The 121896-nt window shown below is 40.3% G+C and overlaps 1 protein-coding gene and 1 long non-coding RNA gene across 3 annotated transcripts; one reads left to right on the top strand and one right to left on the bottom strand.

Annotated features, from left to right (window-relative positions):
• Nucleotides 1-275: 275 nt before the first annotated feature.
• Nucleotides 276-21296, bottom strand: LOC134297738 (uncharacterized). Its single transcript, XR_010004603.1, has 5 exons — nt 19686-21296; nt 16126-16175; nt 5957-6281; nt 4706-4827; nt 276-3580 (listed from the first exon to the last, which is right to left on the bottom strand). It is a non-coding gene; the product is annotated as an uncharacterized LOC134297738 (long non-coding RNA).
• Nucleotides 21297-21395: 99 nt separating this feature from the next.
• On the top strand, nt 21396-74910 carry hectd2 (HECT domain E3 ubiquitin protein ligase 2). 2 transcript variants are annotated; one of them, XM_062976179.1, is made up of 21 exons: nt 21396-21808; nt 32922-33051; nt 34333-34471; nt 35770-35872; nt 36824-36913; nt 40846-40910; nt 47026-47071; nt 52448-52473; nt 54293-54441; nt 56843-56966; nt 57365-57461; nt 60995-61102; nt 61547-61679; nt 62456-62544; nt 63401-63559; nt 68566-68640; nt 70514-70601; nt 70810-70916; nt 72551-72666; nt 72767-72910; nt 73685-74910. In XM_062976179.1, exons 1-21 carry the CDS (start codon nt 21545-21547, stop codon nt 73803-73805), a joined length of 2373 nt encoding a protein of 790 aa, XP_062832249.1. In that variant the 5' UTR covers nt 21396-21544; the 3' UTR covers nt 73806-74910. The 2 variants fall into 2 exon arrangements, with proteins under 2 accessions (XP_062832249.1, XP_008113521.1); XM_008115314.3 differs by having other exon boundaries at nt 52448-52557.
• Nucleotides 74911-121896: the final 46986 nt, after the last annotated feature.

Raw genomic sequence — 121896 nt, 5'->3', positions numbered from 1 at the left:
GAAAGCAATCCATCAAGGACTCAGTGTCACAGTGGATGATGATGAAGCAGCAGCTCCCCTTGTGGCTGGAATCGAGCATACCCTCATGAAGCCTGGAAACTGGAGAATGTTAAATTGCCTCTGTATCTTTGTCTCTGTCTCTGTCTGTATGTCTAATGGCATTGAATGTTTGCCATGTATGTGTACATTGTGATCCGCCCTGAGTCCCCTTCAGGGTGAGAAGGGAGGAATATAACTACTGCAAATAAATAAATAGAAAAGAACTGTTTGACTGCCTCTTGTAATGCTGTGCCTAGAAATAAGAGGATTAGACCTGGCTGCTCCTGTCCCTTAACAATAATTAAAACCACTAAGTGTAGAAGTACAGTAGAGTCTCACTTATCCAACACTCTCTTATCCAATGAAATATATATATTTCACATAATGTTATGTGGTGATTTGAATTGTTTTTAAAATTTTTATTGTTAAGGGGCTTTTTAATTGATTTTATCTGGGCACCACCTTAGGGCTTCGTCTGAGAGAAAGATGTCAGCTGTCCCGAGTCCTCTTCGGGGTGAGAAGGGCAGATATAAATGTCACAAATAAATAAATAAATAAATAAATAAATAAAATTAACCAAACCTTTTATTCAAAACAAAATACATATGTGAAATGAAACAATCAAGTTAGGTAAGCCTTGTATAAGTCAATGAAAACATTTTGAATCATCCACAGAGCACTATTTTTAATGTTCATTTTGATGGTCAAACTGACCCTTTTAGTATGTTTCTGGTCCTGCACTGGACAGGTGGCAGGTCCAGAGGGAGCTGGTATAGTAGTTGAAATATCATTTCTGATACCCCGAATTTTCACAAGGAATTAAATGGATTTTGAGATTTGCAGGCAGCTGCAGTAACCTGATGAGCTGGCAGAATAATCATCAATTTGTATTAGGAAAAAAGAATAAATTATGGAGGGGCATACTTTTGTGACAGTATGATGTCATTATGCAGGAAAAAATGTATGTCAGGCTTAAAATATACCCTGTCTTGATTTTTTTTACAACTATGCCTGAAAAGACATCTTTCTCAAAGATCCTTTCTTAAATTATTCCCCTCTATTCACAATTTGTCAGATTTACAATTGAATGAAGGGGGTTATGCTACGAATGCATATCAGCTTTATAGCATTGTAAGTCATAGTTTCCCAAAGAATCCTGGACATTATCATTCTTTGTCAAAGTGTTCAGAATTTCCCTTCACACAACTGCACATCTCAGGTTTCTTCCATATGCAGGGTGACCATTTTTCCTACTTTACAGAGGACAGTCCGCTGTTTCAAGGACTAGAAGATAATAGTCCACTTTTTCAAGGTGCCGAAGGCCAACAACCTGTTAGTGATGTACACATGTGCAAAACCCTGTGATGGGGTCAAATTAGGGTCACCACAAGTCAGAAACAACATGAAAGCACACAACAAAAACAAAAAGTAGTGCTATGCATGCAGAGTGGCAATCTCAGTATTCTACAATGGGCATATTCTGCTGATAGGAGTGGAAACAGAGTTGTGCAAAGTCAAAAGCAATAGCACACATGTCAGAACAGACATACCCATAGACAGATGTATGCAGCAGATTCCCAGCAGCCAGCCTGCCTTGCTAGCATTTTAGGAACTGATAGCTCTAAGATATTCCATTATGGCTGTTCCCAGGGTACTGGCCAGAGGCACCAATTATCCTGCCATCAATGATATCAATGATAAACTGCATGTTCAGACTCTGAAAACTCTCCTGATTTTGGTATACAGCCTTGGTCGCAGATGGTGCAACGTAGGTGTCGTTCGCACTCGCAACCTCATCATATGAGGTCCTTTTCAGCAATGTGTTTCAGTTCTCCAAGACTTTTATGATAGAGCCTGCCAGCTGCCATCCCACAATGTAGAGCGACTTCCGGTGGCACTCCATCTTAAAAGTATTACCAAACTGGCACATTCCACTGCTGCAGCAACATAGATTTCCCGTGTGGAATAAAGTCAACGGGGGGAAGCCAGGTGGCAGATGCTCCCCCCTGTGGGATGGGAACTTGGGTGAGTCGAGTGATGCAGGGTGTGGGGTGATGGGTTCCCATGCCCTCTGATGGGCACCACCGGATTTGTCATGTTGCGTGGCAATTCTGGTGGCCCATCTGATGAGGTCAAACATTTGGAAGGTCAGCTGCTATGCAAAATTTATAGTATCCACTTCTAACACCTCTTTAAATGCGATTTTCCTGCTTCTTGGTAGGGGGTTGGACTGGATGGCCCACAAGGTCTCTTCCAACTCTATGATTCTATGATTCTACCTACTCACCTTGCCTGGAGCTATCCTTCCACTGCTGGCCTATGAATTTTTGTGCTGCCACCCTTTTTTCCTATGAGGCTTTTGCACATAGTGTATTGTCCACATGCATTGCTAAATGATCCTACACAACACATGACTTCCACGGTATGACCATAACTCATCTCCACATGCAGGTATTTATTTAGAGAATTTTTACTCCACTCTTCAGCCACAAAACCATTCAGAGTAGCTTACAAAATGTTAATTGGCTCCCATGCTTACAATCTATAAAAGATAAATAAGATGAAATACATAAGACACAATGTAGCTGTGTCTTGCTGACTGCCTCCCTCCTACTCAGTGGCCAATGGAATGGCAGTTAAAGGTAGTGGAAGGGGCTTTGTATGGCCATGACTTATCTCCACATGCATATATTTATGCAATGCTATGAAGATGTTGGATTGAGGACCAAACCCAGCTTTAAAACAAAACTGTAAGGAGATGGAGCTGATATTCTGAAGTTGCTCTCACATTTGGCACCTGGAAAGCAGACTCCACAGGCAGGCAGGTCAGCTGTTCACAGAGTTCCTTATTATTGCAAGATGTATTTGTCCATTTACACAATGTAATACGGCTTTTGTTCCTGGGTTATAAATGTCAGTTCCTAATTGGTTCTATGAAAAAAAACATGGAAATGGCCAACATATACAGAAATTTTGGAGAAGCAGAGTGATATTTATTTAATGAAAACACTCAAAGAGATAAGTCAAACATATAAAAAGGTCCCTTGATTTCAATATAGACAATTAAAGGAATATTATAACAAAGATAAAAATAGGTTTTATGAACAAGTGTGTGACCCAGGATGGCTAACATTATAGATTAAAACAAGGTACATTTAAAATTTTGATGGTTAAAATTTGTTTTAAAGACCATTTAACTAGCAGCTCTAATAAAATACAGTTATTTAAAAATATAAAGGATTTTAAAACAGAAATAAGAATAAAAGCACACAATCCCATTAAAAGAGATTTATACTAACCAGCTAATCGCCAAGTGCCTATTTAAATGAAAATCCCAGTGCCTACTCAAAGGAAAGACAGGAAAAGATAAAGATGAACGTAAGTTAATTTATCCAAACGGACGTCTTCTTTCATCCTCACTTTTAGTTATACCTTTCTTCTTTTTTCAGCAATGCATAATGGATTGCTTTGTTGAGATGAAGTTCCAGGTGTATGTCTTTGTCTTGGCAGTGTCCGGAATTCCCCTATGCCACCTAAAGCTCTGTGGTGGAATAAAATAAAGTTCTATACAGCAAAACAAAAATGGATTTAGCCCTAAGTCATACATTTTCATTTAGGGCTAATGAATTTCTGTTATCACTAGAAAAGACATCAATGGTGGAGTAGAAGAAAAAAGGCAAAGAGGAAGACTCAATTAAAGCTAGATAGACTCAATCAAAGAAGCCACTGTTTTGAGTCTGAAAGACTGGAGCAGAATACGGTGAGCTCAAGGTCTCTTAAACATCAGGTCCCCCTAAGTCAAAGTGGACTGATAGCAGTTAACAATAACAACCACTCTCCTAGGGGCCATGGTGGCACAATAGGTTAAACCCTTGTGCCAGTTGAATGGCTGACCTAAAGGTTGGCAGTTTGAATCCATGAGATGGGGTGAGCTCTCATGTATCAACCCTAGCTTCCCATGCAGGGACATGAGAGAAGCCTCCCAGCAGGATGGTAACACATCCGGGAATCCCCTGGGCAACATCCTTGTAGATGGCCAATTATCTCACACCGGAAGTGACTTACAGTATGTTTGCTTCTGACACAATTAAAAACACTCTCCTGTCTGTTTTCTAAGCAGACTTAACTAAAAGGATAACTTTTTAAAATTATAATGGTCAAAATACTTCAGCCAGCATGGCCACTAAAAGTAATTCTTCCCTGCTATGAGCTACATCTATTCTAATACCTTCTTCTGATGCAAAGCAATCTCCAGTTTCATCTGTCACCACGAAGAGGCTTTAAATAACTGTGCAATTGCACTAGGGTGATTGTCAGATGGGAGACTGGCAGGACACCCACTGCCTGATTTCTTCCAATTATCCATGATAAGCTGATGATAATACAACAGTGCAATGAGAAGATGCTCAGCGAAGGCAAAAATTACAAAGCAGTACCTTTTAGCAACCACCAACAAGCCCAGAGGCACATGCACTACTGTAAGCAGACACTGCAAAGAGAGGCCTGTTTTCACCCTAAGGTGAGTTTGTCAGCTCCAGCAGCACACCAGTCATGAGCCTTCAATGACTTAAATGACATCACACTGATTGTACTATGTAACAAAATTTGAAAACAAATCTGTTCCTGGTTTGAATGTGTTGTTCCTGTTTAATTGTGCAGTACTTACTTTGAAAGTAGTTGTTATACTCCATAAACTTTGTTTTTGTGGAGCCGCAAACTCTGTTGAATTGGTTGAGATTTGATGAGATGTTCATTGAAAAACTAGAGCAAAATGTGCTGCAGGATGCCCTGTAAAAACAAAGGGTTTTTTGCAGTTTAATAAACATTTTCCATATTTGTATGATAGAACCAATTAGGAAATGACATTTATAACCCAGGAACAAAAATCGTGTTACATAAATTTGCTTTCTAAACCTTGCTGATGAAAGGATAAATGTTCCTTTCATTTGCTAACATGTTCTAGATGCATTTTTGCTGATACATCAGACGTTGTGTATTCTCTGTCCATTCACAGTCTTGGTGGAGTGCCAAGCTTACCCAAACAGTTGCAGTAGCAGCTTCAACTTGCAGTCTGTCCAAGTGACTAGGTCTTATTTTTTTCTTTTTAAAGATCTAATTTCTCTGCCTATGAATTATTTTCATAGGAAGAGACATAAATTACTGCATTTTAAAGTCCAAGTGGATAACAATTACAAATGTATGTGTAGCCACAGAAAAACAAACTCAACCAAGGCTCGTTGACAAACAGAACTGTTGTTGTTATATGCCAGGGGTCCCCAAACTTTTTAAACAAGGGGCCAGTTCACGATCCTTCGGACCATTGGAGGACCGTACTATAGTTGGCCAGTAAGCAATAATTAATAATAGTATTAATAACAACAACAACAATAATAATAATAAAAAAGAGGGTTGGAAGAGACCCCTTGGGCCATTGAGCCCAATCCCCTTCTGCCTTTGTGCACCGAAAGCACAAGCAAAGCACCCCTGACAGATGGCCACCCAGCCTCAATATTAATAATAATAATAATAATAATAATAATAATAATAATAATAATAATAATGGTTGTAAGAGAAGAAGAGACCCCTTGGGTCATTTAGCCCAACCCCCTTCTGCCCTTGTGCCGTGGGGGCCGGATAAATGGCTTCGATGGGCCGCATCCTTCCCCCGGGCCTAGTTTGGGGACCCCTGTTATATGCTTTCAAGTCGTTTCTAACTTATGATGACCCTAAGGGTTTTTCTGGAGCTGAAAGTATGTGACATGCCCAAGATCACTCAAGTAATAAAACAGAATTACACACTATGTTTCGGTTTCTGAAACACACTAGTTAAAAAATACTTTATTTTACTTATATTCTGCCTTTCTCCCAGTACACTATCAAAAGAAGGTGACTAATGCAAAAGGAGCACATGACCTACCATATTCTCTGTTATTTCACTATTATCACTAAATGTGACAAGAGCTCTTACTGAAGCTCTCTTCTTTCATAGCTTGAAAATGTGGAATCTGCTGCCTTGGAATGTGGTAGTCTCCTTCTCTGGAGGTTATTAAGCAGAGGCTGGATGAGCTTCTGTCCAGGGTGCTTTGATTGTGTTTTCTGCATAGTAGAATGGGGTTGGACTGGTTGGCCCTTGGGGTCTCGTCCAGTTCTATGATTCAGTTTTAGTTTTTTGGACTCCAAACTTTGCTCTGATCATACCACAAGCTTCTCTCTCTCTCTTCTTTCCTTTGCAGTAAATATAACTGTAATGACAAATAAAATAAATGACAGCTATTTTTTTAAAATGTGATACCTACATTTTGAGGTATCTGAGGTGGGTACATCACTCTGCCTAATAGTAGAGCCAGACGTCTTCATAACTGCCAATTATGCATTTGTTAACCTACAATGACCCTTGCAAACAAAGTTAGCCCCCGCTTCAGTTTCAAATTCAGCCTGAAGCCTCCCCTTCCATAGCAACAGAAACCAAGGCAGCCATAGACCCAATACAGAGTGACAGCAATGCAGAGAGGGCTCTGGCCCTAAAAGATTGCAGCCCAAGTGGATTCGTAAGACACCACAAAAGTAAATGGTCTTCAAGGAAAACTTCATCTTCGAATAGATCTGCATCCACAAATTATATGATTGGACAAATTTTTATCTGCTGTATTAGAATAAATGGTATTAAGGCTCGGACTATACAGGCAGAAGAATTACAAGATGATTAAATGATCAAATGTCTGAGGCCCAACCAACAAAAACTAACAGGGCATTCTGCTTCATGTCATAACTCTATGCACAAGAGGTATCAAATGGGACATGTGTCATTACTATCAGGAATTCAGGTAAGGATCCCAGATCTCAGGATCTGACCCCAAGTTCTCTGAGCTTCAACATGAGGGAAGGAATCTCAGATTGAGAGAGGTGCTTTGAAAAGAAATGTTTGAATTTGGATCCTATGTGCAGTTACTAAAGAATTGTCCATAGAAATAAAAAAAAAGTTTGCACAAGTCAGAGATTTAGCGGCAGTTGTTTGTATTTTTAAAAGGGTAAGCTATAATTTAAAAGTTAGGGGGTTTTAAAATTTCATTTTTTAAGATGTTGTTTATTTTTGTAATTGATGTCACCACTCACACTTTATTTCCCTGATGCTTTTCTGGATAATCTGTAAATCTAAATCAGTCATAGATTGTTATCAGACACCAGCTTCCATCAGCCCAAGCAATATCATGGTGAAAAAACTTTGTTTTAAGAAATATCAGTTGATAGTATATCTCCACTCCTGATTAAAGAAAGCAAGATTTTTTTCAAAATGACACCTTCGGCCATCCACCACCAATTTTTTTCCTTTACTTCATGACAGAGCTAGGACAATCTACTAAGCAAATGATGAAATGCCCTTTGAACACCCATTTACAGAATACCATTTCCCCCAAGGATTAGAAAAATTCTTCCCTGCTTAAGACTCCATCTAGTGGTGCTTTTTAAAAAAAGTAATTCACAGAAAGGATTAAAGAAAGTGAGTGGGGTCATGAAAGGCATATGAAAGCAACAATGTACTAGAACATTACACTCACCTGCCAGGTCAATAGCTGTCTCTGCCATGAAAGCAAAAACTACCCACCAACACAAATGCTATATATTACATGAAAGTACTTTTTATTACATATCCATGGCAACATTTAATACCAGAATATCAGAATTCTGCCTTTGACTCTTGCTGTTTTATAGACAGATTACGTAAATGTTATGTTTTCAGCGCAGCAGAGTCGGATGGAGCAACACAGTTGTGTACATCAAATTACAATGGAACTCACTGCTGAGGAGGAAGCAGTTATTGAAAGAGATGTTCCGATTGAAAGGAAATAGACCTTGTGTTAGTATAGAATTATCAGAGTTCACACAATGTGGAGTAGGCCTTCATGGACTGGAATAGAGCGCAATGTTCTGATTCTGGAGATACTGATATCTTCCCAGTAGCAAAGGATTTGCAGCATTTAATATCCTTCAAAACTTGGGATGATTCCTTTGGAAGAAGCAAAGAACATGAGCCAGGTGGTACTTTTCTCTCCTTCTGTTGTTGCCTTTGGGAGGGCTTCTCTTTTCCAGTATCATTGCTGAGTGGGTCCCCGATCCATAAATCCTTATGCAAAGAGGAGCAGCGGTGTCGGAGGGAATGATAAACATGTCTGCTAGTTGGCTTGGAGCCAGAGCTAGAGTAAGCTTAAAAGGGAGCCAGGTTTAGAAAAACAACAACTGAGAAACAACTAGAGCTTGAAAACATTACTTTTTCAACAACAGCTCCAAGGATTCCCCTACCAGCACTTAAATAATTCTTGCCAAGTGTTAAGTATCACTATTGAGAAATCAACCACCCAAATGTTGAATATATAAGATATGAAATAGAAACCATAGCTCTGCACAGCCTAGTGAGAATGCACTTTTTGTCTTACATTGCTGTTATGTATAAATTGTCTCTGGAGTGTTGCCGGGTCACACCCAAAATGCCTTCTTTAAATTTCCATAATCCCTCCAAAATGAACTGGGAGATGGGGGAAATAACTTAATGGATGCATATCAGAGCTCCCTTGATCCATTTCCTGCTCCCACTGATAAGATCAGGGCTATCTGTGGGAAAGATCCAGCACTCATTGTCAAAAGTCAGATACCAATTAGAGAGCAAAATAGAGTTTATTAAAGCAACAGTCCAAAAAATAGCTCAACAAACTAAAAAGACTTAAAACACTTAACTTTCAGTGTTATTAAGTAGAACAAGCAGGTAAAACCCCAAAAAACAAGAACTGGCAAATAATCCGGATTAGCCAGAGATATAATCTGGGTTAATTTTAAAGTTCTAGAACTTGACCCAAAAGTTCACAATGGGCTGAAAAACGGAGGCATGAACTAAAGCAAGTAGTATTGAAGCCCACAAACCGTTCCCAAAACTCAAAAGTACAAATAGGAGTTCAAAACAAACAAACGCCCAAACTGAGCTAGGGAACTCCCAGTTGAGAGCAGCAAAGCCAGCGAAACAGCGAGACACTGGCGAGTTCGCAGCAACCGCTGCTGGAACATACACCAAACCAAGAGTTAAAGGAGCAGAGCGGGAAAGCGTCGTCAAGCCAGTCCGAAGTTGGGATAAACCAGCAGCGCCAAGCTGCTGCAGAAGCAAACGCCAAGCCAGGAGTTAAAGGAGCAGAGCAGGAGAATGTCGTCAAGCCGGTCCGAAGTCGGGATAAGCAGACAGCATCGGTATCAGGATTGAAGGTAGTAGTCAGCAACAGCAGACAGCCACGGAATAGAGAACGACGCCAAGCCACAGATTGAGAGTGAAGAGCAAAGTCAAGTCAAGTTCCAGTCCAAGGTCCAAGGTCCGAGAGGTTGAAGTCATCCAAGAAGGTCACAACACCAAATGGCACAGAGAGCCAAAGCAACGAGGGCGAACAACAGCTAATACAAAATAGTAATAACAGTGCAGTCCAGGAAAACCCACACAATTCCAGCCCTCCGTTGCAGAATAACCCAGATTAAATTTACATCCGTTGCAAAGTCCCAGTCCAGTCTTCAGTAACACACACAGGAAACCCAATGGCGCCCAGCAACACCTTGCCACACGCAAGGTATAATGGCCAAACAACCCCAATATATCCAGGTCTCCCTGGGCTTCCAAACTATCCACACCCAAAGAGCAGGTGTCTCAACTTCTTAATCTGAATCAGAACTCCACACAGCCAATGCCCTTGGGTCAGGTGTTCTGAATTCCTCATCAGAGTCCCAATCATCCTGCCCATGCCCAACTCTATCCACACCTGTGGACCCCCTCTCACTCCTCCAAGCAGACCAAGTGGGATCTGCTTCTGAAGACACCCAAGCTTTCCCAGCATCAGCAGTATCCCTGGGCCCCGATTCGTCCCCAAGCATCTCTGGTGCCCGTGCCCAGTCCGTGCCCAATTCCTCTGTTAACACCTGTTCCCCAGCATCCATTTCCACCTCAGGATCCCCACATGAATCCTCCTCAGAAGACTCCCCATCAGTCTCCCTGACCCTTTTCCTAAACAAATCCTCCAACGAGCCCTCCTCGCGAGGGTTTTTCCTTCCTCTCCTGATCCCACCACTATCATTCACAGTCTCCGAAGGCGCATTCACAACACTCATGCCTCAAGCCAGTTTCACCTTTTGAAGATGCTCATCATCTTCAAATATCCATTGTGTACACTGGACTAACCCTACTGTCTTAACCAAAGCTAACCTATTAAATCCACCAAGAACTTGTTACATATTGCCAACTTGGGATTGCACCCCTTTCAGAGGCAGACCATTAAACAGACTGACACTTCAAATTATCCAATGACAGTTTATTGAATTTTCCTCCATATCAAAAGACAATTAGCAAATATGTCCAATGGAGTCCTGAGTTACTCAAGCCGTGGTTCCTAGCCAAACAGGTTTTCAGCCAATCAGGAGGAGCTGGCTCAGGTTTCTTCAATAGCTGTCAAATGAAATAAGATTACCCTGTATTTGCAATTGTGGTATGTCAGCACTTTGGAATGCTTTCTCCACTGACGTCCTCTTTGGCCATTGAGAATAAACCTCTAGTTTTGGCTTCTATTCAATCTGTGTCTGTTTTGGCTTTTTGGGTTAACTAGAAACACCAGGCTTCCAATCTCATGGTTTTAGCAGAGCTGAAATCACTCAACAATATCATTATTCACTAGCAAAGTTCCTCTCATCATTACAAGTGCCTTATGTGCTGTGAGAAAACTTCTGTATTGCAAGGATTCCTGGTTATTAAGAGTATAATCCCTTGTAGTATGAGCTCCCCAGACCTGGGAGGTTTGAGCAGGTTTTTGCCCCACTATTACAATATTGTCCCTTTCACAGTACACTATAATACTATAATACTATACATCCACACTAACTTCTATAGCTACAGCCTATGGAATCCTAGGGTTTATAGCAGTGGTTCCCAACCTTTGGGTCCCCGGGTGTTTTGGACTTCAGCTCTCACACTTCCTAACAGCTGGTAAACTGCCTGGGATTTCTGGGAGTTGAAGTCCAAAACACCTGGAGGTCCAAAGGTTGGGAACCACTGGTTTATAATTTGGCAAAATAGTAGCTCAAAAAAGTGAGCAAGGAATTGCAGAACACAATCCTTCTGATCACATATTATTACACCAATCCGTTATCTCATAGTGATCATACTGTTTAAGCAAATGAAACCTAGAAACAATCACCTTCACACCTTATCTCCAAAAGCATTATGATGCCATTTAAATGTTATTTCATACTGCTTCGCTTAACCTTGACTTTCTACACATGTCTGTTCAATTTTTTCTTATGCTACAATTGTGCAATTGTAGAGTTTTGATACTTCTTAAAAATGGAGGCCACTGCCATAATTGCATATTTGCAACCTGCCATGGCAACACAATTGTGCAATAACAACAAAAAGATTTTTGTAAAAATAAAAACTGAGAAACAGAGTAAAATCAATGCTGTTTCTGTACACAATAAAATCTTCTTTGTTTGGACACTGGAAGTGGTGATACTTCATCCTGCTCGGAGATAGGGAAGGGGAAGATGAGAATTATACGCAATCACACCACATGATAGCCAGGATATCAGAACTGCAGCAGAATGAAAACATGGCACCAGAAACAACATCAATGAAAAATGCAGTCCATAAGTGGTAGGGATGAGGAAGTTATGAGATGGGAAATTACCATTTTATTATTATGTATTATTATTATGTATTATTATTATTATTATTATTATTATTATTATTATTATTATTATGTATTATTATTATGTATTATTATTATGTATTATTATTATGTATTATTATTATTATTTTTAAAATAATTTTTACCGAATGGATTTTTTTCAAGTGGGGGGAACTAAAAAGCTTCACAATGGGTGAAGCAAAAATAAAAAAGAAAGAAAGAAAATAGGTTAGTTTGTGAGAATGGGGGGAAGGAGAGAGAAAAAGAAAAAATGTAGTACTTCATTAAAACATTGGGAAAGATACCCGTAACTTGAAGTAACAGAACCGACTGGACCCCCTTTAAAGAATGGATGAAAGAAAACAAGTTAAAGTTTATAATCTGAAAGGAGAGAAAAACGATTAGATCATAGAAGAGTAAAGCACAAGACAAGTACAACAGACTTTTTCTTTTTGGCATTATCCCACTATAAAGAAGAAAGGAAGTACTACGGAGTTCTTGTTTTAGAGTCTGTGCTTGTTGATTCTTTTTATTTTTAATTGATTTGGAAATTTTAAAAAGAAAAGAAAAAATACCATCCAATATCTATGGTAAAACAGTTCAACAATGGGAGCCCCATCTATGCTTTGGATTGGATTATATGGCAGTGTAGAAGTGACCTATGTCATAAGATAATGAAAGATCAAGCAGAAAATTAAACCAATGCAACCAACCTATAATGTGATAAAGCCTTCCAGTTCTTCATTTACACAGAGATGCACTCCTGCCTTCCTTAAATTTTCATGATTTTGACAAGCTTGTATAAGTGGGAGAGAGATACCTGTAACTTGAAGAAACATGTTAAGCATCACATACTATTGAACACTAAATGTTATATTTTCCTTTGCCATGCCAATGGCAACAATTTGCTCACAATGGGGAAAATAAAGAACATCTGGGTGGGAACTATGGAGTGATGGGTAAACCTGATCACTGTCACTTGTGATTTTAAATCCTAAGGAGAGTTAAGCCTCCTTCTTTCTCCATTGAGTACTTTGGAATTCTGCTTAAAAATACAAATCAGAAGAGTGCTGGAATTGAATTTACAGGGAGGTAATATTTAAGTATCACGATCAGTATGTAGCTGCTTGACTGCCTCATGCAACTCTTCTCTCCTTAACTGTTGCAGTTTCCTGTCATTGGTTCTGATAGGCATAAAATGTGAGGGATATCTCTAGGAAAGTATGGACCTATGGATGTAGTAATTAACAAGCCTCTCCTATCTGTTCTTGACACACCTGCAAAATATTTCCTTTGAGCCCTTATCACTATTAGAGCACTAGTAGGAAGATGGACAATGATGGGAAAAGTCTCTTTGTGGGTGGACAGTCTATTATATGTCTCCTAATGATGCCTCCCAAAGACTTTGAAATTGCAGATTTAAGAGTGTCTTTACTTGCTCATCAAATTATTATTATTATTATTATTATTATTATTATTATTATTATTATTATTATATTTATTTATACCCTGCTTTATCTCCCTGAAGGGGACTCAAAGTGGTTTAACATAAAAATATCAGCACAACAATTTATACAAACATACAAACATTAAAACAGGATTAAATATAAACAGTATTTAAAAATCCCCAGTTAAAATCATTAAAACAAATTCAAAGTTTAAAAGTTAAAAACCACTGCATGCCCTGAATTGCTCTTAAGAACCTTCATCTTTAAAAGCCTGTCTGAAAAAATGGTTTTAGCCTGCCGCCAGAAGGACAACAAGGAGGGGGCCATTCTGGCTTCCCTTGTCAGGAAGTTACAGAGTCGAGGGGCAGCCAAAAAGGCCTGGTCTTTCATTCCCATCAACCATGTTTGAGATGGAAGTGGGGTCAAGAGAAGGGCCTCTCCTGAAGATCTCAGGGTCTGGGCAGGTTTGTACAAGGGGATGCGGACAGCCAAATAGGCCTGAACTGTCTAGGGCTTTAAAGGTCATAACCAGCACTTCAAATTCTACCTGGAAACAGACTGGCAGCCAGTGGAGCTGCTACAACAGAGAGGTTGTCCGCTCCCTGTAGTCAGACCCAGTTAGCAACCTGCCTGCAACTCTTTGGACCAGCTGAGGTTTCTGAGCATTCTTCAGAGGTAGTCCCACATTGAGCATGTTACAGTAATCCAGACAGGATGTAACTAAGGTATGTACCACCGTAGCCAGATCTGACTTCTCAAGGAACAGGTGTAATTGGTGCAAAGATTTTAATTGTGCAAAGGCCCTCCTGGCTACCTCTGATACCTGGACCTCCAGGTTCAGTGCCAAGTCCAAGAGGACTCTCAAACTACAAACCTATTCCCTGGTCTGACTTCCGATTGACCAAGTGTACCTCTGTCTTGTCTGGATTAAGTTTCAATTTGTTTGCCCTCATCCAGTCCATTACTGATGACAGGCACTGATTTAGGGTCAGGACAGCTTCCTTGACATTAGGTGGAAAGGAGTAGTAGAGCTGGGTGTCATCCGCATACATATGGCATTGCACTCCAAAACACTGGGTGACCTTTACCAGCGGTTTCATGTATATGTTAAACAGCATGGAGAGCAAAATGGAACCCTGAGGAATCCCACATGTCAATGGCCAGGGGTTCAAACAGGGCTCCCCCAGCATCACCTTCTGGGTATTTCCCTTCAGGAAGGATTGGAGTCACTGTAAGACAGTGCCTCCCAGTCCCATCCCAGTGAGATAACCCAGAATGATAGCATTGTTAATGGTATTGAAAGCCACTGAGAGATCCAGGTGAACCAACAGGGACAAACTCCCTCTGTCTAGCTCTCTTTGTAGGTCATCCACCAAGGTGACCAAAGTTGTCTCTGTTCCATAGCTAGGCCTGAAATCAGACTGAAATGGATCGAGATAAACCATTTCATCCAGAAATTTCTAGAGTTGGGAGGCCACCACACGCTCCAAAACCTTGCTCACAAATGGAAGGGTGGACACTGGCCTATAGTTTCTCATTATAGAGGGGTTAGGGGTGGCTTTTTAAATACAGGTCTCACAACTGCCTCCTTTAGGCAAGTTGGAACTTTGTCTTGTTCCAAGGAGGAATTCACCACCATTCACCCACTCTGCCAGTCCCCCTCTGGCAAGCCAGGAAAAGCAAGGACCTAGAATACATGTGGTAGCTCTCACCTCTCCAAGAATCCTGTCCACATTCTCAGGCTGCACAAATTGAAAAGTATTCATCAACACTGGACAAGCAGGAGCCAAAGTTATATCCATTGGAACTGTGTCAATAACAGCATCCAAGTCGGAATGGATCTGAGCGACTTTATCTACAAAGTGCTTTACAAATTCTTTACAGTGGGCTGCTGAGTGGTCAGGAATTTCTCCTTGAGAACCAGTATGTAATAGCCCTCTGACCAGCTGGAGGTTACTTGCATTTGCAATGGTGGCAGCAAGGAAAGATTTCTCTGTCCACCATTGCCATGGAGTAGGCTTTCAAATACACTCTAGCCCGTGCATGGGCTAGATTCACTTCGAGTTCATTGCCAACATCACTCTAGTCTCCATCTCACTTGTTTCATCACCACCAACTCCTTGGAAAACCAAGCTCCATGAGAAGGGACGTTCAGGAGTGATTGTGTCTACCAACCTGGCCATTTTCACATTAGCTTTTCCTGTTCCTGCTTCACGTTTTCATCAATGCTGTCTCTTTAAACATGTTTGCAGTGTAGTGATATTAAAAATCACCCCCAACAAAATATAAGCCATATAACTAACTAATAGTTAAAATGTACAATATGTGTTGCAATAAAAATAGACTTATATGTAGTGATAATGTCACACTTGGTACCTGTGACTCATTTCTAAATATAGATCGATTTTCATTAGGGAAGGAAAGGCAGGGAATTTGAACCAAGCACTGGTATGTTTTGCTAGCCTTCAAGTGTTTAAATCTAAGATTTCAGACCTCTCTCCTGTCTGTGGCAACTAAAACCCAGTCTTTCTACACAACATTATTTCAATGCACTCATCAAAGAGTATTTTTAGGCACACATTCAAACTCCTGTGAAACTCCTGTGAATGGGAATCAGCACAACATGTTTATAATTTCTAACCATTGCCAGTCAGATGACACTTTAGTTATGAATTCTAAATTGTATTTCTCATATAGAAGACTAGACATTGCCCTTGAAAGTTATCACGACATGCCCCATCTCAGTACAACAGTAAGAAGCTCAAAATGTACCTTTCTTTTTTGTTGATTACAATAGGAAATTAAAATGACAACATTCGTGGGGCTGATCCAAGTACACAAAGATAAATAGATCAAATTTCCCCACTGTTTAAGCAAATTCCTTGAATGGGAAATAACCTATCATCATACTATTACAGATGCTAACTGACACTCACCCACTTGTTGAAATGATTGCTGACTGATAAGATGTTCCTTCAAATGGGTGCTAATGAGAAGGAAAGAGAAAGGAATAGGAAATGTAAAGCAAAGATGAACAGAAAATAGCTTTTGAAATTGTATATGCTCTTTGTAATTTTGAATTATCATTTGTGGTCCTCTTTGGTTGAAATTATGTACCGTCCTTGTGAGCCAGTGTGGTGTAGTGGTTTGTGTGCTGGATGAGGACTCTGAAGCTGAGGCCTCTTCTATACTGCCATATAAAATCCAAATTATCTGCTTTGTATTGGATTATATGGCAGTGTGGATTTATATAATCCAGTTGAAAGCAGGTAATATGGATTATCTGATAATCTAAATCATATGGCAATGTAGAAAGGCCTCGGAGTTCATGGTTCAAATCCCTATTCAACCATGGAAACCCACCAAACATTGTCAAGTCACTCTCTCAGGCCCCTTCTACACTGCCATATAAAATCCAGATTATCTGATTTGAACTGGATTATATGGCTGTGTAGACTCATATAATCCAGTTCAAAGCAGATAATGTGGATTATCTGCTTGAAGGGGTCTCAACCTCAGAATAAAGCACAGACAGGCAAACTCCCTTTGAACAAATCTTGCCAATTCAGTGTAGTTCAAACTGGATTATTTGTCAGTGTAGAACCAGCCTGTGTTAACATGTAAATAGACTAACTCAGATCTCATCCGCTTCTACGCATAAAATGTAATTGCTCATGGACAGAATCAAATCACCTTGCATTGCAACTAAAAATATATAACTGAACCATTGTCCTTTTTTTTTCTTTGATAACACCATACGTTTTACTGCGGAAACTAATATTTATCTGAAGATATGCTGCAAGTGCCATTAACTGATTACTTTGCAAACTTACAAATTTGTGACAATTAATCAATAAACTGTTCCTCTTGACACATGAAATAAGGTGGCTGGTCTGCATTCTTGGTGGGATGAGGGGAAACCCTTTTATCAAAAACAAGATGTGGGACAAAATTTGTTTCTATGGTTCAGACAACTGTAGAAGGTTTTCGTGGCAGAACAGGCATTCTGGAGTCTGCCCCACAGTAGCTTCATTTATCAATTATGGCTGGGAGAAGGGGGATTCCATCTGAGGAACAGCACAGAGGAGAACATGAGGAATTATTTGCTCAAAGTGATTTGGTGGAGTGGGGAACATATAACTTCATTTTTTGTATTGCATCCTCCCACTTTAGAGGTGCAGGAGAACAAGAAGAGATGGAGAATAAAAATGTATAATGACAAGTGAAGAGTGGAGAAGGAAGGAGAAAAAAGGAGAAGAAAAGGAGAAAAAATGGAATCTTGAAGCAAAAAACTGAGAGTGCATCTACGCTGTAGAATTAATGCACTTTAATACCACTCTGACTGCCATGTCACAATGCTATGGAATCTTGGGAGTTGTAATTAAGTAAAGCTCTAGTACTGTTTGGCACAAGACCTTGTCTCCCCCATTTTTTCACCTGAATGTTACAGAAACTTAAATCAGAAACACCCTGAATTTATAACTTCTTTTGTGTTTCTACCACCTTGCATCTTTTCGCTTATGATAGTGTTTCCTATTGCTTCCATGAGGAACCCTCTGTCTGGAAATTGCTCCTGAATATAATTACATTCTGATTGTTAATATGTTTATAGATATATAGCTTCAAATGCTATCAGTCCAAAGACATTGTACACTGTTCCATTTTTTTTTTTACATCTTAACTTTTGTCTTTGTAAGTGCGTAATGGGGGAGAGCTAGAAAAAATACGGGAGTGATACAAGTGAAAATAAAGTGAACTAAACAGAATAATTACAGACTTCACCCCTCACAATAAGTTTTAAAACCCAGTATTACTTGCAAAAGTACTATAGGAAGATAATTGTCATTGTTACAATATCATGTATGTCTCTCTGCTGCCGAACCTTGAATATTATTATATGACTGACAGAAAATTACTATCGGAAAGTGAAATGCAGCATTCTGATCTTCATTTGCAGTGCCTTTGTATGTTTAGAGCTGCTGCAGTAATAATGAGACTTATATAAATAAACTATTTGATTCTTGGGAAAATATGCTCAGCAGAGTGAGGGTGCTAATATCCTATTTATAAGACAAAACTGGTATGATCTGTTGAATGCCAGCATTCAGCTTGTAACCTAAATTTTACATAACCAGCATTTTAAAATTCTTGTTCAAACTCAGGGAAACGTGGATGCAGTTGAAATATCAGCTAAGACGGATTTCTTCCTCAGACCCAAACTTTCTAAGGAGCTTAAATAACAAGAAAGAACAGGTTTAAAAAAGGTTGCTGTGTGTTTTCCGGGCTGTATGGCCATGTTCCAGAAGCATTCTCTCCTGACGTTTCACCCACATCTGTGGCAGGCATCCTCAGAGGTTGTAAGGTATATTGGAAAAACTAAGCAAGGAAGATTTATATATCTGTGGAAGATCCAGGGTGGGAAGAGAAATTCTTGTCTGTTGGAGGCCAGTGTGAATGTTGTAATTAATCATCTTGATTAGCATTAATGGCCTTGCCAGATTCATGTCCTGGCTTCTTCCTGCGTGGGGGAATCTTTTGTTCAGAGGTGTTGGTTTCCCCTAATTGACTCATGTCTGGAATTCCTGTTTTCAGAGTGTTGTTCCTTATTTACTGTTCTGATTTTGGAGTTTTTTAAATACTGGTAGCCAGATTTTGTTCATTTTAAAAAGTTAGTTTTTTGGGCCAGGAACCAACAGTTGTCATCTTGAACCAGGAGAGGGCAACCTCCTCCCACAGTCTGGGAACCCTCAATGCATCTTTTAGCTTCCTGCATCCACAAAGTCTGATCTGAAACTAATGGCCAAGTGGGGTTTATATATCTTTGGAAGGTCCAGGGTGGGAGAAAGAACTCTTGTCTGTTGGAGGCAAGTGTGAACATTCGCACTTTCCTCAGACAATAGCTCTTTCTCTCACCCTGGACCTTCTAGAGATACATAAATCACACTTGTCTAGTTTCCCCACTTGCCTAGTTTCCAACAGACCTCACAACCTCAGAGGATGCCTGCCATAGATGAGGGTGAAACGTCAGGAGAGAATGCTTCTGGAACATCGCCATACAGCCCGGAAAATTCACAGCAGCCAGGTACATAGTACATAGTCCTGTGTGTTTTCATTATGCGAGGTCATAACGGGCAGAGAGTCGTGGGTGGAAGGAAAGGACAAGGCAAGCCTCCCCTCCCATTGCAGCCGCCTCCAAAGCGCCAAGCCTTGGACCCCTCTGCCCGTGACGTCACGCGGGCCGCTTGCGTAGCCGGCGGGTTCCTTAAAGAGCTTCTGTGAATCGCCGCAGAGAGCGAGCGAGCGAGCGGGGGCGGGACTCCTCGCCCACCGCCTTTCTCATTGAGGCCGCCGCCGCCTCTGCTACGGAGTTTCCGTAGCCGCGTTGGCCTTTCCCTCGCCGCCCATCCCAACCCACGGCGCGGGCTTGGCTTCTGGCCCCAGCGTTGTGACTCTTCTGCAGAGGAAAAGAATAGACTAAAATAAATAAATGTAATACCCCAGAGGAGATGTTTTGAGTCTGGCGATTCTCGCTTCGCCTTCCCTTCTCCCTTGATGACAGTTGGCGGGGAAATAAATGAGTGGAGGCGCGAAAGAAGCGCCACGTCTCGTCTCCCTTCAGTATTGTTTTTTCTCCCTTCCCGCGCGGGGGTGTGTGTGGACGACGACGGAAGGAAGGAAGGAAAACGGATAATATATATCGTCCTGCCGCCTCCGCCTTGGCTTATTCCGAGGGATTGAGGCACAAGGAAGGGAAGGAAGGAGCCTGGCAGTGGAAACATCTTCTCAGGGCTGAGGGACAGCGAGGATAGAGGAGAGGAGAAGGGTCCTTGTTCTCAGGGACTGAGGCACAAGCCAGAAGGGGCAGAGAGACACAGGAGAAGAACATTTCTGAGGGCAATGGTGGAAATTTGAGGGATTGAGGCACAAAGAAAGAGCCTGGCAGCTGAGGAGCATAGCAGAAGTCCAGGAGAAGGCAGTTTCCTGGAGGAAATTTGAGGAATTGAGGCAAAAGGAAGGAGCCTAGCAGCATCTTCTGAGCAGAGAGACATAGAAGGAGACAAGAGAGGGGCACTTCTGAGGGAAATTGCGGAAATCTGAGAGATCCAGGCACAAAGAAGGGGGCAGAGGGCAGAGAGACTGAAGAGAAGGCAGTTTTCTGAAGCAAATCATGGACATTTGAAGGATTTTGAAGCACAAAGAAGGAGCCTGGCAGCATCTTCTGGGCAGAGAGACATAGGAGTCAAGAGAAGGGCATTTCTGTGAGAAATTGTTGAAATTTGAGGGATTGAGGCACAAAGAAGAAGCTTGACAGCTGAAGGACATAGGAAAAAGTCAAGCAAAGGCAGTTTTCTGAAATTGTGGACATTTGAGGGATTGAGGCACAAGAAAGAAGCCTGACAGCATCTTTTGAGCTGAGGGACATAGAAGGAGTCAAGAGAGGGTCATCTCAGAGGGATATTGTGGACATTTGAGGGATTGAGGCACAAGGAAGGAGGCTGAGGGCACAGGGACTGAGAAGGCAGTTTGAGGAATTGAGGCACAAAGGAAGGAGCCTGGCAGCATCTTCTGGGCTGAGGGACATAGAAGGAGCCAAGAGAAGGGCATTTCTGAGGGAAATTGTGGAAATTTGAGGGACTGAGGCACTTAGTAGGAGCCTGGGCTGGCAGCATCTTCTGAGAAGAGAGACAGAAGTCAAGAAAGGGGCATTTCTGAAGGAAATAGTGGAAATTTGAGGGACTGATGCACAAGGAAGGCGCCTGGCAGCATCTTCTGGGCTAAGGGACATAGGAGAAGTCAGGAGAGGGGCATTTCTGAGGGAAATTGTGGAAATTTGAAGGATTGGGGCACAAAGAAGGAGCCTGGCAGCATCTTCTGGGAAGAGAGACATAGAAGGGGTCAGGGAGAGGGGCATTTCTGAGGGAAATTGTGGAAATTTGAGGGATTGGGGCACAAAGAAGGAGCCTGGCAGCATCTTCTGGGCTGAGGGACAGAGGAGAAGTACATTTCTGAGGGAAATTGTGGAAATTTGCGGGACCGAGGCATAAAGAAGCAGGCTGAAAGCTGAAGGACTGAGAAGTCAAGAGAAGGCACTTTCCTGAGGGAAATGGTGGAAATTTCCAGACAGATGGGGAGCCAAATCTGAAAGGGGGGAGAAACGGGGTTCTGGCTGAAAGGGAGGGAGGGAGGGCGGGTGCCTGTGAGGTAACGAGGTTGCCTGAGGTAATCGCAGAGGAAGAAGGCAAAGAGGGAGGGAGGGAAGGAGGGAGGTTGGGAAAAGGGCAGGGGATGGCAGCCCCGGGAGCTGGTTGACGAGGGAGGAGCCCAGGAAGAGAAGGAGGGAGAGGCAGGGGAGCCATGTCGCTGCCGCCGCAGCCAGAGCCTCCTCCTTCGGACCTCCTCGACAAAGGGGGCTTCCTCCTGGATTGCAGCGAAATGAATGAGGAGGCTCCGGAGCCCTCGGAGGCGGCGGGGCCCGGACATGGTGGCGAGGAGGTGTTGGCTGCGGAGGAGGAGCAGAAGGCGGAGGAGGAGGAGGAGAAGGAAGAAGGGAAGGGAGGAAAGGGAGGAGGAGGAGAGACGTCGCCCACACAGCCCTCTGAGCCCAGGACCGCATCTGGGGTAGGTACCAAGCGCCCGGCTCGGTGAATCATCTATTTAAAGCACTTACTTCTATAATTCATGTTTAGACAGACACCTTCATACACCGTCTTGACTATTTAAATCTTGAATATGCCCCAGCACTGGCTTTCAGGCTTTAGACACATTTCCTGTTTAAATTTGGGGTATGTGACAGCACCTGCTTCTTTCATTCTTGCTTACTTGTCTGTTTAAATTTACTTGTCTGTTTAAATCTGGGGTATGTACCAGCAGCAACAGCTTCTTTACTTCATACTTAGCCCCCTTCTCCACTGCCCTATATCCCAGGATCTGATCCCAGGATTTCTGTTTATCCCAGATTATCTGGCAGTGTGGACCCATATAATCCGGTTTAAAGCAGAAAACTTGAGATCACATCCTGTGCTATAGGGCCTGTCTGGATGGGGCCTCAGATTATCTTCTTATCCCAGATTATATGACAGTCAAGACTCGTATAATCCAATTCAAAGTAGATAATCAATCTGGGATCAGATCCTGGGATATAGGGCAGTGTAGATCCAGCCCAAGACACCTTCATACATTGGCTTGTCTGTTTAAATCTGGAATATATACACCAGCACCAAAGCTTTCATGCTTCAGACACATTTCCTCATTTGTGTTTTTTTAAAATCGTGTCAGAAGCGACTTGAGAATATACTGCAAGTCACATCTGGTGTGAGAGAATTAGCTGTCTACAGAGACATTGCCCATGGGACGCCCAGATGTATTACCATCCTGCTGAGAGACTTCTCTCATGTCCCCACAAGCTAGAGCTAACAGACAGGAGCTCACTCCGTCTTGTGGAGTCAAACTGCCAACCTTCAGGTCAGCATTTCAGCCAGCACAAGGGTTTATCCCATTGTGCCACCGAGGCTCCATAGTTAAATCTGGGGTATGTATCAGCACCTGTTTCTTTCATTCTTGCTTAGACACCTCCATACATTTCCTTGTCTGTTTAAACATGGGGTACCAGCTTCCAGTTTCTTTACTTCCTATTTAAGACACCTTCACACACTGGCTTGTCTGTTTAAATCTGGAGTAAGCACCAGTGCTGGCTTTCATGCTTTAGACTCATTTCCTCGTTTTATTTAAATTTGGGGTATGTACCAGCACCTGCTCCTTTCATTCTTGCTTGGGACCTTCTACACTGCCATATCATCCAGAATATTAAGGCAGATAATCCACATTATCTGCTTTGAACTAGATTGTCTGCGTCTACACTGCCACCACTGCTGTAGTGGCTGGGTATGTGCCAGCACCAGTGTCTTTATTTCATACTTAGGCCTCTTCTACACTGCTCTATATCCCAGGATCAGATCCCGGATTATCTACTTATCCCAGATTAAATGGCAGTGTAAACTCATATAATCCAATTCAAAACAGATAATCTGGGATCAGATCCTAGGAGATATGGCAGTGTAGATCCAGCCCAAGACACCGTCATATAATGGCTTCTCTATTTAAATCTGGGCTGTGTACCAGCACCTGGTTTCATTCATGCTTTCACACCTTCTTCCATTCACAAGTGTATTGTCTTTTTAAACATTGCAGGGCAGCGAAAGAAGCCCCATTGTGCATTTCCCTCCATGGAACAAGAAAGCGAAATGTCATAGTCATAATAATAATAATAATAATAATAATAATAATAATAATAATAATAAAAATATTTGTTATCTGCCTTTTCTCACAACTTGAGGCGGGGCACAGCACTGTTGAAACACAGCACAATAAAATGTCTATATGAAAACACACCACCACAAAAATACATATAATGTATGGTGCAAGGATTAAAATACAATACAAATTCAAATATCTAAAATTCACATGTTAAAACTGACTGCGTTACATTATTTAATGATGCTTTTTATTTTTAATTTACAATACCATAACATATACAGGATCTATAGGAAATACATTTACATTAAGTGTGGTAAAATTAAAATCTCGTAAATAGCGTCCAATACCATAGCATCATATGTAGTTCGTATATTGGAATACTTTGTGACTTTTGGCCCACCTTATATAAAACATCATCATAATCATGAGAAGTACTTACAACCACCACACCTTTGAAAGATAACCATCTTTGCTTGTAGGCAGAGTATCTCTCAGGTGAAATACTTGGGACCAAGAGAGTTTTGGATTTTTTAATTTAAAAATAGAATAATACATAATGAGATATCTTGGAAATGGAACCCAATTCTAAATGCAGAATTCATTTTATGTTTCATCTATATCTTATACACATATCTAGAAGGAAATTTTGCACTTAAGTTTTTTTAATAATTTTGTTTATGAAACAAAGTTTCCATCTTGTCTCCCTGCTCCAGCTGAAGGTCCCTCCCACCAGTAACATGCTTTGCTAATTATGTATATATATGTATAAATATATATATATATATATGTGTGTGTGTGTGTGTGTGTGTGTGTGTATATGTGTGTACACACATGCATATATACATATATATAATATAATTTACAATAATATATAATAGTATAATATATTTTATATGCATATAATATTAATAATATTATTTTGTAATACAATATAATACTAATAATACAATATAATAATATTAAATATAGATATAGTACAATATGGTAATTTTATCTGCTTGGATTTTAATGTATTGTCCATTATTTTATTTTGTGTATCTTTGGAATGTTTTAAGTTTTTATCAAATATGTTGTGTTGTTGTTTCGGGCTTGTCCCTGTTGTGAGCCTCCCCAAGTCCCTTCGGGGAGATGGGGCGGGTTATAAAATTAAAGTTTATTTATTTATTTATTTATTTATTATTTAATTTATTGCCAGTATTGTGCTATGCTAATAATATAATATTGTATGTAAATTTAATTTGTAAGCCGCTTTGAGTCCCCTTAGGGGTGAGAAGGGCGGGATATAAATGCATTAAATAAATAAATAAAGTTTGTGTGCATTAAACCAGCAGAAAGCAAAGATTTCACTATGTCAGCCACTCATGATTTTCAGATTTCTAATTATGGATTAAAGGTGCTCAACCTGTAATCCAGTATCTCCAATAGGAAAGGAAAAAGGAATCAGGGAGGAAGCTGAAAAGAAGTATAGGAGCTGCAAGTCCTTCTTTTGTCCACTAGATAGAGTCAGGTTGGTCTTCCCCAGGTCATGATGTCTCAGGGCTCCTAAATCTGATGGCTGATGGATGGAGGAGGTTAATGTGTTGCTCTTGAGTTCCACAGTCCCAAGGTAACAATCAGTTGGAGATTAATAGTCTCTCTGAACAGGAAAGCAAGCTCCCTGCAGTGAGCTCTTCACTGGCAGATGGATGTACCCAGCATCATTTCTTCCTTACGGTACCATTCATATCCCTTTTCTTACTCCTTCAGATGGCATGTACATGTCAGCGAAGTACTGTGACCCACTGATTTATTGATTTGACATAACATATGTATTTATTGCTATCAACCATCAGTAGACCAGGTTTTTGGCTGTTCTCCCAAAAGAACTAAACTAAGACAGATTGCTCATGTCTAGCTGCCAGAATTGCTTTATTTTTTTACAGTTGAATTCTAAGTTATCAATAAATTAAAAACAATATCCACTGCTGCAAATTGAAAATTAAGCTGCTATTTTATAACAATGCATTAGCAATAAAATATGTATGCAACCTACAACTTTATGTGTGTTTTAAACCCACATATATATGCCAAGAAAGTTTTGTAGGTAATTGTATTTCTGAGCATCAAAGTTATTCTAATGGTTTTACGTGGGCCCTCTTTCCTTGAAACCCAGGGCGCTCAGTGATTTTAGCCATCTCTGCAGATAAATACATATGTGGCATGTAGTGTAACCAGCTCATTTGCATATCTATTCAGAGTACATCCCACTGCAATCAGTAGATTTCATTTTACTGCTGTTTTTCACATCAGACGTGTATGATAAGTGCACCTCAGAAAAATATTACCACCTAATTCATTGTAACATATAAACTGACGTCCAGAGTGCTGAATCCTGGGAGTAATTATGATCTAAATAAACAGCACTGTTCTGGAAATTCACAGTGGTTAGATTACCAATTGCCAACATCTAAAAAAATCCTTTTTCAGTTATATTTGCTATATTTTTATGACACATAAAAATCTGTAGATTCAAATAATCTGTTCTTATATGTTTAACAATATCTCCCTGTATCAAATGAAAAAAGACCTATATTTCCCTGAAACTATCATGAAGAAGTTATATTGTTATCCTCCAGCTGTCCCAAATCACTCATAAATGTTGTTACAGGTATGACATGGTAAGCCTGGGTCAATCAGCGCATTGTGAAAATGTTTTGCAGCCAAGTCTGCCATAGTTTCCTGTGATGCTTTTTGAAAGCCAAATAAGTATATTGAAACATTGACCTAAATTTGGTTCTGCTTTGGCAGAATATCTGGCCCAAGAGAAATTATCAATACACAGATTTTTGCTAGATATAGATTAAGATCAGGAGAACAACAGATCTCAGTTCCATAAGGCACTATGGAAGCAATTTCAATATGTGTGACTTCTGAGAATATGAGCAAAAATGTCTGATTAAATAGGGGAAAGCATGCTGGGAGGGGAAATGAACAGTGTTGGGTCCTTTATATTTCCTTTCTTATCTGATTCATCTTAGAGAAAATATAACTACTCTGTTTTCAAACAGCTTTGTTTTCAAAGCAACAATCAGCCAGTCAGCTACCCAGAGATCTCTCAGCATGGCCACAACGTGGAAGTGAGACCTAAATTTAAAAATGCATTTTAAACTTCTCTAAGCTATGATTCAAAATTATGGTTTATTGAAAGAGCAGCAGGCTGGGCTATGCCAGTTCTGTTGAAAAGGAAATGAAAATCCAAGGCAACTTCTTGGGAGGCCTGCCTTGCTCACAAGGATTTCTGTCACAAGGCCATCTGTTAGCTTGGTAGAAGGAAAAGTAGCAAAATAAAGAAAAGGACTTCACTGCATGCACTCAGTACAATTATACTATATTTTGAAGGATCACCAACTCTAACATCCCTTGGGACAATGTTATATTTTGATCTACTTTACATTTCATTAGAACATATTTACATTATATTGTATTTATATTTTCAATTGGAATATATTAATCCACAGTTCCTCATCATTTACCATGAATTTCCTAGCCATCGTTTCTTCCGTAGTTTAATAGCTCAAATGACTTGACAGTTTCATAGAATGATAATTTTCAAAGTCAAGGAGAAAGTAAGGGGTGAGACATTACTGTTGCCTACTACATGCTAGGGAGCCCGCGGTGGCACAGCGTATTGAAGCAGTGAGCTGCTCAACTTGCGGATCGAAAGGTTGCAGGTTCTAATCTGGGGAGCGGAGTGAGCACCCGCTGTTAGCCCCAGCTTCTGCCAACCTAGCAGTTTGAAAACATGCAAATGTGAGTAGATGAATAGGCACGGCTCCAGCGGGAAGGTAATGGCGCTCTATGAAGTCATGCCAGCCACATGACCTTGGAGGTGTCTACAGACAACGCTGGCTCTTCGGCTTAGAAATGGAGATGAGCACCAACCCCCAGAGTCGGACACGGGGGGAACCCTTAGCTTTACTTTACTACATGCTAATATACTGTATTATAATGTTGTATAATGACCCACATTCTCAGTTAAATAAAAGGATGGCCATGTTTCAAGTGCTGTAAATCAGGGCTGGTAATTATAATCTTCCAAATATTGTTGGACAGCAAGTCCCACAGCCCTGACAGCATAGCCAACAGTAAGGAATCCTGGGAGTTTCAGCTTAGCAACTTCTGGAGGATCACGTTACTTGTATTCATGACTTAAAAAGAAAGATGAATTGATTTAGAATATTTATCAGCACATTCTAGTCAAACATACTGCTCTAAGCCAAGATCTCAGATCAATGAAATGCTTTCCATGTCCAATTTTAATGTACATTAACTTAATTATACTGTATCACAGACTGGAAGATTGAATGAGGTTCCTCCTGCTAGAGAATCAAGTAAAACATATGTGGAGAACAGCATGTATGACCTTTGAAAGCTTAAATTATACATAAAAAGAAAAATGATAGTGAAATGCTGGAGACATTGTTGTGAAAGAAAAGGCATGCTGTAGTGCACCACTTGTTTGTTTAAAAGGCTACATGAATCTGGTCCCCACCTTTGAATAGGCAGTGGCAGGAGTGCTCAGCATGGAAAAACATTTTCTAAATGATTAGAACAAGACTCTTTACTTTAGAAAAGGTCATGAAGCAAAGGCTGTGTTTTAGGAAATGACATTCAGACAATCTCATTCTAGATAGCATATTTGTGCACAAGAGATGTACTTGGGAACTGAACAAAACCGTCTATCATTAGTGGTAAAATATTCCCATTTGGAGCCCCTGGTGGCGCAGCGGATTAAACTGCTGAGATGTTGAACTTGCTGACTGAAAGGTCAGCGGTTCGAATCCTGGGAGAAGAGTGAGCTCCCGCTATTAGCCCCAGCTTCTGCCAACCTAGCAGTTCAAAAACATGCAAAAGTCAGTAGATCAATAGGAACCGCTTCTGCGGGAAGGTAATGGCACTCCATGCAGTCATGCTGGCCACATGACCTAGGAGGTGTCTGGACAACACCAGCTCTTCAGCTTAGAAATGGAGATGAGCACCAACCCCCAGAGTCAGACATGACTGGATTTAATGTCAGCGGAAACCTTTACATTTACTTATTCCCATTTATTGTCATAAATGCCCTGTCAGATGCCCTGACATTGGAAGGGGCATTTGGATCTTTGCAACAATTCAACTGCATTTGCCAAATCTTGGTGAACATAGTGATGATATAGGAGAAAACTTATTGTCTAATATATCTTAATGAACCATAAGGTCAGTTGAGAAAGAAAATTGAAATCTTTCTTTGATTTACTGGTGGTTGCTATGATTTTTGGTAGTTGATTGAGTGACAGTACTGAGTCCCATTTTACTTCCTAGCATTTGTTGTTGTTGTTTTTTTCCTGCTAGTGAAAGTTCAATTTGCCATCTGGAGGGGAAAAAATCAGCAGGGGGTAAGAATCATCAATCAGTCTTTCAGATAATCCTGAGCATCTTTTCATTTCCAAATAGTTTTTTTTTCATCTTTAGCTTTCAAAATTCACAAATGTAGACAAGTAGAGCAAATGATAATGACTTGTATTTGTAAAAAATGATTCTTTGTCATTTAATGAAGACCATTTGTTCATTTGTATTGAGTAAGGTGCCAAACATTTACTTAAATCAGCATAAAAAGAAAGGGAAAGGGGGAGTCATGCGGGCCATGGTTTATTTTCACATGAAGGTTTTTTTCTGGTTTTCAGTCACCTTTTTCATTGATGTACTACAGTATTCAAGCTGCAGGTATTTACGCACAGTTATACAGTTGTGGGGGGTGAGAGGTGGGTCAGGGTTAAATGGGATACAGAAAGCAAAATTGAGACACTGGCATTAAACCTTCAAAGTGATGTGTAAAATTATACGGCTATCCTTTAAAAAATATCAAAGCCAAATACCTTGGATCCCTATACAAGGTAAGTTGTATGTTGAAGCTTTAAAAAAGTACATGAGAAATAGGATTTTTAGAAATGTGAGGAGTATATACAATTTAAGATTTATTGTAATCACTACAGGAATAAGTGGTACAGTAGAGTCTCACTTATCCAACACTCACTTATCCAACGTTCTGGATTATCCAACACATTTTTGTAGTCAATGTTTTCAATACATCGTGATATTTTGGTGCTAAATTCGTAAATACAGTAATTACTACATAGCATTACTGTGTATTGAACTACTTTTTCTGTCAAATTTTTTCTATAACATAATGTTTTGGTGCTTAATTTATAAAATCATAACCTAATTTGATGTTTAATATGCTTTTTCTTAATCCCTCCTTATTATCCAACATATTCGCTTATCCAGCATTCTGCCGGCCCGTTTACATTGGATAAGCGAAACTCTACTGTATTGAATATTAGGCAGATGTGAATGTGTATTTTAAAGAGGAGGTAATTTTATTTAAGATGTTAAATGTATTTAGAATTGAAGTCAGTAACTATAAATAGTCAGAAAAATATTTTCAATATGTGAAAAGACAGTTTATTTATTTTAAAATAAGTTTAACAAGACGTTCATCTGTAATATATTTATCTATCTGAATGACTTAAGGGGTTTTGGCAAAAAGGAAGTCCGGAAATGTGTTAAAAGTACACATAAGAGAAGTGCTTCATTGCTTCTGGAAGGAAGAACAGATAGAGATACAAAAACGAAAAGATATTTTGGTAACAAATGTCAGTGCCTCTCAAACATGAAAAGTAGTAGAAATTATTGCACAGGTAGATTTTGTAGTAGGCTGCTGTCTCACCCAATCCTTTGAACAGCACCTGTGCTAGGTCAATCTGGAGCTCCCCGGTGGTGCAGTGGGTTAAACCGCTGAGCTGCTTAACTTGCTGACCAAAAGTCAGTGGTTCGAATCCGGGGAGCAGTGTGAGCTCCCGCTGTTAGGTCCAACTTCTGCCAAGCTAGCAGTTCGAAAATGTGCAAATGTGAGTTGATCAATAGGTACCGCTCCGTTACCAGAAGATAATGGCACTCCATACAGTCATGCTGGCCACATGACCTTGGAGGTGTCTACAGACAATGCCGCCTCTTTGGTTTAGAAATTGACATGAACACCAACCCCCAGATTCAGACACAAGTAGACTTAATGTCAGGGGGAAAGCTTTACCTTTACCCTTAGATCAACTTAGGGATGGGGATTGCAATCTCGAACCCTTCTTTCACCTCAGTTACTATAGAAAACATAACAGGCTTTGCCTTCAACGTCAACATTCCAGGAGTAGTGGAAGAAGGGGGGTCTACTTTCTTGTCCCCCAAATGTACTCCCAAATTGGCTCCAGCTCTGAAGCTGGTGTAGATCAATGGTTCCCAATGTTTGGTCCTCTAGGTGTTCTGGACTTCAGCTCCCGCAATTCCGAAAAGCTGGTTGGGATTTCTAGGAGTTGAAGTCCATAACAAAGGTTGGGAACCACTATTGTAGATTAATTGTCCAGTGATTTCACATGTGCATCTTGAGCCAGATTGTTCTTTGCAGCAAGGAAAAGGTGTCCTGGGAAACCTCTGAAGAAACAAAGATAATTTTTTCTACTCTCTTTCCCCCTAAAACCTAATTTGCATTGCACCAGGAGGAGCAGGTACTGATTTCATGATAGATGCATAGACTGGACCCTGTTAATGGGTCCATGCCATTTAACACTCTCCCAGTGTCCCACATCTGGTTAAAGGTGAGCTGGTATTTTTAAGTATTTAAAAACCACCCTAGGTTTTGTAAGATGTATTGGAACCATTAGTACTCTGGCACTTGCTCCTGTATTGTACCCACCTGCATTTCATTTTCCCACATTGTTTTGTTTACTCAGAGGCAGTAAATTCAGAATGCAAGAACCTGTTATTTGAGAGTTCCCTAACTCATCTAAAGACATAGATTTGTATTACCCATACAAGAATCTATCTTGATACTATAGCAGCCTTTATTTATGAGAATTCAGCCTACTAAGGTCTTAATGGCACTTAATTTTTAAATAAAATCTATTTAGTGGGTGTTATACTGTAATTTTAAAAAGGAAAGTAGATCAGTTTTATTTCCTTAGCTATTTTAATGGTATGACATTGCAATATATTCATAAGAGTTTTTTCAAGAAACATTTTATTATGCCTTAGAAAAGCTACCTGGGGTGTATTTGATCCCTGTTCCATCATTAATCATCACTGCATTAATCATCTATCTTCATTCATAAAGTGCTACTTGCTTATAGCAAATGGTGGTGTTATGGTTGGTACAGAATCCTTGCTGGCAAAAGAAAAAAGTTCATTACCACAATTAGCACATCGCAAGAGATATTTTGAGCTGTAACCTTATATTTATGATTATCGTTTATAATTCTTTACCTTATGAGAAACTTTTAAAGCAAAGTGGGAATCATATTGCCCTACAAATGTTGTTAAGTTGCATGTCAACAGTAGTCCTGCTTGAAATAGCTAATACAGTGATACCTTGACTTAAGAATTTAATTTGTTCCATGACCGAGCTCTTAACTCAAATGCTCTGACCCCAATGCGAATTTTCCCATTGAAATGCATTGAAATGCTATTCATTCATTCCGGTGGTGGCTTCATCTTCTTTTACTGATATCATTGATAAGGAACAGCTTAATTTTGACAGTTTAAACATTTAGTTTGTATTCCTTCGACATGGAGAGTTCATTAGATCCAAGATTGTTTCTATGAATGGCCATACAGATTTTTCTGGTAAATCCAGGCTACAATTAATCTCCAGTGAATCTGTTTGAGAACATTGTAGAAATTCTGATGTATATCTGTAGAGCAGGCATGGCAAACTAATGCGGCCCCTATCTCAGGCCCTCCTCATTTTTCCTGTCCTCTTGGCATAAGGATGCCCACTACATCCTTATATAGAAAGAATGGGGGAGGAAGGCACACAGCAGCGGAGAGCCCTGTGGAGCGCTCTCAGCGACCGCGTTTCTCGCCCTCCTTTCGGCATAAGGAGGACAGCTTGAGCAAGGCATACAGTGATTGAGAGCCCTCATGAGCACTCTCAGACATCACCTGTCTTGCCCTCCTCCCGGCATAATGCTAAGAGGACAGCCCAAAAATTGAGGGAAGAGTATTGGGGAGGAGGAGGAGGGCAATTGCTGCATGTCTCGTTTTCTTCCTGGCATAAGGATGGGGTGAGCATCGCTGTCCAAATGCCAGGAGGACAACCTGAGGATGGCCCACCCCTTCCTGGTCCCTCCCCCTGACTCTTTCTCTACCGGGCCTGTCCCACCTGCATGTGTGCTCAGCCTCCTCCCTCCCAGCCCAGCCCTCCTGGACAGACCCACAATGCGGCAAAAAAGGCAAAAAAAATGCCCATGCCTGCCGTAGAGTTAATTTTTATGCCAATAATGCATGCTTGCATATTCCAAAGAAAGTTATGGGAAACAACCAGTGTTCTATTCTACAGCAAAATAGATGTTCTTTGAACTAGAAGTTTTCTAATATTGAAATATGGCATCTGTAAAAAAATTTCTAATTGCAGGGATTGGAGATGGGCCCAAAAAATGATATTTCTCCCTTCAGCAGTTTCATTTCAACTATCAGCCAAAAGAAAGACGACACTGGAAATGAAAGTCCACCTACACAGTTTGTTATTTCAGATATAAAAAATGGTAAGAGAACAAAAGACTCTATTATTTAGTCACTTCTAGCTGCAGGAGGTACTTGGTACACTACTTGCTGTTTTTCTTTTTTATTTGTGTTGTGACATGCTTTGGTACTTACTAGTAGAACTGTCTTTCTGCAAAATACTGTATAGTCATAATACATGACACTGCACAGTAGGAACTAAAATTTTAACAAATGCAAGTTATAGCAGCTAAATCTGTGGGGAGCTAGTGAATAAAGGATCTCTAATGAGGTTTGGCATAGGCTTTGTGGAATTTGTGCATGCAATAAGTTAATTAGTGGGGAAAATATAGCAGTTTTCTCAAATGGCGGCTTTTTCGTTGTGGGTATTATAAAATGAGTAGAATTAGTATGTTCCTATTTGTTAGATTTCCACCTGGTGGGTATTTCAAGAAGGAATTGACATGGTTTAAAGACTTTCTATTTTAAGTGTTTGAGAGCAGTATGCAATTATATGTCCCTGCGCGAGCATTAAGATCTGCGGGGCAGGCCCTTCTTGTGGTCAACCCAGGTTTTTTTATTTTTCAACTACAATTTCTAGACTTATTCATAGGTATATAGGGTAAATTATGCCATGTAATTTCATTATGCTGCCCCATCATCCTCAGGGGATTATTGTTCTTGGTGTAGAAACTATTAACATGTGACAATTTGGAGAGTTCCATCTTTTGAATTATTGTATCAATCATTGATGAAAAGCTACTGCTTTACACCCATTTATTTTTAATTTCATCATAATTACACTCCCGTCTGTTACCAAAAAAAAAAAAATTCATCAGATTTTTCATTTACACCCTTGCTTTTCAAGTGATTTTTACAAAATGTAACCAAGGAACAACCTAAATACAGTTACTAGCACTAAAAAGAAAAAAAATAAACACTACTTAACAGTGGAGCTCATGAAGTTCTAGTTATCCACAGAATGGATTTATAGCACGATTTGAAGGAATTTTACCAGTATCACCTTTCACTTCTCTTGCTGCTCAGTAGCTGTTTGACATGTCTAGTCTAATTCCTCAGCAAAAGCTCATCTGACACAGGAGACCCTACTAGCAGCACTGCTGCAATTAGCATAGTCTACTGCTTCACTGGAGCATGCATTCCCTCCGCCACAGAAAGGCAGTGCCATGATGAGAAATTCTTGCTACAGCCAAATAATAACCATGTTTAACTGAAAATGTGTTTACTATTACTGTTTAATATATGATCTTAAGATTAATTATTTTATAGTCATTGTATACAACTATTTTTAAAATCTGAATCAGCAAAAGAACTTCCATCCCTTGGCCATGATGTTAGACAAAAGCAGCGCACCTCTGTGGATATTCTTCCAGCAGAAGTGAAAGTTTCAGTCCCTCCACAACCTCATCTTCCAACCCAAACAAAAACTCTTAAAGACTTCCAGTAAGTAGCAGTGCTGAGATTTAACAATATGTGTACTTTTTCTTGTAACAAATTGCTGTAATTGCCGCTGGACTGGGACCCTGGCATTAATAATAGCTTACTGCAGAAGTTACTACACAGAGGTATCCATTAGGGCTTAGTTCCAGAACCCCTCATGAATACCAAAATCTGTAAATGGTCAAGTTCTATTATATACAATGATGTAATAAATGGTGTTCCTTTTATAAAATGACAAAATCAAGATTTGCTTTTGGGTTTTTAAAAATTTATTCCATGGATGGTTAAATCCATGGATGTAGTGGTCAGCTGTAGACTGCATGAAGCAAATATAGTTGGAAGGTGACTGAATATAGCTGTTTACCTTTCAGCTGTAAAAGTCTGTTCAGAATCTGCAATCCAATTGCTATTCCTATCTAGAGTAGTTGCACATAGTTGCTGGATGGGTAGCTAACAGTAATATAAACTCAATTGCTTCAGTTGGTGTAACAACTAACAATTGGATTTCGGACTTGGTATTCATTGTCAGATTAATATATGAGCTTCATATACAAACTTCGTACTTACAGCATTATGCTACTCAAAGTGGTGGTTCAGGAACAAGGGTTTGTCTGTGAGCCATCCAGTGTCAGTCAATGGCAGCTTTCCTGGAAAGCAAGAAACCTTTTCAGCCAGTTGGTATGATATCAGTTATTGGCACATTTTAAAAAACCAATCTCCTATATAAGATAGTCTGAGATGTACTAGTATGTAACAAGCTAGGATCATGTATGTTGTCTGCAGTCACCCACTTAACTTTCTATGGTTTGAGGAAGCTCTCTTCAGCTACAGTAGCTCCTGAGCTTCCACCCTAAAGTATTGCTATAAATCAATAACTTTCTAAGGAAGCTTCTGACAAATCACACTTACAAAAGTAATTTCCACACTTACAAAAGTATTTTGTTTCATGTCATGGAAAATGTTGATTCTAGAAACACAAAGTTTCTCACAGGTAGTTAGGTACGGTAGTTGTTTAATCAACTGTGCAGTTCTTTGGATCCTTTCCCCATTATTCCATGAGTAATGCTTAGACAAAAGTATAGAAAAATATCTGAATCGAAATTGCTTTGTTTAGACTGGTTATTTAAATATAATTACACCTATCTGAATATAATTTATAATGTTAAAACATTAGCAAAAGAAATTCACTAGTATCAGTAAGGGATACGAATTAGTATTTTACACTTCTGAATTTTTGAACTCCTTTTATGTCAAATGTTTCAGTACTGTATAATAAGGTGTGTTTTATATATTCTGTTTAGGGAAGACATAGAAAAAGCTAAATTAACAGGAGAATGGAAAACAATATACGATTTTTATTCAACAACATTTGATTCTTTTCTGGAAATCAATACTACGTTTAAGGTAAAACATAGTTCTCTTTCTTGTCTTTCATTCATGGGTTAAACAGTAATTAGTAAGAATGCAAATATGTATTTCATTTAGTATATACTTTAATTAAATCCTAACCAAGAGAACCAGAAACTAGATTAAATAAAAAACTATATTTTAAGAAAAGCATCTTTCTGAAACACCTGGTTCTATATAGGAAAATACTGATTTTGTTTGTGCTAGTTTTATGTATTGGATATGTATCTCAAACACTTCTTACAAAATTTTGCATTAGTCCTATCAATGAATACATGAAAACCCTGAAATACTGCAATGCTAATGACTGTACCTACAAGAAAACAACATACATTCTGAATATGTAAGAGGGAAAAATTCACTGGTCCTGCACTCACACCACTACATTTTTGGAGCCCCCGGTGGCCAAGGGGATAAAAGCCTCGTAACTTGAAGGTTGGGTTGCTGACCTGAAAGCTGCCAGGTTCGAATCCCACCCGGGGAGAGTGCGGATGAGCTCCCTCTATCAGCTCCAGCTCCATGCGGGGACATGAGAGAAGCCTCCCACAAGGATGGTAAAACATCAAAACATCCGGGCGTCCCCTGGGCAACGTCCTTGCAGACGGCCAATTCTCTCACTCCAGAAGCAACTCCGGTTGCTCCTGACACGGAAAAAAAAAACCACTACATTGAAAAGTAGCATTCTCAGAGCTGACAGGATTGATTCAAATCATCCTCTTGTCTACATGATCATTGTTATATACAGCAGTATTGTCGGTTGCCTTTAAAAATGAACTACACTTGTGAGTAACCAGTCAGTCTACATTTTCACATCTTATTCTGTTAGTGAGGTCTGTTTCTTAGCATATATTACTACAAGAGCAGTGTTGCTGGTACCCTATATTGCTAAAAACATAAAAAGCTGCTCTGAAGCAACATTGTTCTTTAATGTATTATCTCAATTTGCAGAAATACATGGATGGCCCTTTCAGCTCCATTGAAGATTGTGGAGTGGATGCTAAATTTGTGAATGAAGCTTATGACACCTTACTTAGTGCAGTAAGTAAAATGAGTGTGCCTTCTTTCTATCTTGCATACCAGTTATATACCAGTATCTGCATTCATTTAAAATTACATTTCTTCTAATGCAGCTACAACAATGTCATTATATAAATTTATAGTTACAAATTTATAAACATCTTCAATTCAATCATTCAAGCATTTGAAAAGATGGATGATATTCAGGTGGGGACATACACGTGCATTAATGTCCTTATATGTTATATGTGTGAATGCCCCTTTTGGAGCATTGCATCCTCTACGATGCCCAAAAATACCTTCCCAGCAGTCCCTGACTTACCATAAAGCCCCAAAGCTGCCTTGCACAGCCGTTCTGTTCTTCGTGAAAGGCAAACAGGATCAGAGAAGCACCTGGCTACCTCTCCCATCTCTCTCTCTCAGTCGCATAGTTGTTTCCAATTCTTCATGACCTCATGGACCAGTCCACGCCAGAGCTCCCTGTCGGCCATTGCCACCTTCAGTCCCTTCAAGGTCAAACCAGTTACTTCAAGGATACCGTCCATCCATCTCGGCCTTGGTCGGCCTCTCTTCCTTTTTTTCTTCCATTTTCCCCAGCATCATGATCTTTTCTGTTGTAACTCAGCAACAGCATAGCCTGCAGAGGAGGATGGAGAAGGGGATTCTGGGTTTCAGATACAAGAGCCAGATGATGGGATGCAGGATGAATTTCAGGATGATGGCATGGGGATGGGAATTATACAGGCTGATTCAGAGGCTCGAGAAATGCAGCTTGAGCAGAATGAACTCTTGACCCAGCTGGCTATAGATAACAGCCAGGATGATATTCCCATGGGAATTAATGAGCCGGAGATGTCTCAAGTCCCGGTTCAGGTGCGAGATAACGAGGTACCTGACCTTGAAGGGCCGCTGTCATTATCTAGGGCTGATTGTTGTTGTGGAAAGGAATGTCTCAGCCTCGTCGTAGTGTAAGGTTGGCTGGGAAGCGAGAGGCCTCTGAAGGAAAGAGAAATGCATTCTTGGGTTGCTTTTAAAACTGTGTGTTTTGAGACAGATTTTTGTCAAAGCAAATTCTGGCTTCATCTGAGTGGATGTTCCTGCTTCCTGCCTAAGAGAAGTCTCCTGTTCCTGGATCTTTGTAACCTTTGGACCTTTGTTCTTTTGGATCTATTGTTTACTGTTTTGCCTATGGACTATTGGATTCACTGACTCTGGTTTGGCTTATGAACTATTGGATTTTATTGACTCTTTTCTAGCAACTTTGGAAGCCTTATATCTGCCTGCTTTGATATATATATTTGCTTTTGCTTAATAAAACTACAAAAGACTTCCTTCTGTGTGTGACTTGGTGTCCATAGCAAGGTGAACTATTCTGAGGTGCAACATTTTCCAAGCTTTCCTTTCTTCTCAAGATGTGGCCAAAATACTTCAACTTTGCCTCTAATATCATTCCCTTCAGTGAGCAGCCAGGCATTTTTTCCTGGAGGATGGACTGGTTGGATTCTCTTGCAGTCCAAGGCACTCTCAGGATTTTCCTCCAGCACCAAAGTTCAAAAGTGTTTTATCTTCCTTCGTTCAGCCTTCCTTATGGTCCAGCTCTCGCAACCATAGATTACTATGGGGAATACCATTGCTTTGACTATGCGGACCTTTGTTGCCAGTGTGATGTCTCTTCTCTTCACTATTTTATCAAGATTGGCCATTGCTCTCCTCCCAAGAAGTAAACGTCTTCTGATTTCCTGGCTGCAGTCTGCATCTGCAGTGATCTTCACACCTAGAAATATAAAGTCTGTCACTGCCTCCACGTTTTCTCCTTCTATTAGCCAGTTATCAATAGGTGTAGTTGCCATGATCTTGGTTTTCTTTATGTTTAACTGCAACCCAGCTTTTGCACTTTCTTCTTTCACTTTGGTGATAAGGCTCCTCAGCTCTTCCTCACTTTCAGCTATCAGAGTGGTATCATCTGCATACCTAAGGTTGTTAATGTTTCTTCCAGCAATTTTAACTCCGGCCTTGGAATCGTCAAGTCCCGCACGTCGCATGATGTGTTCTGCATACAAGTTGAATAGGTAGGGTGAAAGTATGCAGCCCTGCCGTACTCCTTTCCCAATCTTGAACCAGTCTGTTGTTCCGTGATCTGTTCTTACTGTGGCTACTTGGTCTTTATACAGATTTCTCAGGAGACAGACAAGGCGACTTGGTATCCCTTTACCACCAAGAACATGCCATAGTTTATTATGATCCACACAGCCGAAGGCTTTAGAATAGTCAATAAAGCAGAAGTAGATGTTTTTTCTGAAATTCCCTGGCTTCCTCCATTATCCAGCGGATATTGGCAATTTGGTCTCTCATTCCTCTGCCTTTTCTGAACCCAGCTTGGACATCTGGCAACTCTCGCTCCATGTATTGCTGGAGTCTGCCTTGCAGACCTCCCCCATAGCCTCATATAAATTGATGGCAACAGTGCTGAGATCTATAGAGAGTGAGGTTTGAGTGCTACCATAAACTTTGTGCATTTGACTGTTAGGGGGTAGCCAGGCATTTCTCTATTCTGGTCTTCTTGTTGTAAAGGCACAAAATGTGGGGCTTTACAATAAGTCGGAGGAGGATATATGGCCCAGTATAACATACCTTCCACATGCAGATACTTGGGCTATACTGAGGAGGTGTTGGACTGAGACCAACATGTCAGATCCAGAATCAATAATATGCTTTAGCCCCATCAAATTCTAAGCACATTTAGCTTGCTCTGGGTCAATGTTAATATAGATCTTCCTCGTATATACTATCGTCCCTCCCACATTTGTGGGTTAAGCTTTGGTGGATTTGATTATTCACATGAGACCTGCCCACAGCTTTTGGAATTTCCTATTAAGCCCAGACCCACCAAGGTTGCCACAACAAAAGGAGTCATATCTCCTTTAGGCACTAAAAGTGTGTTTGTTTGTTTCTAACCTTGATAATAGATATTTGGGAGGGAAATGTATTGTAGTCTGGGAAAGATAGATCAAGAAGAATGGCAGCATATTTAGTGAACAAAATCAGAACAGTTATACATGTTGAGAAAGCAATTTTTAAAACATTGGTGTCTTTCACAGATGTTCACATTTTTCTTTGAATTTTAGCCCAGTTCTTTTCATGATTCCAACAGGCTCGTTTTCTTAAGATTAGTATTGTTTGCATATACAGTATTACATTATTTAATCTAATCACTCTTTAAAACTTTTATGTACTTAAAACCATTTACTTTGTCTACCGCAAGCATTTTATTCCCAACATTCATAAAATGACATGCCAGTTGTTTGAAAGCTGAAATGTTCATACATTTTTAGAGTTACAGTAAAGAAACAAGTGAAAGATAACCCAATGCACAAGGCTTAAAAGTATCAGTTTCAATTAGAGTAACATATAATTTATTTTTTCTATTCTTTTCAAAACAGAATTACTTTGTTTGTAGAGTTTCACCTGAACTCAGTAACTTGAGGCTAATAGCGAGCCATATTTGAATTTTGTTCATTTTCTTGGCATGAATCAGTCTCCATCAATACAAGAGTTCCTCTGTTTCGCTAACTGGTTGCACTTCATTAGTATTAAATAATTAGTTATTTTGTACTATTATTCTGTCTGGCATCAACTGAGTAAATTCCTGCCAATTAATTCCTATCAGCTGTCTTTTAAAAAATAATAATTTGCCAGAACGCATTTGCTTAGCTCCTTACAAGCTGTCAAGGTGGAAGCATAAGGATAACCATAGCATGAATTTGGAAATATAGCAATTTTGTTTTAGAAGATTCCTTTTGCTGATGATTAGTCCCAAATTTCACAATACATACACAATCATGAGAGGGAAATATTCACAATCATGGGAGGGGGGAAATGGTTATAAAATTGTTGCTCATATTGAATTGTTCATTATGTGTTTACTATAATTTTTTCTTTCTCATTTGCTCTAGCCCCAAGACATCCAGAAGTGTGTCCTAAAAGGAGTAATTAATGGTTTATTACAGGAATGGAAAGGGTAAATAGTTTTACATATGTTTTCCCATGCCAATAAATTAAAGTTCTGGAAGGAATGTGTAGCACATAGAATCAAAACAACCCTCTCTAAGCAATCCTCTCTAAGAAGCTCTTGTATATAGTCTGAAAATAAATGAAAGACTATACAATTTTTTGTGACAGGTACATACTCCTTCTGACTGGTGAGAAGAGAGTTTGGATTATATATGAAATGCATGTATGGTGTACGTAGCTTCTCCAGCGTGGTCAACTGTGAAATACGCACATATGGTATTTCCTGCGCCTACGCAGACAGCTTCGGAATCTTCTAGAAAGCTCTTTTAGTACAAAATGGCGGAAGCCCCGCCCACTTTCCCCATAGAGTATATATAGCCAGTGAGAGGGGCTACTGCCTCAGTTCCTTTTTTCCGCCGCTTCAAGCAGCAGCTATGGAATCTTTCTATTCTTTGACTAGCCAGTTTTCTTTTCCTTTTAATTTTTTATTTATTTTAATTTTTAATCTTTTAAACTATTTTTTACTTCATATCAGGCCAATATTGACGTCTACCACCTTTTAAAGGTTGATCAGCCTGTGGGGGAAAAGTTGCCTGAAAGATATTCTATGTGCCTCCCTTGCCTGGTAAAGGCCTTGTGGCTCAGGCGTTGCAGGCGTGTCTTTTCCCCCAAACTTGCCAGAACAGCGAGTCTGGGCTGTAGTTCTCTACATGAGCAGGCCCTTTTTTCCCCTCACCCTTCTGGGGGAAAGGCCTTGTGCGGCCTTGAAAGGCCTCTTACCTCAACAGTCAGTTTGCCGCCGCCAAGCCTGCCTCTTCGATCAAGCTAGGCGAAGGAAACTGAGTCCTTCCAACTCCTATCATTCCAGGGCGCTTCCACTATCTGTTGGGCTGTAAAAGGCCTCTGAGCGGGCCAAACGGTTTAAGAAACCTAAAGCAAAGGCGATTCAGGCTGCGGCCTTAAAACGCCTCAGGACTGCCCCTGGTGGCTGTTCCTTTTGGCCGCTCTTGGAGGAAGCGTGAGCACACAGGCGCAGATTTTGCCCAGACTGCCTTTTGAGGCTGAGAGTGCTCGGGCATTGGCCCCCTGGGCTTTCTCCCGCTGCCTGGAGGCAGCTGAGCCGATTGAGTGGCTCTTTCCCTGTGCCTCCTTCGGGAACATGGGATGGGCGGCTGAGCTCCGCCTCTGCCCTTTGCAGCCTTCGGGAGCGAGGGCAGAAACATAATACCACCCTCTGCCCCTCTGTCTCCATCAGGAACAAGGGCAAAGCGGCTTGGCCCCCCCTCTGCCCCTCTGCATTCTTCGGGAGCAAGGGCAGAGCGGCTCGGTACCATCCTCCTCCGCTCTGCCTCCATCGGGAGCAGAGGCAGAACGGCTGAACTCCACTCCTGCCCCTCTGCATCCTTCGGGAGCAAGGGCAGAGAAGCCTGATACCGCTCTCTGCCTCCATCAGGAGCAAGGGCAGGGCGGCTTGGCCCCACCTCTGCCCCTCTGCTTCCCTCGGGAGCAAGGGCAGAGCGGCTCGGTACCGTCAATTTTCCCTCTGCCTTCCTGGAAAGAAAGGGCAAAGCAAAAGCAGTCGCTCCACGAATTGCTGATATAAAGCGCTCAACTCTGCCCCTAGTGGCTGATGTTGTGGTACCGTGCGCAGGCATTTCCCTGTCTGCCTGGCTTGTATGGATTGTGCCGGTTTCGACTGCCTGGAGGCCTCCAAGTCCTTTTCGACAGCTGAGGAGCTCTTGCTCTGCACTGCTCCAATGCCGGCCCCAGCAATAACAGAGGCTCCAGAACCTGGCCACCTGGATTCGTTGCTGGCCCTGCCAAGGCATTGTCTGTGGATAAGGCCTCCTTGCCATATTATTGTTATTATTATTAGAAGGTCCACTGGACATTATTGTTATTATGCCAATGTCATTATTATTATTATTATTATTATTATTATTATTATTATTATTAACATCATCATCAGAATGATCAATGTGCCAATGTGCACACATTGATATTCTTATTGTTCTTGTCATTATGAGGGCCAGTGGACATTGATATTATTATTATTATTATTATTATTATTATTATTATTATTATTATTATTAGATTGGCTAATGGACTAATGTGCCAACATCGTTGTTGTTGTTGTTGTTGTTGTTGTTGTTGTTGTTGTTATTATTATTATTATTATTATTGAAGTGGCCAATGAACCAATGTACTAACGTCAATATTGTTAATCTTATTATTGGCACAAGGACACAGTATGACACAACAAACGAGAGATATATGTTGGATTTCACATCACGAAATCATGAGTCAACCACTTCTATTATTATTATTATCATCATTATTATTATTATTACTAGAAGGGCCAATAGGCCAATCTAGCTTGGCTTCTTCGGTAAGGATCAAGCCCTTTCCACCAGCTGCATAGCTGCCGTGAGGCATGCCGATCTTTCAAGTGCTGGGGAGCTTGGAACCCAGCCTCAGCCCAATACTGAGCCTGCCGGTCTCATCGGGCCCTGCCAGATTCAAGGATCCGGTGTCAAGGGAGTCGGTCTCAGACCTCAAGCTTCCCTTCGTTGAGCCCGACAGCCAAATGGATGCAAGTATAGGTAAAGGTTTTCCCTGATGTTAAGTCCAGTCGTGACCGACTCTGAGGGTTGGTGCTCATCTCTATTTCTAAGCCAAAGAGCCGGCATTGTCCGTAGACACCTCCAAGGTCATGTGGCCATAGGCATGACTGCATGGAGCACTGCTCCCGGGGTTTGAACCTGGGACCTTTCAGTCTGCAAGTTCAGCAGCTCAGCGCTTTAACGTACTTTGCCACCAGGGCACCGGATGCAAGTATACTGGCCAGTATAAGGAGATGTCTCATGGGGGTCCTTACCTCCATCTGAATTAGGGCAGTTTCTGGCATTGTTCGCCCCCAAAGAAGTACTCTTATGGGCTTTCTGCCCCAATGCCTCCCATTCTAGTGGCTGCCCCTATGCCTTCCACCCTAGTGGCAGCTTCCACTTCCATGGCTAATGTTGCCACCTTCATGGTTGCTCATCAGGTTACTGCCGCAAGGGCGTCCTCTGTGGTTCATTCTATGTAACTACACTAAGGTTTAGCTTCTCAGCTCAACTGGATCTCACTCCACCCAGTGGTGGTTCCTAGCACTGGCTCTGACTATTCAGAAAGCACCCCAGAAACCGTGGTTATTCCAGATCACCTGTAGTTACCCTTTCCTGATGAAGCCAGTGTTCTTTTCTGTCTTGACGGTGCACACGGCAAGGACTTTGTGCCTGCTCACGGCTAAACCACCTGCCAATGTCCCCATTTTTCCTTTGGAGCAACAGCATCCACTGGCACCTACAGAATTGCCCATGCTGCCCTTCTGCAGCTGGCCAGATCATCAGACCTTGCACTGGTTCCCATTCTTTATGTCCAAGCGAATAGACCCTCTCTATCGCGTTGGCCTCACTTCTGCTGATCAGGTGGCTCACCTGTCTAACAGAGGGTGTTCATTAAACACTCATGTGTGTACATATGGACACATTATTTCCACATCTCCATCCAGTAAATTCGCTGTAGGTTTCTTTCCTTCATGATAGGTGATCAGTACCTTTGTTTTAATGTCTTGCCGTTGGCCTCACTGCTGTTGATTGGCTCTTCGTGTCGCAGGCTGCTATCTGTTACGTTAGGCTATCGGACATAACAACTTATCCTCATATTGACAATGACCTACTGGTCGTGAAATCTAAACCCTGACTCCAGTCTGACATTCCTTCAACTACGGTCACCCTTCTGGAAGGTCTGAAGCTCCTCTCCCTATAGGTCTGGATTCTGGAACTGTGCAACCGCCTTCATGATAGCAGGTGCATGCTTCCCCCATCCCTCCAACTGCCTGCAAATCACCCTTTGGTGAAGCAGATGGTCAAATGTGTGTGTGGTACCCTCACTCCGCCCTTTGACTCCTCAAAACAATGGCCTCAAACTCTTCCCTCCACGAATGGAGGACACATCCGGAGAACATAGCAGTGCAGGTCTCCTGGCCCAAAGTGGAGGCCTTCAACCATATCAATTTCTTCAAACCATTGCTGGTCAAGAGAACTCTCTGGGGTTTGTACCCTCCCTGGGGGGAAAGATGACTTTAATCCTAACAGGCAATACAACATTAAAAGACAACTCGATATCAACGAGAAAAGGGTGAGCTCCCTCTGGCTTTTACCACTTAAACCTCTGCATCTGGAACTAGTGCATCCCCAGAGGGATTCAACTTGTTGCCCTTCACTTCCTAGGGGACTAAAATGTGCTTGCCGACCAATTGAGCAGCGCAACTCACGGCAACCACATATGCACATACGGTGCCTCCATCTTCCATAGGTTCTTTCCCTCTTCCAATGCCGGCGGCATTCCCAACATGGATCAGTCTGCATCATCAGACACCACTCGCTACCCTCACTGTACACGGCTACCTGACAGATGGGTAGACCCCAACCTTCATGTACGCCTCCCCTTCATTTTCTCTTAACAAGGGCTGTGCTCAATCTGAGCAATAGATACAATCTATATATTGGTCACCCATGGGGGCCTCAACAGGATCAATTGGCTTCATTCTTCGAGGATTCTAGCGGGGAATTCATCCACCTTTGTACTCGCTTTTAACTTGCTGACCTCCCAAGGAGGACAAGCCTACCATCCCAATGTGCACTGTCTATGCCTTACAACTTGGCAAACAGGCCCAAACATCCCTCTAAATCGTAAGCCATTATCAGGGCATCACAGAGGCCTCCACCTAGTGTCCTTACATCTGTAAACAAGACTGCTTCCTTATCCCTTTAAAGGGAAATGAATTGTTCTGTTTGTTGCCATTACTCCAGCAACTCTGGTTTTCGTGCTATCCATCTTCTCTAAAACGTTACTTGGTAGCCATTTCATGGTACAGGAGGAAATCAATATGCCCTCTGTGCTTCTCTGACTCCTTGGTACTACTTTTCTCATGGTCTCAAAAACATGTAACCTCATGTCACCCATCATTTCCCACCTTTGGGTTTTGAAATCGTCCTCTTATGTCTATCGAAGCTGTTTTTCGATTTCTCCTCTTCAACTGATGTGGCCTTTCTCCCCAGAAAAACATCCTTCCTTGTTGTTATCACCTTTGCACAGCGGGCCGGTGTTCTGTGTCCACTCTGGGTAGATGAACCACACCGGCACTGCCTCAAAGATAAAGTGTTGTTTGAGACAGACATTGCTTTCTTGCCAAGTTTCCTCGAAATCCGTATGTCACGGGACATAATATTATCAACCTTCTTTCAGAATCCGTCCTTGCTCTGGATCAATTCCTTCATCTCGTGGATGTTTATAGAGGTTTACTATATACACAGGATGTCTGGACTTAGAGTTTCCAAAACTCTTCTTCGAGTGCTGTAAGGCTGCCAGTGACCTTCCACTTTCCCCCAACAGCTTTCTGTGGGGATCATATCCACTATCTGTTTGTGTTCCAGCTGGCAGGTTTTTACTTGCCTTTGTGAATTAAGGGCCACGAGAGTGGTCTCCAGTTCAAGGGCTTTCTTGAGGGGCATGTCTTTAGAAGACCTTTTTCGGGATGGCTGCCTAGCCTACCCTGTCGATCCTTGTTGTTCATTACAAGGGGATGCCTCTCCAGGAGAGGTATGGCCCTAGGCACAGAGAACTTCTCTTCAGTGGCATGACTCCCACCATCCACGTTTAATAGCTCGCTAGTCTACCATATGTGCGTATTTCACAGTTGACCACGCTGGAGAAGTAAAGGTTGCTTACCTGTAACCGTGTTTCTCCGAGTGGTCGCCTGTGAAATTCGCACATCCCCACCCATACTCCCCGCTTTTGTCATGCCTCGGTTCTTCAAGCTGCTACTCGCGGCGGAGGAACTGAGGCAGTAGCCCCTCTCACTGGCTATATATACTCTATGGGGAAAGTGGGCAGGGCTTCCGCCATTTTGTACTAAAAGAGCTTTCTAGAAGATTCCAAAGCTGTCTGCGTAGGCGCAGGAAATACCATATGTGCGAATTTCACAGGTGACCACTCGGAGAAACACGGTTACAGGTAAGCAACCTTTACTTTCTTCAATTGTACCTTTCATCTTTTATCCATTAATTTGCTTCCAGGCCAAGAACAAAAGATGATCTCAGAGCATATTTTATACTTCTGCAGGTAGGCAAAATTTATGCCCTCACTTATTATAAAGGAATGTATTTATTATTCAGAGCCTTTATGCAGCAGTTTGTTTCGTTCTTTATTATTGCTAAGCTGGTCTTGACATATTCATTGTATTTCATATAAAGAACAGTACAGCCGCTATGAAGTACATGAGATCCAAAACAGAAAAGCTAGAGCAGCTTTCCTTTTTTGAGTCATGTTGATGTATAGGCTCAAAAGCATATTCATTTGTGGGTTAGGCAATTTATAGCTTTACACCTTGGTGAATGAAATAGGACAGAATCAACTTATATAATTGTGGCTCAAACCTGCTTACCTGTAGGAGGATTGAGTAGATCTTATTGTACAGTGTCTTGCAAATTTTTGCTGAAAAGGTATATTATGGTATATACCAGAGGTATTTGGCTACAGCCACGCTCCCTAAATTGTTATTTATTCACAAGAACCCCCTCACCTTTTGGGGAGATTATTAAAGAGAGTATATACCAGGTACAAGGTTTATAGGTTCACTTTATTGATATGTATGAACTTTTCAATGTTACCCAGTACAGGCAGTCCCTGAGTTACAAACATCCAAGTTATAAACGACTCCTAGTTAAGAACAGGGGTGAGACAGTGAGAGAAATCTACCCCTTGGAAGGGATAGTCACTCCTGAAAGAGTTATCATGGGGAAAAGGTGTCTCAACTAAAACTTCATAATCAATCCTTGTTTCCACAACAAGCCATATTTTTCAATTATCACAGGGACAGAAATTGAGGTGAAATCTTCTGAACAGGGGCATAGGTAACAAAACAAACACCACAGGGGTGATAACCTTTCACTATGCCAACCAAAGCGCTCTCTCTCTCTCTCTCTCTCTCTCTCTATATATATATATATATATATATATATATATAAAAGAGTGATGGCATCACGGCAATTCACAAAACAACAAAAGTACAGGCCCCCCAACCTCAAAATTTGACAACACAACCCATCATCCACGCCTCAAGGTTGATACAACAAAAAGAAAAGAAAAATAAAGTCCTAATTAGAGGGAGACCAATAATTTTTTTTATCCAATTGCTGCCAGTTTAGAGGGCTAATCTCTGCCCACTTGGTTGCCTAGCAACCAAGGGACAGCCAGGCTTCAGTTAGGGGCCAGGCAGATTTAGGCCTCACTTAGACTTCTTCCACAGATTATCAGATTTGCACTGGATTATATGGCAGTGTAGACTCAAGGCCCTTCCACACAGCTATATAACCCATTTATAATCTTATATTATCTTCTTTGAACTGGATTATCTTGACTCCACACTGCCATATAATCCACTTGTGTGCATTTTATACAGCTGTGAAGAAGGGGCCTCATATAATCCAGTTCTAAGCAGATAATTTATGATTATCAATATACAGTAGAGTCTCACTTATCCAACGTAAACAGACCGGCAGGATAAGTGAATATGTTGGATAATAAGAAGGGATTCAGGAAAAGCCAATTAAACATCAAATTAGGTAATCATTATACAAATTAAGCACCAAAACATCATATTATACAACAAATTTGACAGAAAAAGTAGTTCCATGCGCAGTAATGCTATGTAGTATTTACAGTAGAGTCTCACTTATCCAACACTCGCTTATCCAACGTTCTGGATTATCCAACGCATTTTTGTAGTCAATGCTTTCAATATATCGTGATATTTTGGTGTTAAATTCATAAATACAGTAATTACTATATAGCATTACTGTGTACTGAACTACTTTTCTGACAAATTTGTTGTCTAACATGATGTTTTGGTGCTTAATTTGTAAAATCATAACCTAATTTGATGTTTAATAGGGTTATCCTTAAGTCCTCATTATCCAACATATTCACTTATCCAACGTTCTGCCGGCCCGTTTATGTTGGATAAGTTAGACTCTACTGTACTGTATTTAAAAATTTACCACTAAAATATCACAATGAATTTAAAACACTGACTACAAGAACATTGATTATGAAAAGGCAGACTGCGTTGGATAACCCAGAACATTGTATAAGCGAATGTTGGATAAGTGAGATTCTTCTTTAATATGAAATAATTACTGGGATAGAATAATGCAGAACAATATAATCTCTAAACCCAGGACAGTAAATAAACGGGAATTCCACACAGGAAACAATCAGGGCCAGCTAACACCTCCCAACAAAGTATTCCCATCATCAAAGTCTGGCAAATCCTCTGTTTTCTCAGGGCCACAGACAGTAGAAGCACATAAAATATCGCAAACAACATCACTCTGAAAACAAGGGAATTCCAGACAGGAAACAATCAGGGCCAGCTAACACCTCCCAACAAAGTATTCCCGTCATCAAAGTCTGGAAAATCCTCTGTTTTCTCAGGGCCACAGACAGTAGACGCACATAAAATATCGCAAACAACACCACTCTGTAAACAAGGGAATTCCAGACAGGAAACAATCAGGGCCAGCTAACACCTCCCAACAAAGTATTCCCGTCATCAAAGTCTGGAAAATCCTCTGTTTTCTCAGGGCCACAGACAGTAGACGCACATAAAATATCGCAAACAACACCACTCTGTAAACAAGGGAATTCCAGACAGGAAACAATCAGGGCCAGCTAACACCTCCCAACAAAGTATTCCCGTCATCAAAGTCTGGAAAATCCTCTGTTTTCTCAGGGCCACAGACAGTAGAAGCACATAAAATATCACAAACAACACCACTCTGTAAACAAGGGAATTCCAGACAGGAAACAATCAGGGCCAGCTAACACCTCCCAACAAAAAATTCACTCAGGGAGGAAACAGCCAGGCTTTAAAGCTGCAAGGCCATTACATCCTAATCATTTTTCCTAATTGCAGCATTCATACTTGCCTCCAACAAACAAAAAAAACTAATCAGAAATATTGTATATTCACAACCTTTAGGAAATAATATCCCCTGATGGCGCAGCGTGTTAAAGCGCTGAGCTGCTGAACTTCTGGACCGAAAGGCCACAGGTTTGAATTAGGGGAGCGGAGAGAGCCCCCACTGTTAGCCCCAGCTTCTGCCAACCCAGAAGTTCGAAAACATGCAAATGTGAGTGCATCAATAGGTACTGCTCCGGCAGGAAGGTAACGCCGCTCCATGTAGTCATCCCACATGACCTTGGAGGAGTCTACGGACAACGCCGGCTCTTTGGCTTAGAAATGGAGATGAGCAGAATCATACATGACTGGGCTTAATGTCAGGGGAAAACCTTTACCCTTGACCTTAACTACCACCAATTCCTCAATACTTTATTTCCCATACCACCATTCTTCGCCACAGCAACGCATGGCCGGGCACAGCTAGTATATATATATATAGAGAGAGAGGGAGAGAGAGAGAGGTGTGGTTCCAGACGGGCAAAAATCCCACTTCCTCCTGATATGGAGACCACACAGCTGGCCTAAACCCCAGGGTTTTGCAGCGGGGGTGTCCAGGTACTCACCCCTGCTGATCCAAGATAAGCAGTGGTAGGCATGGCACTGTCAGCCTCCACCTCCCTTCCCCCATTTCCCCCTGCACTTACTGGGAGAAGACTCCAACAAGGCCTGAAGCCTTTCTCCCTCACTCCCCCTTCCCTTGGAAGAACAGAAAGAGGGCTTTGGCTAGGGGAGGGGGATTTCTGCTCCAAGGGCCTCTGTTGGATCTTCCAGGGGGGAGGAAGAGAGGCTGAGGCTTCAGACCTACTTCTGTTGAAGGCTCCAGTAAGTTGAGGGGGGAAAGGAACCAGGAAGGGAGTCCAGACAGGGGGTGAGAAGGAAAACATGCATTTTTGGGAACACAGGGTCACACACACATTTGAAGAGGTGCTTCTTCTGGCCAGAAACGGGATAAAAGGGAACCTTTTTATTCCAAGGTTTCTCTCCTTTGTCGCGATTCCTCCCGTTTTTTTAGGGAATGTTGTTTAGCAACCCTCCAGTTTGAACTGGGAGCTCCTGGGATAAAGGTACTGTCTGGACGGGCCTAGAGAGAGCCGGGGGGGGGGGGGGTATTCTTAAGTTGAATTTGTTTGAAAATCAGAACAGGTACATTTTTTTCAGTATAACTCCAGATAGATAGATAGATAGATAGATAGATTGTTGGTTGGAGTTACACTGAAGAAATGTATCTGTTCCGACATACAAATAAATTCAATTTAAGAACACACTTATAGAACCTATCTTGTTCATGACTTGGGGACTGCCTGTACCTTTTTTTAAAGCCCAGGTCACTGCCCTGGCAATCAATGGGGTGACAGATGTACAGCCAGATTGCCCTCACAATATATACCGCATTTTACACTGTCTTGTTTTATATGCCAATAAAGGCTTATTGATTTGGAAGCCCAGGTCACTAATGTTCCTCATACTTGTAATTATACTTATTTTGAAGAAATACTCAGCTCTCTCACTTTTCCATTTTCTAATTTTGTTACATTCCATCATTGAAATGGATTTAATTGCCCTTGTTTCTGCTTGTTGTATAGAACTTAAAAAGCACTGTGGAAGTGCAGAATACAGAATAACTTTATGGTGTTACAAAAGTTAATTAAACAAAAATAAAGTGTCCTTAGTTAATTGCATATGTATTTAACTCCCAGTTTCTTTGGCAGTAATTACAACTGCATGTCTTCTCGAGTGATACTCTTTAAATTTGCACATCTGGGTTCTGTGAATTTTCTGCCATTTCTTAGTAAAATTATTTTAGCGTTGTCAGTTTGAATGGAAACCTTGATGAAAGGCCCTCTTGGCAATCAGATTGAGGTTTGTTCTTTGACTGGGCATCTGTTGCAGCTCAGTTCAGTTCAATAATGATTTTGTAGTTGAGATTTGTCCCATACTCAATGGCTATTAAATTCCAGTGAATATCCAGCGCAACTCTGAATGTCTTCATTGCAAGGGAAGGGGCCAGCTTCAATCAATAAGACAAGAATATTGTATAGCAAACTTTGTTACACTAGGAAGGAGTCTTAAATCACAAAAGCTTGTTATGAAAATGTAATACTGTTGAGTATCCCACCTCCAGAATTCAAAAATACTCCAAAAATCCAAAATTGTGCACATAGGTGGGTACTAATTCTTTTATTTTTTTGATGGTTCAGGATACACATGTTTTGTTTTATGCACAAAATTATCAAATTGTTGGGTATAAAATTATCTTCAGACTTCGTGTATAAGATGTATATGAAACATAATGAACAAAATATTTCATTATGTACATATATGCAAATATAAATATTCCCAAAGTCAAAAGAATTTGAAATCTGAATTACTTCTGGTCCCAAGAATTTTGGATAAGGGATATTCAAGCTGTAATATTTTCATTAGAGAGGCATAGTTTATATTTGTATTGACAATGTGTTTTTACTCTTTTTCAGAACCCTCTGTTTAGTAACACATCAACGTATGTCATTTATGCTCACTTGCTAAGACAGATTGCTGCCTTAACAGAAAGCGATCATCACTTTCTAATTCACTGGCTTAAAAAGTAAACTGTTTTCTGTTGTCTTGGGTGACATATAAAGTGATTGAGGGGAGGGAAGAGAAATTAACTATTAATTGAAGAAGAAGTAACATAGTAAAGAATAGATTTTTCAAGCCAACACAATTGAATTCAGCTTCTACTTTATGCATGGTTCTATAAATCTTATGTCTGTGTTTTTAACTAAAAATTGGCTAAGCATTATCTGAGGTTAGTAATTACTTTGTGTTATCTCTTTTGTATTTTTAGCTCAAAATTGCCTTGTGCAAGGTTCATATTCACCTTTGGGAAATAAATGTGGAGAAGCTAATAATAATAATAATAATAATAATAATAATAATAATAATAATAATAATAATACTTTATTTTTCTATACCACCACTATCTCGCCGAAGGGACTGGCGCCAGCTAACATGGGGCCAAGTCCAAACAGAAACAAAATATGACAGATAAAACCAATATAAAACAGTATCAAACATAACATTCAGGTATAGTAAACAAATTAAAAGCACAAAATACAAAATACAAGAACACCGTTGTAACAAAATAGGGAAGGTAATAAAACAAACATCACCATCAATAAATAAAATGGGGGTGATCGGGTCAAAGGTGCATTGTTTCATGACCTTTAATAAAGTGTCTTGGCAAGTGTCAGAACATTTCCTGAGATAATTTGTATTAGGATAGAGTGGGGGGGGAGGTAAAGAGCAAGGAAACAGTATGTCAATGAGAGGGGTCTACCATGTCTTTGATTATTCAAATGCACATTTAAAAAGCCATGTTTAAAGTTGTTTAATAAAGGCAGACAGGGTTGTAACAAAACTGTCCCCCGATCAGTTCCTCCTATCTCGCATTCATGTCTGCAGAAGAAGAGAACCAAATGTGTTGAGCAGCCCTCTCTTTCTGTGGACACATTCCTTTCAATGTTGCAGTCTACCTGGACTGAATTGAATTTTTTAAAGCAATATGAAAAAAAATGTAAAATGAGCCTTTCAGTTTTAGAATAAGGGCAATAATTAAAATTACATTGTTAAAACTTAATTATTAAATATTGAATTGAAATAGTGTTGATCGGGCCTTAACTTGTTTGAATATCTTGTTTAAAAAATATGAGTGCCAAATTTCCTGTTTCTTTCATTTCCAGTCTTCAGAAATATATTTGTATTTCCTTATATGGCAAAAAAAAGTGTTAAGAATGACAATGTTTGTCATGTGATCAGTTTCATTGATGCCATATATAAATAATGCATATTCCTCGCATATTATAGTTTTTTACCTTTTCTATTATTGTCTTTTGGCCTGAAGTGAATTTAACGGGACAACAAAGGCAATGTGTAGCTAAATTGGAGTGTCTAACCATGTTTTCCTTGGCCAAGACTGATCTTCTGTCTGTTGTATCACATTGGTTTAATGATGTGAATTCATCTGTGCCTGCTTATTCTGTAACAATATTGTTGGCACTATGCTGATAGCAGTTATGCAGAACTAGAACGTTCAGCAGTACTGCGAACCATTTCAATAGTATTCCCTCTATTAATTAATCATGAAGACTGTGACACAATTTTTATGGAATATTCTGAACTCTTAAATAACCACCCTGAGTCCCTTCTGGGAGAGAGGATAGTCTAGAAAAAGTTTTATTATTATTATATTATTATTATTTCAGAAAGAATAACAAATTCCAGTGATGTTCTTCAAATGTTGGTCTATAAATAAAATAACATCAGATTATTTCTTCTAGGATATCACAGAAGAGATTCAAACTGGTGATAGATAGGATGCTCCAATTTATTTCTTTACGCCTGTTTCCTGCAAAACCTGAAGAATTGCCTCCTATGGAGAAGTGTACATGGTGGATTCCCTCAGCAACCAAAGTCTTGTCTTTACTTAGTAGGTTTCCCAGGTGCAATTAGTTTTTGTTCCTTTTTTATGATGCTTTTTCCATTGGAGTTATTTCTTATTACAGAATATCTGGATATCTGCAGCTAATGACCCAGCTACTAGGTCAACTCTGTACTTCTCAGAGCTTGGAAAAGTTACATTTTTTTGGAACAGAAACCCCAGCATTCTCTAGTCAGCATGGCCAACTTTTCCAAGCTTAGATATTTCTCACTTTTTGGTCTCCTTTGCAAGACTAGATATGGGAAGCCTCCGGTGGCCTAGGGGATAAAAGCCTCATGACTTGAAGGTTGGGTTGCTGACCTGAAGGCTGCCACGTTCGAATCCCACCCGGGGAGAGCGTGGATGAGCTCCCTCTATCAGCTCCATGCGGGGACATGAGAGAAGCCTCCCACAAGGATGGTAAAACATCAAAAACATCCGGGCGTCCCCTGGGCAACGTCCTTTGCTGACGGCCAATTCTCTCACTCCAGAAGCAACTCCGGTTGCTCCTGACACAAAAAAAATCTCCTTTATTAAGAAGTATTTTTTGTTACTTAAAGTATGTATCTCAAGCATATATGTATCATGAGAGCTCAGGGAAACATAATAGAAAATCAATTTAGTGAATATGATATAGTTTTTAAAATGAAAAAAAGCCAAGAATAAAATTAATCAATTTAACAAATCAAAGGAAAAGAGGCGGCTTTGGCGTACCGGATCTGAAACTTTAGAACAAAGCTTGCAGGATTATTTGGATAAAGGAATGGACCAATTTAAACAAAGTTAAGGCTCTAACATTGGAATGTACTACATTCGTACATGTAGTACGACATAAGGAAAATTGAAAAAAAATCAGAAATCACTTTATAACATCTGCCCTAATTAAAATATGGGGAAAATACAAAAATAGATTCTCCCAGAAAACTCAATTATGAATCTCACACTCGGAAGCAATACAAATGAGAGAACTAGGTTAGGAAAAATGGCCAACATAAAAAGACATATTGAAAAAACAAAATAGAAATTATATATTAAAATCTCAAGAAGAAATCAACAAATCATATAAGAATGTTTCATAGTTCCAGTATAGACAATTAAAAGAATATTACAACAAAGACAAGGAATTAAGATTCTCGGATAAAAATCAACATGGGATAAAATAATACAGATAGAAAAGAAAGCAATTACCAAAATCTACAACAACCTTTTGAAATGGTCAACAGAAACTGAACAAGTGAAAGATTGTATGATAAAATGGGCAGCAAACATAGGACATTCAATTAAGATGGAAGACTGGGAAAGAATTTGGAATAAAAAATTAAAATACACCTATGCATATGATTTGAAAGAAAACTGGGACAAAATGATGTACTAGTGGTATATAACTCCCCAAAAATTGGAAAAATATTGCAAAAATTTACAAGATAAATTCTGGAAGTGCGAAACACATGTGGGTACCTTTTATCACATGTGGTGGTCTTGTAATGCAGCAAACAATTATTGGAAGAATATCCATGAAATAATTCAGAAAATACTGAAAATAAAAATTCAATTGAAACCTGAATATTTCCTACTGGGAATGATAGATTTTGAATTAGAAAAAATAAAGAAATTCTATTTAATTACTTTGTAACAGCAGCAAAAATAACTTATGTTAGAAAATGGAAAGGCAAAGATACTGCATCAACAGATGAATGGCTATTGAAAACAGACATAATGAGTATGGACAATTTGACTCAACAACTCAAAAATTACAAAGATGGTCCTTAAAAACTTCTTCTGTGTTATCTACAACAGTTCTGCCATACCTGAGCCCAGTGTAATATAATTTTACCAGATGCCCCTGTGAAGTTGGATGAAAAACTGCTTTTTATTTATTTATTATTCAAACTTATATACTGCCACTCCCCTAGGGCTCGGGGCGGCTTACAAGAACAGGCTAAAATCTAACAATTTAAAAACATCTTAAAAACATCTTTAAAACATCATAAAAGCATCTTTTAAAAACATCAATAACAGAAATCAAAAGCCTGCCGAAACAGGTGTGTCTTTTTGTACATATTCTATTGCTGACATCTTCTATCTTGACAACATATTTAGGAAACCTACCTTGCTTGAAGAAATGCATTCTTTAATTCCAGTTTACCTGTGTAGACCAAGTACAGAGTAAATGCTGTATGCAGAAATTCACCAACAGCAGTGAATAGATGTCACACTACAAATTGGCTACTTATATTGATTTTAAAACACAGAAAACTTGGATATAATGCAAATAAAAATGTATCATTTTTAGTAATATGGTAATATAGACAACTGATTTCTTTTTTGACAATCTTAATTTCACTTGTCTAAACAAAGACGATTGACAGGAACCATTTCTGAAAACTCGTTATTTAAATATGTCTTGCAGATGCTTCAAATAATCTGGTTAATCCTCCTGTTATTCCATATACGGATTTCTATAATTCCACACTAGATCATATTGATCTCATGGAAGAGTATCATAACTGGCAATGCTATGGAAATTCTCATAGGTAAGAAACATGCGAGATTTTTTTTGCTATTATGAAGGGTTTACTAAATGTAATAAGTATTTTCATGGTTTGCTTCTACATATAATTGTCCAAAAGCTATAGTTGTGTTCTTGCTATCATAGCTGCTTTGAGTTTCCTTCTAGAGAGAAAAAACAGGATATAAACAAACATAATAATAAATTATAATTTTGAATTATAGTTATTTTGAAAAATAACTTGTTTGTAACAGGACACTTGCAATAGATTATGATAGATTATAAGTTTGATGCAGGATTCTTCATGAATACAAGAATGTGCTTATACTCAAGTTCCTTTTTAAAATTTGATCCTGATTCAAAATGAAGTTGTTAATATATTACTTTCAAAGTAACTATCTTTTCCTCTATTTTATCATTCAGGTTTTCCTTTTGTCAGTACCCTTTCATTATTTCTATAGCAGCTAAAAAGGTCATTATTCAAAGGGATTCAGAACAACAAATGATAAATATTGCACGGGTAAGTACTCTTATTTCTAAAAATGTGTAATCCATTGAAACTGCTCTATTTACTATTCTGTACTAGTATGTGGCTATTGAGAAATATTACAAGAAAAACGTTTTGTCCTATTTCCAAACAGCATTTTTACATTGCTCTTTTATCCAGTTCCCTTTAGTGGTATAATTACATTTCAATGAACCCAACATAAGATAGCAATAATTAATGTTTCACAAAAATGGAAACTAAGGAAAGTAAACCTAAATAGTCAGAAATTATTCCTGAAACCAATAGCTAAATTCAGCATAATAATAAAAGATCAAATATTGTGGGAAACTATTTTACCTCAGATTAAATATTGGCTAAAGGATAGTCAGTAGCATTTATTGGGTTGTTTTATTTTTCCGGGCTGTATGGCCATGTTCCAGAAGTATTTATTTATTTATTTATTTATTACATCACTTCTACCCCGCCCTTCTCAGCCATCAGGGGACTCAGGGTGGCTTACAATATAAACATATATAGAGATTAAAAATTACAATAAAATTAAGAATATACATTAAAAATATACATAATTATACATTTAAATATACATTTGAGGCGCTTTCCATGTCCAGGTGGGGTCTGTCAGTAGGTCATATATTCATATATATCCTCAGAGGTTGCCTGCCATAGATGTGGGCGAAACGTCAGGAGAGAATACTTCTGGAACATAGCCATACAGCCTGGAAAACATACAACAACCCTGTGATCCCGGCCATGAAAGCCTTCAACAACACGTAGTAGCATTTATTTATTTATTACCCTGTAGTTGTATTGCATTTTGGCCAGTTCAGGTTGTGTTCTCAGAGTGAAGTGTCTCTAGGACAATTTATTTCTTGGATCCAAGAGCATTGTTTCTCAGACTTTCTGATGTGAGGAACCAACAATTCTATTTTTCAAATGTGCCAGGGATTGCATTTTTTCTATTGACTCTAATTGTGTATGTCTTTCATGGGAATTTGCAATAGTCTTTGTCCTGCGTTTAATTAGTCATATCAGTTTATTAATCTGTTTGCAGTTGTGCACCTTTTACCACTGAGGAAATTTATTTATTTATTTCCAATATTTCTATCCCGCCCTTCTCACCCGAAGGGACTCAGGGCGGCGTACAATTGGCAACAATTTGATGCCGACACATCATTAAAAACAAACAGCATATAAAATCTATTACAAACAGTTAAATGCAGTATAAAATATAAAACATATGCTTAAAATTGGGTCTTTGGGCCATAATAAAGTTTTGATTGATTGATTGATTGATTGATTGAATTTGCCATAGACCAAGCAACTGGTAGTTACAGACCAACTCTGGTCAATGGACTAACACTTTTACTAGATCTGCTCTAAAGCATCTGAAATAGTGTTGCTGCTACTTAGCAGTCCATGGGCCTAATTTTTACTAAAACAAACTGGCATTCAAATCTATTAATGATACAGTAGGAAAACATTTATGTGAGAGATTTAATCCCTCATGTTTTTGTTAATGCCAAAGTCAAAGGCAAGTCTATGGTGCCAGAAATTCAGGTTTACATTTACAGTTAAGTATGCTTATTTTCATCTCTTAATTACTCTTTTTTCTTTCCTTTTTCCATAAGTGGTGACTAATTATTTCAGATATGATACCAGAAGTTTTAAAGTGTTGGTTGTAAGGAAGAGCTAGTTTATAGCAAATACCGAAGTCTAATTTAGAGAATTGATGTATTTTCTGATGTATACGACTACTTTTTAACCCAGGAAAATCTTCTTAAAAGTCAGGGACTCATAGGGTGGGTGCTGAAACTTCCAAGCCAGACTGGAGAATCTGTGGTCACCGGATATGGTGGGGGGACCTCAAAAAAAGCAGCGGCCACATCCCCACCGTATGCAGTGACCATATGAAAGCAGCAAGGGCCCCGCTGTACAAGTACAGTAGAAGAAAATCCACTCACCAGGATTCGTGGAAAAAAGTGACTTAACACGGTCCCAGTGATGAGGTGAGGGGGGTGTCAGTGAAGGGCGGAGGACTGGGAAGGTGTAAGTGAAGAGTGGAGCAAGCTTCAGGCATCCGGGACGCCTGGGGTATGGAAAAAAGAGATAGAGTGGCACTGTGCCCAGAAAAACACACCTCTTTCACCCGTCTGGCCTGCCTTTGTATCCTATTACCGTACCTCCTTCTCTGCTTCTCAGATCTCGCTCTTGAGGACTGCAGTGAAGCGGCACAGGTGCGCATATACAAGATCTGAGAGGCAGAGAAGGAGGTACGGTAACAGGATACAAGGGTGGGCCAGACGGGTGAAAGAGGCGTGTTTGCACTACCATAGTCTTTTTATTTGGTGTGCATTGGAAGAGGGGTAGTCTTATACAACGAGTATATCCCAAACTCTATATTTTAACTGGAAAAGTTGGGGGTCGTGTTATACGCCCAGTTGTCTTATACGCCAGAAAATACGGTAGTTAATTTTCTGAGACTCATTAGTTAATTTTCAGGCTGTGCTTGTGTCAGTATGATTATTTGTGCCACCAGCAACCTATGTGGTGCCCTTAGGATCTGTTGGGGCTTCTTTCTGGGATTCCTCATGTATACCAAATCCATGGATTCTCAAGTCCCATTATATATATATAGTGGTGCAGTCAATGATATCTTATATATGAAATGCTGAACAACTCAAACATGTTTAGGAGAGAGTCTGGGGTTCTGTGAAATGTTGGGAGGCTTACAACAGGGTAAGCTTACACATTAGCATAGTGCTTGACATGCAACAAAATCAAGATTTACTCTTTGGATTTAAAAAAATATTTTACAGCTGTAGTCAGTTGAATCTTTGGATGTAGAACCAATGGATGCAAAGAGCCCACTGTGTACTCATCATGCTGTCTTCAGTGTAATAAGTTCTGTTTCATTTTTGTGCATTTAAACTGCTATAGTAAATTTCTGTTTCTGATATGAAGCTAAATATTATTATGAGGGCTATCCACAAAGTATGTTACGTTTTGGAATTAAAAATTAACGAAGTATAGGATAAAATATTTATTATATACAGTTGAAAGCCATACTTCAATAGTACTTTTAAACATAGTCCCCATTCAAAATTAGGCACTTTTCAGAACGATTAATGAGTTTAGAAAGTTCCTATCCTAAGCAGTTTCCCGCCGCGTCCTGAAACTCAGCCAGCTGAAGTTTACCTCTCCTCCCGAGGAGAAGCAGCCACCATGCAGCGCATGGAGGAAAGCGGCGTAGCCTCCAAGGAGAAGCAGCTACGAAGCCCTGGCCAATTCTGGCTGCTCCTCCTCGGGAGGAAAGAAAAACCCGCACCTTTTCCTTGAGCTGACAGGAAGGGAAGGGATTCTTGAGATCTTGCAAAAGAAGTGAGAGCGGGTGTTTTGCTTGCTCCTCCCTCCTGCATTCATTCTTCTGTAAAGCTTTGTTGGAATAATTAGTTCATTCATTCATAATCTTACATAAGACATAAAAATAACAATACACACTTGTTAATCCCTGACTCTTGTTGTTTTATTTCCTTGATGCTGTGCAGCAAAGCCTTGTGGACAAAGTGTCTCGGAGGCAAAGACCTGATATGAATATGTTGTTCCTAAATGTCAAAGTGAGAAGAATGCACCTAGTTAGTGATTCATTGGATGAGGTACACAAAATATTTATTTTAAGATGATTTAAAAGTATATGTAATACTTTGAACTGATAATATATTCAGTTACCATAAAGTGATTGTATCTAAAGTGTACTTACCTGATTTTTTTATCTGGTTTATAGTCCAGGATTTCCCAGTTCAGTTAAAATAGGAAGCTGGTTTAACAGACTGCAGAAGTCTTCAGCTCCAGAGCTTGAACAAGGAAATAGTGCTGGACCCAACACTTGATCTAATAATGAATGGTCTGTTGGAAAAAAATCTAGATAAGTGTGTTTTTTTGCTGTATTAACACACATACATCTCAAGTGAAGACAGGGAAAAGCATTCATAGCTAAGTGGATATGCAACACAATATAGGATTGCAGCCAGTATTTCTGTTTCTTGTTCCTAATTGCAATTCTTTTCTCCTCGCCCCCCCTCCCATGATCTTTTAAACAGTTGACACGGAAGAGAGCAGATTTGAAAAAGAAATTGAAAGTCACATTTGTTGGAGAAGCTGGTCTTGATATGGGTGGCCTAACAAAAGAATGGTTTCTTCTTCTGATTCGACAGATTTTTCATCCAGACTATGGTGAATGTTTAAATTGAAGCTCTTCTAGATTACTAAATAAACTGGAATACCAGTTCTGTGAGAATAAATAAATGCCTTCCTGGTTGATTTTCATGTTCTGTTCTGTTTTTAAATAAATAACACACACACACACACACACACACACACACACTGGAAAGGGCAATTGAGGTACAGTTGCTGGCAATTTAGGTGCAACTGTTTTTCAGTTGTTCAATGAGGCTGCTAACATTAAGGTAGAATGGGGGGCATTTGTGATCATAGTAATAGTGTCATGATTGTAAACAAGAACACTGAATAAATGCATAAGTCTAGCTAAAAACAAATAAAAATTACATTTGGATGTTGCCTATGATTTCATTATTTGTTCGATTAATAGCACTATTTCCTCTCCACATTTGTCTTCTTCTATGGCACTTGCATTTTAACACTGCTAATATAATAAGTAATGATATAAAAGTGAAGACAGTACCTGAAATAAACCCAGGCACTACCTACAATATCTAATTTAATCTAATGCAATTGAATATCTAATTTAATCTAATGCTTTTGAATATCTTCTAAAATATCCGAGACAATTTAAAGAGTTCTTCTGTATAATATACCAACTGTACAGAAATATAATTAACATAACCATCACACAAAGAAATCTGGGGGGGGGGGGGAGTGTGTGCTCTTCGGAAATCAACAGGGTTTGAAAATTTCTGATTTTGGCTGGATAACATCATTTGGAATAAGTGATAGAATTTCATTGTAAAACATTTTATTTTATTCTGCAGGCATGTTTGCATATCATAAGGATTCTCATTGCCATTGGTTCAGCAGCTTGAACTGCGATAATTACTCTGAATTCCGATTGGTTGGAGCTGTATCCTTTTCTGCCCACTAGAAGGTGCTGTATGCCCAGTAGATATGATATGTCATGTATAATTGAATCGTGTATTCTTAGTTTAAATTATTTTTCCTTTCATTACCATTAGGATCAGTGTAGACATATATGTATTTGAAATCAATATTTGTGTCATTGACTACTCAGTTCAAGTATGAAAGCAAGCAACTCAGTAGGATATAGTTTTTACTACACTTCCATTATCAGAACTATTATTTTTCCATTGCATAAGTAGTTTTTAATTGCAGAAGTTATAATGCACTGTAAAAGATTTGTGGATTCAGCACAACTGTGGTCTGATCCTTCATAATAATAATAATAATAATAATAATAACAACAACAACTTTGATAAACGTTGAAAGCACGGTATGAGCAACGAAAGAGAATATTAACAACTGAATACATATATGGTAATCCTGAACAGAGCTTGGAAACATTATTTTTTCATATTTTACCTCCCAGAATCCTCCAGCCAGGATGGCCACTGTCAATTGTAGCCCAAACAAATTAATGTTTTAAACTGTAGTCCTCAACTGCTTCTGGCTTCTTGTTGATATGTATTAAAGGATTCATATTTTGTATGATTTTGTATAAATGCCAACATTGCAAAGGAATTCCTGATTTATTAATATGATTTTCTGTTAATTTTGTTGTGCAGAACATTAGATTGATTTCTATGAAAGTATCAATATTCAAAATATAAGTTTAATACTTTTGTATTTTACTTAAAATTATTTTCAGGCTATTGTTAAACTTTTTTGTTCAAGGGTTACTAAAACAGTAGTATGATAATGCATAACACAACTATGTTTAAAACTTAACTTACAGCACATAGCTTATGGGACTAGCTGTCTATAACAGTATTACATTGGATATTCGATTTCCACCATGTTGCTATAAAAAACTGCTTAGTCCTCCCATCGTGCCATGTGACCAGAGTACACCAGTAGGAATTAGTAGCGTCACTATTGATGATCTATGTCAGGTTATGCCGGTAGGTACCAGCAACTTTTATAAATACTTATTTTCTTGACATTTTATAGGATTTCATAAATATTGATCTTTAACCACATTTTTATATTCTTCAGCTGTTGATTTTGGCCAAGCGTTTTCATATACAGGCAGTCCCCAAGTGACAGACAAGATAAGAATCTGTAGGTTTGTTCTTAAGTTGAATTTATTTATAAGTCGGAACAAGGACAATATAGAATGGTTAAAAATAGATTCTGAAAAAGTAGAGGAAGAAATACGGAATATATTTTTTAAGGATTTCACAAGAAAGGAAATTAGGGAAATTGGAAACCCAATGTTAAAGAATGTATTAGACATATGGATTAAATATAAGAAAAAATTAATACCGGAGGGTTCAAAAATAATTCCAGTTATAATGGAAAGGAAGTTCCCCAAAAATTTTAAAAATATAATGGATAAAGTATTAAGGGAAAAAACCTAGACAAAATAGGGGACTGGACTAAGAGTGGAATGAAGAAGGAAAAGATAAAGGAGGAATTTGGGGAAACAAAATTGACATGGTTCCATGGTGTTCAGCTAGAGCAATGGTATAAGAATTGGGTAAAAAATAATAAAGAGGAGAAGGAACCTAACCAATTTGAACAAATAATACAAAATGGAAGGAATACAGATTATTATAAAAAAATTGAAAGGTGTAACGGGTAGAATCTATAGAATATTGGGTGGAATAAAAGAAGGAGAGAGAAAAAAATACCACTCGTAAGGAAATATGGGAGGAGGAGTTAGAGGTGAAAATAAATGAAGTGGAATGGTCACAATTGTGGAAACAAAGGCACTTGAAAAAATTATCAATAAGAGTTAAAGAAAATTATTATAAGATAATTTGGAAATGGTATTTAACACCATTAAAAATGTCAAATATTAATAAAAACCATCCAAAAAATTGCTGGAGAGGCTGTCAGAAAGTGGGAACATATATACATATGTGGTGGCATTGTAAATATGTAAGGAAATTTTGGTATAAAATATTTAAAGAGATAGAGGATATAATGAACATCAAACTGGAAAGAAGCCCTGGTATTGCATTATTATCAATTTATAATAACAATAAGATGGATAAAAAAGAAAAAGAAGCAATAACAAATTTATTGACAATAGCAAGAATGCTTATAGCAAGGAACTGGAGAAAAGTAATAAATGTTCAGATTGAAGAATGGTATAAGGAAGTATGGAAATTGGCAATAAATGATAAGCTAACATGCAAATTAAAAGTTAAAAGAGGGATATGGAAAAAAAATGATTTTGAGGATGTATGGGGAAAATTTATTGAGAAAGGACTTCAAAAAAGGGATGGAGGGCTACCGCCTCAGGAAGAAATGAGATTTTGGTTGGACAATGTATAAGAAGTGGCTCGGGGCGGGAGGGGGGGATACACAGTGGTGAAGAAATATAGATGGACAAATGTTAACATTGTAGTAGATATAAATCAACAAAATAGATATAAAATAATTATGCAAGCATTGTATGATACATTATATATCTGCTATGTGATAAAAGTAATTATTGTACGAAAATTTTTAAATTCAATAAAAACTGTTTTAAAAAAAAGAATTTATTTGTAAGTTGGAACAGGTACATTTTTAAGTGTAATGCCATAGAGAGGGGGGGGGGGAGAGAGAGAGGCTTTTGAAAGCAAAGGGAACGGCTAACACCCCTATCATGTTTGTTTTGCTGTCTGTTCCCCTGTTCAGAAGATTTCATCTCACTTTCTGTCCTTGTGATAATTGGATTTTGAAAAATTTAGTTTGTTGTGGAAACAAGAGTTGGTGATTAAGTTTCAACTGAGACACATTTCCCCATGATAACTCTTCCAGGAGTGAATTTTCCTTCCTAGGGATAGATTTCTCTCACTTCTTATTGTCTCATCCCTGTTTATAACCAGGGCCGGTTCAACATATGAGGCTGCTGAAGCGGCGGCCTCGGGCGCTGGCCGCTAGGGGCGCTGTCGAGGCGTCGACAGCAGCCCGTAGCGCCACAGCAGAGATCGCCCAATTCTCCCTTACTTCCTAAGGGCGAATTGGGCGATCTCTGCTGTGCACGCGCACAGCAGAGATCGCCCAATTCGCCCTTAGTTCCTGGACGCGGCCGCGTCCAGGAACTAAGGGAGAATTGGGCGATCTCACAACCTCTGGATACCTCACAACCTCTGAGGATGCCTGCCATAGATGTGGGCGAAACGTCAGGAAAGAATACTTCTGGAACATGGCCACACATCCCGAAAGACATACAACAACCCTAAAGGGTAAATGTTTTCCCCCTGACATTAAGTCCAGTCATGTCTGATTCTAGGGTTTGGTGCTCATCTCCATTTCTAAGCCAAAGAGCCAGCGTTGTCCGTAGACTCCTCCAAGGTCATGTGGGATGACTGCATGGAGCGGCGTTACCTTCCCGCTGGAGCAGTACCTATTGATGCACTCACATTTGCATGTTTTTGAACTTCTGGGTTGGCAGAAGCTGGGGCTAACAGTGAGGGCTCACTCTGGTCCCCCAATTCAAACCTGCTGCGGCCTTTCGGTCCAGAATTTCAGCAGCTCAGCGCTTTCACATGTTGTGCCATCAGGGGATGTTATTTCTTAAAGGTTGTGAATATACAATATTTCTGATTGTTTTTTTTGTCTGTTAGAGGTAAGTATGAATGCTGCAATTAGGAAAAATGATAAGGATGTAATGGCTTTGCAGATTTACAGCCTGGCTGTTTCCTCTCTGACTGAATTTTTTGTTGGGAGGTGTTAGCCGGCCCTGATTGTTTCCTGTCTGGAATTCCCCTGTTTTCAGAGTGGTGTTCTTTGCGATATGGTATAATAATAATAATAATAAAATAATAAAACTTTATTTATATACCGCCCTATCTCCCGGATGGGACTCAGGGCGGTTTACAGTCATAAAAGCAACACAACATTACATAACGACATAACACACATTATTAAACAAGCTAAAATAGTACAATTATAACGATAAATCACACTTACATGACCAGATCAAGGGGACGGGAACCATAAACCCAATATATTAAAATGTATCATTTTAGGATAGGGAAATCTTGTGCAATGTATTCAGGCTCAGAATTCAGGTATGTGCTTCTACCGTCTGTGCCCGTGAGAAAACAGAGGATTTACCAGACTTTGATGATGGGAATACTTTGTTAGGAGGTGTTAGCTGGCCCTGATTGATTCATGACTGGATTTCCCCTGCTTTGCTACACCCATTACAATGGTCCACGCTGGCGTGGCACTTCTGAAGGACAAGAGTTCACTTCCTGAGAAAGGAAATGTCTATTCTCCTGGGGCTGCGTTCTCCCAAACAAAACTGATCTGAAGCTAGTCCGAAGTCTGAAAAACCTTTGTGTAGTACTTGTAGACTAGAAATAACAAAAAATTAAAATTGTTGCAAAGTTTATTAAAATATTTATTTATTAAAATGCAAGATTGGTGTTAATTCTATGTAATGTTACTATATGAACATAATGTTGTTAATAAACTTCTGGTTGTAAGGTAAACTCTTTTATCCATTCTATTCACCTCTACCTTCTACCTTTTATTTCTCGGTGATTGGGTTTTTTGAGGGGGGGCACCAAAATCCTGTTTCGCTTACACTTGAAAATTTCCTTGGGCCGGCCCTGTTTATAACTATGAGTTGTTTGTAAGTTGGATATTTGTAACCCGGAGACTGCATAGAATTAAATATATCATGTCTTATTCAAGCATAGCAAAGCTCCTGTATTCCACCAAAAAAATAACACATTGTGGTGCTAAGAATTAATAAATTGCATTTTATCAGTGGTAAGGACTAATGCCTATACTTTGCTCATGTCAGTTGTAGTAGATTATACTTGTCATAAACAGAATACGGAGCCCCCGATGGCGTAGTGGACTAAAGCCTCGTGACTTGAAGGTTGGGTTGCTGACCTGAAAGCTGCCAGGTTCAAATCCCACCCAGGGAGAGTGCAGATGAGCTTCCTCTATCAGCTCCAGCTCCATGCGGGGACATGAGAGAAGCCTCCCACAAGGATGGTAAAAACATCAAAACATCCAAGCGTCCCCTGGGCAACGTCCTTGCAGACGGCCAATTCTCTCACTCCAGAAGCGACTCAAGTTGCTCCTGACATGAAAAAAAAATAAACAGAATAGTGCTGCAATTATCCATAGTTGAAAGGTTTGCAATTCTGAGTACTTGAGGGTAGTATCCAACAAGAGAATCTTTACAGAGGTGAGGTGCATGTGCTGCAACCTATTGAAATGTTTTGGTCTCATTTGCTAGTTAGTTTAGCTGTGGTGTGTCCTAATCCTGAGCCAGTAGAAGATCTTCATAGTTTCCAATGCTATTTTTTATTAAGATCTACAAAACATATATTATGAAGCCCTTCCAAATCATGCCCTGCAAATCTTTCAGACTGAAAGTTGAACATCAAAATACCTACCTACCTGACAAATGAACAAAATTGTCATGCAGATTATATTTTCTGCTTATAGGCTTGGACAAGTATTATGGATATTACAAATTTCACTGTTGTTTTTGCATTCTCCAGAAAGCTCTTGTACCATTGCACACAGCAGAATAAAAACTAAGATTTCAGAATTAGCAATATGAACTAATGTGCTCTTAGTATCTGAGGTATGATCAGAGTTTAAAAATGAGGTACACCTGATAAGCAAACATTTGAACTAGAACCTCAGTTAAATATATTAAAAGGAAGATTTAGGTGGTTTTGTTTAAGCTAGCCTGGAATAAAGAAGCATATTTTTAGGTTCAGTTTGTCAACAGAGGAACACACATACATTTACTTTTAAGATCCTTTAGGACAAATACTTTTTATTATTATATAGACATTCCTTCATTCCCACTGAACCCCTGTGCCATATACTGATTTAGATGATAGGAAGAACACCTTGGAGAGATAGGGCAGCCTATAAATAAAGCTGTTGTTATTATTTTTATTATTTTTATTTTTATTATAATTTTTTCTTACAGGAGCTGGCTCATGGACTAAATGAACTTCTGTCATATGAAGGGAATGTTGAAGAAGATTTTTATTCAACTTTCCAGGTATAATAGGTATACAATCATTGAAAAATAGAACACACAAAGCTATTATGGTAGATCTTTCTATGTCTCGATTCTAACAATAGCAACATTAAAATGAAATTAGCTTTACTTCTAAAAATAATAATTCTAAAAAATTAGAAATTACACTTTACTGGTCAGCTGGCAGAATTGATGTTCAAGGGGAAATGGTGTCAGATGCAAGATTGAAGAAAGAGAAGGGGGGATAGTGAGGGTTTATTTATGAAAGGAAATGGTTGCAGGCAGGAGGAAAGATTAATCAATATGGTCTGGACAGGTAGCACAGAGGTCTTTTTGACAATAAGGACCAAATATAAGAACTCACATCAGGTAAGGTCAGTAATTGTAGTTTAGATAAAACAGAGTAACGTTAGACGGATTAATGAAGAATATTCCTTTCCTCACTTTATCCCTATGGAGCCCCCAATGGTGCAGTGGGTTAAACTTTTGTGCTGGCAGGACTGATGACTTGAAGGTTGGGTTGCTGATCTGAAGGTTGCCAGTTCGAGTCCAACTTGGGGAGAGCGTGAATGAATTCCCTCTGTCAGCTCCAGCTCCATGCAGGGACATGAGAGAATCCTTCCACAAGGATAGTAAAAGCATCCCGGCATCCCCTGGGCAACGTCCTTGCAGATGGCCAGTTCTCCCAGATCAGAAGCGACTTGCAATTTCTCAAGTTGATCCTGACATGAAAAAAAACTTTATCCCTACAATAATCCTTGGAGGTTTGTGAGGCAGTGAGATGCACAGAGAGCTTCATTGCTAGTGGAATTTGAATCTAGATCTTTTATGTCCTAATGCAGTGGTTCCCAACCTTTTTGTAACCAGGGACCACTTTGGCCAGGGACCACTTTCCAACATTAGTACAAATCAGTACAAACTGATTTGTAACAAGGGTTACAAATCAGTTTGTGTTCAACTTTAGATTCGGTTTGGTTATTTGGGGTGCTGGTTCAGAAAATTGCATTGGATAGACCACATCAGCTTTAGTTTCTGATACAAAACATATGCCACCCAGTAGTCGCCATCTGCTCACCCACACAAAACCATATTTAATAATCTAGAGCTGATGTGGTCTATCCAATGCTATTTTCTTAATCAGCACCCCAAGTAACCCCAGAAACAGGCCTAAAAATGAAGACACCAAGGCACCCCTGTTTCCAGGCACCACATCAAATGGCTCCGCTCAGTGAGAGGGAAGAGGAAGAGAAGCAGCAGTCAGGAGAGAATACTTCTGGAACATGGCCACACAGCCCGAAAGACATACAACAACCCTGTGATCCCGGCCATGAAAGCCTTCAACAACACAGTCAGGAGGCTTGTTGTCGCACCTTTTGTGGGCCATCAGCCTCTCCCCTCCCAACATCGCCGTTACCTTGACACTATAAGGGGGTTTTGTGAGACTAGTTGCTCTTTTTGCAATGGTCTAGTAACCGTGAAACCGTGGACCAAATTTTAGTTCTTGGGGACCAGTGGTGGTCCACGGACCACAGGTTGGGAACCACTTTCTTGATGTGCCATACTAATCTGTATATCACAGTAATTTTGCCTTTTTTGGTGAATGATTGCAATGTGTAAGCAGCTATAGGCAATCACGAGATCAATGCAATGTTTTAAATGCCTTAATGTTGAATGTTTTAACGTTTAATGGTATGTCTGATGTTTTACATTGTGTTAATTTGCTTATTTATGGTTATGTGTACATTTTTAGACTTGTAATGTTTTCTTTTATATCATTGTGAGACATTGAATCTTTGCCATTTACTATGTTGTTAGACCACCTTGAGTGCCCCTAGGGGTGAGAAAAGCGGTATAGAAATGAAATAAATAAATAAATAATACATTTTCTTACCAGGTTTTTCAAGAAGAATTTGGAGTCATAAAATGTTACAACCTAAAGCCAAATGGCGATAAAATTCCAGTTACCAATCAGAATAGAAAAGGTATTGTATAAGATAACACATTCAGTGTACAAATGTAGATCCTTATTTTTTTTAAAAGAAATGTCCTATTTTTGAACAAGTTTGTAAAATTTTGCTTGGCAATAATAGTGGAATGCCAAATAATATTTATTATAGCAATATTTAGGCTAAGATACAATATACATGGCTAATATTTACAAAAATAAAGTCACAACTATTTTATTTGCAGAATACGTGCAGCTTTATGTAGACTTTCTTCTCAACAAATCAATCTACAAGCAGTTTGCAGCATTTTATTATGGATTTCACAGTGTCTGTGCTTCGTATGCATTAATGGTAAGAACAAAAACTAAAAATGCTTACCTAAGATGTTGAGCAGTGTGAACAGTAGAGTGTAAGAAGAAGAAGGTGGGAAGCGTAGGTACAGGAGAGCAAGGAGCAAGGGAGGAGCATGCTACAATGCTGCAAAATGAGACAAGGGATGGTGTAAGAGACATGGGGAACCAATTATGCAGACACAATTGAGACATTGGTAAACATGTAGTGCAGGTGGTGGGATGCAAGAAACAAGTGAGGGGGGTCCATAGTGAGGACATGAGAAGAGACAGGTGAGAAGAAACAGGAAAGTCTAAGATGTGAGCAAGAGAATGCGAAAGGGAGGTGGTAGGGAAGCGTTGTGAAGACGAGCGGAGTGAGGTAGCAGAAAAGACAACAGCACAAATGGGGCAAGCAAAGGGACAAGATGGGGAAAGGCAAGGAAAGGTGTTGCAAGACAGTGAGCTGTGTGAGTGGCAGAGTGGAAGATGCAAGGGACATAGAAACTGGGGATGCAGTGTGAAGGAAGGGAGAATGCTGGACATAACGGGGGAAAGGCAGTGTTTGTGCTGGAATGCAAGAGATGAGAGAAACGCAAGGGAGAAATGCATTGCAAGGAGCAGCATGATTGTAGGAAAGAACAGCACAAGAGGAGAAAGTGATGGAATGCAAAAATTGGAATGTGCGGTAAGACTAGAGAAGGGATGGAAGACATGGGAGAGCAAGTGGTGTGAGTGATGCAATGTAAGTGAGAAGTGCATAGTGAAGTAACAAGAAGAGGCAGGGAAAGTGTAGAAGAGACAAAAATAAACAGTGTGTGAGCTACTGACTGCAAGAAGGAAGAGAAAAGTGCCTAGTAATATGGAAAGAGTGGTTTTGGAGGCAATGAGAGAGGCAGGAAATCAAGTGTTGTGAGTGTTGAGATGTAGAAAACAAGAGAATTAAGGGTGCAGAAAGCCATAAGAGTGATGCTAGAGTGAGGAGTCTAAGGGTCAGAGTGCAAGAATTAAGTGAGAGTGTGAGACAGGAATGCATTATATACACGCATGAAGAGAGAGAAGATATAGAATGTAATGGAGAGCAAGTGGTACCTGCAGTGGATTCCAAGAAAGGAGGGACATGCTACAGGGTGAAGCTTGAGGTGAGAAATAGATTACAAAAGATTGGAGAGCAAGAAGTGTGAGTACCTTGCAGTAAGCAAGGGAGGAGTGTGTTGTGAAGAAACAAAAACAGTGCTAGTAATGTTGAAAGAAGAATGATGAGATAGTGGTGCAAGAAGTGCAAGAAGTAATTGAGGGGATTCATTGCAAGACTGCAAATAGAGGAGTATTTTTTTAAAGATTAACTCTGTAGAAGTCAGCATGATGCAATAGTGGACATTTTCTGCTCTTACATGGGAAATCCTGGCTAAATTTCTGACCTTGCAACTGAGAAAGACCATAAGTGTACAAAGTGCCGAACAGTAGATTATAATAACACCATAGTTTCATTTCTTAACATCTTAGCAGTACCATACATAAACACCACCATACAATCAATCTGAATTAATATGTAAGTCTATAATTAAAGTACAACTCAGTAAATGTACATAAATATTGTGTTTTTTGATTGAAAGAGTTTATGTGATCTTGTTTTCAAATACACTTATTTGGCAGCTGCTTCGTCCTGAAGAAGTTGAAATTCTAGTTTGTGGAAGCCCTGAACTGGATATGCATGCTCTCCAAAAGCACACACAATACGATGGATATCAAAAAACAGATCTCACTATCCGGTAGACATATTTTCCCTCTATTTGTAATTCTAATTTATATTGAAATGTAGTAAAAACTAATAGTGAATGGGAGCTAACATTTTATTTATGTTTGCTATAGATATTTTTGGGAAGTAGTACTTGAATTTCCACTTGAGCTTCAAAAAAAACTGCTACATTTTGCTACGGGGAGTGATAGAGTACCTGTTGGGGGAATGACTGACTTGAGTTTCAAGATTTCAAAGAGTGAAGCATCAACAGATTGGTAAAGAAATATATATTTTATTATCCTTACTTTTTAAATATTATTTATTAATGTGCTTTGTGGAAAAAATCAAATTAATTTTAATCATTTATATTTAACCCAATTCTCCTAGAATCTCCTGTTCAGGGTTTAAAATGAGAGGAAAAATCCTTCTTGAAATAAAGGCTTATTAAACTTTCTAAAAACAATAGACTGTATTTTTGAAGAACAGTGTGTCTTTGTATTGTAGAAAAAATAGAAAGTGCCGTTACGGAGAGAAGAAATGCCATGCATCAGAAAATGGGATTTCTGTGCCAGGGACCAAGTAGATCACATAAATACTACCTCTAGAAATTGATCAGCACTACAGAAACACGTTCTACCTGAAATTTGAAGTAGTTTTGCCCAAGACAATTGGCATTTGTGGATTTTATTTCTGAAGATTAAATTATTTGCGATTTCACAGTCTTCTCTTTCAGAACCTCTAGGTCCTCCAGTGCGATTCTGTGATCAGCTTCTATCCGAAGGACCTCAAGATTCTGGGATGTTCTCTTAGGCTGCATCTACACTGCCATATAATCCAGTTTCAGAATGCAGATTAATTGCATTGAACTGGATTATATGGTAGCATAGACTCCTAAACGGTGGTCCAGAAAGAGAACATCTCTAAGGTCGGGAGCCACCTCACTCACAGCACAGAATACTTCTTTGTGTGCATTCAGCATTGCATTTCAGCAATTTAGTCAACTGCATTTTTTCCACTTAAAAATGAGTTTGTTCTTTAAAATAATCCAGGTTACCTGTTGCCCACACTTGCTTCAATCAACTCTGCCTACCTCCTTACAAGACCAAAAAGGAGCTAAAGCAAAAGTTGACTATTGGAATTTCGAATGCAGAAGGCTTTGGTTTAGAATAAGAAGACCAGAAAAGCATAACGGATGTAGCAATCGCTTTCTTCTGATTGTGCCTTTAAAGCTTTTCATGTTTCTATCTCTTAATATAAGGACAATATTATCTAGAACCATGTGGAAATGTTGTTTTTAAAAATAAAAATGCACTCATTTTTCTGTGTAGAAATAAATTTGCTATTTCTTAAAGATTTTTTTGTATAATATTCATTATATTTAATAGAGGAGAATTGCCAAGGCTATCAGATTTGAGTTTGTATATATTTGCCAATAATAGTGAACGCAAATTGCCTTGATCTCCTGGCAAAGGGGGTTTACTTAGATACAGCCCTGTGTTGCCTTAAGTCATCCAAACTTCAGACAAAAGATATGGAATATTTTACAATTGATCATATTTGGTTTTGCACATATTTATTCTCCTGAAAAGAATAGATAATATATTTGTTAATTAGTTAAGCCCAGTATAATATTAACTTCAGTCAGTACACACTATAGCAAAACTTCTAGCTGTCATTAACCTGAGGCACAGGAATGTGTTTTCAAGTTAAAGCTAATAGCAGTTTTGAAGTACTGTATATTGAATATTCTTTCAAGTTTTCATTTTCAAAAATCAATTGTTGATTTAAAAGCCTGTAAATAATTGCCTGTGGAACAATATGATTTTGATAGTGTCATGTACAGCTAAAGATTTATTTTTACAAAGTGTATGGTTTCAAATGTTATATATTTAGCTTTTACTGCTGAACAAAGTTGATTGTACAGAAACATAAACGCTGCTATTTTAAATTTATCTAGATTTAAGGACCAACTTTTAAGTATTTAATTGTTTGCATGGTAATGATATTGAATTAGAAGTAACTTAAACCACTTGGCTGTTGTTATTGTACTTTTGTAATTGTAATTTAAAGAAGGAGATTTAATGTTTAATAATGCATTGGAATTTGTTTATTTGGTGGAAAACAAACCACCTCTCAGCACAACGAGATGTAATTTTGATATTTTTAAATTATGCACCCTTTAATTATGAACTTTGTACTATAGTCTTTTGCACATAATAAACTGAGCAAGTTTTTATACAAAAGTTAATTTATTAAACTTGAACATTTTATTTAACTCTCTGCCACATGATGTGTGTAGATGGTTCATAGGCAAATTGATGGTGATTGACTGAATCCATACGAGGGATTATGCCCAACTCCATTATTCTGTCCCAGCTGGACGGCACTTAGGCCCCACTTACACCTTTCAATCGGAATGCAAGTTGGTCTGGAAAGCCACACATCATCACCCTCCCTAAATTCAGTTGGATCCAAAAAGACTCTGGCTTGTCAATATGTTCACGATTTCGAACGATTGTAAGTCACATGATCACAGAGCCTGAGTCCCCCTCCCCCTCCCTGAAGCTTGCATAAGCTTATCAACCAATTACATTTCTTGGCTTCCTGTCAATCTTACCATCCACCATTCACTCTCATTGGATAGTTCACACATCAAATCCCCTTCCTCCAGTGAATGAATGAGCACAGCAGTTTTAAATATTGTTGCCTAAACTGACCAGTTAGCTTTTTCTTCCTCTTCTTTTTCTTCCACTCTTTACCTTTCTCTCCAGCTTTCCAGCTGCTTTTTTTGTGTCAGGAGCGATTTGAGAAACTGCAAATTGCTTCTGGTTTGAGAGAATTGGCCATCTGTAAGGACGTTGCCCAGGGTACGCCTGGATGTTTTTGATGTTTTACCATCCTTGTGGGAGGCTTATTTCATGCCCCCGCATGGAGCTGGAGCTGACAGCGGGAGCTCATCCACACTCTCCCTGGGTTGGATTCAAACCAGCAACTTTCAGGACAGCAACCCAACCTTCAAGTCAGAAGTCCTGCCAGCAGAAGGCTTTAACCCATTGCACCACTGGGGGCTCCTCTCCAGCTGCTAGTGGGGCTTATATTTTATTTTTAGAAAGGATGGATTGTTTTCATCCTATTTCCTCCTCCAGCACAGCCTAGGAATCGCTTTACCATAGCTGAACCACTTGTGTCCCATTTGCCCCAGCAAAACTCAATGCCCAATCTTCCTTCTACCCGTCTGATCCACTTACATCCCTTCTGCTTCAGTGAGACTTATTACCTGATCCTCATTCTATCAATATCATCCGCTTCTGCCCCAGTGAGACTCAGTGTCCATCTTTCCCCAGTGAGGCCTAGTGTCCAGTTATGGCATTTGTGTAGGAAAAGTATAGGAATTGAACATGCTGAGAATATGCATGTTTTGCGATAAAATGCAATTTTCCAAGTTCTGTATTGAAGTGATTTTGATAATTTTGAACTGCACATAATATTTTACTCTGAGTTAACAATATGCGGCCACCTGTAACTCATTTTTCATATTTTTAATTTGGAAAGAAATCACAATTTCCCTTCTTCCAATGACACTCCATCCTCCCCTGTGAGACTCAGTGCCCACTATCCTCTCTACCCATCTGATCCATTTACATCCCATCTTAGTGTACCAGCTCCAGCTTCAAAATAAAAAGGTATATTTATACCTTTTTAAATTTCAACAAAAATATTTCTAATTTTGACTGACAATGTTTTGATTCCTATGAGGTTGGTAAAGGTTTTCCCCTGACGTTAAGTCTAGTCATGTCTGACTCTGGGGGTTGGTGCTCATCACCATTTCTAAGCCGAAGAGCCGGCGTTGTCCGTAGACACCTCCAAGATCATGTGGCCGGCATGACTGCATGGAGCGCCGTTACCTTCCCGCCGGAGCGGTACCTATTGATCTACTCACATTGGCATGTTTTCAAACTGCTAGGTTGGCAGGAGCTGGAGCTAACAGCTGCCGCTCACGCCGCTCCCGGGGATTGAACCTGGGACCTTTCGGTCTCCAACTGGGTGCTTTAACGTACTTCGCCACCGGGGCTCCCTATGAAGTTGATTCCTATGAAGTTGGCTATATTTCAGTATTTACCATAAGGTGGGAAAACGTGTGTCATTGTATGGCCCATCTGAAGACAAATGCTATAACGCCAAGAAGGAGGTGGAGAGTAGAAAAATAGAAGATTTAGAAAGTTCTGTTTCCCAGACAGCACTCCTTTGATTTCCAGCTGCTGAAGGCAACCAATACAATAAAGCTATGCAGTTATTTTCAGTTACACATTTCTTGGAGATATCTGAATGACAATTCTTAAAAAGACAATGACCCTGACTTTTGTTAAAGCCTTTAGACCCGTGAGCATATGACGTTTCTGCACATTTTAAATGCCTCAGTCACTCAGTGGTGGGAAGGGAGTTCTTCCATTACAGTGTTTTTAGAAAGTGATTCATGGAAAACTGACTCCACGGCTTCATATATGCCAAAGGGGGGGGGGGGGAATCAATTGACAAACTGCTAGTATTCTGTGTTCATCAGCAATCTTCCTAGGACTACAGTTTGACGTACAGGGGGAAATTATTTGAAACTATTCAGTTGACAAGCCACAAATTAGATTTTTTTTAATGAGTAAGCAGAGTTATTAACTTCTAGGCAGTTAGTAGCCCAATAAAGTCACAATCTTTGGGACTGCTTTCACCTACAGCTTCTCTTTGAGGCTTCTGGCTCACTTCCAGTATCTAATTAAAAACCAACATATGTTGATTTTAGTTTTGGTCATTTAGCCTTTTGGCAAGAGCAAAAGGCTAAGAAGCGCAGGGGACTGAATGTCAGAAATGCAGACGTTCATATCAACAGTCTGGAAAGAATGTAAAGCTTCTTTCTGGAAAAAAGTGCTACAGAATAAATTCAGTAACTAAAAAGAAGAACCTACTGAAAGAATGTGGCTATTGATTTGCATGGTATGCAATTTGTTTCTCTATAATTCATAGCTCTCCGGAGAGTCTTACTTCAGACAGCTGTGGAGCAATGACTTAAATAAACAGATTAAGAATATACAGAGATACCTTGAATTTAGAGTTTAATTCACTCTGTGACTGAGCTCTTAACTCAAATCGCTCTGATCTTAAAGCTAATTTCTCATTGAAATGCTATTAATCCATTCCAGCCCCAGCCAAACCTCCCCCATTTTGATTACGTGTTTTTAAATAAGAAATGCACTTTATAAATAACAAATAATGTATAAATGCACATTCACATAGAACAATAAAAAGAAAGATTAACTTTAAAATGGTTAGAAAAACAAAGCACAAAGTGAAGAAGCAGAAGCATCATTTTCTTCATACGCTACTTGTTCCAGCCTGCCTCCCTCTCTTGTTCCCTCTCCCTCCCTCTCTTCATGAAGCCAAACATGCCAGGAATAAAAATCACACAAAATCAACTTACTCAAAGTTCTTCAAAGCGGAAAAGAACAAAATGGCAGCAATTTCCCAAAGCGGACAAGAGTACAAGGCATGGAGGCTGCTCCTTTGAAGCCCTAAAGCTATGTCCTCTGACCCAAGCACTCCCTCTTAACTCAAAATGCTGCATGCATGTCAAAGTGAAAGCTGGGCTGAGCAATGGCTCTTAACTCAAAACACTCTTAAGTTGGGTCACTCTTAAGTCGATATTCCACTAGTTCATTGGAAGCATAAATGGGGATGTGTTCTAGTAAACAAAGATTTGTTACTGAAACAAAGTAGCTGGTTATCATGGCACGAAATGAGTCAGAGGATTATAGATTAGAAGAGAAAGGAAGACGCAGAAACAGATCTAGACCAAATCTTAAAATGGAAAATAGAGGAGAAAGGAATGGTGGGATTTATGTACGTATAGGAAAACAGTAGAAAAACAATACAAATTGAAACTGATACTGATTGAGGTATGGGAAAAGGAATTAAACAGTAATGAGAAGGACATTGAATACTGCATAAATTCAATTTAAAGATTTAAGCACCTAAGGATTAAAGAAACACAACTGGACATATTGACAAAATGGTATCGAACTCCACATCATTTAGCTCATCTTACAAAAAGCACATCAAAACTATGTTGGTATAAATGTGGTGAAACAAGAAACCTTTTACATATGTGGTAGGACTGTGACAAGGTACACATTTTTATAGAAAATAAAGTGTGAGATGGAGAAAGTATCTGAGCAAAAATAGAGCAGAATAAAAATGGTTTTTTACTCAGAAAAGGGAAGGTAAAGGCAGGAATAAAGAATGTGCAGATATTGTAAAAATATGATACAAGCAAAAAAAGCAACAGTTACCCTGGGATAGAAAGAGCACCAAAAATGGGAAATAAAAATGGTAAGATTATCTAGCAGACTATAATTATATATAGATTATATTATTGAAAGGAAAAATAAATATACAAACAGATATCCAACAGGAAACTGGGACTCAAAATGGAAAGATCTGATAGCCAGAGGAAAAGGAAAAAAGCTAAATACAAAGAACTGAATCAGACCATCTTTGTGATCAAACAAATAAAATAAAAGTTAAAATAGAGGTACAGTGTTCCCTCATTTATTGCGGGGGTTAGGTTCCAGGATCACCCGCAATAAGTGAAAATCTGCAAAGTAGGGAGGCTATATTTATTTTAATATTTATACATTATTTTAGTAGTTATACACTATTTTAAGTCTTTATCAATGAATCGTGTGTTGATAAATAGCCTTCTTTTCCCGTTGCCGCTTGGGCTCCTTTTCTCTCCCTTTGGCTTCTCCTTCCACCCTTCCTTAGGCCATAAATTGAAATTTTTTATTATTTATAATAGTCTTTTAGAGTTATTGAAAAACCATGAAACAGTGAACTGCGAAATAGTGAGGGAACACTGTATAACTATTCCTGGGGGGACGGGGGTATGGACAGATATAAGTAAGCGATAAGTACAGTATTGGAAAGGATAAGGAAATAGGCTATATCAGAATGGTATAAGTATCTATGGGGAAAATTCTTACTATCTCTTTTCCTAATTATTCCTGTCACATGATTGTGAAATGATATAATCCACTTATACAACCTAATTTTAAGAAATTAAATTTAAAAAGATTTGTGATCTGAGCCACATTCTTTCATGGCGTGAACAGTGAGGTGAACACTTGTAGTTGACCCAGCTAGCAATATTACGAACGGTAGTAAAAGGACTAGTAGGAGGAAAAGGGGTAATATTGAGCAGCTGCCTGATGAGGAACAACAAAGGAAACGTATTCGGGAGATACTTATGGCACCGTCTGAAGGGGACACATTTGAAGGGTTTTCAAGTGATGAGGAATCAATAATGGAAGAGGGAGATGGGATGGATGTGAATAGAGGAACTAAAAGGGTTACTCGGGAGCAGGAATCAGATGAGAAAAGAGAGAGGAAGAAGCTCCGGGATATACTTACTGCTCCCACAGAGGATGAGTTGTTTTTGGGGTTCTCTGGAGATGATGGCTCTGGGAGTGATGAAAATGTGGAGGGCACATCGGACTGGACTAGGGTTCAGGAAATGAGGGATGTGTTTGCAGAGTCAACTTCTGGTGATAAGTTTGTGGGATTTTCGAGACAGGATGATTGGCAAGCAGCTGATACACCCGGGGAGACCTAAGTCTTGACAGAAGATGGAAGAGTTGGAGGGATGATGGACGAGGTTCACGTGTAACGACAGGAACAGCTGTGGGGGATGATGATGGGGTGGAGACCAGCTCATCTTCAGATAATGATGTGTAAGATAAAAATAAGGTCTAAAGTGGGGATCCTTTGCAGAAGGCAAAGTGTCGTTTTGGCGTAGGTTTGTCCCTGCCTACGTTTTCCTGTTGGGCTTTGGGTCCTGGCTCTACAGCTTGGCGTTTCTGGTTCCTGTGTTTCTTGGATTCGGATTGGACTATCGTGTTTGCAGCTTTCTCCTTCCCTCGACCTTTGGACTGGTGACTTCAGCTTTGTTTGACGACCTCTGGTAACGACGCTTGGATTGGCTAATCATGTTTGCAGCTTTCTCCTTCCCTGGACCTCTGGACTGGCGACTTCGATCCTGTTTTGATGACCTCCGGTAACAACGCTTGGTTTGGCTAATTGTGGTTGCAGCTTTCTCCCTTCCTGACTTCAGCTTGTGTCTACTCTGGTTTGGATTCCCCTCTTCTGAGAGCTGCCTTTGTCGTCTGGGCGGCGTTCTCTCTCCTTGCTCCTGGCTCCTGTCTGATTCAACAGCGGTTTGGAAAGACATCCTGAGGACGCCACTAATCTGCTTCTTTTGTCTTTTGAACATTGACTAGTTTTGTTTTGCTTTGAGTACAGCGCTGCCTCTCAGGGAGGCTGCTTCAAGCGCTGCTTGTTGCCAGTTCTGTTGACTGCATTAAATCCAGATTATTCTTCCATATAATCCCGATTATTTTCTGTTCTTCCTTAATAGCCAGGTTTAGGTTTATATTTTGAGTTTTGGTCAGAGACACTGCAGTTAAGTGTCTCTGAGCCTGTTTTTGAGTAACAATAAACCTTTTGTTTACATTGTTAATTGAGTGTGTGGCTTTTTGAGGCATCTGTGTTTTGACAAACACAAACATAGAAGTGTTAGTAAACAGAAGAAAGGCACAAAGAATAATAACAATAATAATAATACTTTATTTATATGCCGCCTTTCTCCCCAAGAGGACTCAGAGCAAATTACAGCATATGTCAGGACCCTGGCTGCAGAGCACCAATAACCTTACACAGAGGCCAGTTTCTATCTAATATCTTTATTAAAGAAATATATAAAATCAATAAAAACAAGTGAAGAATATTGTTCAGAAGCAGACCTTTCAGATGAGGTCAAATATAGTCCAGAAATGTATTGTCCAATATAAGATATTAGAGTTCAAAGTTTTAATCCACTTGACCGAAACACACACTTTGCCAAGCAATAGTGTGGGGAAATAACAGAGTCTTAGAGTCCAATGAAGCTTGACAACAAGGCTGGAAATAAACTTGATTCTTGGCTAGATCCGTGACTGAAGACAAGACGAACATGAACATGAACAGAGTCCGTGGTAAAACCGTGAGACAGGGCAAGGCTTGAAGCTTGATCCGGGAAGCAAGGAACTGGGATTACGAAGTCCATACACGATCTCTCTCCTCAAGCTGATCAATTGACTCCGCAAAGAATCCCTCGCGCCAAACACCTATATTGGGTCTCGTTTCCTGCCAACAGAACTCTTTCCCTAGAGAACGAGAAGCGAAACCCAACTCTGTCCAGATGTGTGACTCCTTAGAATTTCCCAAGGGAAGCAGGCCTAATCAGCTTGATGTTTGGCAGCTAAGCGTAAACTCCTCCGTTGGGCCTCTCTGACTCCCCTTTCTCTGGAATAAGATTCTTTTCTGGGAAACGGTGGGGAGTTCTGCCCAAGGCCTGTTTGGCTGAATTCTTGAGGGCAAACATCAACATCCTGCAGGTGAAGAGACTCCGGCTCTTGCTGAACCGGCGAAAACCCCATGTTTTCCTCTTCGTCTGCCACAATAGTACTAGGAACAGGACTACAAGGCCCATGAGTCCTCACAGCATATAAACAAAAACAGACAAACATTCAATGCCTTGTTACAATGACATACAATGAGACACAAATAACAAAGGCAAAGCCTTCTCCTTTCATGTCGAGCTCTGGTGGCAGTGCTCATCTCTGGCTCTGGGGGAAGTGCTCTTCTCCATTTCCAAGCCGAGGAGCCAGCATTGTCCATAGACATCTCCTAGTTGTGTGGCCAGCTAGACTGCTTGGAGTGTCTTTTTGCCTTTTCCCGCCAAAGCGGTGCCTATTATCTACTTACATTTGCATGTTTTCGAACTGCTAGGTTGGCAGGAGCTAGGGCTAACAACAGGAGCTCACCCTGTCCCGCGGATTCAAACTGCCAACCTTCAGGTCAGCAGTTCAGCAGCACAAGGGTTTAGCCCAAGAAAGACCAGCATTTGCTTTGGAACAACAAAAAAAGCCTAGGTATGAACTTGCTTCTACAGAAATCAAATGGAGAAATTTCTTCCATGATCTTGATAAGAGAAAATATAAGCCTATGTCAAATTCAGCTTTGGAAGACAATGTTACCGGACTTTGGGCGCAGCCATTAAGACAGGAAAAAATGAAACTGAAAAACATAAACAGAGTGTAAAATGGAGTTTACATCTCAATCATCTTCAAGTCTTGTATTAATGCAAACCAAACAGCAACATGAGCTAATTTTTAAAGTGAAGTCAACATTTACATCAGCAGAAAAGCTGGCATTATGCATTGCTCATCAGAACAGGAATGAATCTTGAACAGGTAATGAGTCAACCGACAGACTTCACTTACATAGGAGTAATTCTGCCACTTTTATTGTCTGAGCTCTCAGCAATACCTCATCTGACTGTCATGAGTGCATCTTTTTTAAACCTGAAAGGGAATCAGGCTTCCAAAATAGTAACATTATTGTTACAGCAATATAAAGGGACAGTTGAGGCTCTATCTTCAAGAGACCCTTCTTGCCAAAATATATGATGTTTGGTGCCCATGCTGAGTTTTCCTTGATCCACAGCCCCTGAAAATATGGCCATCAGTTGAAGGCATGGTCAAGGTGAATGCTTTGTTATGTATGAAGAAAATGACAGTGACTCTGTGTTGAGGTACTCCAAGCTGAGTTACAGTATCTCTATTCCTGAATCAACTTCTGTGACTCAGAAAACCTCTCCAAAACCAAATTTAGAGATTTAATCTTACTGAAACTGTCATTATAATAATCCCGCTGGGTTGCAATACATAATGAATTAATGTTTAATTTGACAAAAATGATATTTCAACCTGTGAGATAATGTCAGACTGGGTAGCTTGTAGCTATAATAATATGGAATACCACTATTTCTAAAGCTTATTTGTTAATGTGCTATATTTGTGGATAACTTAACTTGAGAGAAGCCTGCTTGCCTTTTGATACAGAATACAGCAGATAAACCATCTAGAGCTTCTGTGTTCAAAGTATAGGCATGCTTTTTAAAAGGAACAACTGTCTTCCTTAAAAAAAAAAAGTTGCTGCTATGCTTGGCATGGAATGCAAGTTACAGCTGGATGCCATTTTTCATTATAAAGGGGGTATCAGGCTACTGTTCAAATCAGTTCTCTCCTTACATTGCTAAACATAACACACTGGAGAGACATTGATCCTTTTGAACACATAAAAAGATTCCAGTACTGAGAGTTTTTGCAAAATGGAAATCAACTGGAGTCTGGTAGAAATTGCTCCCTGGGCTAAGTGAAAGTTCTTTGGAGATCAGAAAACCCATTGAATGTACTGAAGAAAGTCTACTTTCTTCTCCAGCAACAATATCATATGAGACTAACAACCTCAACATACGGGGTAATTTTGGCAGCAAATGCTGGCTGGTTCCTCGCTATTTGTGCCATGAGCCCACTGGCTCCCATCCCATGACGTAGAGCTACTTCCATAAGGATCAATGGGGGGAAACCGAGTAGTGGACATTTCCCTTGGTGGGATCAGTTAAAGGGGAAGCTGGGTGATGCAGGGCATGGGGCGACGGCTTCCCCACGTCCCTTGCCGTATTCACCATAATGCATGGCAATTCTGGTGGCTCGTGTGATAAGGTAATTTAAATGGGGTCCACTCGACCCTAGGGACCCCAGTAAGGACCAATATCATCTAGTTTCCACACTCATTTTTAATATCAAAAAAACAAGATGCTTCCCACCTCAAGGAGGTTGTGGGAGACACTTTTGCAAGGATTTGATGGCAGTGGTGTTGAACTTGTGGTTGGGGGGGGGGGGGCTTTTGTGATTTTGTGTTGTGACTCAGCTGGAACCTCAGATTGACTCTGATGAAGATGATGAGATTCAGGTTCAAAATCAGGTTCACAATGTCCCTGTTGTAGAAGATGAGGAACAGAGACTGCAAGTTCATTTTCCCACAGCAAGGAATGATGTTGATGATACTGAAACTAGCCAGGTGCAAATTGACTTGGAAAAGGAGGACAGTTCTCAGTCTGATAATGAGGCTCAGCAAACTAACGAGCAGGCTGACCTTGACGAAAAAGGTTCCTTAGATCGAGCTGACCATTTGGAATTCAGTGTTCGGAGGAGTGTGAGAATTGCAAACAAGAGGGAGGTCAGAGGCCAGAGAAATGCTTTCATGCTTTGCAAAGGTATTAAAGCAATGTGTTTGGAGATAAACCTTTGTCAAAGCAACTTTCGTTCAACCAAGAAGCAAGCTCTCATTTTCCTGGATTATCTTGCAGCTATTGTGTTCATGTTCTTGGAACTTTGTCATGCTCTAATGGGACTTGGTTTATTCCTGGTGATTTCTTGAATTATTCTCAAAGGCTTTATTTTGTAATGATCTTTTGGAACTTTACTTTTGCTTTTAAAGAACTTTTTATTTTCTATTTTCTAATAAAGTAAAAAAGACTTCAACCTGTGTGCAGTTTGGTGTATACAGAAAGGTGAAGCTAGCCTGGGGTGCAACATTTTGGGTCATTTCTATTTTGGAGAGGAAAAAGCCTCTCCAGGGCCTTAGGAATTGGGGGTGTGTGTGGCAAAATTGTCTCCCATTGACCTTGGAAGGTGTGGGCGATGTACAGAAATGCAACACTCCTAATTTTAATTGGGAGTATATGCAACTCCAAATTTTAGGAATCCCATCCCTTCCTGTGTTAGGAAGATTGTTTCCTAACATTGGCAGGACCTAATTGCCCTAGAGCAGACATGGGCAAACTTCGGCCCTTCAGGTCTTGGACTTCAACTCCCACAATTCCCAACAGCCGGTAGACTGTTAGGAATTGTGGGAGTTGAAGTCCAAACCACCTGGAAGGCTGAAGTTTGCCCATGCCTGCCCTAGAGGCACCAGATCCTGCCTGATCTTGGAAGCTAAGCAGAGTCAGCCCTGGATCCTTGGGAAGACCATCAATAAAGATCGGGTGCTGTGGGGTCTGGGAATTGGCAAAACCAGTCTAAGAAATTCATGAGGGTCACCATAAATCTACAGGCAACTTGAAGGCATATATATATATACAATATTTGCTGAAGCTTTTGCCTCAGATGCCTGAGTATGAACTACAGTAACAAAACAAAAAAAAAGGGGGGGGGGGTTGACCACAAGATTTGTCTCATCCTTTTTCACTCAAGCGTAAAGTGACAAGCCTTATTACACAGCAGATTTTATCTTGATTCAAAGACGGTGATAAAGCTTCCGTTTACATATCCATCTTTTATTTACAGAAACTGCCACACATGGTACTTGGGCACAACTTTAGGACAGAGGTTTTTTGTTTTTCTTTCGTGTCAGGAGCAATTTGAGTCGCTTCTGGAGTGACAGAATTGGCCGTCTGCAAGGACGTTGCCCAGGAGATGCCCGGATGTTTTTGATGTTTTATCATCCTTGTGGGAGGCTTCTCTCATGTCCCCGCATGGAGCTGGAGCTGACAGAGGGAGCTCATCCGCACTCTCCCTGGGTGGGATTCGAACCTGGCAGCTTTCAGGTCAGCAACCCAACCTTCAAGTCACTTAGTCCACTACGCCATCTGGGGGCTCCTTAGAACAGAGGTTATTTTGGGGGAATACGTATGAGATGGGGGAAATGATCTGTATAAAGGACATCCAGGCGGAGTGGTGAGAATTATTCTGCTTCGATGTGCGTCTTTAATCTTAACAAGAGAGAAATCAAGTCTTCTGACAAATACAGCGAGCATAAAAATTAATTCTTAGAAACTGCAGCATTTACTTTGACAACCAATTTCAGATGACAGTTTTGCTCTGCTGCTTACTGTTTCCACTTCCTATAAATAGATAGAACTTTGATTGGGTCTGAGATTGACTATTTTATAAGGTCCTGAAAAAAAGTGATTGTTTCCCTTAAGTCTGAAATGCAAAAATTACAAAGACTTATCTCCAAATGTGGAATGCAAATGAAACAATTAATACATTGGTCGCCTCCCACCCATTAAGAATTAAATGACAGGGCTGTGACTTTCTTTCCGGGAACACCAATTATTTCATCTTTTCAAGACGTCCTCTTTGCATTGCAGTTCCTATTTTCCATCTAATGAAATGTCATTCTTTTCAGCATCAACCGCGTTGCACTGCAACCTGGGTCAGTTTGACCCAAGCAGACTGAAGTTGCCCTAATTGTTTGTGAAAGTACTCAGCACTCGGGACTTGACATTGTTCCCAGCTGTCAATGATTCTCCGCATGTCTCCAAGGTGCCCTGCATTCAAGAAAAGTCTTATCTCCCCAATTGGACAGTGAAGACGTGGGACCTAATAAAAATGGACAAGTTAACAACTTAGTTGAAGGATAAATCACTAGGCACATTTTTACAAGAATGGAAGCCTTTCTATCAATATATATCCGAGGGAGATGAAAAGACTTTATGAGTTTAGCGCTATAAGCCATTATGATATTCATTTGTTAATGAAGAACAAACAGAAATAACTAATTTTCTGGGTATAAGGTGGAAGTAAAATCTTAACCTACAGAGAAACCAACAAAAGGGAAACAGGACATCCTCTTTTAAAACTAATGTGTGCATATATGTTTGTATTTTAGATGTAGATATAATTAGAGTATAAATATATATTGGTGAGAAAAATTGTGGAATAATAATAATAACTTTATTCTTGTATCCCGTCACCATCTCCCTGAAGGGACTTGGGGAGGCTTACATATGGCACAACTTGCCAAAAACAGAACATAAAATAAAACATAACTAAAAATATAGCTGAATAAAACATATAGACATATTCAACAACACTTTAAACTAAATTAAAACAGCACTCATCAATCAATGGCGGTAAGCTACTGTAAACGTGGCCAGGCTGTAAACGATCGGACAGGGAATAGGATAAGTGCAAAGTAATTGTGCAATTGTTGTTTACGTTTGTTTATGTACATATAGGTAGGCACTTTTGTTTGCTCTGTGTGTTTTTTCCTATTAAAAACTGAATTTTAAAAAATGAAGGGGGAAAAAATCTTATCTCCATCATCCTACCCAGATTTTTACAAGAACTATATAATTGCCCTTTTTTTTGTTATTTTCAAAAACAATCCTCCAAATAGTCAAATGTTCATGAGCATTGTTTTGCATGGAATCCTTTTCATCTGTGCTGATTAATTACCCTGACCTGAGAGTAAACAAAGGATGTGTTTAGCTATACTGGATTGCTTTGGATTAAGCAGTTCTATTAATGTGTTGTCAAAGGCTTTCATGGCCGGAATCACTGAGTTGCTATGAGTTTTCTGGGCTGTATGGCCATGTTCCAGAAGTATTCTCTCCTGACATTTCACCCACATCTGTGGCAGACATCCTCAGAGATTGTGAGGTCATTGGAAACTAAGCAAGTGAGGTTTATATATCTGTGAAATGTCCAGGCTGGGAGAAAGAACTCTTGTCTGTTTGAGGCAAGTGTGGTTGGTGTAACTGACCACCTTGATTAGCACTGAATTGCCTTGCAGCTTCAAACCTAGCTGCTTCCTGCCTGGGGGGATCCTTTGTTGGGAGGTGTTAGCTGGCCCTGATTGTTTCATAAAATGAACAAAATGAACTATGAAAATGAATAAAATCTGGCTACCAGTATTAAAGAACTCTAAAATCAGGACAGTAAATAAAGAGCAACACACAAAAAAAACAGGAGAATTCCAGACAGGAAACAATCAGGGCCAGCAAGCACCTCCCAACAAAGGATTCCCTCAAGCAGGAAGCAGCCAGACTTTGAAGCTGCAAGGCCATTCAATGCTAATCGAGGTGGTCAATCACACCAGACAAGAATCCTTTCTCCCACCCTGGACATTCCACAGATATATAAACCTCATTTGCCTAGTTTCTAACAGACCTCAAAACCTCTGAGGATGCCTGTCATAGATGTTGGCGAAACATCAGGAGAGAATGCTTCTGGAACATACAGCCTAAAAAACTCACAGCAACCCAGTTCTATTAATATTTGACCTTTCCAGGTATGAGGAATAGGGAGGGAGAGCCATTCAAAACTGAGTTTGTGCATTGTTTTTCATTTTCCTGCAAAAAAAACCACAATCCATCCAGCAATGCAACGTGAGCTTTCACTTGCAGGACTTTTCCTATCCCAGGAGTAAATTTTTATACTAAGTTTCAAAGAAATGAAACATCATTTTCCCTTGAAAAGTCCAGAACATCATAATTGGGAGATAACTTTGTTCCTCTTAATCAAAAAAATCCTGGATCTTTGACTCCATGAACTAGTTAGATTAGGAAGCTGGGGATGACATTTTATGGTTTATTTTATGTTGTTCTTGCAAACTACACTCTCTCTTTCTGATGAGCGGCATAGAAATCAAATTAGTAAGTATAGATTTCTAAGCTAATACAGAAGAATTTAAAGTAACTGTTGCAACAATATCCCAGTCTTCACTTCTTTTGCTAGCTGTCAAACAGCACTGTTCCTAGAACAAAGAGTCTTTGTTCCTCTGCCAGCATGCAGAGCATGAAAAGAAATGATATTTTAGGTAAGTTTTTCTACCACTAAAAGCTTCATGGTTTCAGATCTGTGGGATACTACTGCTTGAAGCAATTTTCAATTCTCTAACTATGCCCTCTCGTCCTGGCATGAGGTAAAGAGGATATAATGGCATGAAATGTATGCCATAAATTACTTTCAGATCTTCATACGTTCCAGAAAAAGCACATCCCCAGCCATTACCCCATTATTATCGGTTTCCAGAGGGGTAGCACAGAGATCAAGATCTTATATTAGAGCACAATACAGTACAGTACTATTCAAAGTGGTGCTTGTGGATCCGTGCTGGGCCACAAGCTATAGGGTTCCTCTCCATGGTGAGTTCTCAGGAAAAAAAATAGTTGTGGTCAATGGACACAAACATGGTGCACATTCCTGGTATAGACAGTTTGAGAAGCATTGATTTAGATATAGATATGTGCATATACACAGACACAGAATTACTTGTTGTTTGAGTTACGCGTATCCAGCAAGATATGCTGACTGGCAACATTGTGCAACCAAATGCATGATGTGGAGACACACATTCAATCATTTTTGTCAAGAATATTCATCTTCCCATACAATTTTAACTGAATTTTTAGTGCTGTTTGGGTTTAAATCTGTTTTAGTGTTTGTATATTTGTATAATTTAAATTGTATACTAATGCCTTTATGTCAAGCTACTTTGAGTCCCCTTTGGGGAGATATATTATATTGATTTCAAGATGATGATGATGATAATGATGATGATGATGATGATGATAATGTCCGACTCTGGGGGTGGTGCTCATCTCCATTTCTAAGCCGAAAAGCCAGCATTGTCCGTAGACGTCTCCAAGGTCATGTGGCCGGCATGACTTCATAGAGCGCTATTACCCTCTTGCTGGAGCAATACCTATTGATCCACTCACATTTGCATGTTTTCGAATTGCTAGGTTGGCAGAAGCCGAAACTAGAAGCGGGAGCTCACTCTGCTCCCCAGATTTGAACAGCTAACTTTTTGGTCAGCAAGTTCAGCAGTTTGGCCATTTAACCCGCTGCACCACCGGTGGGCAATGCATGTTACACAGCGCAACCAATATGAGCAGATAGCTTTGAACAGCCTTTGGAAGAAAACCACAGAGTTGAAAATTAACACAACTTCAATAATAGCACAAATTGATTTCCTCCTGACACAAAATTATGAGATGTAATCAATGTAATAGAAAGATTTTAGAATTATTATCAGAGTCTCCCATGGGAAATGTGTTTATGTCTCAGTAATCAGCCCCCTGATTCCATTACAATGCCAGCACTGAAAATCTTAATAAAGTTCTCTCTCTCTCTCTCTCTCTCTCTCTCTCTCTCTCTATATATATATATATATATATATATATATATATATATATATATATATATATCACGTACATGCACTTAGTAGAAACATTCAAAAAATCTTGTGGAATTAATCTACCTCATTACCAAAAGACACCGGCTCTTCCACGAAATCTATCAAAATCTATGCGGGAATGGAAATCACAATGTCATTTTTGAGCTTCACACCTCCATCATAAACATGTGTTTAGCATCCCTAGGATTGTTTTCAGGTCTAGTTAGAAGATCTTCTCCCAAACACAGAGACAGTATAGCAAACAGGGTTTGAAAGAAAATATGAGTCTTAAGAATTAGTGCAATGTCATTAATAAAGACAGAAAACTATGCATTATATGGAGAGAAATCTGCAGAAGTTTATCAACGGCTGAATGTTTTGAATTACCATATCAGAAGAGTATCGCAGGAGATGGACTGATGCCAATTTGCCTTCTCTTAAATACCCTATAGGCTCCAGATACTGTCTGAACTTGAAAGCTAAGCAGAATCAGCCCTATTTGTATTTGGATGGGAGACCACTGATGAATCTTTTCCAGGGGAGATTATGGAAAAGATCATTAAGGAAATTGCTCCTGCAAACACTTAGAAACTAATGCGGTCATAGCTAATTGTCAACATGGCTTTATCAAAAACAAGTCTGCCCTGACTTTCCCATGGAGCCCCAAACCACTCATCAAACAACGTACAGCGATTTCCAGTGGAGCTCCATGGATTACCAGATGCGGTAGCATGGTGGGACACCTTTAAACCTCTGCCCCAAAGATGAATTGTACTTCTAAACCTGGAGATGTCTTCTTATGTGTAAATGGTGCCATCTTTGGCAATGACTACATAAAAACTCACATTGAAGGAAGAACATGCCATCAGTATATATGATGACACAGAAATATCTCCCTATGATAATGATATAATAATAATAATAATAATAATAATAATAATAATAATAATAATAATAATAAACCAGTACAGGTGGTCCCCAGAGGTAATCGGCACACTGGGTACCATGCCAAAAGATCTCAGCCGGCATTTGAAAACAATAAACATTGACAAAATTACGATCTGTCAACTGCAAAAGGCCACCTTACTGGGATTTGTGTGCATCATCTGAAAATACATCACACAATCCTAAATGCTTGGGAAGTGTTCGACTTGTGATTTTGTGATACGAAATCCAGCATATATATCTCATTTGCTGTGTCATACTGTGTCTTTGTGTCAATAATAACAATAATAATAATAATAATAATAATAATAATAATAATAATAATAATAATATACTTTATTTTTCTGTCCCGCGACCATCTCCCTAAAGGGACTCAGGGCGGCCAATAAAACTCTATTTATAACCCGCCTCCATCTCCCCAAAGAGACTCGGAGCAGTTCATGTGGGGACCAAGCCCAAGAATCAACAAATAAAAACAAAACACAATAACAGCATATATAGTTAAAACAATAAAATACATCAATGATATGAAGTTCTTGAGTGGAATAAATATTGTTGTTCACTCCCTGACTCCTTGAAGAGTGAGGGGTTCCCCGGGGAAGTTCATATAAATTTAGCATCATCTTGGTTAGAGATCACATGATGCAGCATCTTTGCAATGTGTACTTCATTTACAAATATAGAAGCACAGCACATGAAGGCAAACAAGTATCCTCACAAGGCAGAAAATCCCCAGGTAGCAATTTGGTCAGCCACTCGGCTCTGTGCCTAGTTTTAGATAACTCCATCTAGATTAGAAGTTCATGCATTAATCAGGTGAGGGTTTGCCCAGTACACTGTATGGTTACAGTGAGGCTCAGTCATAATAGCTTTAGCTATATATTCTGTCTGCTACCAAAGTGGGAAAGAACTTGAGAAATGTTAAGTCCCTAATGGGAAGCCAGAGCAATAGTGGCTGGAGGTTTAAATCCTCTAATTGAAGAAAATATACTTATATATGTTGGACTCACTGGGTTGCTGTGAGCTTTCTGGGTTGTATGGCCACATTCCAGAAGCATTCTCTCCTGACATTTCGCCCACATCTATGGCAGGCATCCTCAGAGGTTGTGGGGTATATTGGAAATTAGGCTAGTGAGGTTTATATATCTGTGGAAGGTCCAGGGTGAGAGAAAGAACTCTTGTCTGTTTGAGACAAGTGTGGATGGTGCAATTGGCTTTTTGTCCAGGGCATGGCTTAATCATAGCCTTTCGGTGACGGAGGGGCAGATCCATTTTCCTCCCGACCAGCAGCCAAATCACAACCTCCTGAGGATTCTATATTGAATTTGTATTTTTCCCCTCCAATTTATTTATTTTTATCTCTAAAATATTACTTATTCGATATAGGGTGAAAAATCTATTCATATATATATATATATATATATATATATATATATATATATATATATGTCTTCATTATTATTGTTGTATTTTTAATTCCCCACTTTATTTATCTAACCAACTAATCCAATTAACCCTTTATATTGCTTGTTGTTTTTATTACTATTTCTTTAAGATTATTAATTAGGATCACTGTCCACACAGTACTTATTTTCTTGTCTTGTTGTTTCTTCTTTTCTTCATTCTTCTTTACTTTATCCTTTTGTTTCTCTTTATCTGGAATTTCTTTCTTCTTTTCTTTATCCTTTCCTTCTGAGCCTCCTGCACCTCTTCCTTCTGCATTTCTCGACTTTCCATCCGGGGAGCATTGTAGTTCTTCAAATAATGTTTCAAATAGTTTCATTCCTTGTTCCACTGATGCTATATTGTAGCTTTTCCCCGCATATCTAAATTTCAGGTAGATAGGATACCCCCATTTATATGATATACCCTTATTGCGGAGGATTGTTCTTCTCCAGCTCACTGTCTCTGGACATAAATCCTGAAAAATTTGAATTTTACTTTCTTGAATTATTTGTGAGGTGGGTTTGTTTCTGGTAGCTTGCATAAATTGATCTTTGTCATAGTAGCTTGAGAATCTTATTATAATATCCCTGGGATTATAAATTGTTTTCCTAGGTCCAGCACGATGGATACGGTCAAACTGAAACTGCTGCCAGTCCTCTTTTGTTATTTCCTGAATCCATTTTATAACTGCTTCTCTTAGATTTTTAAAAGTTTCATCAGAAATTTCTGAGAAGTTCCAGATCCTGACATTCAATCGGCAGTCTCTGTCTGCCATTGAGATAAAGTTCAAATCATGTCTATGAGACAGAATTTGAAGCTGATGCAGATCTTTAGTGTTGGCCACCATCTGCTGCTCAATTGTCTCCACCTTTGATCCCAGGGAATCAGTCTTTCTTTCTAAAGAAGTAGTTTTCTCAGCCTGCTCAGCAACTTGCATCTCCAGTTTCTTAATACTTGATGTGATCTATACTGTGCTTTTCCACAATCATGTTTTTTAATTCTTCTATCTGTGTGTTAAATTGTGCTGAGAGTTCTATGTTTGTTGGTTCTTGGAACTCCTGAGGTTGCAACCTATACTTATACACCGTACTTACTATTTTGAATCTCCCCTGAATTGGAAGAAGCCCATCCTATATTTTATAGGCTTCCAAATGCATTTATGCAGATGTATGCTTTTTCAAACTGACCAACAGGTTAGAACAGGTGATACCGAGTGACTGTGCTGAAGGGAAATAAACTTGCGAAATTTACTTTTATATCAAGCTTAGGATGACCAACCATTATATTATAGTATCTCAAATTCTCTTGAACAGGTTGTTGGAGCATAAGGTTTTATTTTAACTCTTGAACAGGGAAAATTATTAGGTTCAGATAACAATCCACCAGAGTTACTTAAGGTCAATATTGATTGGTGGACCCCAGAGCTGGTAGCTTTGTTCACTAGCATTGATTGTTCCACAATTATTCCTGATCTGGGGTTTAGCAATTATCTTCCCACTATACGAGAAAGATAAAAAATATGTTCCAGCAAATTACAGACCTATCAGTCTGTTAAGTATTACTAACAAATTGCTTATTACCCACCTTTGCAGTAAATTAATGGATTGGCTAAAGTACATTCTAGCAGAAGCAAGATTTAAAACCAAGTGACCAACCATTGATCAAAGGTTAGTCCTCCAACATCTCGTGGGAAAGTATTCTTTGAACAAAGGATGATCCCTCTATGCTGCTTCCATAGATTTCAAATCTGCCTACAATATGAATCAATTAGGAAATGACATTTATAACCCAGGAACAAAAATCTTGTTACACAGTGTTATGAATGCTCTTTCCTCACATGGCAATTTTTGCAGTATCTTGCTTATTTTGAGTGACCTTTTGTGCAAGATTTCTTCTCTGTCCCTATGCTGAGGCGGGAGGTTAAAGAACCCCAGGAAATACCATATATGGGCAGAGATGGCGACAGCTAGCGACCTGGGTGCATAAACTCACAGAAACATGTGACTTCTGGGAAATCATGTGTTTCTGAAGAAATGAAAGCTAAAGATAAACAAACAGCGCATGCGTACGCAGGCGCTCTGAATGATTGTGAGCACGGCACAGAAAGAGTGCGGCCGGCCCGCTGGTCAGCACTGATTGGGTCCAAGTCAGGCAGCGTCACAACTCTAAGCCAATGAATTTGCTTGTGGGCGGGCATAACCCGAACCCTGTAGTGTGTATAAATATTTACTCAGCCCGCCACTGGGGGTTCTCCCTGGAGAAAGCACTTATTTTGTGCGAGGGGGAACCCTAGTGGCCATTAGCGGAATAAAACTGCTTTCTTGGAATTCCTTCAGTTGTTCGTCTCCAATTCCTCCACTGCGCTCAACAAGGACCGTAGCACAAAGGTTCCGCTACATTTTCTGGTGACCCCGACGTGATTTCCTATAAGACGGGCCAGGAGATTGGAGACGGATCCCGTTGGCGGGACGGCCCCAACTCAGCGGTGGGGGCCTGAGGCAACTACCGTGAGACGAGAAGGGGCCCCTGAATATTACAAGACCGGCTGCGGTGCTTGCCTCTGATGCCAACGCCGACTGACGGTGGGAGCTGCAACACCAGCGAGGTTCCATAGAAACCAGCCAGGAGGAAAAGGATCCAGGGAAAAAGCCCAGGGGCGAAGGTTGGTCCGACGTCTACAGAAATCTGGCAAGTATAGTGGTTGCATGAGACATTAAGGGAACACCGCGCCGGGAGGGACACAAAAAAAGTTCCCAGGGAGGTAGAAAGGGGCTCTGTCTTGTGTTTCCTGATGCATGCCGTTGAGTGGCCGGGTGCCCAGGCCAGGACAGTCCCCTCTATTAGGCAGGATGGGAGGGAAAAATTCAAAGAGCTCCACTCCCTTACAATGCATCTTAGATAATTTTGGCTCTTTTGCTATCAGAGCCGTAGCAGGCAACCCAAGGGACCTGAGAGATTATAGACTGAGGAATTTGTGTCAGGGAGAATGGCCAGAGTTTGGGTTAGGTTGGCAAGTAGAAGGAACGTGGGATCTAAAACTGATCCGAACAGTGGAAGAATATTGTGCTGTGAATCATCCGAACCAGTGGGTCTATATAGCTACTTGGGAACGGGTAGTTAGAGAAGATCCAGGTTGGGTTCGACAGTGCAGGAATGGCAAATGTATGGTGGTGAAGAAGGAAGGGAAAAAGAAGGAAGTTTTCCAATCCAATGAGGAGGACTACCCAGATTTACAGTTGAGTGTACAGGCTAGACAACAGGAATTATTGCCGCCACCCTTGCCACCGCCCCCCCCACCCCAGGGAACAGCCCCCGGTGCACCTACACTAGGAACGAGACCCCCACCCTACTCTCCAGAGTCAACCGAAGCGGCCAAGAAACACTATCCTAGCCTAGAAAAATATCAGGAGGAAACAAAGGAAAAGAAGAGGTCACAACGGATGCCCAGTGATGCTTCTCCGGCACAAACTCGGAGACATGGAGCTCCGGTGTGGCCTGGTGATTCACCGACTGGCCCGGCCCTCCAGATGCCCTTGAGAACGGTGCCTGTGATAAACAACAGGAATGAGATAGTTCAAGCATACCAGGTAGTGCCTTTCAGTAGTAGTGACATTTTGAACTGGAAAAATAATACTCCACCTTATAGTGAAGAACCCCAAGCTATGGCTAGGCTATTGGAAGGGATTATGGCAACCCATAATCCCACCTGGCAAGATTGCAGACAATTGTTGAATATGTTGTTCACATCAGAAGAGAGAAGAGCAGTGTTGAATAATGGGGTAGCCATAGCCCAGGTTGGGGCCCCACAAGATGGTGATGCAGCCGAGTGGGGAGCACAGAGGTTTCCTGTGGAAATAGATCCCCAATGGGACACCGCAGAAGAAGGACATTTGCAGAGACTGAGAGGATTCCAGCGTATATTGGTAGAAGCGGTAAAGAGGGGCCCGCCGCGACCCGTCAACATTATAAAAATTCAGGGAGTGGTACAGGAAAAATCTGAGTCACCAACAGCCTTTTTGGAAAGGCTGGAGGCAGCATATAGAAAGTATAGCCCGTATAATTTGGAGGATGAAAACGGTAGGAGGGCGATTCAACAGTCTTTTATCAGTCAAGCGGCTCCTGACATCCGGAGAAAGATTCAAAAGCAACCAGGATTTCTAGGAAAGACTATGAATGAATTGTTGGCACTCGCAGATCAAGTTTATATGGCAAGAGACCAGGTGGAAGAAGAGAAGAAGGACAGGAAGAAGAAGCAGGAATACCAAGCATTAGTTACCATGATGGAACAAAGTGCAAGTGGACAGAGAGGAAGAGGAGGATATGCCAGAGGGGGACAAGGAGGAAGAAGAGGGCCCCCTCGGAGGTTAGGTCGAGACCAATGTGCTAAATGTAAGAAGTTTGGACACTGGAAAGGTGAATGCCCAGAAGGAAGAGAAGGAAGTCAGGAAGGACTGAGAGAAAGAGGAAGGCCTGAGAGAGGAAGAAACCCAGGAAGGGGAAGAGGACGTGGAAACTACGTACCTTTTCCTGCAAGAGAGGTGATAGCTGCAGCAGCTGTGATGGAAGAAGAATGGGAAGATATGGATGGAGGAGAGGAATGAGGAAGCCAGGCTCTTGTTTTGTTGGACCCCGGGGAGCCGATGGTCACACTTGAAATCGGGGACCAACAATTGGACTTTTTAGTGGACACAGGTGCCGAAAAATCAGTAGTAAATACAAAAATTAGTCCACCAACTCGGGAAACTACGAAAGTAATAGGGGTGTCTGGGAAGACCCAGAAGTGCCCCTTCCTCAAGGAACGCACCTGCAATCTGGCCGGACATCAGGTCAAGCATAAGATGTTATATCTTCCAGACTGCCCAGTCCCTTTATTGGGAAGGGACATTTTATCAAAATTACAAGCACAACTCCAGTTCATGAAGAATGGACAAATGGAACTATCATTTCCCATGGAAGAAGAATGGAGACTGTTTCAAGTTAGGATTTTTACTGAAGAAATACAATGGCCATGGCATGAGACTCCTTTAGTGTGGGCAGAAGATAATCCTCCAGGATTAGCTAAATATGTTCCACCGGTGGTGGTGGAAGTGAAAAGAGGAATGGGACCCATATGTAAGCCACAGTATCCCGTCAGTCGAGAGGCGGTGCAGGGGATCAGAAAGCATCTAGAGCGACTTCTGCAGCATGGGATATTGGTACCATGCAGTTCCCCGTGGAACACGCCCCTGCTCCCAGTCAAGAAACCTGGAGGACAAGGAGAATATCGCCCAGTTCAAGATTTGCGGGCTGTAAATCAAGCCACCGTTCCCCTAACCCCGGTAGTGCCAAATCCATACATCATGATGAGTCTAGTACCAGCATTTGCCAAATGGTTTACTGTATTGGATTTAAAGGATGCATTCTTTTGCATTCGATTGGCCCCTGTATCCCAACCGATCTTTGCTTTCCAATGGGAATCTCAGCAGTCAGGGCAAAGGACCCAATATGTTTGGACACGCCTTCCTCAGGGGTTCCGGGACAGCCCGACCATTTTTGGTCAAGCCCTGGCCAAAGACTTACAGGATTTTGTAATACCTAAAGAAGAAGGAATTTGGCTTCAGTACGTAGATGATCTGCTTATCGCTTGCCGGACACTAGGGGGCACTAGAGAGCATACTTTGAGGTTACTCAAGACATTGGAAGAGAAGGGTTACAAAGTGTCAAAGAAAAAGGCCCAGTTGTGCTGTCCCACAGTGAAATATTTGGGGTTCCATCTGACCGAAGGAAAGAAGATGTTAGGAGCTGAAAGAAAGGAAGTTGTTTGTGCCATCCCCACTCCCAGTACCCGGCGACAGGTGCGGGAATTTTTGGGATCAGCAGGATATTGCAGACAGTGGATCCCCAACTACGCCGTGTTGGCTAAGCCGCTGTACCAGGCTACGAGAGGTGGAAGAGAAGATCCATTTGAGTGGACAGAAGAATGTCAACAGGCATTTAAGGCATTAAAAGAAGCATTGATGTCATCTCCAGCATTAGGACTGCCCGATTTGGAAAAACCATTCACTCTGTTCGCTGCAGAGCGGGAAGGGACAGCGGTTGGAGTATTGACCCAACCACTAGGTTCATGGCAAAGGCCGATTGCCTACTTGTCAAAGCAATTGGACACAGTGGCTCGTGGATTGCCACCTTGCCTAAGGGCTGTGGCAGCATCAGTAGATTTAATCAAAGAAGCGAATAAATTGACCCTAGGACAGCCACTGACAGTTAAGGTGCCCCATAGCGTTAAGGCACTGTTAGACACTAAGGGACCGCGCTGGCTCACAAGTGAGAGGTTAATGAAATATGAGGGATTGTTGTGTGACAACCCACTGGTGACCCTGGAGACTTGCTCCACTCTGAATCCGGCCACCTTGCTCCCGACTCCAGGAGACACCACGATCCATCAGTGCGCCCAGGTGATGGATGAGGTATTCTCCAGTCGACCGGATTTGAAGGATGTGCCACTGACTAAGGTGGACGACACTCTGTTCACAGATGGAAGCTCCTTTATGGAAAATAATCAAAGACATTCAGGTTATGCGGTTGTCCGGTGGGGGGGAGAGACGCTGGAAGCAGGGTCACTGCCCCCGGGGACTTCTGCCCAGAAGGCCGAATTGATTGCCCTGACCCGAGCGTTGGAATTGTCAAGCGGAAAGCGGGTTAACGTCTACACAGACTCAAAATATGCCTTCACTACCCTCCACGCACACGGAGCACTGTACAAGGAGCGCGGGCTCCTCACGTCTGGAGGAAAGTGCGTGAAACATGCTGGAGAGATTGTGGATCTCCTGGAGGCGGTTTGGAAGCCAAGGCAGGTGGCTGTGATGCATTGTAAAGGGCACCAACGTGGAGACGATCCCGTAGTGCAAGGAAATAGGCAGGCTGATCTGGCAGCCAAAGAGGCAGCTAGGCTGCCCTATATTGAACATCAGGTAATGGCCCTACAGGTAGAATTAACTGAACATAACATTACATATACACCAGAGGAAGAAGAATGGGCCTTAAAGGAGAAGGGTCAGTGGTCAGGAGAACTCATAGTGATGCCAGACGCCCGTGTCTACGTCCCTAAGGACTTGGCATGGCACATAGTCCAACACATGCACCAAAATACACATTTAGGAAAAATGGCATTGGCAAATCTGCTAGGACGACAGTTGTATATCGATGGATTACATAGCCTAACGGCAGCAGCAGCCCGAAGATGCTGGACATGTATAAAAAATAACCCCAGAGAAGGACCCCTCAAGCCACCAGGAGTCCAACATGTGGGTGGGGTACCCTTTGAAGCTTTAGTCACTGACTTTACAGAAATGCCCCCATACAAAGGATACAAATATTTACTGGTGTTCGTGGACACATACACAGGATGGGTGGAGGCTTACCCTACAAGGACTGAGAAGGCTGTAGAGGTTTCAACAGCTCTAATGAAAGATGTTATTCCCAGATTTGGCATACCCTTAGAAATTGGATCAGATAATGGCCCCGCATATATTCAACAGGCTGTGCAAGGATTATGTAGAATTTTGGGCATAAAATGGAAGTTACATTGTGCATATAGACCCCAATCTTCTGGAAAAGTGGAAAGAATGAATAGGACATTAAAGGCTCAGCTTGGGAAACTTTGCCAAGAGACAGGATTGCCGTGGACGGTGGTTTTGCCCATGGCATTATTAGGAATCAGATGTACACCACACAAACGGACAGGACTCTCCCCTTTTGAAAGACTCTATGGACGACCCCCTTTGAGCTTGAAGGGAGCCTTAGAGACAGGAGCTGAGCAACACCTCATAGGAGAGAAACAGACATTGGCCCAGGTTCAGGCTTTGGGCAGACAAATGCAGCAGTTAGAAAAATACATTTCTGAATTGAACCCACCATTCCCTACCACACCTCTACATTGTTTTTCACCAGGTGACGAGGTTCTGGTCAAGGATTGGAAGATTGAGCCATTGGGACCCAAGTGGCGAGGACCCTATGTTGTGCTCCTGTCTACCCCCACTGCAGTGAAGGTGAAGGAGATTAAGCCGTGGATACATTACACCCGTGTAAAACTAGCACCTGAGGAGTGGCGGACGGAGCGAGTTCCTGGTGAGGACCTGAGACTCAGGATCATCCGGCAACTCCCTAAGGGGTCAACAAGGCCATGAAGCTGATCCCTTCGGGTGCAACGGAGCGTCGGTGGTCAAGTATGTCGCAGCATGGCCCAACAAAGGCGCTCTCTGGGAGATGGTGGCTAGACATTTTGAGAGGAAAAAGTGGGAGACAAGTTATGAGGAGGGGAGGAAAGCGCACTGTGTTTGGTATATTATTTGTGCTGAGTTTTATTCTCTCTTTTGGAAAAAGAGCACATGGGAATTGGATAAAAGAACATGCCAATTATATGTTTGAGCAGCACGGGAAAGAGGTAGCATTAATATATGAACACCCCCTCACCATAGGGGATTTTTCATTTCTTCCCGATTTAATTGATGAACCACAGATTGTGTTGGAGGGATTGTCCAAGGCTCAGGAGGGTCCACCTACCGTGTTTTCTAGCATACCGCAAAAAATAAATAAAACTCGGTTTCGACGGTTTAGATACCATACCTCCACCAGGGGTTTGTGCTTCTGTTGTGGAGGATCGGGAATATGGAATTCTGAGTGGAGACACTGGGGAACTAGGCAGGCGTTCTTTTCCCGATTAGGCAATTACTCCCATTGTCGAGACCGGTTCTATCTACATGGACGATTTAATACATCTTATGTCTCACGATTAAATCTAACCGCAACCGAGTGGGCTAGCATGTATCCAGATTATCCTACATTTAGTGTGAATGATTCTATTGAGGGCCTAAAATCTTATATGAACATATTGCAACAATTAACCCAACTGAGCCTAGGTAAAAGCCTCTGTCCGTTATGGCAAATTAGGGATCCAAATCTATGGTTTTTCTTTGATAAATGGGCCACAAATTATCACCCCGGCAACTACCAGTGTGTCGGTGTGGGTTATTTGACATTCCCAGTTCAGGTCTTACACAAAAGGCATCAGCGCCTGAAACGGGACATTGTGCAAACAGGCCCTCTAGGACCAGAATGCTCGGATGAGGTCATTATTAACAAGGCCCTGTCAGGTTCAGAAGCCTCCCGTGTAGGAGGAGGCCTGATCACAGGCTTGTTGACACTGGGTGCTTACCCAGGGATTGTAGCTCAAGCAAATCGTAGAAGTGTTCTAGGCCTGACTTGCCGCCTTGAAAAGTCCATAAATGCCACTGGTAAAATTTTCCGGGAAATCCAGTCTGAAGTAGAAGAAATCAGCCAGATGGCCCTACAGCATAAGTTGGCCCTTGACTACCTACTGGCGGCCAGGGGGGGGGTTATGCGCCATGGTTAGAGGGCGTTGTGTAGTGAAATTTCATAACTTGAATAGTACTATTGAAGATGACATCGAGTCATTACAAAAGTTAATTTACAATAATGTCCAGGAGGTAGAAGGTTGGTCTCCCTTCTCCTGGGTGACTAGCTGGTTACCCTCAATAGAATGGTTGAAGGACATATTGTTGGTAGGGATTTTAGGATTGTTCATTGTTCTCATAGTTATGTGCTGCACTCCAATAATGATGCAAATGTGTACTAGGTGTGTCACACAATCTTTACCTGGAGAAAAGATAGCCATACTCCAAGCCAAGCGGGATTGGATGGAACCATAATGCTTTGCTTCAGCTTTTGTACATGCGCTTCGCAAAAAGAAAATGGGGGAGTGAGGCGGGAGGTTAAAGAACCCCAGGAAATACCATATATGGGCAGAGATGGCGACAGCTAGCGACCCGGGTGCATAAACTCACAGAAACATGTGACTTCTGGGAAATCATGTGTTTCTGAAGAAATGAAAGCTAAAGATAAACAAACAGCGCATGCGTACGCAGGCGCTCTGAATGATTGTGAGCACGGCACAGAAAGAGTGCGGCCGGCCCGCTGGTCAGCACTGATTGGGTCCAAGTCAGGCAGCGTCACAACTCTAAGCCAATGAATTTGCTTGTGGGCGGGCATAACCCGAACCCTGTAGTGTGTATAAATATTTACTCAGCCCGCCACTGGGGGTTCTCCCTGGAGAAAGCACTTATTTTGTGCGAGGGGGAACCCTAGTGGCCATTAGCGGAATAAAACTGCTTTCTTGGAATTCCTTCAGTTGTTCGTCTCCAATTCCTCCACTGCGCTCAACAAGGACCGTAGCACAAAGGTTCCGCTACAATGCTTCCCTCGTTCTATGCTGAAATAAATGTGCACAAGCCGGGCATGCAGAAAGAAACCAGCCTAGTTCATGGCATTTCCTCTGTATACAGAAAATTTCAGTGCATGTGTGCCTTCAAGTCGCCATTACCTTATAATGACCCCATACATTTCATATGGTTTTCTAAGGCAAGGGATACTCAGGGCCCTTTCACACAATGATATAACCCAGAATATCAAGGCAAAAAATCCCACAATATCTGCTTTGAACTGGGTTATCTCAGTCTACATTGCCATATTCCAGTTCAAAGCAGATAATGTGGGATTTTCCGCTTTGATATTCCGTCAGAAGAATAGCAAATACAAAATAGCAATAGTTCCAAAATAACAAAGTACATGAAATCAAAAGTGCCAAAACCCACAGCTGTATTTCTAACAAAAATCCATGAACAAAAAAAAAAACAGGAAACCTTCCTAGGTAAAAACTTCAAAAAAAACAAAGGCATGAACCAGAACAGGAAACTTGAAAATACTTGAATCATGAATTTGAGAGCAGAGACAGACAAGAGACCCATCTCATATGACAACATTGTCTCCTTTGGGAGGCATGAAGCCAACACTCCTTAATTTAAGCCTGACCAAGCAGATCATGTCGAAAGCACCTGGACTTCAAGGTCTTATCACAAATTCTCTCAGAATGTCTAACTAGTCTATTTTATCGCTTCCTCCATTCTCAGGTCTAATCTGGCTTCTCAGGAAAACTCCCCTTTTTCCAAGGCCCTTTCACCAGGGAACTAGGCCTCTCATCTCTCTTGGTTGCTAGGGAACCATCTAAGGAATCCAAAACATCACGCTCAGCCTGCACTGCAGACTCTTCACTTTGAAAACCACCATCCTCAGCTTCAGAACATTTAGAAAAAAAATCATCAGAAAAATCCTCTGCCACTTCCTGTGTTCCAGCTGAAACCGTGTGATGGTGGCAGGAAAATCATTCATTTAATTTCAAAATGGGGCTTTGCAAAGCTTAAAGGGAAAACAACTTATCCCATGTGATGAAGTCCTAAGTTTGGGGAATTTGGAATAATGCTTTCTGTCTCTATAAACGAACACATCTTTGGCTATTGTTTTTGAGCACAGCTGGAAAAATTCCTCCCAGAATTCATCATGTCATGGTGACTAAGGGTTTCTGGTGTGAGCTGTCATCCAAACACACACACACACACACATTTTTCTGAGCTCTGACTATGTGAAAGGGTTAGTGAGATCTGAAGTCAGAAAAACAGAGGCAGACCCTCTGCATGTTTCCTTCTATACAACTCTTGTGAAAACATTGGGAGCGTAGGAGCTCCAATTTTGAGTAATATTAAACTTTGCTGGGAAATGTGAGTGGTTTTTAATGTGCGTAGATGTAACAAAATAATAAGCAACAGCTCATTAAGATAATTCTTAGCTTGTGGGTTGGGGATTAAACAGCTATGCACTGGGCTTTAACACAACTTGCTTCAAGCAAAAATAAACTACTGCTCTGCTTCCATCCTTCCTTCGGAAAGCTAGTAGCTTGTATAGGTGCCAGCTCATTTCTGGCTCATTTTCAAGATTTTCTCTCTCTTCCTCCCCCCTCCCTAGGCAACTCAGCTTTATAGATGCTTTAAAAGATTCAAATGTATTTACTTTGGCTTTTGCCTGTGAAACTCGAGGTCTTGTCTTAAGCATTCTTTCCTGTTGATAAAAACTTTATGTTAAAAAGAAAAAGTGTGTTATGCTTAAAGACTTCTAATCTACAGTTGAACCATAGTGTTCATAAGAGTGTTGACTATACTATTAGCAGAGTATTTGCTTCCGTACTGAAGCCTTTTGAACACACTTGAGTTGAACACTTGCCTTTTTTTCTGTAAGAAGCTTAAAATGTAGCCAAAATGCACTTAAAACTGTGCTATCCAGCACTATGGAGCCGCAGTGGCACAGTGGGTTAAACTCTTGTGCTGGCTAACTGCTGACCTGAAGGTTGATGGTTCAAATCCGTGAAATGGGATGAGCTCCCATCTGTCAGCTCTAGCTTGCGGGGACATGACAGAAGCCTCCCAGCTAACACATGTGGGCGTCCCCGGGGCAACGTCTCAGTAGATGGCCAATTCTCTCACACCAGAAGTGACTTGCAGTATGTTCTCAAGTCGCTTCTGACATGATTTAAAAAAATCCAGCACTGTCCATCCCTATGTCAAAGGATCATTTTTAATGTCCAGTTCTATTTAGCAAAATTCTCATTTAACACTGATTAAAATCTTCCTCCAGTTTCTGTCCATTTCATTGTTTTATTTTTTATAATGCCACAGAGATTACTGATGAATAATATTTGCGTTCCATTTGAAAAATTATGATAATTACACCTTAATTTCAGTTATTGTTTATGATTTGCTTCTCTTCCCCCTTCCTCCCTGGCCATCGACACATAAAAACACATAAAAGGAAAAATAACAGAGACAACTGGAGGACTGGCTCTTCCTATGCCAACTCAAATTTACATTTAGAGATTGTTTACAACTGACCTGCCATTACGTCTGAAAGGAAACAAATAAAGGACAGAAGATACAAACAAGGATCTTTTGACTTAAGGGACAGAAGCCCTGAAACATTTTGGATATGGTTTATTAGTCTACACAGAACACACTGGTATTTGTGCTTTAAATATGTGCTTTACTAAGGCCCTTTCTATACTGTTATATAATCCAAATAATCAAAGCAGATCATCCACATTCTGTGCTTTGAACTGGATTATATGAGTCTACACTGCCATATAATCAACTTCTTTTTCTTTTTTCTTTTTTCTTTTTTTTGCCCCTTTCTCATTAGCTAAGATGTTCTCCTGCTTTTATTGTAATCCTAAAACCATAAATAAAAATAATTAAAAATTGATAAAATAAAGGGATCACAAGCAGCTAAATAGTTTTAGAGACCAAAATCAAACAACAGCAACCGCATTATATGTATCTTTAAACAGTTCTTCCTCTGTGCATGAGGCAGAGCATTGTGGGCAACCTTGGACTAATCTCCACCCAAAGCCGGTTTTGCCTTTACTTGGGATCACCTGAATTCCTTCTGTGGGTCTTCAGATAGGGTGACCATCTTCAAAATGACATCGATATGATATGAGTTGTGTTTAATGAGCTCTAGTATCTTTACATTTTTTTTTCTTTTTGCTCCATTCTTCCCTATTTTTTTTAAGCTGGTTATTTCACTTTTGTGCTGGGCAGCATTGTTTCTCTTTCTTTCTTTTTTTCTTTTTTTTTTTTGCATTGTTTTGAAAACTTGCATTGCTGTTTGCACTGCCTCTCAGATTTAGCAACAGAAAACAGAAGAACCATAAACCTTGGGTGAATTCACATTTTTCTCTCCTTTGATAACACTATGTAACTAAATTTGAAAAAATCTGGTCCTGATTTGAAAGTGTTATTCCTGTTTAGTTGTGCGGTACTTCCTTTGAAAGTAGTTGTTCTACTCCAGAAACCTTGTTTTTGTGGCTGCCACAAACTATGTTAAATTGGTCGAGACTGGATGAGACATTTATTGAAATATCAGATCAAAATGCATGGTAGGATGTCCCACAACAAAGTTTTTTGCAGTTTAATAAATTTTTCCCATGTTTTTATGATATAATCAATTAGGAAATGACATTTATAACCCTGGAACAAAAATCATGTTACATAGTGTAACTGGGTTTTTGTTTCCGTGTCAGGAATGACTTGAAAAACTACAAGTCGCTTATGGTGTGAGAGAATTGGCCATCTGCAAGAACATTGCCCAGGGGACACCCAGATGTTTAATGTTTTACTATCCTGTGGGAGGCTTCTCTCATGTCCCTGCATGAGAAGCTAGAGCTGACAGATGGGAGCTCACCCTACTCCCCGGATTTGAACCGCCGACCTTTCGGTCAGCAGTCCAACTGGTGCTAATCTTTAAATGGAGGATAAATAAAGTCCTAGAACAAGCCCAGGGACAGCAAGAGGAAAAAGTCCTCCAAACAGCTCAAGATCATCTGCAAAGAAAGACAAGATTCCTTTACGTTTAAGCAGTATGTTGCAGAAAAATAGGAACATTGGTATTTTTAATAATTTTGTGCATGAAACAAACTTTTTGTAAACTGAACCATCAGAAATCAAAGGCATTAGCTCAGCCACGCCATATTGATAATTTTGCATTTGGGAGTATGCCATATTTCAGAATATTGGATAAATGATACACAGTTAGCTACGTTTGTGAAAGAGAGGAAATTGATATGCTTCCAAAGATATGATGTATATACCCAGACTTTTGTTGTATGGGCATAGCTCATCCTCTGCTCACAGTTACAGCTGAGTAAGAAGGCTATAAAAAGGGACAACAAAGCTGTTCTCCAAAGCTAACATTTTTGGGGAAATACAGGCAGAGTACTATTGATCTGCTGTCCGCAACTCTTGGGTAGACAAGACCTTGGATGTACTTCAGGCCATGTGATCTTTGGGAAACTCTATTTGTGTGACTGTTCTTACTGCATTGTTTATCTCTACTAGAATATGAGCCAGGGGAATGTCTATGTACTAGCTACTGTAAAGATGATTCAGTACATGCTACCCCGAGGCTTTTTGAGGTTGACAATTTTATGACCTGCTTATGTGCATCACCAAAAGAGGCAGCAATGATACATGTTTCCTAAAAGGAAAATGCTTCTTGGGGATGTTTCAGGCAGTTTCTAGCACAAACCTTTGTGATATTGATACTTGTAAATATGTAACACTCATTTAAAAACTGTGTATTGATTGTGCAGGAAATATTAGGAACCAATGCATTGCACTCATAAAATACCCACACTATGTAATAATAATAATAATAATAATAATAATAACAATAATCCCCCCCGCAGGTGCCACCTTGACGTGGTGGGGGGGCTTAGGTGCTCCAATGATGACTGAGGGCTGTGCTGGCGGTAGTGTAACTACCGGCAGATCCAACCAAGCCAGAGAGGCCTCAGCTGAGGAGCACAACCAAGAGCACCTAACCCATTAGCATTATGGAGAATCAAACCCAAACGAAGTCTATACTGGCTCGGTCGTCGCCCAGGATAAAAAGGACCGCGGTGGATGCTGCTGATTCTGGACATCCATCGACAAGTGGGCTACGGAATCATCAAAACCAAAATGAACAGTCACAGAAGGGGCAAAAATATACAATGCCAGAAAAGCGCACAATTATGAAATGCTACTACAAATCTGAACCTCAAAGGCGTGGCTACCAAAAAAGGATGCATCAGCTATGGAAACAAGAGTACCCTGACTCACAGATAACAGAACCCCGACTGGCTGACCAACGAAGATTCATAATCAGAAACAAAGTGTTCAGTGAAGTTGAACTCGAAGAAATCCAGAAAATTTGCAAAGTAGATTACCATCAGACCACAGCACAGACAGCAGCAGAGACTCCAGCAACACTTGGAATGGTGGAACAGATTGAACCAGAAGAAAGTGTGGAGCTTTTGCAAGAATTTGAGGAACCAGCACTTGAAACATCTGTTGAACCACCAGGAACCTTGACAGCAAGACAACAAGAGCTCAAGGATAAGATCATGGCTCATGCTGCAGCAAATGCAATAAGACAGCGGCTCCCAACTCTAAAAACAGTGCCCAAGAGACACCTGGCGCCTCTCATGAAAGATGTGAATGCAGCACTCTCCACTGTCCAAATAACATCAATTGAACAAACAAACCAGTTTGCCTACAGTGCAGCAGTGATAGTAACAGAAGAACTTGGGCTCCTACAACCAAGGCAGCCCCAAAGAAAATCGACTGGAAAACCAAAGTGGAAGGTCAGGCTAGAGTTGAAAATCAAGAAACTTAGATCAGATGCAAGTAACCTGAAAAATATGAAAGAGAGGAAACTGAAGAATGACAAAATCAAGCAATACCTGATCCGAAAGTACTGGCTGAACACCAGAAAAATTGAAGAAGCTTTGGAAATCGTGAAAGAACAAATTACAGCAACAGCCAGAAAAATTGAAAGGTATGAAGCCAGAATCATCCAGTACAGACAAAATCAACTATTTCAATCAGACCAAAGACGGTTCTACCAGAGTCTGAACCAAACAACAGACACAGTAACCATAAAGCCAGAGAAAACTGCAACAACAAAGTTCTGGAAAGAACTTTGGGAAAATAATAAAAACTACAACAAAAACGCTGGGTGGATAAAGGAGTTTGAAGGAAAATTCTCACAGAACAAAATGGAACTGATGGAAATAACAACTGAAATGATCAGCAAACGAGTGCAAAAAGTCAAGAACTGGACATCGCCTGGTAGTGATCAACTTCATGGATTTTGGCTCAAACATCTGATTAGTTTACATGGAAAAATGGCCCAACAATTCAATGAGATGCTGCAGAAAGGAAGTATCAGTGAATGGCTAACAACTGGAAGAACATACCTGATACAAAAGGATCCAGCAAAAGGAGCAGCACCAGGAAACTACAGGCAAATAACGTGTCTGCCCACTATGTTTAAACTACTGACTGGCATCATAGCTGACAGAATTCAAGACTATCTTGAAGAAAAAAACATCTTGCCAGATGAACAAAAAGGCAACAAACGGAAAAGCAGGGGCACAAAAGACCAGTTATTGATTGACAAAATGATTCTGGAGAACTGTAAGAGCCGAAAAGCTAATCTTCACATGACGTGGATTGACTACAAAAAGGCCTTTGACTCACTCCCACACAGCTGGATCATCAAGTGCCTGGACGCCATCGGGATTTGTAAAACAGTTGGCACCTTCATCGAAAACATGATGGAGCACTGGAAAACTGAACTGTTTGTTGGAAATGAAAGCTATGGACTTGTCAACATCAGGAGAGGAATTTTCCAGGGAGATTCATTGTCCCCTCTGCTTTTCATTATTGCCATGATCCCTCTGTCAACAATCTTACAAAAAACAAATCTCGGCTATCAAATATCTAAGAATTCTCACAAAATTTCACATTTGATGTACATGGATGACCTGAAGCTATATGGGAAAACGGAAACTGAAATCCAGTCTCTGACCAACACTGTCCGAATTTTTAGCACTGATATCAACATGGAGTTTGGTTTGGACAAATGTTTGACAGTGGCATTGAAGAAGGGAAAAATCATTGAAAGTGAGGGCATAAATATGCCCAATGGCCAAACAATAAAGTGTCACCAGCCAAAGGCCTATAAATATCTGGGCATACTACAGCTGGACAACATCAAGCATGAACATGTGAAAACTGTGGTCAGCAAAGAATACACACAAAGGGTCAGAAAAATTCTCAAAAGCAAGCTCAATGGAGGCAACACCATCAAGGCCATAAACACCTGGGCCATACCTGTCATAAGATATACTGCTGGCATTATAAATTGGACACAGGTGGAACTGGACAATTTGGACAGAAAAACAAGAAAACTCATGACCATTCATCATTCACTGCACCCTCGCAGTGATGTTGACCGGCTATATCTGCCTAGAAGATCAGGGGGCAGAGGACTCTTACAAGTAAAACAAACAGTCAAAGAAGAAGAACATGCCCTGGCAGAATATGTCAAGCAAAGTGAAGAACCTGCTTTGATTGAAGTCAAAAATCAGAAACTCCTCAAAACACAGCAGACAAAAAACCAGTACAAGAAAACCGCACTACAAACTAGAGCTGACAGCTGGCACAACAAAACACTGCATGGAAAGTTCCTTGACAAAATTGAAGGAAAAGCTGACAAGGAGAAGACCTGGCTCTGGCTCACGAATGGGACCCTGAAGAAGGAGACAGAAGGCCTGATCCTTGCAGCCCAGGAGCAAGCCATCAGAACAAATGCAATTAAGGCCAAGATTGAAAAATCAGCTGATGACCCAAAATGCAGACTGTGCAAGGAAACCGACGAAACCATTGATCATATCCTCAGCTGCTGTAAGAAAATCGCACAGACAGACTACAAACAGAGGCACAACTATGTGGCCCAAATGATTCATTGGAACTTATGCCTCAAGTACCACCTCCCAGCAGCAAAGAACTGGTGGGATCACAAACCTGCAAAAGTATTGGAAAATGAACATGCAAAGATACTGTGGGACTTCCGAATCCAGACTGACAAAGTTCTGGAACACAACACACCAGACATCACAGTTGTGGAAAAGAACAAGGTTTGGATCATTGATGTTGCCATCCCAGGTGACAGTCGCATAGATGAAAAACAACAGGAAAAACTCAGCCGCTATCAGGACCTCAAGATTGAACTTCAAAGACTCTGGAAGAAACCAGTACAGGTGGTCCCGGTGGTGATGGGCACACTGGGTGCTGTGCCAAAAGATCTCAGCCGGCATTTGGAAACAATAGACATTGACAAAATCACCATCTGCCAACTGCAAAAGGCCACCCTACTGGGATCTGCACACATCATCAGAAAATACATCACACAGTCCTAGACACTTGGGAAGTGTTCGACTTGTGGTTTTGCGAAACGAAATCCAGCATATCTATCTTGTTTGCTGTGCCATACAACGTCATTGTGTTGATAATAATAATAATAATAATAATAATAATAATAATAATAATAATAATAATAATAATGTTATTTATACCCTGCCACCATCTCCCAGAAGGACTCAGGGCTGTACATACAAATGCCCAGGGCTGTAGCCAGAAACTTTTTTTTGGAGGGGAGGGGGGGATGAAAATTTCGGGGAGGGCAGTTGAACCCCTACAGGCCTATTAATATTTGTTTGAGATAATGCTTGTAGTTCTGGAGGGACTCTTAATATTTTGGGGGAGGGGAGTTGGTTAACCAGTTAAAATTCATGAGTAAACCAGATTTTTTTTAACCTGAAAAATTTCGGGGGGGGGGGGGTTGAACCCCTAACCCCCCCCCCCCCCCCCCCCCCCGGCTACAGCCCTGCAAGTGCCATAACACATAAAAATTGAGGTTAAAATTACATTGCATATTACACAACAACAGTTAAGATAAAAACAACACATCACAAAAAGTCCAATTTAAAAATCAATGTAAATTGTCATAAAACGAATAATACAGCATCTCAGCCATGGCCCAATTCAACCATTAAAGTGCGAGCGACAATATTAGATTGTTTGGTCCTTAGATTAGCAGATGTCTTCATCATTTCCAAAGGCCTGCCTATGTCTTCAGCTCCTTGTGAAAACATTGCAATGTGGGGGAAAGCCTAATATCCCTGGGGAGGGCGTTGCAAAGCTGGGGGGCCACCACCGAGAAGGCCCTCTCTCTTGTCCCCACCAGGCACACTTGAGACGGAAGTGGGACTGAGAGGAGGGTCTCCCCGGCAGATCTTAAAGCCTGCACCGGTTCATAGGGGGAGATGCGGTCACAAAAGTATGTTGGACTTGAGCCATGTAGGTAATAACCTGGACTTTGAAACTTTGAATATTATGTTGCTTTTGAAATTTCACTTCTTAAATTTTGAATATATATTCAATAAATAAAATAAAAAGCAAGTAGGAAAGTTAGCTGTTTTACTTGTAGCTTGTTACTCCCAAGCTCCGATTTCAGTAGTATCAAGAATACTATAGTAATGTCAGGAGTACTTTGGAAATATTCAAGAAAAGAGATACTTTCCAATACATGTGGAGGCCCACCACTACCGTGTTCCCACATTACTTTGTGGTTCACTTTTCACGGATTCACTGTTTTGCGGTTTTTCAATAAACTCTAAGACTATTATAAATCATAAAAAATTACAATTTACAGCCTAAGGAAGGGTGGAAGGAGAAGCCAAAGGGAGAGAAAAGCAGACCAAGTGGCAACGGAAGGAGAAGGAGGCAATTTATCAACACACGATTGGTTGATAAAGACTTAAAATAGTGTATAACTACTAAAATAATGTATAAATATTAAAATAAATATAGCATCCTTACTTTGTGGATTTTCACTTATTGCGGGTGGTCCTGGAACCTAACCCCAGTGATAAGTGAGGGAACACTGTATTTTCTTAGGGCTGTACATAACTGCACGTGAAAAAGTTTCCACGTGATCAAAAATGTAAACACATCCTCCTGGTTTATGTCCTGGCTGGACATGTGAAGATACTCTCCTCACAAATTGACGACCCCGGGGGTAGAACCAGTTGATATCCACCATGTAGGGTATTCAACACAGCCCCCTCTCAATTCCTGTATTGGTAGAATATATGAAAGAAAGGAAACCTCTGCATAATACTACATTCATGGATTAACTTCAGAGGACACTGCACAATTGTCCATTTAATGTTTAACTCTTGTGTGCTTTATTTGTGAGCAGGCTGAGCATATTAACTTGAGGCTATTTCAGTTGAATTTGTTTTTGCTTGTCTTTTTTATCATGGTAGATATTGAACAAGACCATGGGTTTGTGAAACAAGTCCAAGAGACTATTTCATCAAAGCAAGCTTTTATTGGGCAAGGCAATTTATATTGGCATTTCTTTCAAGGTTACCCACTCACCGCTCACAAATCAGGGGAGCGACTCAGATAACTCCTTCTTTACTCTGGACATTGCTGCTAAGATCATAATCTTGTAGCAAAAGCAATATGTTAATTTTTAACTGACTTAAAGGGCTTCTTAGTTTTTTCTATTATATATAAACTCACGTTAACTAAGAATAGTAAACAGCGGTATTTTCGTTTTCTTTGTGTTAGCAAACAACTGAACACTTTAATTCCCTTTATGAATGCTAAACTGATCTACTTTCATATCATCATATAAAGGACTTTGTATCATTCACTTCATCATGATAACATCCATAGCCCCATTATTTATGGGAACATTACTAATTAGAATGTAGCCAACATCCAGTGCATCCATAATGGTACCCAGCCTCTTAAATATGGTGAGGGAACCGAGAAGACTTACAATAGTTGTATGTCATCCTTTTCCAATTTCCCCACTTGTGTATATTTTTCTCTTTCCTTAATTTTGGGACTCAACCATGTATTCCTTCTCCTCTAGTATTTTATGTAAAGACAGACATCTTAAATCAATGTGTACAAATGGATAGACTCTATCAAAGAAACAACAGCCCTGAGTCTGCAAGACCTGGGCTGGGCTGCTGATGACCTGGTGACCCATTTGTAGAGTCACCATAAGTCAAAGTCAACATTACAGCAGTTAACAACAATAACATATCTATTTGGAACCATGTTACAGCTGAATTTCAAAAAGGCAGTTTTAAATATCTCTGATTTAGCAAATAATATAAACAATGGAAAAACTAGATGAATGATAAGTGTTTCCATAAATAAAAAAGGCAATTCATGTTCAGGAAGTGATTGTTTCTTTTAGCAGAAGCTACACTTTTCTCAAATCAGCATGATGTGGTGGTTTGATGATTGGACTAAAGATTTCATCAGATTACACTGGGGAGTGTTCAGAAGTGATCAGAAGAAGAGAGTTCAGTCTAACTCAATATCATAATAAAATGGAGTTTTTCCCTACCTTTTATTCACACTGGCTTACTTTATCAGTGCACTCAGTTGTCTTGTGTATTTTTCAGTGAAGTGTAGACACACTGTAGACATTTGGCCTCGCCCACCATCCCTCTCAGTGCTTTTTGGTACTTCAACTCCCACAATTCCCAACAGCAGAGAGGAGGGTGAGAAAAAGGATGGGAGGGAAACCCATTTGGAAAGGCAACAGCAGGGGATCTGATGGTGTTTTGGACTGCAACTCCCACAATTCCCAAAAGTAGGGAGGGAGGGAGAGAAAAGGGGTGGGAGGGAAACCCATTTGGAATGGCAATAGCACTGGCCCTCCCAAAACAGGGCACAGACAAATCATGGAAGGAAGGAATAAAGGTACCCTAAAAGGCTATTTTATTTTTTTTGCAAAGTAGAAGCGTTATGAGGTAGCTTACAACCAAACATTCCTGCTTGGAAAGCAAAAGAAAATGCTGGAAATTGCCCAAAAGGTTTATTTTGACTCCTCCCCCAATTTCTCTGACCACAAATTGGGTGATCCTAACCTGAGAGCAACGAGTGCTACTTCATTAGAAATTTGGCAAAACATCCGGAGTTTTGAGAAAAATCAATTTCTTCACCTCTCCCTGGTACGTTGGGGAAAAAATGTTGCCCTCAACATTTAAAAGACTCAAAAACTACTATATTCTACTCTTTAACCAAAACGAATGTGGTGAACCCAGTTGAATACTAGATTTTAAGTGTTGAACTCAATGGAATTTAAGTTATGTGATGAAGTGGTAGGACTCTGAGAAAACAATATTCAATCCCCACTACCACATGGGAACCCAGTGAGTGATCATAGGAAAGCCATACTCTCAGCTTGAGAGGAAGGAAATGCCAACCCTGCTCTGAACAAATAATACCAAGAAAACCCTGTGATAGAGTAATATTGTCATAAGTTGAAGGGACACAAGAGCAACAAACTCTTGTCTCCTTTGAAACTACTTGTTGTATTGAGCCCACTACCATTTTTTTGGGACTGAGATGCATAGATTCCATAATTGTGTCATTAACCTCTTGAAGCACAGCAAGGGAGTGATTTATTTATTTATGTATTTATTTACAGTATTTATATTCCGCCCTTCTCACCCTGAAGGGGACTCAGGGCGGATCACATTACACATATAAGGCAAACATTCAATGCCTTAACATAGAACAAAGACAGAAGACAAACGCAGGCTCCGTGTGTTCTAGCAGCATTTTCTCCTGACGTTTCTCCTGCATCTGTAGCTGGCATCTTAAGAGGATCTGATCGTGGTAAAGCAAGTGGAGTATATATACTTGTAGAATGTCAAGGATGGAAGAAAGAACCAATGTCTCTTAACCAAGTGTGAAGGGTGCAATTAGCAATTAGAAGGGTGCAAATCAATCTTGCTAATAATCACCATCATAATCATAACAACACTTTATTTATATACCGCTCAATCTCTTTGAAAGAACTCAGAGCGGATTACAACATACACAGATAGGCAAACATTCAATGCCTTTAATACTGTGGAAATAACAATGACATGCAAATACACAGAACAAAAGTAAAGGCTTCCCTTTTCATCTTCAGTTTTCTGGAGGCAGTGCTCAACTCTGGCCATGGGGAGGTGCTCTTGTTCCATTTCCAAGCTGAGGAGCCTCCTGGCCGTGTTGCCGGCATGGATGCATGGGTGCCTTTATTACCTTCCTGCTGAAGCGGTGCCTATTGATCTACTCACATTTGCATGTTTTTGAACTGCTAAGTTTGCAGAAGCTAGGGTTAACAGCGGGAGCTCACCCAGACCCACAGCTTTGAACGGCCAACCTTTAGATCAGCAGATTCAACCGTTCAATGGGCCCCAATAATTGCACCCTTCACACTTGGTTAAGAGACATTGGTTCTTTCTCCCACCTGGACATTTCACAGGTATATATATACTCCACTTGCTTTACCACCATCAGATCCTCTGAAGATGCCAGTCACAGATACAGGTGAAACGTCGGGAGAAAACGCTGCTTACAACACAGCTATACAGCCCAGAAAACCACACAACACTGCATTCTGAAGGATGTTTCTGTGGCAAAGTGGCATATAATGTTACAATGGGTGCAAAGTGAAAGGCCCTCTGAAAATGCTCCCCCGAGGACTAGGGGAAGTATGGAGTGCATTGCAATGGGAGGTAGAATTCCCTAAAACTGGGCAAATCTGGTCCCTTCTAGTCACAGAGGGTGGATTCTGAAGCCAACCCACTGATTCTGGTTTTCGAAGCAGATAAAAGATGCACAGAGTTACTTTTGGTGTGACTTTGGCTGCAAACTACAAAAGAGGGACAAAGCGTGCATTGTTTGCTACATGAGTCAGAATCTGACTTTCTTAAAAGTTAGCAGAACACCAGGAGGCGACTGCTGATGCAGTCTATAACAAATGCCTCTGTGTGTATAATTAGCACAGGCAAGAGTGTCAGTGATACTTCTTTTCACAGCAGCATCTCATTTTTCCTACCACCACGAGCAAAGCCAAAGCCGCTGAGAAAAATCATGTAATTATTTACATGCTGCAGAATAATTGACTGCTTCCCCAACTGGGCCCCTAGGGTGATGTTGCTCACGTGCAGCCATCCATGTATGTTGGCTAGGGTCCCAGTCGGACAATGAACTCTCAAATATCTGCTGTGGAAAGATCTGTTTTCTCCTTGCCTTTTTCTGTTACACAGCCTTGAATTTCAGAACACAGCAGCTGAGCCACCCTTGTATGACCGCAGCTTGGGAAGCCAAGATAAGCGCAAACAGAAGTGGTGCATTCTTCTGGCCTTGGTCATCATTATTTTTTGATGCTAGCTTCACTATCATGCGCTGAAACAAGTTTCTGGCAGCAGCAAAAATATATATTCCATTATTCTGATGTGTCCACATAACAACAGAAAAAAATATGTCAGAGATATAATACAAATTTCTGAGGTTTACAAAGGCGATTTCCGACACCACGGCAACATTTCAAGTACTTGTTTGGATAAAATATTGTGCTAGTTGTGCTTGTTTTGTTTTTTTTAAAATGAAAAAGGAAATCCTGAAAGGAAGGGAAAATACCTTGGCTCAACACCAAGTTTCACTCCTTGGAGATTTGTTTTTTAAAAGCTAGTTTTAAAAGGCTTGAAAGTACAGTTGGCCCTCTGTATCCATGGATTCTGTAACAATGGATTCAATCATCCATGACTTGAAAATACTCCCAAAAGATCTAAAAAAACAAACCTTGGTTTTGCCATGTTATACTGCATAAGGGACAGTATTTTTCTATACCATTGTACATAATGGGACTTGAGCATACCTCAGTTTTGGTATTCATGGATTGGGGGGTGTTCTCTGAACAAAAAACACAGTGGATAGCAGTAATTTACTATACAAACATTTAATAATCAAGTTTCACCAAGACTCTTAGATTCAATCAGAGGTTGGGAAAGTTGTGTAGAAGAAAGCCAATCTAACACAACGCACCCTCTGATGCTGCAGTTTGAGCTTGGACTTTTTGGACACTTGAGCAGAGACTTCCTGTATATATTTCAGATTTCAATATTAATGTCAAAAATACATAGTATGATTTTACATAGGATCTGTGCTACATTAGAACAGCAAAGGCAAATATCAGTTAAGTAAAAGAAACATTAATTATTAAATAACAAAAAATAAGATGTAAACACCAAACTAATATGGGAATCTGCTATTGTAACACATCCAATGAAGTGGTTTAAAACCAGTATAAAAAAAGGTTAGGACTTGAGTCCAAAATTCCATCAACCAACATTTTCCAAGCTCCCTTCCACACAGCCAGATAACCCAGAATATCAAAGGAGATAATCAGCAATATCTGCTTTGAACTGGATTATCTGAGTCCACACTACCGTATAATCCAGTTAAGTGTAGATTTTATACAGTGTGGAAGGGGCCTTAGATGCAGTATACTGGTACATCAGAGGAGCAACAGAAATATCTATTACATTTTCATTTCAAAATAATCATACACATTGACAGGAGCCACCGGTGGGGCAATGGGTTAAACCCTTGTGCCGGCAGGACTGCTGACTGAATGATCAGCAGTTTGAATCCGGGAAGCAGGGTGAGCTCTTGTCTGTCAGCTCTAGCTCCCCCATGCGGGGACATGAGAGAAGCCTCCCACAGGATGGTAAACATGAAACATCCAGGCGTCGCCTGGGCAATGTCCTTGCAGTTGGCCAATTCTCTCATACCTGAAGCAACTTGCAGTTTCTCAAGTTGCTCCTGACACACACACACAAAATACACATTGACACATAAGTTGCCTCTGAAGTTATTTTGTGGTCCCCAAAAGATAAGCAGGTACTAGGAATGGTAGCTCAGTCAGTCTAATTTCATAAAACAATTCCTGTAATAAAACTTACACGGATTGCAAACATTCTCCTTTCTCATATCCCCTGCTAGTATGGTTATACTGGTTGGTCAATGGTGGCAGCTGTATTTCTTAAAAAGTAACTCTTCCAAACTTTGGATCAAACCTGACAATATCCTGACACTGTTGAGCTATGCAGGTGTTTTAGGCAAATATTTGCCAGGTCTCGATTCCTAAGGCTGAGCCTTGGTTAAATCTTTTAATGCCTATAATTGCTTCCTCCTAAATGAGATGCAATTACTCCCTCCAAAGCCTGGAGAAACAGTTTGGCATAAAGTCATTCATTCTGTTTATACAAGGAATCCTGCTGTTCATATGGCAATAAACACCTTCCCTTCTTGTGGGTGAGTGTAGGCCACACCCCCTTGCTTGAACAAGGGTTGTGTTATTATAAATTATTATACATCCCCTTCTGTGACAAATCTCAAATACGTTCCTCCTCCTGTTTGCAGATAGCAAGCTCTAATCTATGATTAGGTTTCCCTATCACTTGCTTCTCCCAGAGACGAGGTTGTACTCAAAGTCTTCTTGAAAGCCTTGGGCAAGAGAACAGCTATGTCCCTTCTCTTCAAAAGTATGCTGTTCTCTCACATTTATAAGCGGTACTAGCTTGGGAACCCAGCAATGCCCGGGTTATTTGAAAAAGGCATTATTTGTCTTTGATTGTTAGGTATTCTCAGTTTGGAGTGGGTGAACTACAATTCCCAGAATCATGTGTCAATCCTCCCCAAACCCTGCCAGTATTCAAAGTTGGCAATTTTGGGTCTGTGTACCAAGTGTGGTCCAGATGTGTTGTTGGCTGGTCATTGTCTGGCTGCAGTGCTTTCTGGATGAGGGTGAACTGCTACAACTCCCAGATTCCAGGGGCAATTGTCCTGAAACATCTGTCAGTATCTACAGCAGGCTAAGTTGAATCTGTGTGCCAAGTTTGGTCCAGATCCGTCGTTGGCTGGATTCAGTGCTCTTTGGATGCATGTGAACTACAACTCCCAAAATCAAGGCCCATTCCCACAAACCCCTGCAGTATGTTCAGTTGGTCAGAAGGCTTCTCTGTGCAAAGTTTGGTCCTGGTCCATTGTCGGTGGGGGCCACTGTTTCTCTGGATGCAGGTGAACTATAACTCCTTTCCCTCCAAACTTGTCCGATATGTTATTTTGGTTATGGGGGCTCTGTGTGCGATGTTTAGTCCTGGTCCATCATCGATGGAGTTCAGAGTGCTAATTCATTGCAGGTGGACTATAAATCCCAACACCTACTACTCCCAAATGTCCAGACCAATTCCCCTCAAAACCCACCAGTATTCAAATCTGGGCATATCGGGTATGCATGGCAAGTTTGGCCCAGAGCCATCATTGTTTGGGTTCTTGGTGCGCTCTGGGTGTAGGTGAACTACAACTCCTCTAAATTCCCCAGTAGGAGTCACAGTGCTCTGACTTGATGCAGGATGAACTACAACTTCCACCATGTGGAGTCAATCCCTCAAACTCCTCCAGGAAGTTGAGTTGCCACTCAGTTCTGTTTCTTATGCAGACAGATATGAAAGGGAAGGGCAGTAGACGGGATCATGCAAATTCCACACAAATGGAGAACCCAGGGATGCCTGCCTGTGGTGGAGGAAAATGCACAATCTAGGATGAAATGGTCCCCAAATGAAAGCATTCCTTGGGTGGTGGGCTGTAGTGTTTGGGGAGGACATTGGCAGGGGTTGGGATACATGTTCATGGAGCTCGCTGTAACCGCAATGTCAGTGGATGGGAGTGACTTGGTGGCTCCTCAGCACTGGGAACTATAACCTGTTTGTGGAGGCCAGAGGCTGTCTGTGTGAGCAGACACCCATGCCACATACATACATACAGGTTTTCACTTTTATTATAGATAGATAGAAGATAGATAGATATATAGATAGATACAGATACAGATATAGATATAGATTATATTGTATAAGGATTTTCTCTATTATAAAACGGATTTTTAAATAATTAATTCAAAAGGAAGGATGGTGCATGGTCCTTACAGGGCTAGGCAGGACGGTACCTGTGGAGGTTGCCCATTTAGGGTAATGGGGCACATCTGCTCAGTTGTTAGAAAAAGCAGTAGAACACCCACTGAGTTATCCATCCATTATCATTTCACTCTGAAAAGTGAATCAGGTATAATAGTGTGAGGGTTTGCTAAAAGTTTTAGCTTATAAACAATGAACTAAAGCAAAGCCCTGTTGGAACCTCCTTCATAAGCCTACTGGCACAACTTAAACTGTTTTTATAAGATCGAAGCTGATCAGGGTTTGGGAGAAATATAAACTACGAATGTTCCCCAAAACTCCATTGTGTTTATCTCCAGTGGAAGCCATGCAGAGAAGGACTACAAGCTCGGAGAAATTGTTAACATATGAGGATATTCTAAAACAACAAGGAAAGGAGCACATCATAAAATCACAAGAGGAAATTTTGGAAATATATAGAAATATTTCCTGGTTACAATACTGGCAAATGAAAGAGAAATACAATAAAGACAAAGAGGATTCATGGAGAAAGGAGATTATTGGGATAAGAAATTTTGGACAGGGAAAAAACTAATCACAAGATTATACAAGAAACTGCTAGAGTGGAGCATGAAGACAGAACAAATTAAGGAATACATGATCCGCTGGGCCCAAAATATAGGAAGATCAATAAATTATGAAGAGTGGGAGGAAATGTGGAACAAGAAAATACACTTATGCATATGATTTAAAGGAGAACTGGATTAAAATGATGTATAGGTGGTACATCACACCGCTTCAATTAGCAAAATTCAATGGTAACGTACAAACAAGATGTTGGAAATGTCAGGACCATGATGGTTTCTTCTTCCATATGTGGTG

The sequence above is a fragment of the Anolis carolinensis genome, chromosome 3, assembly GCF_035594765.1.
Source record: "Anolis carolinensis isolate JA03-04 chromosome 3, rAnoCar3.1.pri, whole genome shotgun sequence".
Taxonomy (NCBI): domain Eukaryota; kingdom Metazoa; phylum Chordata; class Lepidosauria; order Squamata; family Dactyloidae; genus Anolis; species Anolis carolinensis.
The sequence above is the reverse complement of the archived record's forward strand: the minus strand, read 5'-3'. Positions and strand labels throughout refer to the sequence as shown.

Bases quoted from the DNA above. Each gene is read 5' to 3' on its own strand.
- hectd2 (XM_008115314.3), top strand. From the start codon at position 21,545: ATGTCGCTGCCGCCGCAGCCAGAGCCTCCTCCTTCGGACCTCCTCGAC. The intron at 54,442-56,842 runs GTAGGTTTCCCA...TATGTCTTGCAG, and splicing joins CAAAGTCTTGTCTTTACTTA to ATGCTTCAAATAATCTGGTT. The intron at 56,967-57,364 runs GTAAGAAACATG...TTTATCATTCAG, and splicing joins TGCTATGGAAATTCTCATAG to GTTTTCCTTTTGTCAGTACC.